We start from the raw sequence: 136,578 nt of genomic DNA on the forward strand, positions 1-136,578 counted from the left end.
CCCTCTCTGCATCTAAACATAAAACTAACTTTTCTTCGGGAAACTCGGCATGCTCCCAGACATTGTTACAGACTGAAGCCAAACCGCGGAATATTGTAATGCCCGGATTTTAACAAAGAGCCCAACAAGGGCATACACATGAGTAGGTACTTCTCTTGAATCTAAAGATATTCCAGAGATGTTACCATTTTTCAAAATAATTTGGGAAACACTCTGAGAATTAATGTTCTTGCGGCCCCATAAAATAGTGGCAAATCATCCTTCCGTAAGAATAGACTGATTTTAGGAATGACCAGTCGTTCCAAACCAACCTTTGGGGGGAAAGATAGAGACCAAGGTGGGTAAACCATCCCTGACCAAAAAGAGGGCCTTGCTGCTTTCACCAGTACTCTTCCATTGAATCACTTACAATTTGCTTTTTACTCCTGTTCCCTCCCCCTCAAGAAAAACGTTTTAAATAACTTTCAGATGAAGGTTGTGAACCAGTTGCCAAATCCAAAGTCTTCTCCCTTAATTCGGATCATTCTTAATCTTCCAGAATCATTTGATTCTGTTAAGGATATCGGTGTGGTATATGAAATCACCAAACCCTGGTAGTAGATCCTCAAAGAAAAAAAATTCTCTCCCTTACCTGGAAGCTGCTCTCTTATTTTTGTGATAAGGCTTTGTTCATGCTGGGTCTTCCTTTCCTTCCGTCGTTAATGTGGACATTCCCGTTTATGGTTTATGATTCGATCCATCACTGACTATCCTTGCATTCATAATTGCCTCAGAGATTTTGTGGGGAAGAGATGGCATCATGTGAATGTAAATAACCCATCCATTTCATCTCATCCTGTCACACTAGGTCTAGCCAGTTCTTCATAAGTGTCCCTTTGGAGTTTTGACCCCCACAGGGTTTCACACTCAAATTTTCTCATTCTTCCCAGTTCAGACACCTTCTCCTGAATTTTCTTTTTTAGTTCATGGCAGGATTGTTTGTCCAGTCACCAAGTTTCAAAATTCTGAAGTCATCTTTCACTGTCTCCCAAGCCCCACCCTTCAGATTCCCCCCAACCTCTGTGACTGCTGTCCACTCTCCCTGTCCATTGGGCGCCCCCTGCTGGGCCACTACCCATCATCTGGGCTGATGACCTTTGAACTGGCCTCCCCACCTCCAATCATTTTTTCCCTCTAATTCTTACCAGAGGCTGGATCTACAAAGAACCTAATTTTACAAACCGTGAAACCCCAAATTTGAAGCCCCAGGTTTAAAAGAAATTGATGGTTTATAGTTCTCTACAATTCAAGAGTCCATAACAGCAATCCACTAATTTTTAAAAACACTTGAAATTATGAAGTAGCCTGGCAAAGGCAGTATATAAGACACTAACTCTTCTAGGTTACCGTTTCTATGATCGTTTTCTTTTGTCAGAATCTTCACTGGCTCTTATACCAGCCAATGAAGTACAAGTTCAACCTGGTGTTTGAAATTCTACCTAATATGGCCCTAACTCCTGCCATGCCACTTTATTTACCATTGTTTGTGAGTGTATGGATATGTGATGTTTCTATATACAGAGAATACACATATTCCATGTATTATGTATTCCATGTATATTCTTATAGTCTATGTATTCTTGACCACTAATTATTCTGAGTTAGCTTCAGGCTTTCCTAACTACCTACCCTTATCCATACTATTCCTAACACCTGGCATGCTGTCCAGCCTCTGATGACCTTTTGCTTCTTGAAATCTTAACTAGCCTTAAAGGACCACCTAAAATATTCCTTCTTTTATAATAATTTCCTGAGGCCTCCAACTGTTGAACCACTATCTGTCATTTCTTATAACACTTATCACATTCTGTCCAGTATTATAACTAATCTATGTATTCACCTTATTTTTTGCTACCAGATGAAGTTCTGTGTCTGAAACCAAGGTTTATGTCTCCCTCATCTGGATGTCTTCTGTGGAAGCCAACTATCTTGAGCATCCTGCAGGTCTTGGGCATAAAGTGTTAAGACTTATTTCCTGGTGTGGCTGATAAACCGTAATTCTTGATAATTCCAAAGCAACCGTTCTAAAAAGGCTTTGAGCAATGTCAGCATTTTGACCGTAGAGTCTAAACACCCAGAGAGGGTCATGTTTATGTGAATGTTTAGATTTCGTCTGGTTATTCAGAATCATTTACTTTGTACTCTGTGGTGGTTTCTCAGTTTCCAGTAGGCAGAGCTAGGGACAGGGCAAGGTGACTAGGCACTGGTAATACTCTGCAGGTGCTCTGGCAGGAGATCGCTAAGAACCCATTAGAGACTGATCCTCTTTTCCTCCCAAACAGGCTTGTAAGTAGAGAACGACCACTGTCCTCTGTTCCTCTACTTGCTGTAAAAATAAGTTCATTTAAATAAACATTTTTTTGGCTCAAAATGTTTTCAATTTAGATTTTTTTGGCCCAATTATGAGACTCTTTCTAAAATGTGTATTTGAGTAAGACTTTTCTTTTTTTTTTTTTAATGTTTATTTATTTTTGGGAGAGCTAAAGACAGAGCATAAGCAGGCGAGGGGAAAGGAGAGAGGGAGACAGAAACCAAAGCAGGCTCCAGGCTCTGAGCTGTCAACATGGAGCCCGATGTACGGCTTGAACTCACCAAATGTGAGATCATGACCTGAGCCAAAGTCGGAAGCTTAACCGACTGAGCCACGCAGGCTCCCCTTGAGCAAGGCTCCCCTTGAGCAAGGCTCCCCTTTGGCTTCTTAGAACTCTTACCCAGGATTCCTGTTCGCGCACCTTCTTCCCTTGATTATTTTGATTGCCATTTAACACAGCCTGAAAGTTCCTTACTTACAAAATTTCATATTTTGTATATGAAAAGCATTCTTTACCATTTCTCTACATTTACATTTTTATGAATAAGTTTCCTTGATTGAGTTGTTTGTATTACAAATGGGAAACGTCAAAAGGGATGGCCCATAATTTCTATAATCTATACATTTTCTTACCGATTGGTAAAAACTTCTTAAACACCCTAATAGAAAATGAGCGAAGATATGATCAGGCCCTTCATAGGAAAACAAAAACAAGCACTAATAAAGCAGCAAATGCTCATTAAATGTGACAAATCTGCAGCATCCCTGGTAGTGAGGAGAATGTAAATTAAGATGGGATAGGCAAAATTGTAAAAGAACAGCAATATCCAGAATTGGTAAAAAGCATAAGGACATGGGTGTTTACATTGTTGATACAGCTTGAAATCCTAACAACCTTCCTGGAGAACATTTTCGTTTGTATATCAAAGACCAAGATGGTGGGAGTCCTTTGATTACATCATTTTCCTTCTAGAGATTGATCCTGAGGAAATAACTGCAAAATGTGAAATAAAATATGTACCCTAGGGGTCACCTGGGGGGCTCAGTCATTTAAGCGTCCAAATCTTGATTTCAGCTCAGGTCATGATCCCACGGTCATGGGATTGAGCCCCATGTTGGGCTCCACGCTGAGTATGGAGCCTGTTTGAGATTCTCTTTCTCTCTGTGTCGCCCTTTCTCTCCCTCCGTTCCTCTCCCCTGCTGGTGTGCTCTCACTCACTGTCTCTCTAAAAGTTATAAAAGAAATACATACAATATGTTCATGATAAAACTAAATCAAATGTCCATCATTTGGGGATTCCTTGACTTATGTAGTAAATCCATGCAATGGACTATGGTGTAAATAATGATTAGTTCTTGTCTACTGATGTGAAAATAGATCCACAGAGTGTTAAGTTAAAAAAAAAATCTGGTAAACATGTTTTTATCCCAATGTTGTTTAAAAACATATTTACAGGGAAAAACTCTGGAAGGGCATATACCTTAATTATCTTGGGTGAGCGTGATGGGTTAGATCATGGCAATTTCTATATTCTTTGTAAGTCTGTATTGTGTGTTGTTTTTTACAGTGAACATATATTATTTTTACAGCTCAAAAAATTATTCTCAATATGAAAAAATAAGACCAGACATCATTTTTTCACTTTTATTTTTAGACAATACAATAAAATAATTTTTAGCTATAATTACAGAAATATTAGTACATTACAATATTTTAATGTTGTCAGGATATAATAATATAAAATATTCCATATATTTTAAATATATTTCATTTGGTTATAGAGTAAACATTAAATTAAGTTTAGTTGCAGTAAGTTACATTTGCTGCATAGAAAAATCTCTGTAAGTTAAATTAGCACTGAAATTCAAATGTAGCATTATTGTAATACTTTTATAAATAAGTTACTTAATAATGTTTACCTTGCAAAAAGGAGAGACCTCTGAGAAATCCATTATTTTAGCACACTGTGAAATTCCAAAGTTGAAGCCCCAATTTTAAAAGGAACAAGTTATTTACATTTTATCTACAAAGGTAAATCTTCATAACATTATAAGCTACTCCTAGGCATCTGGAAAGTGAGGCAGGGGAGCTGTGTTTCAGTGCTCAGTCTTAGACGTATGACGTATGGCGTATGACGTCTGACGTAAGGCGTATGGCGGAGCAGCTGTTAATAGGGCTTCAGTGGAATGTAAGGCTTTAGCATCGCCTGTCTTCCTCCGAAGTTAAACACTGATAAGAGGGCAAGAGGAGACGGAGGCTTGGATAAGCAGAGGCCAGTCATCTGGCTGTAGCACCAATCTAGGGCTTCTTACCTATTAGTAAAATCAGCCGACCTTCAGGGCGTGTGTGACCTGGGACTTTAAAGAGAGGCCCAGATGGGGCAGTTGTAGCCCTGGGTGTCAGGTAACTGCCTGCAGAATCGTTTCTTGGCTTTTTGTCTCCAGCGCTTGTTCTTAATATTGAGTGCTTTGGCAGTCACCCGGAGTTCTTGTGAAAATGCACATTTCTGGGCCCTACCTCTAGAGTTTCTTTTTTTTTTTTTTAATTTTTTTAATGTTTTATTTATTTTTGATACAGAGAGAGACAGAGCATGAGAGGGGGAGGGTCAGAGAGAGAAGGAGACACAGAACCAGAAGCAGGCTCCAGGCTCCGAGCTAGCTGTCAGCACAGAGCCTGACGCGGGGCTCGAACCCACGAACGTGAGATCTGACCTGAGCCGAAGTCGGAGGCTTAGCCGACTGAGCCACCCAGGCGCCCCTAGAGTTTCTGACTCTGTAGGTCTGAGGTGGGCCCTAACATGTGCATTTGTAGCGAGTTCCCAGATGGCAGCTCGTCCAGAGACCACACTTTGAGAACTGCTGGCCAAGGAGGGTTTAAAGACATCAGTTAGCCCCATATGCCATGATTGTACAATTGGGACACTAGGATATTTGTAGAGAAAAAAATCTTAATGTTAGGCGCATCTAAGTAAATACTCTGAGTAAAATGCACGTCATAATGTTTAAATGTAAGAATGCTTGATGGGAGTCATGTGAGCAGTGACCGCGGTCACAGTGTGTGCTGTCCTCCGCGGCCACACCTTCCCTTAGAAGGCAACTGAGACAGAAGCAATAACCTGAATTTGGAGATTAGCACCACCAAGGCCACCTGGGGCAGGGGGGTGGGGGGAAATCAACCTGGGGTGGGGGGGGAGATCAAGTAGCATCTTCAGAGCTTTGCCTCAGGATACCTGGCCTCTGAGATCCATCGAATAGTGCTACCAGTGAGCACAAGTGGTTTTTAGAGTTTTGCACATCTTTGTTTGCTTAACATCGTTCCTCCCTGGCTCGTGCAATGCCTAAGAGAAGCTAGATATCCCGGGCTCTCCCTGGGCAAAGGTCTTATTTGTAAACCTTGAGAGAGGCCTGCTGACTTCTGATGATGGCATATAAGAACAGCGAACAGTGACAAAGGAAGAAAAGGGGGGAAACCAATTCCGATATGTGGGATTCTTAACAGCAACAGTAAGTAATTACCTCTTCTGGGAGAGCAGATCAAAACCAAGTAAATCTCTTTTTCTCCCCCTTACTACCTGTAATTTAGCACCATGCCTAGGGTATGGCTTGCTGCTGAATGAAATGCTCGTTTAGTTGAATTAAGTAAATTTGGGAATGTATCAACACACTGAAAGCAAATTTTAAGACATATATCTGCCAAGCTATACAATTTATACATTAAGATTTTTACACAACTCTTTCAACATGGTTGGTAAGAATATGTAATATAAAACACATTTTTTTTACTTACAAAAAAAGAATGAGAGAAATAGCCAGGGAATTCACCTGGAAATACCCAGGTTAAATGAAATATGAATGGATCACAGGAAAGGAAAAGTACTTTGGGCCTGATTAGCCAACAAATGTCTTAAGTTTTCTCCATATCTATAGGGATGGGGTTAAAGTGCACATCAAATAAATAGTATCCTTGTTATTTGTGTGGGTGAGCTGGTAAAAAGGAAGTTAGGTACACGGCAGAGTATGTGTATAACATCCTATTAAAATCAATTCAGCAAGGGTAACAATTTGAACACAAGCAGTATTGCTGCAGTGAAGTGAATTCAATGGAAAAACAAAAAAGTCTTTAAAAAAATATGAAACCCCGTTTTGGCCTTAGTCTTGGGTACATTTGAAAGAGCCCTAGAATATCCATGAACCTTAGTTCAGTTCTGGTTTCCTCAGGCCTTAGGTTGCTGAACAGGTCTGAAAATCCAGTCCAGTTCATGAAGCTCTGTTACCGCACCTGCCCCCAATTCCTTCCAGTCCCAGGGGCTAACGTTTTAGGGAGCGGCTGGCGGCACAATCTAAAACTGGTTTAGCCTCCCTGAGCCTCAAAGACTGGAATAGAAGGGGGCAAGTCTTAGGAATCCAGTTACTTTGTGGCATCGGACTTTATACAATCACCATGGAGCTAGTGCATTAGATACAAATGGAATATGATTTCAGTGGTATTTTTGGACAAGTCGGCCTTGCTATAGGAAACTTCACAAGCGCGCAGATTTAGATATGGGAATGGCATAACTGACTTAGAAGAAATGCTTTGTTGTGTGGGGAAACAAATAGAAACTTTGTACTAAGTCATCACAGAACCATATTGTTTGGTTAGAGAAAAATTCCCAAATAAATGCATGTTCTGCACCATTAGTTGGTCTTTTAGGACAAAAAAGAACAGTTCTGTTTTCTTTTTATTTCTTCATTGTCTTCTCTTCATGCATACCCGGCAGCGACTTATTATCTTTTCTAACTCCCCAGCTTTCATAGTTGATGGAATAGGCTTTCTGAAATAAAAGCAAAAAATGCAAACAAAAAATTTCATCAGTGTATAACTAAAAAGGGAATCCTTGCTGGCCTTGAGGTTTATTAATAATTACTGGAGCTCATCAAACTCTATTACAGGAGGTACATTTCTGTGAAGGTACATATGTCGACATTTTATAATTTAGTTGTGTTTCAGCAGCAGCAAGGAAACATAGGCTGCGGTGCAAAGTTACAAATCCTCTTTTTTGTAATAAAAACCATCCTTACCATTTACATGGTCTGTGGAACTCACAAGTCTGTAAGTGCAGTAAATAAGAGTAGCAGATCGTTTAGTGGTTTTGTTCAGTCCCTTGCTAGAAGTTCATGTACAAATGTTAAATGTATTTGGTGGTGACAGAAATCACATTTTGGGGTCTTTCTTGATGCAGTAGTACAAAACCCTGGCTACTTGTTCACTGTAGGACTGTTGGCACTGGGCGTGCCAAGCTAAACCGGATTTTGTTAGCACAAGGAGATCTTTCAAATGTGAGTTCGTCACCAGCCAGGTAACGAAAATCTAACATGGCAACCTCTGAATAGTTCTGGGATTGAGTCATTAGGTTAAACTTGACTTTGAATAGTTACCTGAACATTCTTTTGGGGTTTAATGAAGCCAACCAGAAACTGTACGAATTTGAGTAGTAGTTGCACGTTCCTCTTCCATGACATTCTATAAACGGACTGGCTCGGAATTCTTCCAGGCAGGACCCGGGGGACGCCAGCGCCTGACCTGCGCCCTCAGAACCTGCACTTGTGAACTGTTACGATAAAAATATCTGAATAAGAATTCCATGCATGGAATTCAAATTCTCAGTGCTCTGCTTTTTTTTGGGGGGGGGGGATAATAGACAGTAAGGAAAAAATAGCATGAATTAAACTTCTTATGCTTCTTTACCCAGATTTGCTGATACTCTAGGTACCTTCCAAGTTGAGATCTAGTCATCAAAAAGAAAGTGAAAGCAATTTATTCTGCCTGGAATGCTCCTTTTCCTCAGCTAGCTTGTTCTCATAGTTCCTATTTCCTTCATAGTACTGATCCCCATCTGAACTCATTACTAGAATGGTTATTTTGTCTTCTTGCTTTTTGTCTACCTTCCCCACTAGGATAGAAGTTCCATGAGAGCAGGAACTTTGGTTCCTTGTTGGTATCCTTAGTGCTTGGAACAGTCATGGCACATGGTGGGTTGTTCAGTAAATACTTGCTGAATTAATGGTTGAATGAATGGAGGGGGGTAGTGTATCATAAATGATGCTACACAAAATAGGAGTAACCACCAACGACATATGCACAGCTATCAGAGTCACTGAGGGTCAGTCCATAGATTTCTTCATTTAGCACTTACATCTGGGGAATCTCTTTAAAAGGCTTTTTCTTGGGGCACCTGGGTGGTTCAGTCAGTTAAGCCTCCAACTTCGGCTTAGGTCATGATCTCACTTTCGTGGGTTCGAGCCCCGTGTCAGGCTCTGTGCAGACAGCTCAGAGCCTGGAGCCTGCTTCCCATTCTGTGTCTCCCTCTCTCTCTCTGCCTCTCCCCACTCATGCCCTGTCTCTTCCTGTCTCAAAAATAAATTTAAAAAAACATTAAAAAAAGAAAAGCTTCTTCTCTTGGTTCCCATCTTCATATGAATGTCAAAGGGGCAGAGTGTAAGGCAAAGGATTTTGGAGCAGACAGACTCAGGTTCATATCCTAGCTTTACCACTTACTAGTTGTGAGACCTTGGAGAAATTACTTCAATCTTATTTATAAAACTGCAGATGATAGAAACCACCTTTAGGTTCCCTAAGGATTACAGAGGATCTTTATAAAACAGCTGCCATGAAAAAATACAGGCATTCCATTACTAATAATACTTAGAATTTGTGGATGAAGTTTCTTTTTTTTCTTAAATTCTCCTTTATTTACAAAAACCCCCAGCTTACTTTTAAAAAGTACCTTTCTAGATTTTCAAGCAAATGTCCAGGCATGCTGTGTACATTGATATCAGCTGCTTCATTACCGGGGTGGGGGAGCAGGTGGGCGCCTTTCACCCAGATTATAAGGGTAATCTTTACTAAGACTTTGCGGTTCCTTCCCTCCTTACCATGATAAAAGAAAATCCTTTCCAGAGAGAAATCCAGCCATCAGGACAGGAGGGAAGGTCAGTGGTCTGGCTGTGGATGGCTATGGCCATCGCAGGACCTTCACAGACAGTGCATCTGGAACACGAAGTAAAGAACATGGCGGCACCACCGCTCTTCCGCACTGCGACGTGCTTGCCACCTTACATTCCCTTACAAGTGAAGTGAGTCACCTGGCCCCAACACCAAGCGAAGGGGTTAGATTTTTACCTGCTAATGTAAGGCTCCAGGGCCCTGCCAGTAACTGGAGCCATGTCCTTGGGCATTGGAGCCGGTGTTGAAAGCCAGTAGGAATAGTCATTTCGAGATGCAAAATTACATATATCGTTGATGTTACAGAACAAGAATGGCATTGTGGTAAACCGCTGCAGGCAGCTGCCAAGGGTTCCTAACGAAACATTAGACTGAGGGTCACTGTCAGTAAATTAAAATTATTTTGAGTATCATTGCTAGCTAGAGACCGATTCAAACAACCTGTGGCAAAAATGAGAAAGGCAACACAAAAGAGTTATCTGCACAATGTGTTATTGCGAAATTTCAACAGTGATAGAAATAAAAGATCCCATAAGCAAATAAATCGCCCTTCCACTACCCTTAAAACTTCCTGTGACCCTTTCTAATGAGCCTAGCACTTGGGGACTGGTAGAGGTCTGTTGGAAAAATGTCTTCACTTCAAAATATTCCCAGTTCTTCATATGCAAGTAATAGCTAATAACTAAACAAAGTTGTGAAAAGATGCTACTTTTAAGATTAAAAAGCCAACAGGTGACCTAGGTGAAAATTGTTTGCATTCAACAGGATGAGCTAGATCAACATTCATGAGCAAGGCTCCTTCCAGAGCTTTACATTCCAGAATGAAAATTAGACATCAGGCCTGTGTTGTCTTATTCACTCTCTTCAAAAAGCACCGTAAGGCACTCAGGGTTGTTTACACTTAGCTTCGGAGAGAAGTACCCCATGCTATGAAAATTGATGATCTGAATATGGAAGAACATGACTAAAAACACGGGCTCGGCCATTACCCAGGTCTTGTCCATGGGCTTGTTCATTTCCTTGTACAAAAAGAAGCGAGAACCCACTATAGAGAGGCTGTGTCCCTTCTGGGCAGGAAGGGATTGCTGTGGTCTGACTGTGCCTGGTGAAGATAAAGCCTCTCATGGTTGTTGGAGTTGTGGGTGGTCCAATATCTCCAGGTTTCCCCTTCAAGCCTGGCAGGCCATCCAATCCAGGAGGTCCTTTGAAAAAAAAAAAAACCACGGTATACATGTTGCAATACAAACACAACCTCAAACTCATTTTTCAGAAGTACTAATTTAAATGTTTATGTCTATCTGTTAGGCCCTTAAGGAATTAAAGGAGCCCTAAAATACAGTGGCTTACAAAATGGCCACACAATATTAAATGTTCACTAGTTTATCACACAATGACCTATAAATATTTGTGTGTATCGTATGAGGAACTTTTGAGATCAGGTCTTTAATTTTTCCAAAAAATTCTTTTAATGTTTATTTTTGAGAGAGATAGGCAGTGAAAATGGGGGAGGGGCAGAGAGAGAGGGAGACACAGAATCTGAAGCAGGCTCCAGGCTCCGAGCTGTCATCACGGAACCCAATGTGGGGCTCAAACCCATAAACTGTGAGATCATGATATGAGCCAAAGTTGGACGCTCAACCATCTGAGCCACCCAGGTGCCCCAAGATCAGGTCTTTTTTATCTTTGCATTCTGAGGTACCCAGCACGGCAGCCTGCATCTGGTAGGTCTTATGTACATTTTTTTTGGTACCAATGAACGTATCCTACAATGTGGGTAAATAAGTCAATTCAAGTATCTACAATTTGAAAGTCTATTCAAGGAGATCATAAAAAACTATGTATACTTTTGATAAAGTCAATAAACAATCATGGAAAATACTGAAAGTTTTTTAAGGGTGCAAACTTCAAGAAAGTTTTTAATTAGTAAGGCAAATAATGGAAAAGACTTTTATTGTGATAAGAGTTCATTTTTAAAACTTACATGAGTTTAAGGCACATAATTAAGCAATTTGTATACTATTTTTCCCTCTGTACTTAGAGTAATATGCATTTGTCACTTTCTATTCTTATTTACTCATAATCTCTAAAGCCCAGTGTGGGGCTTAAACCCACAATGTCAAGATCAAGAGTCACACACTCTTCTGACTGACCCAGCTAGTTGCCCCAACTTGTCACTTTCTAAATAAGTACCAAAGAATTATTCTTTCTCTCCATCCTCCTGTTCTTTCCTCTCCTTTTCTTCATCAAATGCTTCCATCCCCCCTTGGCCCCTGATCCATTTCCACTGCCCCTACACCCTAAGCCCCACCCAGCCCACCTTGGGTCCTAAAGAAATGCAGAGAGGGTGGAGACCCTTGGATTTCGAGTCCACAAGTCAAAGGAGGTATTGTTGCCTCCCGCAAACCACCATGCCATGGTGTCAGGCAGCATCCCAGAACAGTCTCTGCTCAGGAGTCCGTGCCTTTCATGAGGATTGGTTAAAGTCCCCAGATTATATATTTGTTCATTCTTCCTGCCATCCCCATCTTGTCCAGGAGACTTGGTGCAGTCTTTGAAATTAAAAACAAGCCATATCTAAATTTGTCAAAGTCTCATGTCTTACTGGAGTAGTCCAAAAGTGTATGTTTTTAATATAGTAGATAGAGAAGATACACATTCTTCACTTTTCCCAACATCTACTCTCATTCCCCAGGAGCTATAACTGGCTACAAGCAAAAGATGCCTCCAAGTCTCTCCACAGGAATTATTAGCTGAGTATGACGGAAGTTAAAGTGAGCTGCTGTGCAGTTCTTCATGATCAAGGATATTCTGCATTTCTGAGAGAGAGGCCAGGCTCTCCGTTTATACCTGTGTTATTTAACTCTTAGATCCTTTTTATTCTTTCCAATGTTAATTTTTTTGAGAGTGAGAGTGAGCATGTGCGGGAAAGGGGCAGAGAGAGAGGGAGAGAGAGAATCTCAAGCAGGCTCCATGCTGTAAGTGCAGAGCCCAATGCATGTCTCAGACTCCCGAACCGCGAGATCATGACCTGAGCCAAAATCAAGAGTAGGACTTTTAACAGACTGAGACACTAAGGTGCCCCTACAGCAAGTTTAAATCCTTGAGGGGTATAGCATCACACAGGTTCTGTGGCCAGTGGCTTTAGCAGGAAGGTTGCTTTGGAATTTGGCATGAGCCAGGCCACTGTTTCCAGGAGCACGAATTCCTTTTCCCCAGATTCCTCTGGTTTTGGTGGGTTTGCCACCAGGAGTCACCATGCTTTGCTTTGTCCACATAAGCGCATCTCTTTCCCAACTAGCATTCGGTAGCATCTCCAGCATAAACACGTTTAATTTTAAAAACTGTGTGCTCCCTCTGGTTCCGGAGACCTTGCTCAGAGCCAGCAAAAATGGCCTTGGACCACAGCCTTCCAGACCTGTTTGTCATTTTAGGAGTCCTCTAACCAGCAGGCCCTACTTCTTTGCCCTCTAAGTTCAGCAATAGGGCTTTCCCTCACCTCTACCCAGACAAAAATATTTAAGAGAGCCTTCAGAATACACATGAATTCTTCGGCCATGTAGTATTCCAGAATGGTATAGTTGAAAGGTGGCTTTCTTAGGGGCGCCAGGGTGGGGCGGGGGGGTGGCTCAGTCAGGTAAACTTCTGACTTTGGGTCAGGTCATGATCTCTTGGTTCCTGAGTTCAAGTCCTGTGTCAGGCTCTACTGACAGCTTGGAGCCTGGAGCTTGCTTCCAATTCTGTGTATCCCTCTCTCTCTGCCTGTCCCCAGCTCTCTGTTTCTCTCTCAAAAACGAACACTTAGAAAAAGAAAAATAATAAAAGAAAGATGGCTTCCCTAGATAAAGATACTTAGTTGCTCTTCTCTTCATATCAAGATAGTATTTTTTCTAACCGTGTACTTATATGCTACTCCTCTAAGTAGATATTATTAAATAAGTGCTCCTATAAATAATTAAAAACAGTATCAGCCTTTCCAAAAATAGAATTGGTGCTTTATGAGGTCTCTTTGTCCTCAGGCTAGAAATATGGAGGACATTTGCCCACTTAAGAGATAGGAAGAATGGTGTATTCCAATAACAGTTGGTTTTAATCTTCTTCCAAATGAATATTTTGTCCCTGGCTTTTAGTGTGAACGACACAAACTGAAAGCCATAGATGACTCTTACAGTCACATATTTACAGGCTACCTCTCTGGATATTGAAAGAGCATTCAGTGAAGAGAAGAGAGGAGAACAAGCCAGCTGTATATTTACCTGGCTCTCCTTTACAGCCTTTGTTGCCTTTTTCCCCAATTGGCCCAGGAGTTCCCGGTCTTCCATCCTTGCCTGGTTTACCTCTTGGCCCACAAGGTCCTAGGTAAGAAACCAACACTGTGTTGAATGGTTCACAGAGGACAAAAAAGGGGTGGCCAGGCATCCCAGATACATGGGGCTTCCCCACTTTGTGCAATGGAAGTTCTACAAACTGTGCCATGGACAAACTGGGACAGTTGGTCTCCAACACGTTACACCCTACTTCTCAAGGGGAAAAAAGGACCCTCAAGAACAGACTAGAAACAAATGAAACAACAGTGGCTTAAAGTCGTGCTGCCATTTTGCTTTACACTGTTCCAGAATTTGCTATGCCCTTGTACTGATCCATGTAATAAGTAATGTCTCTTTCATATCACGGGTAATTAGGCAAACTTAGAACACAACAATTCCGTTCGGAAGTCTTTTACAGTATGCTAACCCTGTACAGAGGGGTTAGTTCAACTTGTGTACACCAATACTTTGAAAAGATTTCATGAGACTAAGTGTATATTTGCATTTACTACTCTTCCAAGTGCTCTACAAAGTGTGAGAAAACTACACATACAGAGAACTCAAGCTTATTCGGGCAGTCGTTTAGAAGTAAGAGCTCTAAGACCAATGGTTGTCAGAGAAGATAGACTACTTGATCTTACTGAAATAAAAAAACAACCCATAAGTGTCTTAAGAGTATTGAAGCTTATACAGTGCACAACAGTTTTCAAGAGAGTCAGTATTTTTAATACACTCAACAGTGCTCGTTCCAAAGCACTTTGTTGGTGTTTTGGTTCAACCATTTCCTAATAATTCACGTCAATCCAGCCAGTTCCACACCTAGGATTCCCGGTGGCCCCGGTGGCCCAGGATCTCCTTGCATCCCTGGTTCTCCAACAGGGCCAGGTGGCCCTGGGCTTCCTGGAAGGGAGATGATCTTAACTATGCCGGGTTCTCCACGTGCACCTATTGACATGAAGAGAGAAAAATGTTGGCTTCACTGACGAGCTACCCTTTCTTCATGAATACTAAGGGGAAATAATATTTACCAGGTGGTCCTTTTGGCCCCATTTGCCCTGGAGGTCCAACTGGTCCCAGAAATCCTGGATGACCTTTCTCCCCTTAAAAAAGAAAAATGCAATGTGATTCCATGTAGAACAGGGGTTTCCCAGCTCTACAGGCTTATGATCAACTGTAAGGACAGACGCTGGAAGTTAGGAGTGGAGAGGATGGGGCTCTGTGACAACGGCTACGACTTCTGACATTTTATCTGGACCCAATCAGTCATGCCTAATGTTTATTAAAAAATATATTCTAGAAGTAGGCATTAAGATTTTGTATTTTAGTACTGCAGAGGAAGAGTTCGTGAAGCTCACTTTTTCACTTCAGAAATGAATTTAATATTTAAGGTAAAGTATGAAGTGACATTCAACCTATTTTCGTGCTTATGCCAATTGTCATACTTACCTACTTAGCTTATTACTTTAGCTTGATTAAGAGCCTATTAGTTATAATAGGGACTCTCATGAACACATATAGAATATTTGATTTCATGTAAACTATCAAAATGGTATGCTTTCTCTCCCAATCTTTGACATGAATAAAAGTTTACCAAAAATCACTGATTTGGAGAAATACTCTTTAAAAATCTTGAAATAATGTAGATGTTCCATTCAATTACTTAGAAAGACTTTAATACTAAATATGGCATCTATAGAAGCAATACAACAAAATAAATATTTTGTCAAACGTTAACTGGAAACTGCACTCTGAATTATCCACTTGGTATCAGAACTTGAGGATGTCCATATTTATTTATATACATCAGAAGAAGCCTAACTGTTTTTCCTTTTGAGGATTAAAAATTTCCAAATGAAGAAGTTCAAACCTATCACTAATGCTAGCTGATAGGTGGTGTTACTCTGAAATCTAAGAGAAAAACTGAATGTGTTTCATGGAACACATTTCAAAAGAACTGAGTTTATGGATCTCCCCTCTAAATAGCTCTAAACATCTCACTGGAATGTTTCTTTCTTTAGTGCGGCCTGTATATAATTTGTCCAATCTTAGATCTTCCTGTTGTGGGGCGTGGGGAGTGACAGGTGGGACACGGGTCTCCTGGCTGCTCTGTTCACCCTCCCCCACGTTCACCCTCCCCCACAATGCTGGGGGGACTCAGAATCCTCTGCTTTGATTTATTCATAACTAATTTGCTCCTTGGAGAGCCAGTGGTTGAAAGTGTTGAAAAGGCTCTCTTTGATCTCTACCTTGTCCTCTCTTGGACCTGGAAAAGGTTTACATTTGTGAAAATGTGACTTTGTTCCTTTCGGCTACACTCTCTGTTTAATACTGGTATAGTGTATGATAATAGATTCCCTGCTGTACAAAAGCAGTAACAAAGGATTTATTCAGTGAAGACAACAGATATAATAATATTCAAAACCTTACTTAAGGTCATAGCATCCTGATGGAAGATTTAAAATATTTTCTGAAACCTGAAGTTCAGATTTTTGTGCATGAAAAATTTAAACCTACAACCTCCCAAAGTATATGTCTCTTCTGATTATAATACATGTACCAAAAAACCAAATACTTAAACCTTGCATATGACAGTTTACTTACCCTCCCCCATTAACAGTTTGGTAAATATTTGTTCAGATTGTCAGCTTTTTAAAATTATAACACACATGCAAGTGGAAATAAGTCAATTCAAAGCAATAGTGTATATATTGACATAGTTCCCCATCCCCAACCCAACATACATCAGTATTCTCAAAGGTAACCACTGTAAACTTTTTTAGTTTCTATCCTTAAGGCATGAATTTTTCAGACCCTTGGGGTTGGGTTCTGGTGGTCTTCCTTCTTTACTCATAACTAAGGTCCTCTTTGCACCCTGTCTGGGATGGCTGGAGGAGTTCAGTACACATTTTTGTGCCCTGAAATATAAATCACAATCATTGTCTTTGTATCCAAAGAGTATTGCACAAAACAAAAAGTACCTTTAACGCCTGGAAATCCCTGGAATCCAGGATCACCTCTGAGCCCTGGCAGACCTGGGGTACCTGGTACTCCCTATAGTTCAGAAAAAAGGGAGCGGAACCAAAGACAAAATTTTAAAAATCACAATTGTCACTGTCGTTCTTTTTTTTTTTTTAAGCAAATAATATATAATATTGGGTTAGAATGAGCTGAGATCCACAGATACCATTTTTACCTTCCCATCCAATCCTCCTATAGCTCCTCTGCCACCTAGACCTCTCCTTAGGACCATCATTTTCCTTTTCTTTTTTAATTTTTTAAGTTTATTATATATTTGAGAGAGGGAGAGAGTGCACACGAGTTGGGGAGGGGAAGAGAGAGAGGGAGAGAGAATCCCAAGCAGGCTCTGCACTGTCAGTTCAGTGTGAGGCTTGATCTCATGAACCATGACATCATGACTGGAGCCGAAACCAAGAGTTGGATGCTTAACTGACTGAGTCACGCAGGTGCCCCAGAACTATAATTTTCAATAAAACAGAAGCAAAAACTGCTCTTAGAGTCAAGAGCAAACACAACTTCTGGGAGTTAATGTCTGTTGTAGGAGTGTGGAATACACTCAACATTCCATATCCTAAATGGACCTGCCCAGTATTTGGAGATCTTCAGGAAGAGCAGGCACTGGACTGCCAGAATGAAAACTTATAATTTTTATTCATAATTTTTGCAAAGACAACAGAGCCAATATTGAATTGCAGCACCCACCATCATTTTAACCAAGTGGGCAGAGTTCTAAATTACTCCTGCCTAGAGTGGTGGTAGAGGGGTCCAGGGATTGCGAACAGGACAGGGTTATCTGGGGGGCTCTGACAAGCACTTTTGGCAAGGATACAGTCGTCTGACCAGGAGGAGATGCTCCCTCCTTAGGCTCACTCCTGCCCTTGTAGCCATGGAGTGCTCAAGCAAGGCCACAGGAGAGCGGGTAAGGGAGCAGAGCTTCAGAAAGGAGCTACATGTAAGAATGTAAGTGAAATCTATTACCCGTCCATATGAAAGGAGACAATACTATTACTTGAAAACAAGGAACTAAAGAGCAATAAAATGCCAAGAATGACAAAACTAGCCTCCAAGCCAACTATCTTTGGAGCAAGAAGACCAAAGAAGGAAAAATCCTGCACCTTGGATAAGGTGGTTTCAGGTAAAAAAAAAGTGGGGAGAGAAAACAGAACCACCCGGTCAAGGGCTCTCAGGCTCCTGAGGTTTGCCTGCTCTCTAGAGGCAGAGGTGGTCAGGGAGGAGGGGCAGCTAGTCAGCCCTTAGGTGACACGGGAGCAGCCCCTTGCAAGGAGAGGACTGTTAAGGGCACAGAGCCAGGTTAGACATCCATCAGAAGAATTCTTTCTTTTTTCTTTTTTTAGTTTTTCATTTTAGAGAGAATGCTTATGTGAGCAGGGGAGAGGGGCAGAAGGAGGGAGGGTGTGTGTGTGAGAGAGAGAGAGAGAGAGAGAGAGAGGAGAGAGAGAGAGAGAGAGAGAGAGAGAGAGAGAACTGTAAGCAGGCTCCATGCTCAGGGCTTGATGCAGGGCTCAGTCTCACAAGCTTGGGACCATGACCTGACACGAAATCAAGAGTTGGACACAGTCAACTGCCCGAGCCACCCAGATGCTCCCAGAAGATTCTCTTTGCAGTGCTAAAGTAGAAGCTCTGACTGACTTTGAAACCACCAGAGGACTTACGAGAGATAACATTTCCAAACAATACTTTCCATAACCTGCTGTCCTTGGAAGCACTTTCCCTGTGATTTCAGGATCAGTGTTTGCCACTTTCAAAGAATTATAGAAAACATGAAAACACTGCCCGTCACTGCTGACAACACAGCACAGTGATGACATAACTCTGAGTTCCTCATCAACCTCCAACAATTTGATGTAAACGGGGGGAAACAGGTTTCTCAAATATGCTGCTAAGGAAGAAGTGAGGGACGATGGCCCAGATTCGGGTGAGAGACTGAATTCAGAGAACTTCGTAGTCTGGGAGCATGAGCCTAAATGAACACAGTGACAGCTATAAAAAAGAAATGTGAAAGTTCTGCACTTAGGTCACAGATAAACAGACAAGAACTAAAACTTAGTTCTTGGAGAAAACTTAGAAGCCCTTCATGAGGAAAAGGTGAGCACATGTGTGTGAGAATGCAAACACAGGGGCTCTGGTTGACCAGAAGCTCACTGTGCAGTGACAATGCGGTGACGTGGCAGCCAAATGGCCTCAGTGGAATTTTAGGTTGGATTATAAAATGGTGATGTTTCAGATGGTGAGACTCTTCCCTCCTTTAGCCACACTGTGGGGTACTCCCAGGGGGTGTCTGTCTCAGGGGCTGTGACAGACAGACAAAGTACGAATGGGGGAGGGGCAGAGAGAGAGGGAGACACAGAATCCGAAGCAGGCTCCGGGCTCTGGGCTGTCAGCACAAAGCCCTACGAGAGGTTCGAACTCATAAATGGTGGGCTCATGACCTGAGCCAAAGTTGGATGCTTAACTGACTGAGCCCCCCAGGCGCCCCTCAGGGGCTGTGTTTTTAAGGGAGATGTTGATCAACTGTGATATATTCAGAATAGAGGCAGGGTTGAGAAAGGGTTAAACTGAATTTGAAAAACATGGTATTATCAGGAGAGAAAACACTGAGAAGAAAGTGGCAGCTACTTAGACCCCCTGGAAGGTATGTCAAGGGGAAAAGTAAATAGATATTCAGGGGATACAACCGATAACTTTGAAAGTGTATTAATAGTGAAAAACGATACTGTCCTCTAGCTATTGTTGCCTCTGGGAACATGTGATCCTGGCAATTAATGGAGAAGAACATAAGAAGTCAAAATAATTGTCCACACTTACCGGCTGACCCGGGGGCCCCTCGTCTCCCACGGTTCCGGGTGGACCTCTGGGGCCAGGCTCGCCCAGAAGCCCCTTGTCTCCTTTCGCGCCTCTTACGTGACTCGCTGGAGGTCCCGGAGGACCAGGCTTGCCTGCATTTACAAAGAGCCGGTCGGTATGGCCAGTCGGGGAGCCTGGCAGGGTCTGTTGGCAGGGTTTTGGATAATGGGCACAGCCGGCACCCGTCCTGGCCCCACACGGACTTCCTGTTGTGGCGTGTGGTAGGCTTGTGGTGAAGACAGAATGAGATTAATGCCAGGGAAGGAGCTGGGTGTTGCCAGTGAAGGTCTGTTAGAGCACGGCCTGTGCCCAGCCTGCTACTCGATCCATAAAAGCGACTCAATAAATCTTGGTGCTGAGACGCACCTGTCCCTGTTAGGCTATTAACTTGGTGATCACTAATTTTCAAACAGGTCCCCTCTGTCCCAATCACCCCAACAGCCGTGATGAGCACCAGGTGATGTTCAGAAGTGTTGAGTCACTATATTGTACACTCGAAACTAGTATTACACTGCATGCTAACTAACGGGAATTTTTTCAAGTGTTTTTTTTGTTTGTTTGTTTTTGAGAGAAAGAGCCTGTGCAGAGGAAGCAGGCTTCAAGCTGATGGCAGAGAGCCTGATGCGGGGCTCAAACTCATGAACCGTGAGAGCATGACCTGAGCCAAAGTTGGACACTTAAGCTACCCAGGCACCCCAGCTAACTTAAATTTAAATGAGAAGTTAAAAAAAAAAAGAAAACTCCAGCACCTTTGCTGCACTCTGTTAGATGGAGCAGGCATGAGAAGGTGAAGACCAGAGGGAAAAAGAAGCAAAGAGGTCACATCAGGGGAAGGCTGAAAGCTTCTGTTGTCAAACGCTAGTTTCATTCTTCTACCTTATTTAAAAGTAGACCCTCTACCTGGGTTTCCTCTGAAGCCTGGTGGACCTCGATTTCCTTTCTGGCCAGGGATGACTGTGCCAGGAAAACCCGGTGACCCTGGGAGTCCCGTTACACCGGTGGGTCCCCTCGGCCCGGCATCTCCCACCATCCCTTTCCTGCCGGGGAGGCCAGGGAGGCCGGGGGCTCCCCTATCTCCTTTGGCTCCTGCAAAGACAAAGGTTTGGTAAGTGTCCATGATGGCCTTCGACTTGGAGTTACAGGTTGGGGTTCTCACCAGTAATGCAGACACTGTGCTTAAAAGGCATTAAGATTCGTGCTGTATTTTTTTTAAAAAGGTAAAAGAAATATAGATCTATAAGAAACTGAGTCGAGACTAATTTCTGCCTTAGTTCAGTTGTTTGGTTTTGTCAAGGTCACCTCACTATTGTATGTGAGAGAGAAAGACAGAGAGAGGGAGAGAGAATTTTAAGCAGGCTCCCTGCCCAACAAGGAGACCAAAGTGGAGCTTGACCTCATGACCCAGGAATCATGACCTGAGCTGACATCAAGAGTCAGAGAACTAACTGACTGAGCCACCCAGGTGCCCCAGTTTTTTTTTAATTTTAAATACCTGATGTAGCTCAGTCTTTAAAGATTAAGTGAGATAATATACAGAAGGAGAAGTGTACTGTAAGCTCTAAAGTGTTCTGTCACTATCTGCTGCAATTGATATTATTATCTGATGCACTTTAATTCCAGTGACATTATTTAATCACTGACGATAATAGAGAACAGTCAGAGCTAAACTTCCCGCACTGACATGTGCGTCTGAAGAGTCCCGCAGCTAAACCTAGACAAGGAACAACAAAGTTGCAATCCCTCTTCTCGCCTCTGGCTTCTTCTCGCCCATAACACGAACACTGATCTGGAAGCGAAGATGGCGGCTGGGGGGTTTGGATTTATCAAAGAGGATTCCCTAAAAGTCACCACTTAATTCCAAATACGTTTCACCACAGAGAACCTTTGAGGAAATTGTACTTTGACGTTCATGAATGGGAAACATTGTATGAACTGAAAATAATCACTCCCTCCTCTTTTCTATCTCTGTGTTATTCTGGAAATAGTGCATGGCACACCAGGAGGACTCAGGAAGAAGAAGGAGGAGGAGGCCGCTAGCACAGGGAGAGGCTTGGACGTTACTGTGAAGGAAGGCAAAGCGATGATGAAATAAAATGGATGAGGATCGAAACATGGTCTATCATGTTCTTTAGTTTTTTATGCCTGGAATTTGTGATTTTTGAAGAAAGTGGTTAGATGCTTCATGCTCTGAAATGCTGTATGTGTATGATAGGGTCTGGCAGTGGTCGGAGACACCAAGATGGAGCCTTGGGTTGTATCGTCCGTGCCCATGAAGATGCTTCCTTGTTTCGTAATATGTTTTCATTTTAGCATTTGGGAGAATGAAAACTAATTAAAAGGATTCATACCTTGCGAGTCTCAATGAACACTTTTCCATATTTGGGCTAGTTATTTTTTTAGGGCTTTTTGAAAAATTTTTAAATGTTTATTTTTGAGAGGGAGAGAGAGCGTGAGCAGGGAGGGGCAGAGAGAGAGGGAGACATAGAATCCAAAGCAGGCTTCAAGCTCTGAGCTGTCAGCATACAGTCTGACATGAGGCTCAAACCCATGAACAGTGAGATCGTGACCTGAGTGGAAGTCGGCTGCTTAACAGACTGAGCCACCCAGGTGCCCCATTCTTAAGGCTTTCTGACTTAAGTTATGATTATTTTATATCAAATTTTATTTCCAAACAAATGCCAAAGTGTTCTCACTCCAAATGGTTAGACAGTGAGCATAGCCTAGGAAAATGAACAGAAACTCTCCCTTTGGCCATAGTTCTAAAACTGATCTGTGAACTAGACCTACAGAAGCCTCCGTGTTCATGGAGGAAGGTAGGGTCCAGGAAGCGTGAGAACATTGAGCTCAACCAGAGCCTGTGACATCCCCAAGAAACAAACGGAAAAGTGCAGCTCTTGTAGACTTTCACCGCTGAGCTAGTGGGTTGAGAGGCAGTTCCTGCCCCTCTGAGCTTCTCAGCAGAAGGTCTCCATGAGCATCAATACCCAGAGGTCTTCATTAGGCAGAGCGCTTTTTGCTAATAAAATACTCCTGTCCGCAGGACGCACATCTGTGAAGGGTCCATAGAGGATGCGAACAATCTAATATTTCTCCTGCCAAGTTTCTCCACAAAATGGGAAAGCTTTGAAGAGGCTGTTTATCTTGTAAAACACTGCCATGAGAAATCCGGACCTACAGTCTGTCAAACTAAACTCTTGTGTGTACTTTGAATGACACGTGTACACTGTCGAGTCTGGCCTTGAGAGAATTACTGGCAGCCAGCCCTTAAGACAACATAGCCTGAACCACAAGCTGGCCCTGGAGGTGGGAGTCAGGCCAGTGATGATAACAAGGTGGGAAAGAATTCGTGTTATTACTGCGTGTCATCCCCACCCTCCCCCACCCTACTCAGAGTAGCAGAGAGCGAGCTCAGGAAGAAGCCCGCAATTCTATCTCCACCATTTTAGGAGGTGATACATTTAAACTGCTAAAAGCCACAGCAAAGCCCTACTTAGGAAGTCTTCTTATTTCTTAAAGACTTTCAATGGAAAGAAATTCCAAAATTGGCTCACAGTTTCTGATTCATTCACTTTGTAATGGTGGTCACAATTATTAAGCATCCCTTTACATGAATACTAAGAAGAGAAATATCTTATATTTCCACTGGGACTTCTCTAATTCAATATGTTAAGTTTATATATCAGGCATTTTGATTAGAGTCTGTCCTTGAAATCTAGATCACCAGGGTCAGGGGGAAGCTTTGCTTACCTGGAACCCCAGGGCTCCCTCTGGGGCCTGGAAGCACCCCCAGCAAACCTGAAAGAGAGGAGTTTGGCACCTGAGTGTTTTATATGTGGTTAATTTCATGTATTCTGCTTGGTCAGTTTCACTTTGGCACTAGAAGGAAGTTTCATTACCACACACCCAGAACACATTCAAGATCACTGATTCCATCGGAGAAGAATCTCAGAGCAGCGAAGGATTACAGTGCCACTAACCATTCAATGCAAAATGACACCAGTGGACCCATGCTAATGAGCAACATGTACCTGTTTCTCCCTTTTCTCCTGCCGGACCAGGGATTCCATCACGTCCCTGGTCGCCTCTCATCCCCATTGGCCCAGGAGGTCCTGGGAATCCTGGAGGTCCTGAGAAAAGAAATGCCATTCGAAGAGAGGGCTCACATCCTATCAATGGCCTGATGTGAATACCAGATACGTAGAATTCTATTAAAGGTGTTTGTTTCTTTCTTTGTTTTTGTCCGGGGACTAAGTAACTGGGAGCTAATTTCTAATGGACAGCAGATAGGAATACAGAGTTTCCAGCCTCAGGAGTAAATGTGCCTCCCTCTTGAAGGGGAAATACACAAAGTACAAAAATAGAACCTGGAGGGCCTTTTACACCTGGAGGACCAGGGAAGCCTTTGATGCCTTTTAACCCCAAATCACCATGAGGGCCGGGCTTTCCTATAAATAGAGAAGAGAAGGAAAAAAAAAAAAAGAACAGCACAAGGTAAATGGTTACAACAATGGCAGAACTGGCCTGTTTTTACAGTCACCTGTGCTCACACTGGCCTCCAGGCCCTTCCCCAGAGAAGCACTTTCAAACGTGTTTGTGCACCACCCCCATGAGCCACCCAGTATCTGGTTTATGACTAAATTAACAGAAAATCCCCTGAACCTTTCAGTATTTGAAAAGATAGTTTAAATGTTAACATTTAACATTTAACAGCAAATCCCTTGAACCTTTCAGTATTTGAAAAGATAGTTTAAATGTTATCTTTCAGTAAGCTACAACCCAGTAGCCTGGCGGGTGTTTTTAATAAAATAAAACAAAAACTTGAACTCAAATTATAGGCAAATGAGAAAGAAAGCCAACGCTCAAACTGAAAATGTGCCAGAAAAAATATTTCACAACAACAGTGTTATGGACTGAATTGTGTTCCCCCCAAATTCATGTTGAAGTCCTTAGCCCCAGTACATCCCCAAAGCACTGTATTTGGAGATCAGGTCTTTAAAGAAAGCTATTAAGTTAAAACAAGGTCACTAGGGTGGGCCCTGATCCAATATGCCTGGTATCCTTGCAAGAACTGATTAGGACATGGACACACAGAGAAGGAAGACCATGTGAGGGCCCAGCAAGAAGATGCCCAATCGTGAGCCCAGGAGAGAGACTTTGGAAGAAACCATCCATGCTGACATCCTGATCTCGGACTCCCAGCCTCCAGATTGTGAGAAAATAAATTTCTGCTATTTAAGCCACCCTGTCTATGTTATTTGTTATGGAAGCCCTAGAAAACTAAAGTTTGGGCAGTGAACTAACATTTAAAATTTTTTTCAAGTTTATTCATGAAAGAGGGGGGGGGGAAGGGGAGGGGAAGGGGAAGGAGCAGAGAGAAAGAGAGGGAGACACAGAATTGGAAGCAGACTCCAGGCTCTGGGTTGTCAGCACAGAGCCCTTCACAGGGCTTGAAACCAAAAAACCACAAGATCATGACCTGAGCCGAAGTCAGACACTTAACCTACAAAGCTACCCTTGCATCCCAACGAACTAACATTTTGTGTCTCTAGGCTGAATTCTTTGAGACCTCACTTAAATTTTATTGACAGAGTCAGGATTTTAAATGTTAGTCCATCCAACTGGCTGATCACTAACATTGCGCTCCTCCTGATTAATTTCCTGTTCCCCAGAGTCTGAGAATTTGAAGATCAAAGTTGAATAAAAGCCATCAATGCAAAAACCTAAATAGCTCTCAAATGAGGGAGCTCATTCTAGTTGGTGAGGGCTATGCTAAGTGTCCCACTTCTGGCTTTCCAAGTGGTAAAGCCAATGCTCACCTGGGTGGCCGGGACTTCCGGGGCTTCCAGGGGCTCCCTCAGGTCCAGCCGGCCCCGAATGTCCAGGTGCTCCAGGTGCCCCTCTTTCTCCTTTCCTTCCCATGTCGCCCGGCAATCCTGGATCTCCCTTAAAGTCAGCCAAACACCTTTAGAATTCTCACATAAGCAGCATATGTGATCAAAATGGAGTATGAAAACTCTGTTTGCTTGCATTTAGTTAGTGATTACGTTACTTAGTTAACGAGTCATCTTGAATGTCTGCTGCAGGCAGGCACTGTGACAAGGGCCGGGAACAGAATGGCTACATGATTTACTGGGACCAGTGTAAAATGCAAAGGCAGGACACTTAAATGGCAGGAAAAAGGATGAGCAATTCCTTGGGGATTGAAATTGAAGGATAAACTCCTAAGTCAATAGCTGTGTGATAGGCATTCTGAGCTGTGGAGAGAGGAAAAACCACCCACATCATCACCTGAAAACACAGCAGTATTTTCAATGTTCTTTGTCCAACGGAATCTAGACACTTGCTGAATCTTAGAGACCCAGCCCCCCGACTAAAGCACAGCTACGCCAGTGACCAGTATACCTGAGGTCCCGGTGGTCCTGGCCTTGCACCTGCCGAATAACCAGGCTCTCCTTTCTCTCCCTGGGGACCGTGAACACCCGGGAGGCCTGGCCTTCCAGTTAAACCCGGTAGTCCCAAAGCTCCCCTGTGTCCTTTAGGGCCTGAAATTAGGAAAGACGTCAGGTAAAATAGGTAAACACAGGGATGCCAAAACATTCTGCTTCTCCCTTTTGCATAAACCACCTTTCTGGCTTTTTAGAATCAGTGACACATCGAGTAGTTCTAATGGATGATCTTAACACAATGTGATTATTGTGTTCTCACTCGTGTTCTATTTGCACACCATATGTATGTCTAAAAGTAAATCTAGTTTTGCATCAACGTTCTACCAAATGGGAAAGTGAAACAACGAACAATACAGAACATCTAGAATTAGGGGCCAGCATGAGCTTTCGGCTCATGGACAGGACCTTATACCTTACCCGGCATCCCCATGTGGCCGATGCTTCCCGGCACACCACGTGGGCCTGGTTCTCCAGGACTCCCAATGCTGCCTGGGTCTCCTTTGGGGCCTGGAGAAAAAGTAGACAGTCACATGCCCTGCACAGTTCCTGGACATACTAGGTGCTCAGTAAATATTTATTGCTTGTATGAATAAATTAATTCTAAGCATTCAGATCAGCTAGGTTAAGTACTTGAGTGTTGCCTTTTTGCCTTCAGATGAGGAGGGGACTGATGACCCAGAAAATGTAAAAGTAGAGAAAGTTAGATTCTTGTCAGCAGGCCTGAATTTCAAACATGAAAACCATTCTAAGGCCAATGCTGGCAGAAGGGCTCCCGCCACCATATCGCAAGGAATTTCCAAATGCAATACTGACGTTTTACGGTCGTGTCATATATTTCGTCACTGATGTGCTCATAGAGAAGAGAGGGCTACTGTAATTGTTTAAAAATTTACTTTGCAAACTCGGTAGCTTGCTAAAAAAAAAAGAAAGGCAAATCTGGAAACCTCTAATTCATTACCTGATTTTCTTCTATGATATGTAATACTGTGATACATTATAGTTTATAATACAGGTCAGCAATATTAAAGTAACATTTTTAGGGCAAAAATGGAACTTTGGGGGCGCCTGGGTGGCTCAGTCCATGGAGCATCCAACTCTCGATTTCAGCTCGGGTGATGATCCAGGGTTCTGGGATGGAGCCCTGCATCAGGCTCCACACTGAGCACAGACCTGCTTGAGATTCTCCTTCTCTCTCTCCCTCTCTCCCTGCCCCTCTCCCCCACGTGTGCTTTCTCTCTCTCAAAAAAAAAATGTTCAAAAATGGAACTTTGCGTAAGTTAATATTTTTTAGTTAATATAGGCTGACCATAAACAACTTCATTCTGATTTAATTGTGAAGCAAATTTCGGTTTTCGAACACTATGAAGCAAAATTGGTATTCAACCCAGTAAGGCAAGAAACACATTTTTGCTACATTTGGACCAAGGGAAATGTAAATCCTGATATTTATATCAGAGAATCCATTCTACCTGGTGGTCCCGGTGGTCCAGGTGGCCCTTGGAGTCCTTTTAAACCTGGCGGCCCTGGAATGCCACTGTTCCCTTTCTCACCCCGCCTCCCTGCAAATCCTAAAGTTAAAAACCATGGGTTAAAAACACAGGTTAGAATTTTATCAGATTTAGTTAAATCCTGGTTAAAACTGATGAGACTTTATGATAATACACTCATAAAATATTTGTTAGGAGCATAGGGACATGTGGGCTCTTTTCAAAGAGGACTAAATGAGATAATATACGTAAAGTATTAGCACCGTGCCTGGCATGAGTTAGTTCTTAAGTGACACTACCAATGATGATATTTACATTTGAAACAAACATTTTAAGAATGAGTGGCATAAATTTCGCTTCTTAAAAAAAAATATTTTTAGCAATGACAGAGGACCATTCATTACACTATTCTTGTCCAGACCAACCCTTTCTCAAATCCACTGATTAAAATGACCATTTATTAAGTAATTAGTACATGACAGACATACTTTTCTTTATCTTATTTAACATACAGGCAATATCAGTCTGTCCTTGAGCCTTTCTAGAATGGGTGTACACCCATTCTAGAAACCAAGCTGAGCTTCTGTGAAGTCCACTGACTAATCTAGAGTCACAATCAATGAGTGATCATGCTGGGATCTGAACCCCGCTGTGCAGGCTGGGAAACTTGCAAGCTTCCCACAAAAACCGTCCTACTTTCCATAAAACACGATTTGATCGAATTCCTGTCCGGCCGAAAAGCAGTCCCTGAATCTGTGATACCTACAGGGCAAATTACAAACTCCTTCCGCTGGTACCAAAGTACTGTCTGATGGGTCCGTGGCCAGACTTTGTGCCTTTTCTCAAGAAGATTCCCTTCCTTGGGTGTTTTGCCTGTGTATATCCTTATCACTCATGTGAGCACGGAGTAAATAATTAATACACAGGTGTTGTGCCAAAGTACTGGAAACATAGATCACGTTCCCCTCACCCCAAGGTTTTAGTGTTGATCTGGGTAGTCAGCCAAGTAAATACAGAATTACCACCCAATGTGATAGGTTCTGTCATAGAGCTGGGTACAGTGTGCTACAGGAAGAATTTCTGGGAGAGGGGACTGTGTGTGTGTGTGTGTGTGTGTGTGTGTGTGTGTGTGTTAAAGACTGAAGATGAGCCAGTTGGGTGGAAAAACCATGAAACAGGACAAGATGCCCAGATAAGAAAACAGCACACTTGGAAGAATCTGAGCAGCAGGGGGTTAGATTATTTTTCTTTTGTAACATTTGATTTTTCTATTGACGTCATTTATCACGATCTAAAAATACATATTATTTAGCACGCTCATTTGCTTTGGGCTTGCAGGGGCCTGCAGACCAAATCTGGTGTGGTGTGGTGTGGCTAGAGGGCTAAAAAAAAAGTATATATATATATATATATATATATTTTTTTTTTTAACATTTTACACTAAACACTGAAGACGACCACGCAATGGGGACCATATGCCGTCCAGAAACCCCCAGATATTTACTGCCTGGCCCTACATAAAATATCTACAGATCCATTAATGTTTATTCCCCCCCCTTCCCTCCACTGAACTGGAAGTTTCCTCTTGACCAGGATACTAACCTCTGCTTTGTTCACCTCTATGTCTTCAGGACACAGTAAAATACCTAGTCAATAGGTCTTAAAAAATAATTGTTGAAAAAGTATCTGTCACGTGGCTGGGGAGGTAGGCAAAGGGCAGGTGATAAAGAAACTTTGTATGCCAATGTCAGATTACTATTTACCATACTTGGCAAAAAGGTGGTTTTGAGGCTTATAATTTAAAATCAACTATTGGCAGTTTAAATATGGCAGACCCAAATGCAGAATTAGTTAGAAATAAAAAGTTACAGGGCACCTGAGTGGCTCAGTCGGTTAAGCATTGGACTTTGGCTCGGGTCACAAGCTTGCGGTCCGTGAGTCCTAGCCCCACGTTGGGCCCTGTGCTGACAGCTCAGAGCCTGGAGCCTGTTTCGGATTCTGTCTCTCCCTCTCTTTCTCTGCCCCTCCCCCACTCACTCTCTGTCTCTGTTTCTCAAAAACAAACATTAAAAAAATGTTAAGAAGAAATAAACAGTCATGCACAAAGGAGGCAGCACATTATTGTGCAAGGCACGCAAGGCCATGTTCTAATCCAGGCTTGGGCCACCAACTGGCTGTGACTGAGCAGGATCGTATCAGTTGTCACTGTCCTCCGTTGTCAACGACAGGGATTTCCTTGGAACATTCTGAGTCTCAGATCCAGCTCTGACCTTCTGCTTCTACACAAAAGGAAGGCGGTACCTTTGAGGCCTGGCTCTCCTTTGTCCCCCACTAAGTGTGATATTCCAGAAGGCCCTGGGGGTCCTTTGTCTCCTTCTTCCCCCTTGGCTCCTGGGGGCCCTTTCTCTCCCTTTGCTCCTGGGATTCCAAAGCCACCTATGAAACAGGAAAAACATCAGTTCCTTACTTCTTGAGCGTGTTTGCAAGGATTCAAAAGCTAACGGTGCTTTACCATAGCGTGACACAGAACAAGACAGATAAGCCAAAACGGGCAGCCAAGTAAAGGCAGTGGCATAAGACTGCAGGAAGAAAATTCAACGCCATTCAAATGGAAAAAGGAATACAGAGAATAGCAAAATTGAATATGTGGCTCTCTCAGAATTGTATTGCCCTCAAAGGGTAAAATATAATTTATTTTTCTGCTATGTGAGTGAACATCGCTCATGCCTCCTGATCCTGGAAGACGGCTTCATCACTTACCCCTCTGTCCCAGGGTGCCTGGCTTCCCGGGAGGCCCCGGAAGACCAATGATTCCCGGATAGCCCATCATCCCTGTCGATCCTTTTTCACCTGTGGAAACAAGTGAATGCAAGGCAACTCAGGTGGTGCACCATGACAGAAGTGGAATATTCCATAAAATAAAATGTTATGCTTCTTGTTTTTAATGTTATTTATTTTTGAGAGAGAGAGGGCACAAGCAGGGGAGGGGCAGAGAGAGAAGGGAACAGATGGATCTGGAGTGGGTTCTCTGCTGTCAGCTACGTGGGACTCGAATTTGCAAACTGTGAGATCATGACCTGAGCCGAAGTCAAATGCTTAACCTACTGAGCGGAGCAGGTGTCCCTAAAATAAATTATACTTCTAGGTTGAAGGAATGGTTTCTGTAAACAGAAAAATAACCATTTTTATCAGGTGATGGGCCAGTAGACAGCCTTTATTAAATTATGGTTGTGGAGGTCATCAGTAGCAGATCACATTTGCAGATGAAAGTAGAATATGGGGAAGTTATGGAGCGCTTCCCCCTCCCAAACCCTGTCTGACTTTCTGTTGTGTTCCCTTATCTTATTTTCCTCCTAGCAGCTGTCAATTATTTTATTTTTTATTTTATTTCTTTTATTTTAGAGTGGGGGAGACAGAGAATCTTAATCAGGCTCCATGCTCAGTGCAGAGATCAATGCGGGGCTCATTCCTATGATGCTGGGATCATGCCCTGAGCCAAAATCAAGAGTCAGATGCTTAACTGACTGAGCCACTCAGGCGCCCTGAACTTAGTTTTTAAATGCTATTGTTTCCCCCATTGTCAGAGCTGGGATCTTGTCCACTGACATGTTTCTAGTGCTGGCAGGTAGTAGAACCTTAATAATAAATGAAAGAATGATTTGTAGATTAAGTTTCATTATTCTGGGTTCTTTTTTGGAGGAGATGAATGAGGTCATTATGCCATGAGGTGACTATTGGAATATTCTTCCCAAACATTCAAACTATAAAAACAGTGATGAAATAAAAAGAATGAGGAGGGAATACTATGAACAATCTATGTCAGCAATTCAGGTAACTTAGAGCATGTGCACAAATTACTAGTAAAGCACAGATTACCAAAACTGATTCAAGAAGAAATAGAAAGTCTAAGTAGACCTATAACAAGACAGTGAATTAGTCATGTAAAAGCGTCCCACGAAGGAAAGCCCAGACTCAAATGGCTTCACTGGTGAACTCAACCAAATGTTTAAAGAGTATCAATTCATCACTAACTCTTCTAGAAAATACAAAAGAAGGAAATACTTTCCATCTTGTTCTAGAAGGCAAGTGTTACCCTGATACCAAAACCAGGCAAAGGTATCACAAGAAAAGAAAATGACAGACTAATATCTTTTCTATATATAGAGACAAGAATTCTCAAGGAAACGCCAGCAAATGTATTTCAGCAGTAACATATAACAAGGACTGCACAGCCAAAGTTGTCATACCCGGGGTAATTGTGAAATGTGACCATCCCCCCACCAACACTGTCCTGCTCTCTGATCCCTTAAAAATAATTCAGTAGGAAATGCTTATACTAACTCAAAGAGAAGTGTAGAGTCAAAAGCCTAGGTCTATGTCCAATTTATACAGCCACCTTAAAAGGGAGAAGATAGAAGAAGAAAAATAAAAACACAAAAAAGGATACCTGGTGGTCCTAAAAATCCTGGATTTCCTGGATATCCTTTTCGACCAGGTGGTCCCATCTCACCTCGCTGACCTGGCATTCCGGGTGGTCCGGGTTCCCCAGGAAAGCCTGACCTATCCAAGCCTGGAATACCTGGGTCTCCCTTTGGCCCTGTTTTACCTCTTCTGCCTATACATGAATGAATGAAAGAATGAATGAACGGACAAACACACAAATGCTTTCCCCGCAAACTTCAGAAATATTTTTTATGACTATAAATATTTGGTTGTGTGATTATGGACAAACCACGCACTTATCTGACTGATGATTGATTTCAGTCCCTTCTGTTAAATTTCTAAGGTCACTTCTAACTTTAACATTCTGTTTCAGTGATTCATGCAGTAATAAAAGTGTAGAGTTTAGATCTATTTTCTGCAGACATATCCTGGGACTGCTCTTTATGACTGTAGCTCAGTCTTTACCTGCAGAGTAATACATACAGAGCCACTCATGTGGAGGTGAGCCACCAGATACTTCTGGAAACAATAGCACTACTACAACCATTAATATCTTAGCCCAGAATTGGTTTGTGAACATAAAAGCGATATGATAGCCCATAGGCATTAGCTAAGATCTAAAGGATTTTTTTCTCAGTACACAGATCTGATTGAGAAGAGCCAACAAAATAGAATAAATTTCACATAATCTGGGTCATCTAGCCTCCATAATTTAGATTTATTTCATACCGTTATTTTATGTTGCTTGGGAAGCAATAAACTACATATCTAAATTTACCACTTTATATACTAATGAAGGTAATGATAAAACTTTTTTTCTGAGAGTTTATATGTATATAAATATATATGTAAATATACATATATGTATACACACACACACACACACTCAGTCTTGTATACAAGACACAAACCAATTTTCCTATACTAACCTCAGGTCTTTTACTCTATAGATGGTACTCACTGCAACAAATCCATGACAAGATTTAGATTGCTAAAATAACATTCACCCTTGAACAGTAGTCAGCACTTGTTGCTGGACAGCTCCCATGTTAAGCAGCAAAGCACAGTCTCATGTCACCTGTCTGCCTAATGACTGGTTCCAAGGCCCTCCCCTTACCTTGTTGCCCTTCCAATCCATTTAATCCTGGAAGTCCTTGGGCTCCTCTGGGACCCTCCATGCACCTCCCTGTGGGTCCTTTTTCTCCAGGTGGTCCAGGCTTCCCTGGATCCCCTGCAAAACAGAGTCCCAGAATATACTCAGATGCCAAAACCCAAGGTCCTAGTACAATTGTTCTCTTGTAACTTTCCCCCCTAAACTGAACCTATTTTCAATACCACTGATATGCCTTTTTACAGAGGACACTCACTCTAAAGGACAGAAGGAAGGAAGGAGGAAGTAAAGAATAAAACAAAAGTAAGGCAGTGATGCTGAATGGAAAAATAATTAGGACCCGCAGATTCTATTTGTTGAACTAGAAGTTTAAGAAGAATTCTTCATCCTAGAGCGCTTTCAATTTGCTGCCTTTTAGCAGAGATTGCAGTGGAGAAAAGTAATCACACGTGCTATTGTACCTTGTGGTCCATCAAGCCCTCTGGTTCCTGGAATTCCAGGGAGACCTGGATGTCCAGGGAGTCCAATTTCTCCATTTTCCCCAGAATTGCCTCTTTCTCCTGGAAAACCTGGCGTTCCTGGTTCTCCAGGCAAGGCTAGTCCTGGCTCTCCCTGTTGCACAGAAGCCGTGTTAGTTTTACTATATAATGCTTCCAAATCCTTCTTGACTATCAACTGGTCTTTAGGGACATTAAATGGAAAATAATCTGTTTTGGGGCACCTGGGTGGCTCGCTCAGTTGGTTGAGTGTCCAACTTTGGCTCAAGTTATGATCTCAGGGATCATGCGTTTGAGCCTCACATTGATCTCTCTGCTGTCAGTGCAGAGCCCCTTTGGATCTTCTGTCCCCCTTGCTCTCTGCCTTCCCCCCACTCATGTGTACACTCACTCCCCCTTTCTCAAAATAAATAAATAGATTAAAAAATGAAAATAATCCATTCTGCACAGTCACCACCATTCTATCAACTTTCCTATTTCAACTCTAGTTGTGGAGTTTCTATACAATTATGCTTAACTATTCCTGAGGCTATGTAACCTCTACTTTTTTCAGAAGACTGAAATTGTCTGGAAACAGACAGATGTCTCTCCTTTTGATAGCTTTTTTCCTAGTTATTCACACTTGTTCTTAGAGTGCTTCCATTTTAAATGCTCTGAATGCTTCTGAAGATTAAGGAAGAAATAGAGAGGTAAACCTGTCTTCTAACCCCTTCTCTTTTCCTTTCTAAAAGGGAGGGATGGTTCAGAAAAACATTAAAAAGTATTTAATTTCTTTACCATCTAGAAATATATAGATCATTTCTATACCCACAGCATCCTAACTGGCTGATTGTAATTGCCCACCTCCCTCATCATCCCCCTCAGTCTGAGTTTTAAGTATTGAAAAACCTTGGCTCCAGGGAGACCTGGTTCTCCGGGTGACCCAGGCTTCCCCATTTCTCCTGGACAACCTGGTGGTCCTTTTGCTCCTGGAAAACCTTGATCTCCTACAGAGAAAAAACAATAAAGGTTGTAGGATTAGACTTAGTAGATTCTGAGCTGTATCTTTGTGATTTTATCTGATGCTTTTATGGGGCAAGTTGCTATGAATGTTTTTATGAAAGTTTGAATGATGAAAAAACCAACTGCTGGGGGGCCTGGTGGCTCAGTTGGTTAAATATTCCACTTTTGATTTTGGCTTGGGTCATGATCTCATGGTTCGTGAATTTTTAAATTTTTTTTTTATTTTCTATGGTTTTTATTTATTTTTGAGAGACAGAGAGAGAGAGAGAGAGAGCATGAGCAGGGGAGGGTCAGAGAGAGAGAGAGATTCAGAATCTGAAGCAGGTTCCAAGCTCTGGGCTAGCTGTCAGCACAGAGCCCAATGCGGGGCTCGAACCCACAAACCATGAGATCATGACCTGAGTCGAAGCCGGACACTTAACCAACTGAGCCACCTGTGCACCCCTCATGGTTCGTGAATTTGAGCCGCACATCGGGCTCTGCGCTGACAGTGTGTAGCCCACTAGGGATTCTCTCTATCTTTCTCTGTCCTTCCCCCACTCACAATGTCTCAAAATAAATAAATAAACTAACAAAAGAGAAAAAGCCAACTGCTAAATTAGCAATTAAAAAACTTCTATTTCAAATCAGATCCTCAATTTAAAAAATGACTTTCTCCATTTTGTTGTTTAGCATGGCTACAATTTTGATTCAGCAATTCTTTAAATGACTCATACTGGTTGTCATTCTGGCTGACTTTCTCTTTTTAAGTTATATTTTATATGAAATGTACAGCCAAATGAATCTTTGCATGTGTAGAAATCCTTGCAATCATGAACCAGATAAAGATAGAAAGGCTTTCCAGTGCCCAAGGTAGCCTTTCTCAACATGGGTGGCTCAGGAGATTACTTCCTAATACCACTGAATGTAATGAATTAACTTTTTTCTCATCTATTTATAATAGGAGAATTGAGAAAGGAGTCACACATGTCATTTTCTCTGTTCTGTGGTTCAGAAGCGGAAGCCCTGCTGGAGCAAGGCTGTTCAAGGGGTTCTTTTGTGCCCCCCTAAAATGACCAATTGTTAATTCACCATTAGCTCCTGGATGATTAGGCTCAATTTTGAATTCTGAATCTGCACTTTCAAGGATTTTCTCGGGCTACTTCCTGTCCCCACGGTTTAGTCTCCTTCCAGAGGGTATATCCATGAGGTTACAAGCTAGCATGCAGTGTCTTAATGCAGGGTCCAAGAAGAACTAGGCAAAAATATGGACCAGGCTGTGTTACTTCATAGATCATTGGGAAGACATCCAAGAAATTGGAGTCAAGGACATTCTTGAAACTATAATTACATCTTCCATTTCAAATATTCATAAACTGAGATCCATATTCCCACATTTGGGCAGAACTAATGCACTCCTGGCACTGATGACATCTCAAGGAGAACAAGTACCAAAAATGGATTATATGTTGACAAACAATTTAAATAACATTGAAACAAACATAAAATGATCATAACATCTGAAAATCTATGCAACACCCCAGGGACCCTGATAGCTCATACTCCCTCCTAGATGTATTTATTAGGTAACTGCTTGAGTTCTCAGTATCTGAATTTCTTTGGAGTATTTTCCCTCTAATGGGAAGCAGCATTTGTTCCCAAAGGAAAATAATTTCTGTAATTTATATGGGAGTGTATAGAACAACCAGTTACTTGGATTTAATAGTTTTTTTTATTATAAAAGAAATGTATAAAGTGAAAAAAATTCATAAATGTAAAAAAAAGTATGGACCTTTATTCAGAAATAAAGAAAAACATCCTTAGAATTCCACACTCAAGAAGAATTCTTTTTACCATTTTTGTAAATTTCCTTCCAGATTTTTGCTATGTATTTAAAAAAATTTAATTGAGATGAGATGCATAAATCTGTATGAATTCTGCCTTTTTGCCTAACATTATTGTAAGATTTTATTTTCTCCCTTAAGATGGATGAAAAACATTATTTAAATACCACATTATGGATCTTCTCTATGTTATTCATGATATGTATTTATATTTTCTTTTTTTAAGTTTATTTATTTTGAGAGAGAGTGAGAGAGTGAGCATGTGCATGCAGGGCAGAGAGAGAGAGAGAGAGAGAGAAAGAGAATCCCAAGCCGACTTTGTACCATCAGCACACAGCTGGACACAGGGCTCAAACTCACAAACTGTGAGATCCTGACTGAGCTGAAAACAAGGGTTGGACGCTTAACCAACTGAGCCACCCAGGTGCCCCTGTATTTATATTTTCTAAATATTCACAATGATCCCTATGTCTTAAAATTTGTAAACCTACCCTTAGGTCCTGGGGGCCCAGGGAAGCCAATTCCTGGAATTCCTGGTTCACCATCAGGTCCCGGAAGACCTCGATCACATTTTCCCATGGATCCAGGGACACCTTAAAAGCACACACACACCCACATCAGGAACTTCCCTTCGTCTTGCCTTGAAACAAAAAGTCGAAGTTTCTGTGTCATCCTACGCCATTTTGGAAATTAAGAAATAATTTTAACATGCTCTTCCTCTCCATTCTTATCCAGTGGACAAATCATTAGGAGATACAGATAATGTCTAAGATAGAATTTAATTCCTAAAAAGAAATAGTCTAACTATCTTGGATTACATGTCTCCGTCCATGTGTACAAAATTACGTTTTAGATCACATTTCCAAAGCAGTTATATTTTCAAATGAAAAAGCAGTAGGGACTACCCTGATTAGCCACTGGCAAACATGACTTACTCCCCCACCAAATATCCATGAAGACTGTCCTGCTCCTGAATTCCTTTTAAGTATTTATATCAATTCCTCTTTTTTTTTCTTTCTTAAAATCAGAAGCACCAGTGGGGAATAATTCGGATAATCTCAAAGAACAATGACAAGTCCTCTGCCTGCTGGCTTGTTATCTGGCCAGACTCTGGCCTCTGCATTCTTTTAGAGCCAATAAATATTTTTTTTTTCCATACAAAGGGGACAGGATTTTTCTAGGACAGTCAGGATGCCATTTGATGTCATGCACCAGACTTGACAAAGGGGATACTCACCAGGCGGGCCTTGGGGGCCAGCACGGCCAGGGGGCCCTGGAGGTCCTGGGGGCCCTGGGACTGGCATCGAAACACTGAATTCTCCCTTAGGACCTTAAGAAAGTTTGTGATCATAAGATTGGTGTGCATACTGAGGGTTCTTTCTTTTATTCAGAGGTAACAAATGTGATAAGGGTTTTATAAACATATCCTAAGGAATATAAAAAATAGTTTCTGCTTCCATAGGCTTCAAAACTGGCTTAAAGATGACCAGCCCATTGAAAATTTCTTATTCAACTGATGAATATTTTTAAGCATTTACTATTGTCGAAGCTTCAATTATAGCCCAACTCAATGTTGGTCTATTGAAGGGAAGCTATTCTAAAAAAATCAATAATATGGAATTCAGCATAAATGTTAGTGAATATTGATTTGGTAGCATCTTTATTTATTGGGTGACTAGTTTTGACAGGAAGAAAGTATGATATGATGAACAAAAGATGACGTGTGCCTTGGGCACATATCTTAACCCTTCTGGTAATTTCTTCATGTGTTATTGGGGAAATGATGCCTGCCCAGCCCATAAAGATTTGAGGCAATGTGGCTATCATGGCCAACATTACAAACATGTTAGTGATTTGAATTATCTGTATGTTTAGAGAAAAAATAAGTTTATGGTAGTTTGACGGGAAAAACTTGATGGTAATATATTTTATGACAATGAAGTCCTTTACTAGAATTTCATGTGTCGAAAGAACAGAAGAAGATTTGAAAATGGATTAGAAGGGAGGTCAGGAAAACTTTTTAAACTTTTTCTGTAAAGGGCCAGATAGTAAATAATCTGGGCTTTGTGGTCCAAATGGTCTCTACACAACTCAACGCTGCCATCACAGCATAAGAACCGGAAACAATATGGATATGAATGGGGGTGGCTGCGTGCCAGGGAAATCTACTTATGGACACTTAAACTGGAATTTCATGTGCCAAGGTTTTTCCCCCAATCATTTGAAAATATAAAAATCATTCTTAGCTTGTGGATCATACATAAATATGTGGTCAGCTGGATTTAGACTATGGGCTGCCATGGTTTGCCAATCCCTGGATTGGAATAGCAGCCTCAAAAGTATGGTGCAGAAAAAAAATACATATTTTTATAATCACCAAAGAAGCTTTATGTATATGTATGGACAGAAATGCACACATGCAATGTAAAATATCTATAAATACTTGGGGAGAGGCACTTACAATTTTTTTTTTATTAAGGAGGGATACTATAAAAAGATTTGGAGGCCATTAGTTTATTGGATGTCACCCTTTAAAATGATGTTAGAAGAAATGACATGGTGGCATTTTTTGTTGAAAACTGTCGGTAATGTGCAATTCTCATCTTCTGCCATGTTCTCTGCCACGGATAAACATTGAGGGTCGAATCCCTCCTGAATCCACCAACTATGTTCAGAACACGTGGATCCCAAAAGTTACTGGGACTTTAGCACTATTATCAGAAAACTTGTCTTCATTTATCTTAATGATATTTTGAAGTTTTATTGGTGAACAAATTTGTAATAACATTAGTGGGCCCTTGAGACTTAGAAGGGGACTCTCAAGATCAATTTCATAGATTTCTGCCTCCCCTTTGTTTACTTACCATCACTGACTTCCACTCATTCCATATTTGTTAATATATGGAGATAGACTATCTTAGGAAATTTCAACTGAACTTCTCAGTAACAGAGAAAATGAATTTTCTGACATATCCTATTCTTTCCAAGTGTCTATGAGTTGACATATTTTACTAATTAGAAGCAAGTTTCTATACATTCATTAGTCTTGAGGGAGCATTACTCGCTCTAGGAACCACTGACCCACTCCATAGGAAAACAGGACTGGAAAGAAAACTAACCAACCGGCTTCTCCAGGTGGTCCCGGGGCTCCAGGAATTCCTTGGGTACCCTTTGGACCAGGCTCTCCCTGCGGTCCATAGTTCGGTGGTCCAGGTGGTCCTGCAGGTCCCGGGGGCCCAGGGGTGCCAGGATCCCCTGGAGGACCCCGGGCTCCCTTCTCACCACTCAGGGCCTGTGACAACAGGAATATGTTTGGATAGTGCTTCATTCCAGTATCTCTTTCTATGGGTTAATCTTACCATGAATATGAGTCCCAGATAAGCAGCCAATGAGAAAATCTTGAATTAAAAAGCAGTTGGTATTTGAAGGGAATTATTATTAAAATGGGAGTGCTGTATATTTTTGTGCACTTTGGAATTCAGCAACATTTCATTCACCTGGAAGTCTCTTGAGTCCTACCCGAGGTGTCTTCCCGTGGAATGTCCCACATACCATAGCCCCAAAGACGGTTCAGATTACCCAACAGTTCAAATAACTTTAGAGCCGACATTCATGTGAACAGCGTATTTTTAAACTAAAACCAGTATAGCGAACTTCCATTTGTTTGTTTTTTACCAGGTATTTTCACCACAGAGGACATACAGATAGACTGTATTCATTTTTTTCCTTATAAAGCATCTTTCTGTAATTGCATAGGGCTCTAACTCCAGAAATGATTTGTATATTTTGAACAAGTTAAATACAACATAATAATCAAGTTCTTCTTCCTCCCTAATATGACCCTAAATAATAAATTTGACTGAATTTTTCATTGTTCAGTATCACTGGGTGACTCAGAGTTTTTATGTTTTATTTTGTTTGTTTTTTGTTTTTCCTTCTTCTGAAATGACAGGGGATAAGACTCAACACATGACCTCCTTGGTTTTTTTCTTACATTACTTTTACTGGAACTAATAAAGAATTAGTAAGATGCAAATGGAAGCATCATGTGAACTGTATTAGTATATGACCAAAAGAATTCTAGACTCTGTCCCTCTGTAAGCATCACGGCCACCCAGGGTTGGGGGGTGGGGGTGGACAGCTGGACTGTTTTCCAGAATCTGAGAAACACTGGCCCTGGTAGCTGCTCTCAGCCAAGAAGTGTTTTGTAGTCAGAAAGGTTTAGTGTTCTTTTCTTTTCTTTTTTTTTAAATGGTTTATTGTCATATTGGTTTCCATATAATACCCAGTGCTCTTCCCAGTGTTCATAGCAGCACTGTCAACAATAGCCAAAACATGGAAAGAGCCTAAATGTCCATCACCTGATGAGTGGATCAAGAAGATGTGGTATATATACACGATGGAGTACTACATGGCAATGAGAAAGAATGAAATATGGCCATTTGTAGGAAAGTGGATGGACCTCGAGGGTGTCATGCTAAGCGAAATAAGTCAGGCAGAGAAGGACAGATACCATATGTTTGCACTCATAGGTCTAACAGGAGACCAGGAGAAACCTAATGGAGGACCAGGGGGAGGGGAAGAGGGAAAGAGAGTTGGGGAGAGAGAGGGATGCAAAACTTGAGAGACTATTGAATACTGAAAATGAACTGAGGGTTGAAGGGGAAGGGGGAGGGGAGAAAAGAGGTGGTGGTGATGGAGGAGGGCACTTGTGGGAAGAGCACTGGGTGTTGTATGGAAACCAATTTGACAATAAACCATTTAAAAAAAAAAGAAAAGAAAGGTTTAGTGAAGATTTTATCTAGATCTAGGTCCCGGGGAGTCACACTTCCTATTCTGATATTAAAGGGTCTGTAAATGAATCTTTAAATTTATTTGCCAAGTTTTCCTGTCCAAGGTGGGATCCTTTCCAATGCATAATACTGATGAACTCTGGGAGACACTGCTATTTCCTAGAGCAGCCTAGGCAACGTGCCTGGCAAACTTCTCCCAAATACACTTGTGGGAGGTGCACGGCCTCTGACCCCATGACATCTGGTGGGAATCTTTCAAGTGCACGTGCGAGGCATTCTATCCCTATTCCATGAAAAGAGATAGAACTTACATAAGCTTAACTATTTAAGTTCTTTTTTAAACATTTATTTATTTTTGAGAGACAGAGTGTGAGCAGGGGACGGGAAGAGAGAGAGGGAGACACAGAATCTGAGCTGTCAGCCCAGAGCCCAATGCAGGGCTCAAACTCATGAACCACAAGATCATGACCTGAGCCAAAGTTGGATGCTTAACCGGCTGAGCCACCCAGGCGCCCCAAGCCTAACTATTTTAAATGACAAAATATTTGATTTGTTTATTTGACCACCCGACTCCTAAATATTCTGCTTTATGCATTTATTTGTACTCCAAAGAATGAATATTGCCCTCAAGATACTGATGAAAACTTTCCCTTATCTATTATTTTCTAAACTTGTCTATAAACTCATTGGATATAAATGTGGCACTGTAACTTGCATAGGAGACAAGGTTATTATCGATGAGGAATTTTCTTTGGCTCAAGCATCATCGAGGGCTACCTATGTGTCAGAATACTATCCATAGGCGCTGTGGTTTTAACCGCTCCTTTGAAGATGCCTCATTGTGCAGTTAGAGGGAGTCCTGAGTGGCCAACGGTTTTATGAGTGGAAATCACTCAATGTGGTGACTTCAGAGTATATCAGTTATAAGGAGGTAATTGGAAAAAAGTCACTAGATACCAACCGGCTCCCCTTTAGGTCCTGGTAATCCTTTTACTCCGGGGGTTCCAGGAAATCCATCCAAGCCTCTTCTTCCAGGATGCCCTCTGAGCCCAGGGTCCCCTGGGGCACCCACTTGTCCAACAGGTTGAGATGCTTCCCCTTTTTCTCCTTTAAGTCCTGGATCTCCTTGAGCACCCGGGAACCCCTAGGGCGGTACAGAAACGAGTCTGCATCGCATTTGGGTACAACTGTTCTATGACAATCTTAAAAAAGGTCAACCAAAATTTTTTAAGTTTAATGAACATGGATTTTTTTTTTTTGGACACTTTGTTTAGCCTACAAGTATAATTTCAAGCTTCCCCCCTCCCATTAGCTTCCAAAGTTGGAAAAGAATTCAGTTAACGCACTTCAGTGCAACACATTCAATAATATTATTCAATATGATACAGATATCATCATAATTTAGACTATGTTAAAAAACTGGGACATTTTAACATGCGTCCATAGATAATCTGATTTGAATATATTGATCTCGACATAACTTTCTGATCCACTGTGATAGTTGAAATTTTAATTTCTAATAGTTGATTAAGGTATAATTTACGTATCCTAAGATATATCTTTACACGAGTACAATTCAATGATTTTTAGTAAATTAGTACACTTATGCTATAATCGCCATGATCCAGTGTTAAAACATTCCCATTAGTCCCTCAAATTCCTTCACATCCATTTGCCGTCAATCCCCATTCCCAACTGCAACCCCAGGCCACTACAGCTCTGCCTTCTATCTCTGATCCATTTTAAATGATTATAAATTCATGAATTCATTCACTTATTCACACATCATGCATTTATTCACTTAATCAAGTATCTACTAAATGCTCTAATATTAAGTACTCTTTGCCAGCCACCAAACTGACAACCTATGCATAGTGCAACTGTATTTCCAGAATGTGCTATTTTCCAGATTGAAACCAAAGCTTCCAAACCATGAAATCTTACTGGATATCCGGGGAGACCCGCACTTCCTGGGGACCCTGGGCTTCCTTTTGTGCCAGCTGGCCCTTGACTGCCTGCAAAGCAGTGGATTATTAAATATGCGGTAAATACCAACCCTGAGTAGCCCAGGCAATGCAGTATTTGAAGGAAATAGTGTGTTTTCTTCTGAGGAAAGAAAGACAATTTCTATCCTAAAACACAGAGTTCAGGGAGAGGATGGGAGTAAATAACTGGAATAAGAGATGGTGTAAAAAAAATCATTTAAAAATGTTTACCTTCCTAAAATTCTTGTCTTTAAAATTTTAAAAAGATAGGTTTATTTTTTTATCATAAATACAGTATATGCTCCTAGTAAAAAAACAGATTCAGAAAAAGAATAAAAATCATCTATAAATCTACCACCAGAGGACAATATTTGCTAAAGTTTTGATGAATATTACTCATAAAATCTTAAATCCATAATGTGCTGATGTATAGATGACATTTTGAAATCTATACATATGTCAATAAATACAGATTGATAGCTTTGCTTTAAATGGCTGTAGAGTGCCTAATGTGTGGGTCAACGCTGATACAGCCAACTACTACTGTAGAATTTGGATGGTTTTTCAAGTTTAGCTGTAGTAAACAATGGAATACTAAATATCTCTAGATAGTGCTTCAAACGTATCCAGTAATTGAAATAAATTTCTAAAAGTGTAAGCGCAAGACCAATGGACACAGACTTTTCTGAGGCTTTGGAGATCTGTTGCCAAATTGCATTTGACTGCACAGTTTTACGTTTCCTATGTGTATGTAAGTATCTCTGTAAAGATGATCCCTTTAGAGTGTCTTCTGGATGGATCTCAAACCAATGTATTCACAAATGTATATCCTGATTTTATTTTTTGCAAGATTTAATCAGGATATATTTTTTGATTGCAATCCAAATGCTTTCATGGTTTATGTATCTTCTTTGAGCTACACCTGTCATATGCTAAGTGTAGAGAAACCAAGGAAAATACAACACAACTACTTGGTCAGCGGCAGCGACCTATATTCTACCTTCGGGCTAGAGGTCACTCAAGGGGAATGTAGAAAAATAATCATTCTTTCCTTCCATTCTTTCCCTCCCTTCCTCTCTCCCCTGCTCCTTCCCTTCCTATCAGTTTTTGTTTTAATAGGACATTTCACCCAGAGTCTTAGGCACTGAATAGGAATAGCATGAGGAAGAGTCTGTCCCCCATATGCACCCTTCACCCCCTTTTCCCCTCCCACGTCTCTCCTCTCAGGCTTGTCTCAGGGAGTCAGGGGGCAGAGATGGCAACGTAACTGAGGCACTTCTAAAGGAACAGGAATGATTTGAGGGTGGCAAAGGACTCTGGCTGAATGAATGTCCCGGGCCACAAATCAGCTGGCCACAGTGCCTGCATTTGCCACCATTAGCATTCTTCTTTGGACTGACACCCCACTCCCCGGAGCCCCTGTGCCAATCCAAATGTCTACCGGATGGTGGTAACATACAAATATTCCCTGATCTATGTTGCCAGATAGGCCTTTGGCTTAACTTGCTTCAAAGGGAAGCGCCCAGCACAGCAATTGAAGGAGGCCAGTGTAGACAGCAGGAGCCTGGCTCCCAAGGAGAGTGGATTTCAGTCCAGGCTTCACCACTTATGAGCTATGCCACTTTATGCCTCAGCTTTCTCATCTGCCAAATGGGCCTAATGACAGCATTTACGTGTAGAACTAAGGGGAGGAAAAGGCATGGAGGTACATACGACACCTAGAATAGTGCCTAGCACACAAGCGCTCTGTAACTTAAGCTCTTATTGGTTAATGGGAGAATTTAATCACATGTCTATAGACCAAGGTGGTCACGGCAAACCCAGAACAGCACGTGACACTGTGTGAGACTAGCCAGGGGAGGGGCACCAGGGGCAAAGGAAACCAAATAATGAACAGAGCCATTTTCTGCCTAGAGATTTTGCCCACAGCCAGTTCTGTGACTGAGGAAGGGGGAGCAGGGGCGGCAGAGACCGTGACAGTGTGGGGTGGGTGTCCTGGTCTGGCGCGGAGGTCCAGAAGGGAAGTGACACAGGCTCTATTTAGCTCTCAGAATATGGGCCTAGAAGACGGGTTTTTTTTTCCCTTCAAAAATGGAGTTAGCAGCTAATTTTGAAAAACAAAATGCGGTTTCAGATAAAAATTTGAGTTTCTTTCTTCTCATGAAAAATTGGAAGGTTTATCAACACAGGGCCTGAAGTGCTGCCAGTAACAATAGGCCAGAGGCAGTGTGGGACAGCCCCCTCCAGTGCCTCCCAGTTTGCCATACTCCTCTCCACTCTCTATTGTGCCCCACTGGTGTGCTTTTTCATTACGCTTGTATCCTTTTTTTCTTTTAAGTTTATTTATTTATTTTGAGAGGAGTGTGAGTGGGGATGGGGCAGAGAGAGAGGGAGAGAATCCCAAGTAGGCTCTGCAATGTCAGCTTGAAGCCCCATGCGGGGCTCCATCTCATGAACCATGAGATCATGACCTGGGCCGAAATCAAGAGCCAGGCCCTCGACTGACTGAGCCACCCAGGGGCCGCTGTACGTGTATCCTTCTGAATGAAGGAGTCCTATGCCCGTGATTCTGCCAAGAGTGGGGGCTTCAAAAAAAAAAAAAAACAACCAGAATGAAGAGAATTGTGTCTTTTAAGAGAAAAAAATGAGACAGAGCTCATTATTTCTTTATGGAAGACAAAAGAGGTGTGTGTCTGGTGTGGCTGCCTCCCTCCTCCAAGTGACCAGCTGACTTCTGTGGGAGCCCCGGCTACAATCCCTGGGGAGTACCGTGCTGTGCTAGAAATCGGCAATGAAAACAGGACAGGGAGACGTGCCAGCATCTGTGTTATTCTGGCTTACTTTATGTTAATGGAGTATATGTCCGAACATCTCCAAGTTCAGGCAAACCCCGTCATGACATTCAGAAGTCTGAGACCTTTTTTTAACCACCCAGCGAGCTGACCCTTTTGCACTTGGAAAAGCCCACGTGTGCAAAATGTCTGTACCTGGGATTCCTTTTCTGCCGTCTAACCCCGGCAATCCTGGGAGGCCAGGAGGCCCTGGGACATATGGACACTGGATGCACAAGAGGCCCGGTTCTCCTGCAATGAGAGCAGCGTCCGTTACCCGTGAACTTGCAGAGAGGAAGATGTCTCCCCACCACACTAGCATTCATTACGTTAACATCTCTGTGTGTGCGTGTGGTGAAGATGGTCCAGGACACTGCATTTTTTATGCTGTTGAGCTTTATTTTATTATATATATGCATATGTATATATATATTTAAGTTTATTTTGTTTTGGGGGGGAGGGGCAGAGAGAGGAGAGAGAGAGAATTCCATGCAGGCTTCTTGCTGCCAGCATGGTGCCTGATTTGGGGGCTTGATCTTACAAAGCAGGAGGTCATGAGCTGAGCCAAAACAGTCAGATGCTTAACCAAATGAGCCATCCAAGCGCCTCAGACATTGTGCATATTAATAAAAAGTCATTCATCTATTAGATCTGCTTATTTTATCCATCTGACCTTCTTAATGTTCTTTGAGGAAATCCTGAGTCAAGCATAAAGTATCCTTCATTATAGCCAGCTCCCTCCTTCAGTGCAGGACAAACCACATTCTAGGAATATCCAATAGTTTATTGCATGGGTGTTAAGTAAATGATTGATTTATAGATAAATGAATACTTTCAGGTAACTCTTTTGGAAAAGAGGCCATCTCTGACTGTCCGCAGTCAGGGATCATTGTGTTGGTGGGGGAGGAGTCAAGTGGGGACAGTAGTGATGACGGGGATGGCTTACTTGAATAGAACAAGCATTGCTTGAACCAACCTTTGGGCCCATCAACTCCTGGGATGCCTGGTAACCCTATATGGCCTGGAAGTCCTCTACCTCCAGGTGGACCTTTGCGGAAAATGATGTCACCTGAAAAAAGACAAAACCAGGACTTGATTTTGTATTTCCTTATGTGTTGTTTTTCCAATTAGCAAGTGTCTCAGTAATACATAGGATTTTATATGCCCTCCCTCCATATTTGTTTATATGCCCTCCTTCCATATTTGTTTATATGCCCTCCCTCCATATTTTTTTATATGCTCTCCCTCCATATTTGTTTATATGCCCTCCCTCCATATTTGTTTATATGCCCTCCCTCCATATTTGTTTATATGCCCTCCCTCCATATTTGTTTATATGCCCTCCTCCCATATTTGTTTCAGAAGCTGAGTCTTTTGAAGGTTTATCTACACTGAAGACTGAAGCATGTTGACTGACCAGCTTTTCCTTTCTCATTACACAGGTGATTTTTTTAAAAAGTTTATTTATTTTGAAAGAGAGAGGGAGAGAGAAAGTGTGGGTGAGTAGGGGAGGGGCAGAGAGGGAGAGCGAGAGAGAGAATCCCAGTGCTCAGCATGGGGCCAGATAGGGCTCAGTCTCACAACTGTGAGATCATGAACTGAGCTGGCTGCTTCACCAGCTGAGCCATGCAGGCGCCCGTACAAATGCTACTTTTTACTACTGGTGCAGTGACTCTTTGAAAGCTTGCTTTATGGTTATTTCTCACCGTATAAGCTACTCATGTTATTTTATTAAGTTTATTATTATTTCAAGACAATCCTGTTTCCACTTTTAGGCAAAGGGTCAAATTTCATTCTTCTATGTATCTTAGGTAACCTTGAATCTTCCTGATATATTGTAGATGTTTACTATGGACTAAGTGAAAACGTTCTGACAGAGTATTTTCTGTTTTCTCTGTATTGCTTGTTCACATCCAGTTTTTTAAAAGTTTGACATTTAAACAAACTTTATTGATTGATTGAGAGAGAGAGAGAGGGAGAGAGAGAGAGAGAGAATCCTAAGCAGGCTCCATGCTGTCAGCACAGAGCCTGGCTTGAGGCTCAGTATCATGAACTGTGAGATCATGACCTGAACCTAAGAAATCAAGAGTCAGACACTTAAATGACTGAGCCACCCTGATGCCCGTGAGTTTGTATTTCCTAAAGTGTTCTTCAAGAAAGTTCTTTCTGGTCTTACAAGTGCATGCTACCATAATGCTACAATGAATAGCTAATTCTCTTCAACTCTTCTGTTCTATGACTGAATTTGTAGTCTTTGCCACAAATTTCAAATGTAGGTTGAAGGCAATACTAATAAAACTAAATATCTGAAAATGGTACCTACTGCTGCCCCAAATTTCAGAGCAACAAGGTACCAGTGGAAACATTTAACTGAGATGGAATGTGGTCTGTGTTATGCCTATTTGACTGGGAAAGGAAGGCTCATTTTGTGATCCAGTTTTCTATGTCTTTAGAATGACTGGATAGTTATCTTTAAATAATAAAATCTAACGGCAGTTTTATACTTAATGTAGTCATATATGTACATTTACACACTGATACATTTGTATTTACTTAAACATTTTCATACTCCTGCCATACTTAATTCAACAAATATTTGAGTACCTATAATGTTCCAGACCCCCTGTGCTACATGCTCGGCTTAAAACAGCAAACAAGACACTGTCTGACCTCGAAGAGCATTGAGTTTTGTAGGGGAAACTGATAAAGACAGGCAACATGAAAAACTCTCCTATTGGATGAGCGTGAGTGTTACAGGATGTGGGCTCAGTGAAAACTTCCTGTTGGGCTTGAACTTGAAGCTGCCACTGGAAGGGCGGATGGGTGTTGTTTGGTAAAAGATAGGAAACCAGGGCTGTCTCTGAAAGGAGAGGATGCCTGGTGCCCCGGGGAGCAGGCTGCATTACCGCCTCCGGACTGCGGTGCTCATTAGCCACAAGAGCTGTGCACACTTGGCTTATTCTCCACAAAATGAGCATACTAAACCCACATCTTGCCAAAGACTCGGAGGACTAGAAATTGTTAAAGTCCCCCCCCCCCACAGTGAAATGTTTTAGTTTAGTTTTGCTTTGTTTTCCGCATTGGCTCACATCACAGCTTAACTGCTTTTGTTCTTGGATGTTGTATCTTTTTATTAGTGGGATGATTTCTAAGATAGCTATTGGCCTAAAGGGAAGATTTTATTCTTTCTCAAATACTGCTCAAAGAGCCAGACATTTAACTGAATTATCTTATTAACACTAAGGGTTTTTCCAGATTATTCTTTTGGATTTTCCATGTTTATAATCATACTATATGTAAATAATAAATCCTTCTTTTCTTAAAAACAAAATTCCTGAGGTTCCCGGGTGGCTCAGTTAGGTAAGCATCCGACTCTTGATTTCAGCTCAGGTCATGATCTTACGGTTTGTGAGATGGAGCCCCTGAGGGGGGCTCCCTTGCTGACAGTGCGGAAACTGCTTAGGGTTCTCTCTCTGCCCCTCCCTCACTCATGCAGTCTCTCTCTCTCTCTCATTCTCTCTCTCTCTCTCTCTCTCTCTCTCTCTCTCTCTCTCCCTCTCTCTCTCTCTCTCTCTCTCTCTCTCTCCCTCTCTCTCTCTCTCTCTCAAGATGGGTAAGCACACAAACAAACAAAAGAAAATTCCTGACACAGAAAATTCTTAAGGCAATTAGGAGGGTTGAGTATAAAACCCAAGAGCCCCAAGGCAGCTTCCAGAGACGTGTTTAAGATACAAAGAGTAACCCACACGTTCCAAGGTTCTATGTACCGACCGGCCACCCCAGAACGCTAAGTGCCTCTGTCGGTCGGTGGAGAGGACTGGCCGCCCCCAGGTATCAGAACTTCCAGGTACCACTTCATATCCTCTAGGCTGCGGCTCTGTGGTCTCTGCCCCAACTTGACCTGGCAGCATCTTGCCTCACGCCCGTGCTGCACGCCTGCAGCCCACAGGCTGACGCCAGGGCATGGGATGCCCTGGGAGCTGTGCAAACACAGCCTAGAAGTGTGTGTGGGGCATGTGTGTGGGTGGGGGGGTTAGTCTGGTCCTGTGGGATACATCCTTGACCCCTGATTAATAGGAACTGGTAGATAAATTTTTGCCTCTTATTCCTCTGGGACAGATTGTCCTGAAACAAAGTGATACAGCTTCTTGGAGGATATTCTCCAGGGACTGAACAAGCAGCTGCAACCTAGGTCATCCTCCTCTCTGCTTCGCTGGCCCTTGCCCCTGCCTCCCACTGTGCCCTGTGTGGGAACTCAGCCTGAAGCTCTGCGCAAGTGCCAAGTCATCCTTCCACCAGAGCCATTTTCAGTTAACGCAATGAAACAAACACCAGCACAAAGATGGCTCCTAAGACCCACACAGACCGACGGCCAAGCAGCAGGTACGCTTCTTCATCGCCACGGATTCGTACCCCTGTCACTCGGGCCATGGCCACAGAAGGGGCCCTGTTAGGTACCTACCTGGTGGTCCTGGGTATCCCGGCAGCCCCATGGGACCTGGTGCACCAGGACAGCCTGGGGCCCCAGGGGGCCCCACTGCACTTTTGCCCGGGGGTCCTCGCTCCCCTTTGCTTCCTTTCACACCTGGGAATCCAGGGAAGCCTCTGAGACCAGGCTTTGATGACCCTTGGAGAAAATAATCATTTTAGTGTATTTTACATTTTTTGCTGATTCACACGTTATTTTTCAATTGTACAAAGTCTTTTTACTTAAAAGAACCTCATGAGAAATTCTTTAGGGTGAACTGTTTTGTAATTTTTTTTTATTAAAGACGACAAGATACCAACTTCCCAGTGTCCCAAATGAGAAAGCGGACCATTGTCACCAGACCTTGTTCCCACAGCCAATTGTCTTAGTTATAAAAGGGCGTGATGGGGGAAGGAGGGAGAGGAGCCAGACCAGGTGACACGAAGCTCATCTGTCCCTCATCAGGTGACAAGGATGGGAAGAGGGGACCAGTCTTGAGTCTCTGCCTTGCAAACAGTTGAATTATGAAGAAGAGAGACCTCACCACCCAAGGGCTATGAAATGGGCAGGGGTAATGTCTGATTATTTCTGATTATTGTGTGTAAGGATTTTGCCATAAAAGCAAATCCATCTGTTTGATGTCCACTTTAGAGCTTTGTTACTTTTACTCACTGCTTCCTAAAAGAGCCTATTCATTACTTGGGGGGGTCTGGAGTAGAGAAAAAGTCTTCCCTACTCTTTGGCCAAACCTCTGATGTATCCTTTTGTATTCCAAGTTTAGGAGATACCCATTATTAACAGCTTAGTGTATATTTTTCCATGCACGTGCAAATACACATAATATTTATCCATTTATCTATGTTGTTTTTTACAATGGAATCTCAAGATACATGTAGTTCTGCATAATTTCATTCATTTTCAAAATTATGCAATAGTTTAACCTGCAACATGGTATAGAGAAAATAATCAATAGCAGGGCTTATCAAATCTTTGCTATTTTTTTCATGGTATCATTTCCTCTACAAAATGACATGTGATGGCAGCATAGTTATAATTAAAGCCACTGAGGCTAATCCTTGATTAAACATCCTTGATCCTCGTCTTCCTCTCTTGGGACGCAGCCACTCCAGTGACTCATGGATGTTTTACTCTTTACAGAACTGTCAGGATATCCATAAATAATGTACTGTGAAATCTAAAACTTTATGTGAAAGTGTAACCTATGCATCTTATGCAACATGTGATTCGCTATGAAAACTATCTTTTTTTTAGCCAACTTAATTACTGTAAATTATTGTTTTCTACCTCTGCGCCTCCTCTGAGCTTCAAGGCTTGGGTTATTATCCTACACTTAGTTACAATCACTGAGAAGAAAAAAAAAGAGCATTTCTAAGTTACTTTGTGTCTGCTTTCACTCCCCCTGCCCCACCCCCACTTTTAATCACAAAGTTAACAATTAAGAAGCTGGAAACACTTTGAGCTCAGTTAATGAAACATCTCTCTTATGTAAGCAGTGCAAAGGTGATTTTCCTTTTAAGATAATTTCTTTTTTTTCTTTTATTAAAATTTTTAAATATTTATTATTTATTTATTTATTTATTTATTTACTTTTTGAGGGATAGAGACAGTGAGAGCAGGGGAAAGTCAGAGAGAGAGGGAGACACAGAATCTGAAGACAGGCTCCAGGCTCTGAGCTGTCAGCACAGAGCCCGACGCGGGGCTTGAACCCACGAACTGTGAGATCATGACCTGAGCCGAAGCCGGATGCTTAGCCGACTGAGCCCTTAGGCACCCCAAGAGCATTTCTATTGGAACCTTAAGAAGCACGGACATACCAGCACTTCCAGGGGCTCCAGGAGGACCACAGGCACCTGCAAATCCGTAACAGTAATTAATTGCTGACAAGAATATAAATGCCCCCTCCCCCCATTTTAGAAATTTTGGGTGACAGTATAATAATTAATAAGAAATATTTTCATACTTTTTCTCTATTCCCACAGAGATAAGTATGAGAAAACCTTAGTTATTTAGACAAATTGCAGAGAAGGAGCTAGTCTTGGACGCCTAACATTCAAATGTGAATCATGCCACCCTCCCCCCCACCCCTCCGCTCCAAGCAGTTAGCAGAGATTCACTGGGAGCCTGCGGGGTATCTGACCCTTTGTTGGAATGGTTCAGATGCAAGAAGATGGTGTTCTATTTCAGATCACTTCTAGCCAGAGCATCGCATGGGGTTCTAATTTTTGGATACATGCAAGCGATTTATGGTGAACATAGCAGATTAAAAAAAAAATATCTATGCCCGCATCTATACTTATCTGTCCATTTATTTAAGAATATTCAGTATTTTTACTCTTTTAATAAAAGTGAAATTCTCCTATGAAGTCTTAGGTGTATCAATAATTTGCCTTGGACCAGTGGTTCTCAATTGGCTACACACTAGCATAATTTGGCTGCACACTAGAAAAATCTGAAGAGCTTTTGCAACCTACCAGTGCCCAGACTCTCCCCCCTCCGCCCTCCCCACCCCCCCAGACAGTTACATCAGAATCAGAATCACAGGGAGGGGACTTTGCATGCCATTACTTAGAAGTTCCCAGGGATTCTGGTGTGTAAACAGAGAGGACAGCTCTTGGCCTAGACCTTTCCAGTGTATCTACCCAAAGGGACAGAATCTAATAAATGTGACGCTACTTCATGGTGCCAGGAGTTGGGAAATCCCAGGTTTCAGTCCCTTCTTGTCCCTAGTATGTGGATTTGCTCAAATTACAGTTTTTCAGCGTCTCCATTGTTTCTTTTGTATCCCACTAAGATTACTGATTCTTCGAGTTCCCTCCTCCTGCCCTCTGGCCATGCGAGTGTTTTCTTGTCAGACTTGAACTTCATGCTTGCACACACAAAGAGAATTTAACTACCTTCTATGGTATAGCACCTACGGAATTTTCATATAAAGGTGTGAAAGTTGGGAGACCATGAATATTGGGGACCTCCCCCCTTCCCCCGCCCCACAAATTCCAGGTCTATAATCACGTATTATATACATTGCCTGGAAAGAAACACATGGGAATGGGCAGCAAATGCTTTAGGAAGAGATTTATGCTCACCCTGTGGACCACGAGCTCCTTTGGGGCCTGGTGGGCCTGGGATTCCTGTATCCCCCTTTTCCTGGTATGCATCATAATATTCTGTCTTAAAGGAAAAAGAAACACATAAAGAGAAAAGATAGCTATTTATGGAGAGCTTACCAAATGCCACATTCCAATGTCTTTTATTTTGGCCCAAATGATATTTTCCTTATCTTTCTGAATTCATAGGTTTATGTGTTAGCAGAAATATGGTAGTCATATAGACATGATGGATAAATGTAAAGATAAACGTCAATATTTCTGGTATCATAATATCATATATTTAATGGGTTTTCAACTAGAAATACATTTTATGCTGTGACCCAGCTCACACACTCATAGTTACATATACATCTCTATGCATATCTACATATGTGTGCACATATGTACATGTATATGCATATCTACCTACGTGTGAATATGTGTGCAGAAATTAAAGTTTCACAGTGACTTACCATTTTGACATTTGATCAACTCTGATTTTTTATTATATTCTATTTCACTTAAAATTTTGTTTAGTGTTTATTTTTGAGAGAGAAAGAGAGAGAGAGAGAGAGAGAGAGAGAGAGAGAGAGGGCATGCACAAGTGGGGGAGGGGCAGAAAGAGAGGGAGACACAGAATCAAACGCAGGCTCCAGACTCTGGGCTGACAGCACAGCGCCTGATGCAAGGCTCAAACCCATGACTCAAACTGGGAGATCATGACCTGAGCCGAAGCTGGACGCTCAACTGACTGAGCCACCCAGGTGCCCCTACTCTATTTCACTTTTTAAAAACACTTGTCCTAATGGACTAACTTTATTTCAGAGTCTGTTGGGACCTGCACATAAAAAAAAAAAAATCTACTGATTGTTTCTTTCAATTTAGCCTGCAGTAAAGGAGGAGTATCGTTTCTGACATGCTGGTCTCCATTAACTATCTCCTTCCTAAGCAGAATTTCCAAGGACATTACTAGAAACTGGATCTGAAACACGCTGAGCCAACAAGGAACTCTAACTCCTCTCGAGTGCAACTAGTGAGCAGATGTCACTTATAACTTAGTTCATTTATCTTAAGAAAAGATGGGAATAGAAAAGGTTTGTTTCTTGGTTTGTTTTCTTGTATGCTGCATGGGGCCAGTGACTTCACTGACTTGTGTCAAAAAGGGATAACAAGAGTATTCTGGTTAAGCAATATGTACAAGATCACAGAAAGTAATTCACAATAGTAACAGTAATGATAACATAATAATCTCCATCATAAAATCCATAATGACGTATGTGCACCTGCCACGGCTGGCTAAGCGCTTTCGTAACACAGCCCAATTCTTCTTCCGAGCAGCCCCATCACGTATTTTGGGACTACCTGCATCTGAATCACTTGCTTGTTGTGTGAAGATGAGAATTTCCAGGACCTTCCTCCAGTTACGGAGTTAAATTCTTTAGGCCGAGAGGTCTGAGAACTGCATTAATAATGACACCCCCTCACCCCCATCCCATGACTCTGTACTATCACGGACCTTTCTTTAAGAACCTGTATCATCATAAATGATAGCTCTACTCAACACACTGAATGTGAGAACCACTGTCCTTTAAGGCAGGAAAGGAAGGGATACTGGAAGTGAGACCCCAGATCTCTTTTACTCCTCTTCTTAAGCTACAGAGTCACAAAACAGAGATCGTGCTCTATCTGCACTCAGGAGCTGACAGACATCAGTGGAGTCCACATCCACGCTGGGGAGAGGAGATGGCCTGCTGAGACGGGGCTTGGGCCAGGGTCAGTGGCTTTGGCTGGCCTGGTTAAGCTTTTGCTGCCAGAAGTGGAAGATGTCATAGCCATGCCCAGCTGGAGTGGGCGGAGCTGGCTCTTTCTGCCCTGGGTGCCCCAGCTGACCTCCCCCACACCCCTCCTATTCCACCCAAAGCCACAGGTCACCTGGAACCATGTCTGGACAAAGGTCTTCCTCTTTCCCACTGCTGAGGGTGGGCATTACTAGTACCTTCCAGATACCAAAAAGGACCAAATAGAAACATCTATCCATGGTCAAATGGACAAAAAATGACAATGGCTGTTTTCTTCTTTGGTTTGATAAAAAAGTAAATACTATCATCCTATCTTAATAGTTAATGAGAGACACTGATCAAAATTTCCTTGATACTCTGAGGGACTTGATCAACCATGACATTGATATTGTCTTTAGTTACACTTACTGGACCACGAAATCCTGGAGGGCCAATGTCCCCTTTCCAGCCCTGCGTTGAAAGACAGTTACAAGTTGTGAGTACATGAATACAAAGCATTTGTCTATTTGGTATACTTAAAAAGCAAAATGCCCAGTTAAACAATAAATGGACTTCGGGTGATTTCCCTGGAGGGCCAATACTGGGGCAAGGATCCCGTCAACAAGGGCCCAGGAAGCAGCTGTTTGCCGCTTAGTGGTTTCCAGATTTCCTCCACGCCAATACCTTCAGAGGGTGTTCCTATGCATTACACATTCCCATGTTCTCACCCAGATCACAGGCTCAGCAAAACCAGGCCATAAGCTGTATGCAGTTCCCACTGTCCCAACGCATCTGTAACCAACCCCCTTCCTCACCTACTCAAGAGGGCATTTTCAGAATTCAACAGGAAGTGATATTATTATAGGATAAATCTTGAATCTGCACATATCCCTACATACAAGTATTTGAAGATGTAACATGTTGTCAACAACAAATGAAATGGACTGCAGCTCACAATTCATCGACCAGACTCTTCAGTGGGTCATGACCCAGGTTGAGACTCATGGGGTTCAGCCTACACTTGACCTCCGATGACCAGAAACCTTCACCTGCAGGACTTCTCCAACTCCTTCCTTGGGAGGAAACTGGATTAACTGGCCACTAGGTCAACCAGCGTCTACGACACAGAACAAGTTTTATATCTCTCCCACAGAACTGCCCTTTGGGTGTCTATGAAAACTTCACATCTCATGTCCTCTTAACAACTATAATAACTAAGGTATTTTGATGAGCACTGATTGCAGTTCCTTGTACCTATTTCCAGGGCATTGTGGGGAAAGGGTGGGCAAAACCCAACCAGTTAAAAGCCTGAAGACAGGATGTTAGAGAGAGCATTACCTTAAAGCCGTCTTCACCTGGTAACCCTGGCAAGCCCTTGCTGCCTTTGGCTCCCTGTGGAAAAGGGAAAAGAGAATGGGGTCAGAAGACCCACAGATCAATTTCTTCCATGGCAAGGAAGAACATTTGGAACTCCTTTTTGAAGAGAAAAAAATAGGACAGCTCATAAGGTCTCTCTTCACAGTGAGGGTGTAATACTTTGATTCTTAAATATAGGTTTAAAAAGCTCCCCAAAGGACTCCTTCATCTAATGGGACTGACATTTCAACATCAATGGTCCAAACCATGTCTTTACCTCAGTGCCAGGGAACCCAGGGGCACCATCTTTTCCAGGTTTTCCCTAAAACAAAAACAGAACAAGAGCATGCAATTTAATAAATACAGAGAACCTAAATGACATGATCATCTTCTGTTGACCTTGGGCAAGAGAGCCTGACAGAGGCTCCCTACCTGTTTCTTAAAAGAAAAAACTATTAATCATGGGACACATATGACCTTCTCTTGTTGGGAAAGAGACAGCCAGTGAGAATGGGAAATTAGGGAAGGTCAGTGGAAGAAAGATTGGAAATTAAGAGGTAAGTCTGAATGAGATTTGATACTGTCCATTCAAGTTTGGAAGAAAACTTGAAAAAGCAGAGAAGTGGACAAAGAAACTAAGAAAGAGGGACGTGTTCACAGTCAAACTATTTATCTGAAATATATGAACTGCAGCTTTGCCAACGTTTGAACATAGTTATAAAAGTATGCTGCAGTGCTCTAAACAGACAGGGCCTTTGGATGAACTATTATGGGTTTAGCCTCCACGAGAGAATAAAAATCATATTGACTATTTTTTCATAGAAAAAATATATACTTTTCTCAATGTGTTGTTTTTAGAGTTTTTAAACAATATATGTGTTTACATCTTTCTAAAATAGAGCTGGCTGGGTGAGTGGACCCTGGCTGCTTCAGGGTCCCCCTTCCCCACGTCACATGTCCCATTGTCCTTGGGGAGCAGCCCTTCCCTCACTCTGTGTGGGTCTGATGGGGCTGTCAGTCACAGTAGCCCTGACCCCGCTGGTCTGGCCAGTCCTGGAAACTTTTCCTCCTGGCCACAGTCACCTTTCCGGAGTGAGGCATAGGACCAAGCTGGGTCAATTAGAGCGATTCTCTGGGGTTTTATTAGTGGCCACAGGGAGATACCCTGTCTCCTTGGATGCCATTAATCTGAGCTTCTCACCTTTTCTCTCTATTGCTGCCTTCATGGAAGGTCATTGTCAAAGGAGAGCATGAGGCCAGTGCACACAGAGGGGGAGAAATGGTATAGAGAGTCCTGCTCAAATTGTTTCAGGTTCTGAAGTCCTTGAAGGCTTGTTTCAGCCTTGAACTTCTCAGAGACTTGAACAAATAAGTCTTATCTCCTAAATCTTTAAAAAGTCTTTTTAAAAAAATGTCTATTTATTTTTAAGAGAAAGAGACAGAGCGTAATTGGTAGAGGAACACAGAGAGAGAGGGAGACAGGATCAGAAGCAGGCTCTGAGCTGTCAGCACAGAGCCCAATGTGGGGCTTGAACCTGTGAACTGTGAGATCATAACCTGAGCCGAAGTTGAATGCTTAACTAATGGAGCCACCCAGGTGCCCCACATTTCCTAAATCTTTAAAAAACTTATCAAACTAAGCTAGTTTGTGTTGGGCATCTTACACGTGCTTCCTAAAGAGTCCTGAGTACTGACTAGTACAGGCTGCACATGACACTGAATTTCCAAATTTACCTGTGGGCCAGGCTCTCCAGGAGCACCTTTCTCAGATCCATAAGATTCCCCAGGTGGTCCCTGTATTAATGAGAGTTATATCAAGTTTTACATATTATCAATTTTTTTATCTATCTTTTAATCTTCTGATTATTCTGTAGTATTTTAAAATGTTAAAATGATGGCTCATCTAAGAGGGAAATCTTATTTATAAGTATTTGTTTGAAAACAAATGCTAAAATGCCAGATGGTATATGGAAAAAGCCCAAATGGCCATCAACTGATGAATGGATAAAGAAGCTATGGTATATATATATATATAGTGGAATATTACCTGGAAGTGAAAAAGAATGAAATCTTGCTATTTGCAACAACATGGATGGAACTGGATGGTTCTATGCTTAGTGAAATATGTCAGTCAGAAAAAGATAGATACCATATGTTTTCACTCATATGTAGAATTTGAGAAACTTAACAGAAAACCATGGGTGAAGGGAGGGAAATAAAAACAGTCACAAACAGAGAGGGAGGCAAACCATAGGAAACTCTTAAATATAGAGAACAAACTGAGAGTTGGAGTGGGTGGGGAAAATGGGTGGGCATTGAGGAGGGCACAGTTGGGATGAGCACTGGGTGTTGTATGCAGAGATGTATCGTTGGAATTGACCTCTGAAGCTGAGAGCACATGGTATACACTGTATGTTAGCCAACATGACTATAAATTATATAATAAAAAAATAAAACAACTAAATACCAGATGCTGAAGATGAATCATAAGATGGGTGACATTGGGTACATGTACAACAGTGCAGGGATTTCAGCTAGAAGTAGATATAAAATAATTCTAGTATACGCATGACCTCTTTGGTAGAATATTATCATGCTTTAGTGAATACTAAGATTTAAAAGTAGATCATATATCAAAGTAGGCACTAAGGCTCTATGTTATGGTTTGAGGGAACAATATGACTCTAAATGACCTACTGAGGGTCCAGGAGGTCCAGATTTCCCCAGGGCTCCCTTGTCTCCCTTCTCTCCCTTGAGGTCCTGCCACAGAAACAATTTCAAGTCATTACACACAGATCAAACAAGATTTTACTGCTTTTTCTTGGAAGATTTCTCTATCTACTCAATGTACTAGATTTACAAACTATTTATGCACCTGCTGTTAATACAACACATTATTATTTTTCACATTTCAAATTTTATACCTGTGAGCCCATTGACTAAACACAGACCTTTTTTTTTAAGAAAGTATTTTTTAGATCAAACTGTGTTAAACCAATTTAATTCCTGCATCAGTTTTCAATAAGCACACTCAAATCATTTTTAATGTATCTTATTTTCATTTTAATATACAGAAATTATTTTCATTAGGATCAATTATTTTCTGAATAGATGATACCATGAAAATTTGATTGCACTGATCAGGTTTGTTTGTGCCCTTTATCGATTGTATTTTCTATACTGTAAATTTTATCTTGGGGCCTGAGTCATTTTCAAACTTAATTTATCTCCCTGGGTCAAATCTTCCAGATCTAGATGTTGTCGAAGTGAGATTTTTTTTCCTGTCAATTTCTAGACAATAAAATTTTAGACTGTATTAATTTTATTTTTGTCAATTACCTCAGAAAAGTTGTTATTTTCCTCAGGTAAAATTTTCTCCAATCTTCAATGAGAGCTATTATTTTGGTCATAACAAATTTTGCCATATTTTGTTTTAATTCTTTTCAGTTTTGTTTTGATAATTTCTATCCTTAAGAATTAACTATATTAGCGTGTACCAGTTAAGGGGTTTATTTCTGAGGTGATGAAAATAGTCTAAATTTGCAGGTGATAATACTTGCACGAACCTATGAAAGCACTGAAAGTCACTGAGTTGTACATTAAATAAGTGAGTTTCATGGGATGTAAATTATATCTCAATGTTTTAAAACCTATTATAACGCAAACCCATGAATTTTATTTAAGACAGATATATGGATTATGATATATGGATTAAATTTCAATCACGCTTTTATTAAAAAGAGTCATTAGCTTTAAAAGGGATGATTTATGTTTATTTCTTCCACAAGAAAATTGTTAATCTGTCACTTCCCTCCCCACCTCCCCAGGCATTTCAGGATCAGCCTAGTGTCAAGTTTGGGACATTATATTGTGATTTACTTCTTCTGAGTATTCAATTTAGTTCTCTATCTCGGTCTTTCTAGCTACCCCCTGGTAGGAACAAAGTGCAAGTGTTAATGTCAAAAAACAGAGTCACAGTGTCCTTGGAGAGCAATTAGGGTCAACTTGCCGTTATAATGTTATAATGGTAGATAAAAACGTACCATTCCAGATATCTTTTGGTCATTACTATCCAGTTGGATCAGAGCCATATAACCATTTTGTTATCGTTTATTCAAAAATACTCATTGAATCCCCATCTGAGTTAGGAACCATGAAGGGGATGAGGATAAAAGGTGAGCAAAATTAGATCCAGGCTCTACCTCTTAGAATCTTGAAGCTGCTTGTGTCCTATCTTACCTCAGATCCCTGTCTCATTGTTTTCTGGTTCTCTAGTAAAGATGGGGATAAAATAAAATCCAGAGGCTCAGGCGGGGCTGAACTGGGCTTGGATGGAAGCTTATGAAAGAGGTAAAAGATCACAAGGACCTCCCCCCAAAAGTGAGAAGATACAACGCTAGTAATAAAGTGGAAGAGTTACCGTTCTGTTATCTGGGCCGGTCAGGGTCACAATAACTGTTCCTGGTGGTCCAGGGGGTCCTGTTAATCCTTTCGCACCCTAAAGACAAATACGCTCAGGAACGCAAAACTGAACAACATCACCTTTGCTTTTTTGAAAGACAGATTTTCTTTTGCCTTTGGTTCTTGCCAATGATAGAGCAAACACACAAGTTTATTTCAATGTCCCTCAGTGACTAAGGTGTATAGGTTGGTGGCTCTGGGACTTAAAATGTCTTGCCCACAAATAAACCCCAGTATTTGAATTACCCGCTCTCCTTTTGGTCCTATCACATTATCGCCCATGTGACCCTGTAAGAAAAGACAAAACTAAATTATTTGAAAAAAATGACTATGAATAGTCTGAACCCACTGAAGCGCCAATGCTTGTAACTGAACATTCACATTTTAATTATAATGTTAGTATTATAAAATTATAATTTATTATAAACATTATTTTAGCTATTTCTTGGAGGAGAGGGGCACTATATTTCTTTCAAAAGTGGAGACTGAGAAACACAGAAAGCTTAAGGGATTTACTTAATACGCCAAACGATGGCATGATGTGGGATGGGATGGAACAGGAAACCAGCTCAGAGGACAGTTTTTCTGGCTCAGCCACCAGCTGGTCACCTAACTTCTGATGCCCTCGTTTTTTTCATCTTAAAAAGAAAAAGGAGGGGTAGCTGAACTTCAGGATTCTGGAACTCAGAATTCCTAGAGAGGCTGAGAATACAATTCAGGCTACCTGACCTCATTAGTAGTTTAGTGAAATGAGACAAGTCTAATGAGAACAGTGTGTCTTCACTAACAATAGCCAATCTATCATTTCGACCTCTGCCTCCTTGCTATTTTTTCTTGAGTATATAGATTTCCCCTCATTAGCCTACAAGCTATAAAAAAAAGAAGGAAAAGAAAAGAAGAGAAAAGAAAACAGAAAAGCTCAAGGTGAAAAATCAAAAGACTTTAAACCTTAGCTCTGTCATTTATTGTCTATTTGACAATTCACTTAAATAATGAAACAATAAATGTGAAACCATCCTGGTAAGTTCCCTGTACCCAAAGGCTTACCTAGTAGTAGGTAAGAGATAATGTGTTAGGACTGATGTCCTGTGGGAATCAGCCTCACTCAACACTTTCCTATGTAGTTAATAGAGGGGCTCAGAACTAGCCACTCCAAGTACTGCACTTTGGCATAATAATTATTTTGAGCTCGAGGCACTTGAGTAATAACAAATGTAGAGGAGGTTCTCTACCCTCTGCCATCTGTCTAAGGGCAGGGCATCAGCCTCCCTTGGTGAAGGTGTCATCCACTCTCCCGGACCAGGGAGAAGAGACAACTCTCTCACTGGGACCAGCACTGATTGAAATGTGCGTGAACAACCCTTACTGAAATAACTCTTACCTTCCATCAGATCTCCCCCCTATATTTACCTTCCCATAATTTACCGCCCCTACAAGCTCTAAACCATTCTCCTTCCACAAATTTATCGCCCTTTGCTAACATGGTACATTAAGCCTCTGGGCCTGACTGCCTCTTTGGGGTTTTCATTTCATTTCTCTGAAGCCCTCAGATGGCATATGAAATAAACCTTCTTCTCCTGTCATCTGCCTTTTCTCAGTTCCATTTGCATGTCCCCAGTCACAGAACCTAGAAGGACAGAGAAAAAGTTTTTTCCTCCCCAACACTAGCAATAGAATAGGTCTTTTTCACAGAAAGACATGCAGGACCCCTGCAGGATGAGGACATGAATATTCATCCTTCATTTACAGCCATCAGATCAGGGTGGTTTTGGGAACAGCCCACTACAAAATCGGATCAAGTACTGGGTGACCAGTAGGATTATCAGCAATGGGAACCCTATGGCCTTGCCCTGTCCTGATACGGAGCTCCTTATAACTGAATGACCAAGGATCAAGTTACGATGTGCAGGGAGAAGTACGGAGCTGTCTGCCTAGTTCTTTTCCATGAATTATCCCAGAGAATAATCCTGTGGCTTCCAGAGAGGGGCTGGGCAGTGACCACATGTCCAATCAGACCGCGCTTCGCTTTTAGCTTGCTTAGGGCGTTCTGGCTGTTGGGACACATGAACTGTAATCTACCTTGGGTCCTGGAAGTCCCGTCATTCCTGGGAAGCCCTAGAAAAATCCAGAAGTTAAAATCACACCAGTAAACATGCCAAACCGGAAAGTCTGTGTAAAGCTTTTAGCTACAATGAATGTATTAGTTTTCGGTGTCTCTAGCTGTGATGACTTCATACTCACAAAGAGCCCCGGAGGGCCAGGTGGACCAACAGGTCCAGGAAAACCTGGGAGGCCTGGTAAGCCCTGTAAATTGAGAGAAAAGTAGGGTAAGTTCGAGTTTACTTCTTGCCTAAGAACAATGTCCAGTAATTAAATACATGAACATACTTCTTTAATGAAAGCTGAGGGGCATGTTGCCTCTCATTTATGGCTACAGTTAATTACAAAACAAAAGGAAAAAGGAAGATGCCTAAAAGCACGTTGCCACGTAGAACACGTTGCCAGGAATACCGGGATGGTAACATTTCCAGGAGCATGACCAGAGCTGTTGCTTTACTTTGGAAGAGGTTTTTAAATTTGTGAGATTTTGCTTTTTTTGTCTGTCTGTCTCTCTCCAGCCAAGCATGCTCCTCCCACAGGGCTTTCTACCTGCTCTCCTTCTGCCTAGAATGAATGCTCTTTCCCCAGACATCCAGAAGACCGACTTCCTCTCCCTTTTCGCATTTTCACTTAAATGTTATCCTTTCCCTGCTCATCACAACCCTCCTCCGAACACAGACACTCCCTTACCCCCTGGCCCTGCAGTATTTGCCTCCTTGGAATTTGTTGCTATCTAGCCAACACTCATTCATCTACATTTTTTCTCTTTGCCCCTAGTAGAATGTAAGCTCCATGATGGCAAGAATACTGATTTGTAGAGCCTAGAAGAGCTCCCGACACACAATTGGCATGTAATTTGTATTTCTTGTATAGATGAATGTCCTACTGTTCTATCTTCATCAGTAGCACACTGGAGTACTAGCCAACACTCAATGTCCCAGATGGCTGCTATCTCTTCTTACTGGATCCCTTTCCTTCGGCATCAGGCCCCTTAAATGTTTCCTAAGCAAGAAAAATCAAGAGGCACCATGTTCTGTATCTTTCCTCAAAGGTCAGTAAAGGGTCCTAAGTGTATCATTCTGCCATTTTGTGGCTCACCATCAGTTGGCGTGGGTCACCATCCAGGAGTTCAACAACCTACACTCAAGTTCTTTGATTCACTTAGACAAATTTCCAGAAATTTCCACATATACTTCTGAACTAAGTTAAAATATTTCTGGTTTTAACCTGGAAGTTAGTACCTGTGCTAACTTAGGTTTACCTAAGTTCCCCTTGAATCACAAAATAAAACACACACAGTCCCCCAAATGGCTGTGTCTCTTTGTATCCATTTTGGATCACGCTTGATCTACATACTTATGAATCAGAAAGTAAACCACACTACAGGAACAAGGCACATTTAAATAAAACCCACCTACTTACTCCTGCAAATTTTATAGTAGGGCTATTACATAACACTATAGTTTTCAATGATAGTCAATGTATGATACAAACCTATCCTTGATTTCAACAAATACAGAATAAGTGGAACAGAACCAGTCCTTGAAGACACCTCCTTAGGGCTAGGAAAGCCTGGGTAATTGAGATTTAAGAAGAGATTAGAAGACTTATGCCCCAAATCATCCCTTTATGTTAGTTTCGTGGAGTTTCTCATAAAGTGAATGTTCTAGAATGAAATGAAGTGGATATGTAAACAGAAGAAATATGAGTGTCTACTGCACGCTTTCTTGCCATCGTCAGAGGTGAGAGTGGAGTGTAGGCAAAATGTACAAATGTCCAGTTACAAATAAATAAGTCTTGGGGATGTAAGGCACAGCATGGTGACTATAGTCAATAAAACCATACTCCAGATTTGAAAGTTGCTAAGAGAGCAAAATTCCCATCACAAGAAAAAAGATATTTGTCTCCGTGGTGACGAATGTTAACTAGACTTATTGTAGGGATCACTTCACAGAATGTACAAATATCTAATCACTACCCTCTATACCTGAAACGAATATGTCATATGTCAATAGTACCTCAATGAAAAAAGAAAACAAAACAAAACAGAAAACGGAAAACAAGCAATAAAAATGTTTCTAAGAGAGGGAGGAAAAGATCTGAGGGACAGACAGACAGATGGAGAGCCGGAGCCAGAGAAATGAAAATGATGGACCCTTCCCTGAAGTGCTATACCTGTAATCCTGGAGCTCCTGGCAACCCGGGGTCACCTTTTCCATCGAGTTCTATACCTTCCGCAGCAGGAGCACCCTTGAAAATAAAGAATCTTATCAAACATAATCAATGTTATATTTTCAAAACTCCTTTAAATGCTTATTCAGGATCCTATGCTTTAAGGTCAAAAGTGCTTTCCAGGATCCCCACTTAGAGAACAGATTTAAGATTATGTAGTTACGCCATTTCGAAGAGATCTAAGATTTTCATACAACCTAAAACTGACAATTTATTATGCAAGTGAAAGAGATGTGAGGGTGACAGACCATTTCTGAAGATTCCAGAATCAGTGGCAGCTCCTGATCTGGAAGTTGGGACCCTGAGCCTGACGTCAGTTCTTTCCGCCTAGACTCTAGTCCCTTAAAGGATTTTATGAAAGTCGTATTTCTTAAGACGTATTTACGACAAAAGCAGAAGGAAGTTGTCAAAGAGGAACAAATATCATGGCCCAATTATTAATTGGTTTTTGAATTAATTATGAAACTTGATTTGTAATTCCTTATATCTCATCATTTAATGGAACTCCTTTCATATATACCATTAGAGATTTTCTTTCTTTTTTTGATTTGTTTATTTTGAGAGACAGAGAAAGCATGAGCAGGGGAGGGGCAGAGAAAGAGGGGGACTCTGAAGCAGCCTCCCCGCTGTCAGCACAGAGCCCAATGTGGGGCTCCAACTCACGAATTGTGAGATCATGACCTGAGATGAAATCAAGTCAGATGCTTAATTGACTGAGCCACCCAGGTGCCCCTGAGATTTTTCAATACTAATATCCCACACAGGACTTACCTTTTCTCCTTTCAAACCAACAGCACCCTAAGAAAAGGAAACCAAATACATGGCATCACTGCTTTGTCCTCACTGCTATTGGGCCCCCTCTCTTGCTGTATGCTCCCCGCTGGCTTTTAAATATGTTCAAGTTTCTTTCCTTTAAGCAAATAAAATCTTCTCTTACTCTCCCCCTGCCAGTTCTGTCCCTCTCTCTCCTTCACGTCATCTGCAACCTTCCCATTCTCTTCATAACCCATTCATCCCTCAGTCTCATACCTGCCTCTTGACTCCATCCAGGCTCTAAGAATCCTTTGCTAAGTTCTGCAATGATGGGGATGTCGCCAAGGTCAATGACAAGACATCAGATCTTCTTGGACTTCTCAGGAGCATTGGGAAGCCGTCTGCCACGCCCCTCTACTGAGACACACCCTTCCTAGGCTTCCATAGTCTACGTCTCCTGGTCTTCTCTCTACCACCAGGGGCCGCTCCTCTTTACGGGTTTATTTTCCTTGACCCAGACATCCCTTGCTGGAACTTTCTAAGTCACATCTAAGGCTCTTTTCTCCTTATTCTTGCTCTTTGAGTCACCACCTTCCGGGGCCTCTCTGAGCAAATCTAGCTGCCTATCACTCGTCTCCACTTAGATGTCTCAAATGCAAAATAAAGCCTCAGAGTGCAAGCCTGAACTCAACGCATTTATTCATTCATTCCCCACCCATTAGTTGAATGTCTACTCTCAGCTGCCCCAGACCTTCCCAAGGTCTTGATGGATTTTAGCATACAAGCATTCTGGAGTAAATGACTTGTGTTTACACTTTACACAGAGTTAGAAATGGATACCTACCGGGATCCCTGGGTAGCCTGGTGTCCCCGGAAGGCCAGGAAACCCTCGCTCACCCTGGAAGATAGACGAAGCTCGTCATTCCTTTTTAGTTGTTCTAGAACAGCCTATTGAGATATTTTCCCCATTTCTCTCTTCCAGCCCCTCAGTGGTAAATCGAGACAAAGCAATCCAAATTCCTTATGGCTACTGGGTCATGAGGCTGAAGGCCAGAAAACCATTATCTTAATTGAAAACAGGATTAGAATCTACTGTTTCTCAAATTGTGCATAAACGGCAAAAGTCTAATTGGGCCAAGAACCTTTTAATTGCTGTTTCCTTGAAACTTTACTAATTAGTTCTTTCATGGCCATCATTCTGAGGAAAAGGGAGCGCCGTCAGGAAACAGAGAGGAAGAGTGAACACTACAAAGCTCAGTCATTCTTTGCCAAAGACCAGTTTTGCATTCCACGCTTTGGGCTTCTGACTTACATACACTCACAACCTCAGGCAAGAGTAATTGGCGAGCCCCCATCCTTCAGTGAGAGAACATGAGAAACATCCCCAAAAGACAATCAAAAATCAAACCATAAGAATAAAAAAAACCATTAGGTTTCTGTACACACACCATTGGTTTTGGCTAAAAGAATCTTTCAAGGGAAGCCTATGCCATCTCGTTCCTCCTTCAGCTTGACTGGCTCATTCGGCAGAACGTTTCCTAACCAGCGCCTGTGTGAGGAGTACATACCTTAGAACCATTGCATCCTGGAACCCCAGCGGGTCCATACGGTCCAGGATGGCCCGGGGCGCCCTGGGAACACAACAAGTCTCAGAAAGGAGACATAAGTACCAGCCTCTGGGAGCAACTGGCAATAGTGAGGAACTCAAGGTGAGGGAAAAAATGGGCTAATTTAGAGAGTTGTTTAAAACCACAAGGCTATTAAATAGTTATCTAGTATACTTAGTTATTTTAGGTCATTAAATAAAAATCATAGCCAATAAAACAGGCTAACAAAACCAAAAATTACCAAGTGAGATACAGATATTTCAGATACAATAAGAGGCCTTGTAGATAAAATGAAGTCCCTTAACATGCTGTTTTAAGCCAGAAGGGAAAAAAGGAAAAAGAAGAGGGATGTGTGCATGAAGTAACTATTATGTTACTATTCTACACTATTCAACGGAGATAATCTGTCGTATCCTATCTACTCTATTCTATTCCTTCTATTTCTTCTATTCCACTCTACTCCACACTCTACTCCATTCCACTCTATCCCATCTCATACTGTCAAGTTCCATTCTGTCCCATTCCATTCTATTTAACATTCTATTCTGCTTGGATTTCAGGAAATACAATTCGGCTTGTATGTCCTAACAAATCCACGCTCTAATATATTATGTAATTCTACTGTGACGTTTTCATCACGTAGCAAATGTCTCAGTACCCATTTCCTTGCGTTTCTATTGCTTTCACCTCTTTATTAAAATGAGCTTTCTATTTATTGTTTTACATTTACATATTTCGCCCATTACTTACTGGAAGTCCAGGAGGACCCGAGAATCCTGGCAATCCAGTTATTCCCTAAAGATGTAGAGAAGGGGAAGGCGGCAAGAGAGAAACACTTTAAAAACCTCTAACCTATAAACATAAAATTATTTGCCACTCTAATAACCCATCCTGCCACTGTAATTAGGAAAGGCTGAAAACTCTTTGAAAAACAACCAAACAAAAAAGTATTGACAAACTTTTCTAAATCTTACATTTATAAGCCTTTTAAAAAGAGATGATTAAGATCGTTTTTACCTTTTTGGATAGATTTTGAAAGCATAATTTGCATACAGTAGAGGACCCCAAGCTTCCACAGTTTGAGGAACGTTTACACACGTGTGCGTGGACATATTGGTGTTACCACCACCCCGTCCAGAGAGCGAACATCTCCACCGCCCCAGACGGCCCCTCCCACCTTCTCCGGTCCATCGGTACCCACCCCCAACACTGTGACCACTGTTTTCTGCCACCACGGATTACTTTTACCTGTTCCAGGACTTCAACTACAGAGTCTACCGTACAGAAGGTACTCCTTGGTGACTTCTGTATAACTTTTACCGTGCAGAGTTCTTATTTTTTAAAGAAGAATTTTCATCAAACAATCAGGAAGGATCAGTGGGACTACTAACCCTTCCACCTTTGGGACCGGTGAGTCCTGGGAGTCCTGGTAAGCCCTAAATCCAAAACAAAAAAGGAAACCTCAAAGGCAAACCCTGGAAGTCACTGGCACTAACAAACCCGTACATTAAAAGTCGCCATTTTATTCATACACCAAACCATTTCATGCTTGTGATGATTTCAGTGTTAACACAGTAAATTGCTTGTTTGTTTAATTGGAGCTAAAATGTTTATTGGAAAGACAAAAATTCATTCAAACCCCTGCTTCTCCATATGGGGTCCGGAGGGGGGGGCTGGAGAATTAGCATCATGGAAGCCTGCTAGCCATGCAGGCTCCTGGGTCTCTCCCCACCTCTCAGACGGACTGATTCAGGACCTACATTTTCACAAGATTAGAAAATGGGTTGTGTTCACATTCATGCCTGTGAAGAGCTGCCGGAAAAGCCCCACATTAGCCAGACAGCTGCTGAGGTCTGATAAGGATAATGATACAGTCACCACAGGGGATGGGAATGGCGGCCAGTATTTCTGTGCATGAAAAATATGCTATTAACAAAATGTGCATGGCATGCACGAGTAAATAAATAGCAAAGTAAGAACTGCTTGAGCCTGAGATAAAGTAGCTTCAGGCATCTAATGAATACAGTTTAGAGGCCCCTGTTTCTTAAAAGAATTACCGTAAATGATGACTGTCTTAACCAGGCCACTTGGTGGGAAAGTTCCATTGTCTAAAGGCTGTTTTTACCTTCCCTGGGAATTTCAGTACATTTTGGTATTTTTTATTTTTTATTTTAAGACGGGGGTTGTTACAGGGCCTTCTGAGATTGGAGGGTCCAGGCTAAAGAGGGCCTCAGCGACCAGGTAGAAATCCTGATGGCGTGTCCATGTTCTCCTCTGCAGGAGGACTGTCCTTATGCAGAAGACGCAAGATTGACTCGGTTTTACTTGCCTGTTAGACATGTTCTTCATGCGTAAAATATTTAACACTAAGAGTGGAAATTTTTTGACCTGGAAACTCTTTTTGGTCAGGTTGAATCTGCTCTAATTGTCTGCCTTTGAGCAAATTATCTTTTGTGGGTACATCTATAATGCACACTGTCCTATATGAACTCCATGACAACATGATACACAGATTTTCTTTTCTTTTCTTTTTAGTATGTTTTATTTATTTTTAAGAGAGAGTGGGCAGTGGGGGGCAGAGAGAGAGAGAGATAGGGAGATAGAGGATAGGAAGCAGGCTCTCAGCACAGAGCCCGATGCAGGGCTTGAACTCAAGAACTATGATATCATGACCTGAGCCATCCAGGTGCCGCTACAGTTATTATTTTAATTGATTGTTGCATTCTCTAACGAAAGGCCAAGGTAACAAGCAGCTTGAGTGCAGAGAACAAAACAGAAAGGAAAGAGTTGGCATGAGGTTGAACCAGGTCCAGAATTGAAGCAAATTCATCTTATTAATGAAATGGACGGTATCCTGGGCCACGCCCCAGAGGAAGGCAGTGGGATGGTCAGAGACTGAATAGGTCTGAATTCAGAGGCTAAATGTCCAGAATCTGGATGACATTTTTTTTTTCAAAATTAGGGTCAGCATTAAGAGAAATGGAGAAACAACACATAAATGGAGAGACATGAAATGGCAGAATTCCCAGAAAACCCACAAAAATTGTGCATGTTTACTTAGAACCCATAGATGTGGGTTTAGTTTCTTTGGGTACAGGAGTTTGATTCTGGCATCATAGAAAACCAGATTTGAACTCTAATTTTGCCACCTTTCACTGTGGAGCCCAGGATAAGTTACTTAAGGGCTCTGAGTGTCCATTTCCTCATCCCTAAAATGGAGATGAGTATATGAGTCACCATAGTCATGATTTCTGGGACCAGTGTGAAGAGTAAATGAGGGACAGGCCAGAGTAAGTGTCCCGAGGCCTCACACAGAATAGAGTTGCAGTAAGGGTTGCCTTTGATTACCACTTAAGTATTCTACATATTTGGGAAATTTAAAAAGACTCTTTGGAGACCCATGACAATTACCTTCCATAGCTTAGTAGTTAGTTCATAGCTTGCTGGGGGCCGGAGTCAGGGGAAACCACCACGTGAGTGCGTGAGAGCCCAGGCTTAAGTTTAGCTCATGTCCACAGCAGGAAAGAGCCATCAGCAAATCTAGTGGATATATAGTCATTTAGCAAATCCTCTAGGGTATTTATTTAAACAAAGCCCTTTGTTGTATCACAGACTTTAGGATAAAAATGTGTGATGAGTTGAGAAAGAGGGACCCATGGAAAAAGAGAAAGGTGTGGTAAAAAGAAGAGAATCCGAGGAAGGAGAATTCCAGAAACCAGGAAAGACAAGTGTTTCAGAAAGAGTAATCCGAAGGGTTTAAAGCAAAGCAGAAGGGGGCGGGTCAGATAAGGACAGAGACGTCATGGGTGATTTCTGCAGGAATGTTTTCAGGGCAGGGAGACCAGAGGTGAATTATTGCTGGCCAAGGGGTGAATAGTAGATGAACTATATAGTAAGCAGGGTTAGTGTGTTTTAGAAAGGGAAGACAGGGAAAGGACAGCTTACAGGGCTTACAGGGCTGGAAAGATCTAGAGGAAATTTTATATCTGTATGGGGAACATCTACATGCTTACAGACTGAAAGAGAAAAAGCTAATATCAAAAAGAAAGCGATGGCCAAGAGGCATCGTTCTAATGGGAACCCCAGTGACCAGGATACAGGTGGAGGAACAGGTCCTGAATAGAAGGCAAAAAGAACTCATGCTTTCGTGCAGGAATAAAGCAAGCAGGGGCAGATGCAGGTATGGAGACGGTGTGGATCAGGGAGGAGGAGCAAGTTGAGTAGGAAACTTCAAGGTGATGAGCATTTGAATCCTCTTGGGATAAGATGCAGTTCTGCGGGCTCAGGTAAGATTGGAGACCAGGAATTCACTGTGGCACCGCCAAGTGGCTGAGATGTGGAATTTGCTCCAGGTTCCCGGCAGCCCAGGGGTAAGGCATAAAGAAAGATGAGGTAAATTGGGGATGTTCTAAGCTTGTACACTGAAATACCTTGGGTCCCTGTGGTCCAGGCAAGCCTTCGGGACCTGGGAATCCCTTCTGGCCAGGAGAACCAGCGGGTCCGGGAAAGCCTTTCTCCCCCTGTTAAAACCAAAACAAGATAAGAAACACACAGAACAGCACTGCCCAGCGATACACACACCCACACCACTGCTTTCTTTTCTTTACAACTTTATGATAACATTTGGCATATAGTTTTTCCTTGGATCAAGAAAATTAGCTCTCAGCAGAACAACAGTAAACGGAAGGTTACTGGTGGTTAGTATTTGTAGGCTTGAAGGCACTTGCCTTTGGTCTTGTAGGAACTACATTTCCCCAAAAGGTGGGGCTACATAGAGCAGAGAGTAAGAGAAAGGGAATCGGGAACTGTAGGGGGCCGGGGAGCCCAGTTAGAACGTTGAGATTACTGCAGCGTGCTTGCTGGGAGATGGAGAGAGAGGCCAAGGCACAAGAATGTGTTTGGGGAGTGTGCATAATTGCTGTGGTAGCTTGAAAAGAACAACGTGCAGCCTATCAGCTTTAGGGCTTCCTTGATTACACAGGAATTACTAATCCAGTCTATTTGTGTGGGAGATTTGGGCAATCCCAAGAGCGGCATAACCAAAAGGGTGAGCCGAATAGTTTTTTTTTAGAAAGAGTTAGATGCTATTATGACCAAGCCCCTAGTAACGAGGGAAAATAATTTAAGCCCAATGAGTCACATGGTTCTACCTACAAATAATTGTCTCGTGAACGTGGATCCTGGGATTTCATTCTTTAATAGTAAAGGTCGCTGGTTGATTCAGTCAATTTAATTACCGAATGGGCAAATTAAATGTACAAAAAAGAGAGAGATCAAGTTCGCTATTTGAGTGTTGTGTGGACACACCCACATTCCATAAAAAGAGAAACCGAAGAATTTGCTAGACCTCTCCCAAAACTCAGTTACCCTCCCACATTCCAGAGTAGCAGCTTGCACACAGTAGGGAATCCATAAGTTCTTGAATGCAAGAATAAATCCCAGCTTTCCAACATGGATCTGAGTATATACATTCATAGTTTCAGGGAAAAACCTAATTCAAACTACACACTAATTACAGAATAACTGGAAGTAAATATAATAATTATAGTTAGAACACAAATTATATGTAAATCATTTTATCTAAAGAGCCAAACATATGTTCTAAATATTTTTAGTCACCCTTCAGTATTGTTAAGCAATTCATTAGCATCCAGAGGAAAGGGTTTTACAAACAAAGAAAAAACTTTAGTTCTGCCTCTGTCTTAATTATCACAAATTGCAAGTTAATGGAGCGAATTAATGAGATTTCATGGCATTCTTTTTTTTCTTGAAGTCTGCAATGGAGCTACAGGTTTCCCCCGCTATCCAAAAGGACAGCGTTCCTACGAAACTTTTCCCAAAGAGAAATGGTGTAAAGGAAAGAGTAACCCCACTTTCTAAGAGTTCGAATTACACGATTTCGCTTTTATAAAAAACCTACATTAGTATGATAATTTTTTTTTCACAGAAGCAAAAGTCCTCTTTGGATTCCTTTGGCTGAGCAAAAACAAAGGCCAAGGTTGGGCTTCTTAAAAACGAAGTGGCGCAAGGCGAGCTTTCAGAAAGCGGGGGACACCTGTACTTCCTCGTGCTGAATTTTGGCTTCAACCAGCGTGCGGCGGCAGGATTCCCTCACCAGGGGGCGCGCTGCACCAGCGTCGCAGGACTCGAAGTCTGAGGATTTCAATGTCTGGGTCAAAGTGAGTGAACTGAGCTGTTTTCGTTTGTTCTTTTATGTTTATCAGCGTTGTAAATAGGGTTATATATATAGACGAATTCTTATAAACTTTCTTTTTTGCTAACTTGCTCCTTTTTCTTTAAAGACCAAAAGAGTTATAATGTAACGGACGGCATTTACATGAGTTGTCTGCAACTTTCCAGAAGGCTTACATTTATTTCCTTGCTTCCTTCTTTCCTTCTTCTCTCTTCCTTTCTCTCTCTCTCTCTCTTTCAGTTAATGTTTATACATGATTTCTTTAAAATTTGATTTGGGAAATGGAATAACGCACTGTGGGGCCTTTTGATATTAGGTAAAGGAGAATGAATTCTTGGATAAGCTCTGCAGAGGAAAAAAAAAGCAATATTAAGATTTTGTTTTTACCTTCTCCCCTTTGATCCCATCACAGAAGCACTGGCCTTTGTCTTTACAGACACAACCCTAGGAAAAAGGGAAAAAGAAAGGGTTTTGTTAAACAACAACTTAATAAATCCTGATTGACAGGGCAAAAGCAAACATATTTTTCTGTTCTTTGAGCATTAAACACTATTCATTAGGAGCCATGCGATACTGAGGCAACGTTATCAAGAGACACAGAGTCGAAAAGTGAGATATTGTGTGTAGAACTCTCGGGTGAGTGTACATCATTTTTGTGACATGTGGGAATTTTCAGTTATTTATGTGAAATACAAAGTCATCTATCCTTTTTCTCAGGAGAAAGTATCATCATCGAACCATACGAAATTGGCATAATGGTAAGCAGAAAGTGGTCTAATGTGACGAATTTCTTAAGTTTAACATAATATACATATGTGCATATATTAACTGGTCATACCTACCATAGGTAATTCGAAGGGTTACTTTTCCTGAAATGATGTTCCAGACTGAGAAAAGGTGATCAATTCCCACCATGTGTCTTTAAGGGTAACAATCTGATTCACTAACGTGGGTATCAAAATGTTCTTTGTTTAAAACAAAACCAAAAATGTAGCTGGGGGCTTGGGACCTCTTAGCCCATCTAAGCGGCCACTGGGACACATTTTAAAACCTATGCACCAGCCAACTCTAATCAAAGTCAGTTTTCAGAAATTTCTCTGCCAGCAGAACAACAAAAAAGTAGTTTAGAATACTGGATTTGCAATGTGTTTTAATACATGTTCTATGTTTACATATTTATCTTTTTGATTTTTTTCTTCGGGTTAATATTAACTAAGAACAAGTTTGCTTTCCACAGGAAAAGGATACTAATTGACAGTAAAGGTAGGGCAAATCTAGGGCATGTGCTGGCTGGTTGGTAGGAAAAATAAAAGAGAGATTGACTCAGATATTTTCAAAGTAGAAGACCCTATTTGTGCAATTAAAATAAGATGCACAAGCAAAAACATCTTTAATTAAATATATTTCCTGAGACCAGAGCAATAGACTATGTTGCCCTTCAAGGAAGGGAAGTATATAGTAATTTTTGGACACCCTATTTATATACCTCACAATTTATATGAATGGAGAGTGACTGATTGAAAAGGAAAATTTATATTCTCCCCAAGGGTTGGATAATTGGTATTTTTTTAGAAGACTGCCTTTTTGGGGTCAAGTCATACCTTGATGTTTGGGATCAGGTGTTTAGGGTCAAGTCATCTATTGACTTAATGCTTTAACCTTATCTTTCTAGATTTTTGAACTTTTATGCTCATTTCAACCATGTATTTAAGCATACTCTATGAAAGAAATCATTCCCAAAGAGTGGATCCCAGACCGGAGCATCCGCATCAACTGTGAACTTGTCAGAAATGCAAATTATTGGCCCCGCCCCAGACCCACTGACTCAGACACCCTGGGGGTGTGGCTCACTACTCTGTTTTAATAGACCTCCCAGAGTGCTGCTGCTGTCACTGCTCTAAACTAGCCCCTAAAACCTAAGTCTGCAAGATAGAGCTCATTCTATTTCTGAACACACAGCCTGTCAGGGGGGCACCAGGGTCTCAGAAAGGGGCCTGAGTCCCACACCGAGGGGAGCACCAGATATCGGGCAAGGAAGTTCAACCCTCCTAAGGACCCAGTGCTCTATTTCAAACGGTGGTGGCGGGCCACCATTTTCTAGGAACCATGAGCATCTCTGATTCTTCTGCCTCCCAGACACAACCCAGCACATCCTGAGAACCTCTGACCCACAGGTAATCAATCCTCTGACCTCTGAGAATATGCATGGGAGCCATGAGAGAGGCCTTATTTTATTTCTCGAAGTAAAAGCCATATTTGCCATACATTACTGGAAATCTTTCAATGTCAGCTTGAACAAATAAGTGCTCAACTCCCTCCAATGAGATCAGGTCCTCCTTCTTATTTGCTCCCATGGACCACTTGCAGTTATGTGTTTAATGGATATTTTCTCTAATGCCCCTAGGCCTGAGCAGGGAAGGAATTATAGTCTTATTCACATTTATAGCCATGGTGTATAATGTATCCTGGACAAATACTTGTGGACTAATCGCACGTGTCAATGGGTAGATGGAAAACTGGTGATTTGTTTACATCCTATTCGGACCTGGAATTTCAAGACATTTGAATCATAGGACTATTGTCACGCTGCATGACTAAGATATTTTCTCTGCACAAGAATTAGGCACGGTTATGATTGAAGTGGCCAAAAAGTGAAATAGGAGTTTCGGCTATTTTACTCTATCTTAAAATTAACAAAGGCTAATTAGATGTTAGTTGCTTAGACGTAAACATATATTTTGGAAAATTTAAAACCCTCGGAAGAGTTGAAAAATAGGGTAATGAACACTCATGTAGTGTCTCATCTGGGTATGACAACTGTTACCATCTCTCTGTCTCCCGGCCCCCCTCCCCCACACTCATATGCACACATGCCCTTCTCAAATGTAGACCGCAGGCGCCATGATACTTTGCCACTAATGTTTCTGCATGCATCTTCCCCAAACAAGAGTATGTTCTTATCCAGTTGAAACATCATTCCTGAACCTAAACGATAAACCTTAATGCAGTAAATTCAGGCTACTAGTTTTAAGGTTAGATCTTATACAAGATTCTTGATGATCATTAGAAAATGGAAAGCTGGGGCGCCTGGGTGGCTCAGTCGGTGAAGCGTCCAGCTCGGCTCAAATCATGATCTCATAGTTCATGGGTTCGAGCCCCGCATTGGGCTCTGTGCTGACAGCTCAAAGCCTGGAGCCTGTCTTCAGATTCTGTGTCTCCCTCTCTGACCCTCCCCTGCTCATGCTGTCTCTCTCTCTTTCTCTCTCTCTCTCAAAAATAAATAAAAAAATTAAAAAAAAAGAACATAGAAAGCTGTTTAATTTTTAGCATATCTTTCATTTCATACCGTAGACTTAGTCTCAATCAATGCTTTACCTGTAACCCATACATAAAGGCTGATCTCAACCAGTGACTGTCACGGTCCCAAGAAAGAATCCACAGGACTCACACAGGAGGCATTATTCAGGGGTTGGGTGTGGAGCTCTCTGTGTGTGACTACACTGTTCCTTTGAGTTCCCTCTTGACTGGGGTCCTGCTTCTCATCATCATCCACAGCGACTTGCTCCTCTTTTCTGATCATCAAAGCCACAGTTCCTGAGTTTTCACATTATCACCCTTCAGTGTGGATCGTGCAACTTTAGGGGAAACATTTAGTTTTGTTTGTATTTGGTTTCATTGTCTCTACATTAGAGTAAAAGCCCTATTTGATGATTCAAAAACAACCGGCTGGTTAATTGAAAAAGTTAATTAAAGCGAGAAAGCAGAAACAAATGAACAGATCCATGAACATTTTAGACATTTTATAACTCATAACATATAGGTCTACACCAATTCTTCAGTCTTATGAAAGAGGGTCCAGGTCTTTTCTTCAGGAATGGGTCTGCTGTTAGAATTCTGTGATGTCATTTTTGCTAAGTCACACCTATAATGCACCATTGACAATGTCAACTTTTGCTTTCTTTGAAACAGGCCAATTGCTGAGCAATTTGAGTAGAGTCCTTCTATATATTAAACCAGGTTTCTAACTTCTTAAGTGTTTTCTCAGCCACACTTAATTGAATAGCAGTTTCTCTGTCATTCAATCAAACCCTCCAACCTGGTTGTCACAGAAACACAAGTATTATGCATTCGTATTTAACCAACTTGGTATTTTCTTATTAAAAATTTTGTATTATTTATTTTTGATATATATAGAGAAAGGCAGAGCATGAGCAGAGGAGAGGCAGAGAGAGGGGAAGAAATAGAATCCAAAACAGGCTCCAGGCTCTGAGCTGTCAGCACAGAGCCTGATGCGGGGCTCAAACCCACAAACAGTGAGATCATGACCTGAGCCGAAGTCGGATGCTTAACCAATTGAGCCACCCAGGCGGCCCTCTATTTCATATTTGATAAAATTCTTTTGTTATAATAAGTACAACTGGCAGAAACCACTAGCTCTTGTCAATCGTAAAACCCCACCAATGGAATAAACATGCCAGTAGGGAGAAGTAAGGGATGGGTCTCAGGCGGGCAGTGTCAGTGGGCATCGACTGCTCTATTATTGAGCTGGCGTGCAGAGTTCTGGTCAGTCCAGAAGTCACTCAAAAGGAGAGTCATTGAGAGAGGATTTACTATACTCTCTATTCATCCATCATGGCATCCACCTGCAGGTGGTCAGTATGGCTGCCAAGACTCCAGAGCCAGGCCCAGGGCTTTTTCTATGCCTGGCTTAGCAGAAATGTTCCCAAACGGTTCCAGCTTTAATTTGCAGTTAAAATGGCAAGGCATGGCCTGCCTATATATCTGCAAAATTGGACTGACTAGGACTTCAGAGAATGTGACAATTTTGCTGACATGTGGATGCTCCACCTGATTAAATAAGCTCAAAATTATAGTCAGGGCCACTCTCTGGCAGTTGTTCAACTGTTGCTCTGGAAGCAATTGCGGCCCGTGTGATAGAGCAGAGAGCCCTGCCCAGGGCCGTGGACATTAGGCACTTCACTTTCTGGATTGTAAGGACAGTAACCCCAGACTCAAGATCGTCTCGATGAAGTTGTTTTTCCTGAATAAAGTTTTAAATTTGCAGATGGGTGTGGATAATTCAAACAGATTATTTAGCTAAAAGATAAGAGTGGCTACATTTTCATTTTCATGGGGTTTGATTCACTTTTTTGGACTCACCTTTGAAACACCATGTTGTTCCATGGTAGAATACAATATAACCCATTACTTTCTACTTAAATTTTTTTCAACGTTTATTTATTTTTGACAGAGACAGAGCATGAGCAGGAGGGGCAAGGAGAGAGGGAGACACAGAATGTGAAGCAGGCTCCAGGCTCTGAGCTGTCAGCACAGAGCCCAATGTGGGGCTCAAACTCAAGAACTGTGAGATCATGACCTAAGCTGAAGTTGGACATTCAACTGACTGAGCCACCCAGGCGCCCCGTAACCCACTGCTTTCTATTTAAATACTAAATCACTTACAAACCAGAGTGGTCACATGCTACTAACCATTAAGAAAGCATAACTGATGGATATTTCTTAAGCAACATTTTTATGATTTTTTTTCCTCTTCCAATAGTAAAGTACCTCCTTGTTTCCATATAGTTTAATGAAGTAAGAAATCATTTGTCATGAGCAGAAAGCTTTTAATAATGATTTTATGGGTTTTCTCACCCTGCTAACCATTAACACATCAAGAAGTGATCCAAGATTACATGATGGTTCAGTGCTTTTGCATATTAAATAGTTAAACTTGTGAGAATATTTCATATAAAGGTCACATGCATGTTTTACAACCTCACTTAATATGCAAAATAAGCTTCAATAGTAGAGAAGCTTAAAAGGCTTAGGAGTCCAGAAATCCAGTTCTTAGGCCACATATACATAGGATCTATTCCCAGATTTGCCAGCTATGAATTGGAGCTTTGGACAAATCACCTAAAGGAAGACATTAGCATCTATCCTGCAGTGTTTTTCTAAGGATTTGATATACTGTCAGTGCAGAACTTGTAAAGTGCTCTGTCTTCAGTGAAAGGCTCAGTCTTTTGTCTGATCCTTCCTACCATCAGCTCGTGTAGCCACCATCTTGTACACATTTCCTCCCGAAGTTGTTTGTCCAACACCAATGAACTGGTGCTGATTCCAACAGCAATACTAGTAAGAGACTTTGAAAAGCCAATTTTTGATAAACTGCAAATGAATCAGGTAGTATTTATTAATAGTAGTCTTCGAGTGTACTGAGTATACTAGTTGATATCAACTGTCCATGACACAGATACATTTTACTTGCTTAGTAAAATATTCGTTGGAAACCCTAATGGTCCTTGATGCTTCTACATGAAAGGTGCCAGGGCAAGCGTATTATACGAAGGTAACAGGCAGTGTAGTTTTAGGTGAGCTCTAGTGCCTCAGTTTCCACATCTGTAAAATGGGGTCAAATGGGTTAATATTGGTAAAGCACTAAGATGAGGACATGGCATGCTTACTAAGGGCTGTGAAGGAAACCGGAATATGTCACCCGAATATGTTACCTCTCTGACATAAAAATTACTTTGAATTGGAAGCAATTACAAAGCAATGAATGCAGAGAAGGCTCCCCCTTTGCTGTGCAAAGGCAAGAAATAAATTCTCATATGCCTGGAGATGGACTCTTATTAGCCCAGAGACAGCACCAAAAGGCTCTGAAAATAAACCTTAGCCTCCTAGTTACTCCTGCACCATTTACTTCCGCCAGCCCAAACCCCTTTGTCTTGTTAATTATTCGCAAATCCATTACTTTTTTTTTTTTGTCTAAAAGGTATAAAAGCATCCTGCTCTGCTCACTTCTTGGGCTCTTCATTCCCTTGTGAGGGCTCCCAAGCACACGTAAATTTTTAATGAAATGTGTGTACTTTTCTCCTGTTAATCTGTCTTTGTCAGTTTAATTTTTAGACCCTAAGAGGGTCAAGGAGAAGGGCTCCTAGGTGGCTGAGTCGGTTGGGTGTCTGACTTTGGCTCAGGTCATGATCTCACTGCTTGTGAGTTGTAGCCCCACGTCGGGCTGTGTGCTGACTGCTCAGAGCCTGGAGGCTGCTTCAGATTCTGTGTCTCCCTCTCTCTGCCCCTCTTCCTCTCCCTCTCCTTCTCTCTCAAAAATAAACATTAAAAATTAAAAAAAAAAGAGGGTCATGAAGAAATTTTCCTCCCCTACTTCTCTTACTGTGAGCTATCAACAGTGTGGGTAATTACTAACTTATTAATTTAACAGTGCTACTTAAATGCCCATGAGTCGAGGGCTTACTATGTTTTCTAGACTACAAGTAGAAACGACCTCTCACAATTCCTTCCATCTCCCCAGCACTGGCAGGCAGCAAACCTTGATCTTTTTACTCTTGAAACAAATCAAGAATCTAACTATACACATGCATCTGTGGGGGTCATTATCAGGCCAGGAGATAATTTCCAAATCATCTTGGGTGCTTCCTCTCTCTACCCTTAAAGCCCCCGTTTCCCATCGTACGTGCATTCCCGTGGAACGCCAGTGGCCTTCCCTGCCTCTCCCCCACCCCACCCCCCAGCCTCGCTTCCCCCACGCCCAGCCCAGCCCGGTTCAGTGTAAGGGGAAGTTGGCAACGTTCAAAGCTGGTTAACACTCTACTGAGCAGGTCTGTTGATTCTGCATTATGATTATTGATCCTTTGCCCAGCCAATAGCCTGAGGCGAAAGTTTTTGTGTGTGAAAAGAGCTGACCAAGTGTGGCTGACTGGGCCAGACAGACTCCATGAGCTGCTCTTTGCAGGGCCCCTCCATCCCGAGTCTGCCTTAAGCAACTGACCGGGAGCCTTGGCAGCGTGCCCTCCAGCAAAGGAGAGACACACCCGTGTGCTGCTCTCTCGCCGCGGCCCCTTGTTCCCCACCCAGGAGCCGCTGTCACACTTGGGTGTCATAGAAATCTCACTGGATCTGCCACTTCCTAGCTTTCAACCTCTGTCCAGAGAGACATCACTAGTCTAGACATCTAAATCAGCCACCCGCTTTTGATATTCTGGACGACAGCAAGCAGGCAGATGGCCGGCCCTGACAAAGAAGGTGGCAGTCAGAGGTCCCTGGTACATTTGGGAATAAAATCCGGTAAGAAGGTCTCGTCCGTCTCACATAAGACTGTGATGGAATTCATACCTAGCATCAGTAGCTCCAGGCATTTTTTCCTTGCCCTAAAAGGTGTTGAATCCAGTAGGACCAAGAGGTCTTCGCCATTGACGTAAGATTAATGGACTCTGAAGGGTCCTGTGATAAGGACGCTGGAGAGGAAATGAACTTTGGGCAGTCCTATGAGGAGGTCAGCAGTTGACACAGTTTGAGCAGTGACCACGTATGGTTCTGCTTAGGCTCTCCGCCTCGTGCACGGCCTCATTTACACCTGCTAGCAATTCTGTGACGTAGGCACTAGTATTAGCCCCCTCTCGTAGCTGAGAAAGCTGGGGTGTCAGAAGCGAGACCTAGTTATGAGTGGAGCTCGGGGGATCTGAATCCAGGTGGTGTGACCCAGAGCCGTATTCTTGACTCTTGTGCTGGATTTCATTATTAGCTGGCTCTGTGGGCGACTGAGAACTGGGGGCTGGGGGGGGGGTGGACTCAGACCTCTCTCTTTCCCTCACCCTGCCACTGTGCCCCCGTGATGGGCTATAAAATCCCAGCGATAAGCATGAAATTTGCTGTTTAAATTGGAAATCGGCACACTGCACCCTACACACCAAATCCAGTCAGCCGTCTGTTTTTGTATTGCTTTTGAGCTAAGAATGGTTTTTATATTTTCAAATAGTGAAAAAAAATAAAAAGAAGATAGTAGTTTGTAACATGTGAAAGTTATATGAACTTCCAATTTCAGTAGCTATTAACAAAGTTTATATTTTGTTAAGAGAAACACTTGTATGTGTTTTCTCCCTTGTTCTATAGGCGTTGGCATAATGTCCTTGGTATTGCCTCCTAGCCCACAAAGCCTAAAATAGTCACTGTCTGACCCCTTACAGAAGAAGTTTGTTAAGCCCTGGTGTAACTTACCTTAACTCTAGTTTTTTTCTGTGGTCATATAAAAGTTACAGTCAAAAATTAAGACAGAAACAGAAGAAGTGGTGCCTGGGTGGCTCAGCTGGTTAAACGGCTGACTTCCGCTCAGGTCATGATCTTGCAGTTTGTGAGTTCGAGCCCTGCATCGGGCTCTGTGCTGACAGCTCAGAGCCTGGAGCCTGCTTCAGATTCTGTGTCTCCCTCTTTCTCTGCCCCTCCCCTGCTTGTGCTCTCTCTGTCTGTCTGTCTCTTTCAAAAATAAACAATAAAAAAAAAAGAAATGGAAGAAGAGATCAGTGCTGAGCTCCAGTTAGAGGTGGTCTAGCAGCTCAGAAGAGCAGACGGGACTCTGTCTCTTCCCCTCTTCCCCCCCTGATTTGCCTCTCCTCCTCCCACCACACTTCAGTCCAAGGGTTGGTTGCAGGAGAGCATAAGTAATGCAACTTGGGGGTTGGAAGAATCCAGATTATCTAATCAAAAAGTTCCTCATGTTTTGAACTTCACCGAGCAGCAAAAACAAAACGAAGCAAAACAAAAAATCAATGAGACCAACATCAGATTGTCTTATTCATAATTTCTACATGTAAGGGTGATAGCTACCTTTGGTAGCCAGGCCTGAGCCAACAGTAAATCAGTCATCTACTATCATCGTTAGAAAAAAACAAATTAAAACACCGCAAAGGAGGCAAGTAAATAAATGCGCACAGAATGCAAGATCCTCCTTTGAAGTGAAAATAAATGACATTTACTTCAAAAACAATAGCCACATTATTCTTATTTTTCTCAGTTACCTTAGTCTGGTGAATGCCTACACTGCCCAACACAGCATGGCATTGGGAAGCACTGATCTACTCACAGCTGTCTCCTCTTCTCCACCTACGTCTCTTCTGCTCGGCCACTATCTGCTTAGTGACCCAGAGCTGCCCGGTTGTCTCTCTGAGGGTGTCAGCCAGCCCATATCACATGCGTGATGCATGCTAACAAATTCATTTTTTTCTTTTATAGTTTATTGTCACATTGGTTTCCATATAACACCCAATGCTCTTCCCCACAGGTGCCCTCCTCCATGCCCATCACCCCCCTTCTCCTCTCCCCCTCCCCATCAGTCCTGTTTGTTCTCAGTATTCAAGAGTCTCTCATGGTTTGCCTCCCTCCCTCTTCCCAACAAATTCGTTTTTATATGCCCTGTAACATTTTTTACCCAGATATGCCTCTTAACACACATACACACACCTCTCATAAATGTCACAACTGGTAGAAAATTCTAACTTCAGACTGACAGGTGAGACACATGTTGGGGGAGATAGGACCCCTTAATGAGCATGTCTGGTTTGTGATGCAGGCCCTCGTCTTCCAGAAAATATCTTTGGTACTATTATTGGCTTAAGAAAGTAGCTTGAGTATGAAATTCGTCTCTTCCTTTGTTGTTTGACAACCAGGGAAGAAGCACAGTTGAACAGGGCACGTGTGAGTTCTTGCTGACCTCTCCAGGGATGCTACCTCAGATGTGAGACAGTTTCCCTGGGGAAGCAGCCCTTGGCTCTCGTCCATGTGGAGGATGGTCACAGGCCTTTCACCACTTCCACCAGCTATCACCTGGCTCATTACACCAATTGTCAATAGCAAATCTAAAGTGAATTTAAAAGTTTTACATTTTTCAACTTTGAGTTCTGGGAGAATTGCTAGAAGGTTTTTTTTTTTTTTAAGTGTATTTATTTTTGAAAAAGATAGTATGGGGGAGGGGCAGCAAGAGAGGAGAGAGAGAATCCCAAGCAGGCTCCACACTGTCAGCATGAAGCCTGACATGGGGCTTGAACTCACAAACCATGAGATCACAACCTGAGCCAAAGTCAAGAGTCCAACGTTTAATCAACTGAGGCACCGAGATGCCCCCTTAGAAGTTTTCAGAAACGTTGCACTTAATTGCATAAATGTAGGACATTTCAAGGAAATACTCATTTTCTATCCGTGAACCTAAAAGAAACATAACAAGCTGAAAGTCACCCATAAGATTAAGGCAGTTTTCCAAATGGAAGCCTTCTTTGGATTCTCAGGAAGACTGATGTGATACTATCTGAAAATATCGACAGTACTTGGGTAGCAATATTATTCTGGATAATAAGGGAATAAAAACAGGCTCACTTGTGTATGTAAAAGTTAATCCAGGAAAATCGTTGTTTAAATGCTTCATATGTGTCTTCTTGTGTGTGTGTGTGTGTGTGTGTGTGTGTGTGTGTGTGTGTCTGTGTGTATGTGTGTGAAACCCAGAATAAGATAAAGAACAAATAATCGTACCAACCCACAAAATAAGAAAAACAGGTGAAAAGACAAAAACAGATGAAAATTGTCAATTGTTAGATGCTGGGTGGCCAGGGAAAGCTTCAAGTCAACTGGCCCAGTGCATCTGTAAATACTCTGGCACATGTCCTCTGTGCCCATAATAGATAAGACACAAAAGAAAATTAAAAAAAAAAACCAAGATCAATGTTTCTGGTGATGAAAATGCAATGGAAACCCAAAGCAGTGGGAGGGACTGATGCCTTAGAGGCTGGACTGAGTCTAGAAGCCAACTGTGGTGCTTTGGAGTTTGACTCTTGTGCACAATAGGAAGCATTAGCCAAGAAACACCATCTTAACACTATTTGGATTGAGATCATGAAGCCGTCCCCAAAGGGACCATTCCAAAAGGGTGGGCACACACAGAGGAGAAAGAAAAAGAAATGACAAAAATTGGAATACAGAGTGTGGTAGCCAGCTTCCAAGATGGCCTCCAATGATCTCTCCTCCTGGCATTCATGCTCTTTTATAGTTCCCTCCATATTGAACTGGGGTTGGTCTGTATGACCAATAGAATAGGACAAGTGTGATGCCATGTCACTTCTGAGGCTAAGTCATAAAATGACACTGTGATATCTGCTCTGTCTTGGGTTGCCTTTGGGGGAAGCTAGCTGTCATGTCAAGTCAAGGAGTCTTATGAAGAGGCCCATGTATTGAGATCTGAAGTCTCTGACAGTGATGCTGTGAATGAGATTTCTTTCAAGTTTGCCTTCCAACTCTGCCAAGACTTAGATGATTGTTGCCTCTGCCTGCAGCTTCTGAACCCCAGGAGGGACCTTGAGACAGCATCACTCAACTGAGCTGCTCCCAGAGTCTTGACCTTCCAAAAATGTGCGAGATGACAAATGCTTGCTGTTTTAAACTGAAAAATTGGGGAATAATCTATTAGGCAGTAACAAATAATGCAGGAGTCCAATTTAAAGTTTGATGGAAATAATAAAAAAGAAATTCAGAAAGTTTCCCAAGAAATAGAACAAATTAAAAAGTGACAATAACAAAAAAGCTCCTGAGTTTTGAGGATCAATCCAAGATGTCCAGTATCTTACCAAATGGAGTTTCAAAAAAACCAAAGAGAGAAAATTAGAGGAAATTATCAAAGAAATAAAATAAGAAACAATTTTCTAAGTGAAGAAAATAAATATTTAAATTGATAAGACCCGAGGTGCCTCCTTAGCACAGTAGGCAGCGCGTCAGTCTCATAAATTGATAAGACCTGCTAAATGTCCTCCTCTTACAAACACACCCAACTGAAGCACATTATCAAAACATTCCAGAACACTGGGGACAATGAGAAGATTCTAGAAGGAAACAACCAGAAGAAACAGTGACAAAGGTATTGGAATCGAAAAGGCATTGGGAAAAATCGCATCAGATGTGTCAACCTAGACTTTTATACTAACCAAATGACACATTAAGTTTGAGGAGACACAGATTATTTTCAGATATGTAATGAAGCAAAAATATCATCCTCCAGGCATACTTTCATGGTTAACCACTGAAGGATGTGCTCCATCAAAAACAAAAAAAGAAATTAGGTCAAGAAAGGGAAAGATCTGGGGTCTACAAGAGAGGACCCAACTTGGATTGATTGTCTCAGGATGACCAGGGTATAAATAAATAATTGGAGCCAGAGAGTGGCAGACACTGGGGGGAGGGGGGACACCAAGAAAACCATCAGACAAGTGTGACAGCAGAACATTGAAAAACTTCAGGTAAAACAAAAGTTTGTCCAAGAAAGTTGACAAACATGAAAAGCAGTGACTTACGAATGAGCAGCATTTCTGACATCCAATGCTACTGATTCAACCATAAGTTTTGACAGAGACCTATTGGGAAGATTTGACGAAAAGGAGGGTTGTAGTTCACAAATGGTTCCTCACCTACTGCGCTGCAAGTCAATAGATAGTGTTAAAATAACTCTAGAAGCCTGTTTGTAAGAAATATGGAGATAAGTAAATAGGAGAAACAGCTGGAAGTTTCAAAAGTAGTTGCCTCGGGCCCCTGGGTGGCTCAGTCAGTTAAGCATCTGACTTGGGCTCACGATCCTGATATCGCGGTCTGTGAGTTCGAGCCCCGTGTCGGTCTCTGTGCTGACAGCTCAGAGCCTGGAGCCTGTTCAGATTCTGTGTGTGTCTCTCTCTCTGCCCCTCCCCCACACGTGCTCTGTCTCTCACTCTCTCTTTCTCAAAAGTCAATAAACATTTAAAAAAATTTTTAAGTAGTTGCCTTTTTGTTGGAGAACTTGGGAGAAGGTAGGCTGGAGGGGGACTTTGTTTTTGCTCCAAGTCTTTAATATTACAAGTATTTTTTATGATGATTTACTATCTGTACTTTTTTTGCTTTGCTAAAAATTAACAACAGCAAAGAAAGTGCATCTCGAAACCAGAAAAATTTCCTGTTAACTTTACATTTAAAGTCCTGTAATTTATTGTTTTCTCAACCTATAAAGCATTCTAAGTTCATCTTAAGTGAGGTTTTTCTCCAATTTGGAAAATCACCAATCTAGCTTTGACTTCCTTGTAGAAAAAAATACAGTAAGAATAAACATAGGAAATTTTTAAAGAAAAAAGATTCAGACATTTGATGAAGAAAACTTTGGCTGACAATTCTCTGCCTACGAAGGTCAATCCTGGAGGTTTCCTGACCTCCTATTTGCTAGTGTGGGGGGTGGGGGGACAGACACTGTCTGCTCTTCTAAATTTTTTTTTCATATTTATTTATTTTTGAAAGACAGAGTGATAGCATGAGCAGGGGAGGGGCAGGGAGAGGGAGACAGAAAATCCAAAGCAGGCTCCAGGCTCTGAGCTGTCAGCACAGAGCCTGATGCAGGGCTCAAACCTACAAACCATGAGATCCTGACCTGAGCTGAAGTCAAATGTTTAACCTACTGAGCTACCCAGGTGCCCCACACTTTCTGTTATTCTAAATCATACACTATGAAGACCACAAGAGGCCTTAGGTTTCATCTGTCAGATATTGAGTTCGATGTTGGTCCAGATTTATTTGGAGCCCACAATTTCCCTTTTCTCTTGGGGAGAGGAGCTGACTACATTTTGGGGGGATTTATGAGCATGGAGGCCATTGTACTTGCTAGGCCTCTTGCCCTCGGCTGGGGCTGCATTGGAGAGGGGCCCACAGACCCGTGGGCTTTGTTCTAGGTGTGCTCCCCTTAGAGAAGACTAACTCTTTATGGCTGAATCGGGCTGGGGCTCCATTCCTGGTTCATGATGGTGACTATTGTGAAACTATCTTCTCTCTAAAAGTGGAGGACGGATGCCGTCCAATTAGCCCTTTGACTGGGGCAAGACATAAGGCAACAAATCACATAAAGAACTCTATAAAGGGTAAGGAGAGAATATGATATCCTGAATTTGCTTTTTAAAATAAACTATAGGGGCGCCTGGGTGGCTCAGTTGGTTGAGCCTCCGACTTCAGCTCAGGTCAGATCTCACGTTCGTGGGTTCGAGCCCCGTGTCAGGCTCTGTGCTGACAGCTAGCTCAGAGCCTGGAGCCTGCTTCCGGTTCTGTGTCTCCTTCTCTCTCTGCTCCTCCACCTCTCATGCTCTGTCTCTGTATCAAAAATAAATAAAACAAAAAAATAAATAAACAAAATAAACTATAGATCCCCTGGAGCATTAAATATAGGACGTTGATCCATCTGACGCACTAAAGAAAATCTCAATAAATCCCTGAAGTTGAAAATGTACAGGTCACATTTTCTAAAATAATGCCATATGGTCAAAACTGAAAGTAATGTTCATTCTTTGTTCATTGTGTGCAAAGCCATAATAAAGCTTCTTCATCATAAAAAAAAATAAAAAATAAAAAAATAAATTATAGAAATGCTGGTATGTTTCTGTTGCATTTGTTATGATTAATATGCTTCTTTGATAGCACCAGTTCAAATCAAATTGTGACTAAGAAAAATCTCTCTGTTTAGTTTCATGGTATTCTAATGGAAAGTTTGGACCGTGGTTCTCAACTTTTAGTATACATAAATTACCTGGGCCCTTAGTAGTCTTAATTTTTCCAGAATCCCAAGCCTAGAGAATAGTTCTGAGGCCTAGAATTTGCATTTAAAACAAACAGCTCAGGAGATTGGGTTGCAGGGGTTCCCCAGGCCACACTTTGAGAATCTCCTTTACATCTCGAGCATTAAATATGTGTTTTCACTCATACGTGGAATTAGAGAAACTTAACAGAAGACCATGGAGGAAGGGAAGGGGAAAGAATAGTTTCCAGCAGAGAGGGAGGCAAACCATAAGAGACCCTTAAATACGGAGAACAAACTGAGGAATGATGGGGGTGGGGGAGGGGGAAATGGTGATGGGCACTGAGGAAGGCACTTGTTGGGATGAGCACTGGGTGTTGTGTGTAAGCGATGAATCATGGGAATCTACTCCCGAAGCCAAGAGCACACTGTATACACTGTATGTTAGCCAACTTGACAGTAAATTACATTAAAAAAAAACAACTGACACTCATCTGGAAAACTATTACACTGATCTGTAGTATTTATGAAATAAAACAGTATTTATTTTTAAATATAGAGGTTAGGATTAATTATCAACCATAAATAAATTTCCCAAACTGTATTATGTCACTTCCCTGATTAAAATTGTTTGTTCATTCCCTACGGCCACCAGTGCCAAGTCTAAACTCATCAGCATGACGTACGAGGCTCTTTGTATTCTGGTTCCCCCTATTTCCCCAGCCTCGGAGGCCACTGGTCACCCCGAGCTCTCTTGCATTCCTGTGATTTTCCACATGGTCTTTCTTTGGCCTGAATGCCCACTTCTCAATACCCCTTACTCTACTTGGCTAAGTCGTGCTCGTTCTGGAAAAGTTCAAAGGTTACCTCTTTCCGGAAGACTAGCTCCCTAAATTCTCTAGATACTTACTTGCTCTCTCATCTGTTTTGTGCATAACTGCTCTTATAACATGTATCTAATTGCATTGTAATTATTTGTTTCTCCACCACCTAACAAAGCTCCTCTTAGGAAGTCACATTTTACTCATCTCTATGTCCCTAGTGGACAGAGCAGTTTACAGAGCAGGGGTAGAAAGGAGCTATTCTCCCTGGGAAGTGGGGGGAACATGACATCTGGGCCTATTTGATTATACAAGGAGGTCCTCAAGACATACCTGAGAGGTGGGGTGGGCATCCATATTATGGAAAGGTATAAAGTGAAATGTAACAAATACCCCCTCACCTGCCACGCAGCATATGAAATAGCACATTACAAATATTCAAGTCCCCTGTGTTGTCTCTGAATCTTCAATCAAGTTTGTTCTAAAAACTGCCTTATCCTGGGAAGAGTGAACCTCTCTCCAGCTCTTTTCCATGAATGGAAGAATAATTGTGAAAACTGACATGCTGGTGAACCCCTGTCTTCAGCACGTACAGGAAGTCAGAAGGAAAGGCCACAGAGACAATGTGGCGCCCCGGGGAATTTGCAGAAATCTTGGGCAGAATTTGGATTTCCCGTGGATTTGAGATGCTATTCCAAGAATTCCAAGTAGTTTTAAATCTCAAAGGACAGGCTGCTCCTAGATAGCATGGGGGCTACAATCATTAGGTAGTAGATGTTCAATAAATAGGGACTATATGGAAAGGTAGATGAAAAGGTACTAAATACAGAAAATTGGTAGGCATAACTTACCTAACCATGTAAGATATGTAAGTATTGTTCAAGCAACAGAAGAAGGTTAAAAATGAAACTGGGCACATGTCAAGAATAAGACAATGCTCCGTGGCACTGGAAACAGACTATGGAGAGAGAAACCCATAAATATGGCGATGACAGCTGGAGCGGGATGTCATACAAAAATAAATACGAAAGTGTAAGCTGTGCCTCTGGATAAACAAACATTTGGATATTTTAAACATTTTGATGACTGACTGATTTTTTTCTTCTCATCCAGATGACTAATGCCAAGTAAATTAAAATCATAGGAGCAGGTAGACGAGAAAGCCAGGGAGAATTAACCAGAGTCCTTAGGATCGCCACTGGGGAAAAGAAACGCACTAGCTGGAACAGTGGAGTATTACAGATTGGGGGGACTACGAGGTGAACGCAGCAGCTGGGTAGCAGAGTGAGTAGGAAGGGCAGGGATGAGGGCTGAAATCGTGGGTCACTGAATTCTACTGAAGCCAATACTGCATCGTATGAGAATTAAAAAAAAAAAAGAACTAATGGATCAGAGGACAGAGATTTCATTTCATGCTTTCTTATTGTAGATTGGAAGGAGGGAAATTCTGCAAAATGGTGATATATCTGTTTTGGAGGAATACAAAAGAATATGAAAACTGAGTTTTAATTCTGTATTATAGAATAAAAAGGAAAAGTAGGCAAAAATGACAATTCAGAATTTGAAGCAATTGAAATATTGGTCACTAAACTTCTTTTGTTTATTAAAATTTTTTAAAATGTTCATTTATTTTTGAGAGGGGAGAGAGGTGGGGAGGGACGGGGACACAGAATCTGAAGCAGGCTCCAGGCTCTGAGCTGTCAGCACAGAGTCCCATGTGGGGCTCAAACTCATGAGCGTGAGATCATGACCTGAGTCAAAGTTGGATGTTTAACAGACTGAACCACCAGGCGCCCCCAGGTGACTAAATTTTCAAATGTTAAGCATCAGATATCTTTTGGAGCTCTCTGAAATGATTGTATTTTCACACTTTCCTAATATTTGCTTCGCTTTGCTCTGGATACTAGAAATACTGGGGCGCCTGGGTGGCTCAGTCAAACACTGTCTTCAGCTCAGGTCATGATTTCACGGTTTGTGGGTTTGAGCCCTGTGTCCAGCTCTGTGCTGACAGCTCAGAGCCTGGAACCTGCTTCAAATTCTGTGTCTCTCTCTGCTCCTCTCCTGCTCTCTCTCTCTCAAAAATAAAGTGGAACATTAAAAAAATTTAAAGATATTGTTTGTTGTTGCTAAAATAGAGTTTGATTGTTCAACTTGAGGCGACAGAGCAAGCATCTAGATAGCTTGCTTCACTGTTAGTTTTGGAAAGAAGACTACAGAAGAACAACAAAAGCATATTTAAATTAATTTTCTGAAGGCACAGATGTAAGTATCATATCCTGATTTAAAAAGATGCAGTGTTTTTACTTTTACATGACATCTTTTCAACTGCAATTGTATTTAGAAAACCCTAAATAAAGGTTTAAGTATTCTGGCAAATTCAAAAGAATTACACCCCCCCCCCCCCCACCTATACAGTGGTGTAGCTGCCCTATGGTAAGACCGGTATCGAGGGCTCATGGCGGCGGCAGTGCTGTGTGCCGTGCGCAGTCTTCACACAATGTTGGTAGTCAGTCACACTCAGGTATTTCGAAAGTCATTACCTCTGGGAATTTGAGTGTGTATTTTAATGGATGAATATGATTATTGCAGCAGCGCTGACAGTATCTTCTGCCCTCCAGCAAGCGTGGTCTTGTGGGCAGAAACATTTGGCACCATGGAATGAGCAAAGCCAGTAATGTCCCAAATGTCCCAAATTTCCAAATGTTAATACTTTATCTCCAAAGAAAAATACTTAGGTCCCATCAGAGACTACAGTAACGAAGGATTCGGTCTTGAGTGATTTTCTCTGCTCCTGAATTCAGTTGCTGAAACCACACATTTCATTTCTAATTCTTCATGTGGTAAGTAAACTCCTAGATGACATACCGATAATTTTCACAATTTACTACTTCCCCAGGAAAGAGGAGGAAGAACTCCAAATTAACCATCATGGAGCGATGGTATCCTCAGCATTATTTTTTCTGTATGCATCAGCTTTTCAATGGCCCACATCTCTGGACTGTGGCTATGGGCACAAATACCCAAATATAACACAGTTATAGCCAAGAAAATATGGTGGTTAAAATCAAGTTATTGCAAATGTTGGAAACCAGCAAATGTGCCTTCATAATGTGCACACCTGTTGCTTGGTGAATACCATGCACGTTTACAACACTTGGTCATAGGCTGTGAAAATAGACAAAGTCACAAATCGGCACATGATTGTTAAACAAGGGTCTCATTTGGAGCCTGGGTTGCTGGGCAACATGAAAGACTTTAAGAAAGACAATTTCTAGATAACTAACGTTCACCCCTACAAGTACTCAATCTTTGATCAACAGGCATTGTGTTACATGGTCTTTGGCCTTTGTAAATATGCTGTAAGTGACATAATCCTCCCTTTCTAAACATGATTGCTGTTGCTGTCAACACATTTGTGCCCCAATGGATTCTTGGCACACAACTGATGATGAAGGAATATTTTTTTGAGTGACGCTATTGCACGTATTGAGATATTTGCATCTATATCATTTGATTGCAGGACGGTATGTGGTTTCAGTTGCTAAATATGCTTTGTTTTTTTTCTTTTGAGGGAAAGTCTTTTCATGGGATTAGGCATTCTGCCTTTCCTTCTTTCTACTGGTGACTTCCTGCGTGTAGCTGTCTGTAACTCTCCCCACATTTCTTACTGTTTCATACATGCTGTTAATTAAGAAACTGGTTAACTGAAGCTTGGTAGAATTGTTTATAAATTCAGAATAAAGAGATCCTGGGGAAGTTTTCAGGGCCTCAACTATAAAAGAAGTTCAGGAGCTTTGTAGCATTGTTCTGTTTTTTTTTTTTTTTATTACTACCTTCTAGATAATTGAAATCAGTAAGTATGTGCTTACATAATGAATAAGTAAATAGTACAATAAAATATAGGCAGTCATATTTAAACATCTTATTTAAAAGGTAAATATATATAACATAATGTTTATCATAACCGTTTTTCACATTAGAAATGTTTATTTACTTACTGAGAGAGACAGAGAGAGACAGAGAGAGAGTGTGCGCACGTGCGCATGTGAGCGGGAGACGGGCAGAGAGAAAGAGAGGAACCTGAGCAGGCTCTGCTCTATCAGCAGGGCTTGATCCCGTTACTGTGAGACCATAACCTAAGAAACCAAGAGTCTGATGCTCAACCGACTGAGCCACCCAGGCCCCCCTCATCCTAACCATTTTTGAGTGTACAGTTCAGTAGTGGTAAGTACATCCACACTGTTGGGCAACTGAATTCGCCAGAATTCTTTTCATTTTGCAAAACTGATATTCTGTTCCCATTAAACAACTCCCCATTCCCCCCACCCCAGAGCGTAACAACCACCAGTCTTTTTACCTCTATGAATATGACCACTCTAGGTACCCCATGAAAGTGGAATCACACATTATTTGTCCATTTGCATATTTCCCTCAGTATAATGTGTTCCAGGCACATCGATGCTGCAGGGTGTAAACATCCTCTTATTTGGTTTGTCAGAATTAAATGTTAATATCAAGACATCTGTGATTGAAAGCCACAGTCAGGAGATGCCTACCTGCACATGTGATGCTAGGAAAAGAGTGTTCCCACAAGATAGACAAGATTTCCTAAGGACTCAGTTGCATACATTATGCCCTATCAATCCAGTGGAATATTATGGAGACATACAAAAAGATGAGGCAGATCCAGATGCTTTACCTTGGATGGAAGATATGACATGAAGTGAAGAAAATACACAGCTAAATGGTATGGTCATATTTTTGTGTGATGCACAAATGTGGATGCATAACACTAGGTCTGGAAGTATGTACATAGAAAAGTTAAAAATGGTTATTTCTGGTGGTGGGACTAAGGTATCTTTCAAATCTGACTTTTTACTTTCTTGATTTGTTTTACGACTTTGGCATCTCCATTACTTTGCAATCAGGAATGAAAAACAATAACATTTTCATCTTTTAAAAAGAGGAAATAATAATAGTGAGGGAATAACCTATCCACAGAAATGAAAAACAAAAATGCTTTGCTAAGAAAAGTCTATTTTTGGTTTAGTTTCAATACAACATTCTAAGCCAATGAAACAAACAAACAAACAAAAAAACCCAATATAAGTCTCAGACATTCAAGAATGAGTCCGTCTGAAAAATGCTTTTCAGGTACACTTTTCATTTTTGCGGAGTTGATAAATAGGTAATGATGTGATAAGAAAGTTCTTAAAGCAGACGCCCAGACTACAGAGCCCTATGAGTTTACAAAAAGCCTCTTCAGAATATGAGTAAAAGGAAAGAAAGAACATACTCAGCATCCACATTTCAAAGGACTAGGCAGTGGGTCTCCAGTTCTCTACACACAAATCTCTGAAATGTTTTCACTTTACACAGCCAATGCCTATAATAAGAAACAGGTATTTGAAGAATGGAAAGCCAGTTGTATGCCTAGAGATAGGATTGTGAAGTGTTGTTAGACTCCAGCTTAAGGAATAGAAAATGAAAAACGACACCACCTTGGACACACTCTACAGGGAGCTGGAATTACAGCAAGAAGCAGAGAAAAGGTTCTGATGCCAAGGTGTTGTGAAAACGCAAGTTCCTTTAAAATGTGTAAGAGACAAACAACTTTTGTTTAAGCCAGAGAAAATACAAACAACAAAATCCCCACCAAGGAAGACTTCTCTAAAAGAACACTAGAAATATTGGCATGTCTATATGCTCCTAGTTATAATATATTTAGGTTTGAAGAAGCTCTAAGCTCATTACAACCTTTTAATCTTTAGACCGGAAGAAAGTATGACACATCTTAATCATCTTGTTTTCCCAGTGTGCATATTTAGGGGATTATAATACACATGCATGGTTTTTCACCAGCTTGTCAAGAATTCTCCCATCAATTTACATTCCTAATTTTGTGGTTTGGTACCAAAGAGTCCCTGAGGCATACAGACTTTTCAATATGTGGAAGATAAGATGAATCAGACTCCAAGCGACTGGAGCATCTGAAGAACGGATGCTCAGATACATCAGTACGGAATTAAGTTTCAGTCTAGGAACAGAGTGTCACTTGTGGTTGCTTCTAGCACTCAGTCAGAATCTTTGTTACATTGGGGCTTTGACTTTGTTTTCATGTGCTTCTTACTACTAAAAGGGCAGAGACAAGAGGCTACATCTCTTAGGTATGGATTAGAGTAGGGATGACAATAAAATCTACGGGGCTCATCTTGTTCATTGCCTATTTTTGTTTGGACCACAAGGTAAGAATGGTTTTAAATCTTGAGATGTAAAAAGACTATTAGCCTTTGGAGGAGAACAGTTGCTCAGAAGGCTGAGGTCACTGCCTCTTGGCCCACAAGCCTCAATGTTTACTATCTGACTCTCCAGAAAAAGTTTGCTGACCCCTGCTATAGAGTAGAAAGATTTGGAACTGGACAGAAAGCAAAAATGCTTGAGTTATTTTTACGACTGTATGACCTCAGGCTGGTTGAAGGCCTTCTCTGGGTTTCCATACTCTTCTATATATGGTCTCTTTGTCACTGTATTCCAGTTTGTGTTTTAGGCTACCCTGTAGCTCTTTAAGAAAGCCTAACAAACCCAATTTAATTTGCACAGCTTTCAGAGAAAACACTGTGACCTTGATTTGCTCTGGAAGAAGCCAATCTGGGTCAGGATGAAAGGAAGTCATTATGGTGTTTACAACTTTCTAAAGGTCAAACCCCAGAGTTTGACCAGAACAGATTGGTTTATGAATGACCGTGCCTCTTCTGATGCACTCAAGAACCGTCTCTAGGGAAAGGGTCTACTTTTTAAATGTTCCAGTCTCAAAGCAGACAGTGTAGGCAATGTTGTGTCTTGTCTCTGAGGCCTCTCAACTACTTTCACCAGGACCTGACAAATCATGGATGTTCACCCATGCCGTGCGTGGCCTGACATCTGACGTGCTTCAGTGAGAACTGACAATGTTCTAGCATAATGGCAGGAGCCATATGCATTGGGGATGACTGAGAACTACAGGAAGTTGGAAACATAATACATCCATATTTGGAAGTACAGTGGGCCCATAATAGCCAAAATGTATCTTAGTAAAAGAACCAGGGAGGGTGTATGCCACTCTAGACTTCAAGACTTATTATACAAAGCGTTAGTAATGAAGTCATTGTGGTGTTGGTGTACAGATGGAACAACACAGAGAGCCTGGAAATAGACCTGCCATATATTGAAACTTCACATATGACTGAGCCAGCAGAGCGGATCCCTGGGGAAAGGATAGACGTGTAAGAATTGCTCAGTCCATTGGTCATCCATCTGGAAGACAATGCAAAGTTTCTCCAACTCCTACTGTACAAAGGGTCAATTCCAAATGGACTAAGGACTGAAATGGAAAAGACAAAATGTTTAAACCTTTTGAAGAAAATTTAAGAGTATTTCTTTATGACCTCAGAGGAGGGAAGGGTATCTTACACATGACGCAAACACATGGGCCGTCAATGAAAAAGTTGATACATTCCACCACATGAAAGGGAAAAAACTGTTGATTTTCAAAAGATCACATAAAGAGAATGAAGAGGTAAGTCATAAACTGTGATAGGAATGGGCAACACATTTTACTACCAAAGAATTCGTCTCTTAGGAATCAGTAAGAGAAGGAAAACAATGGACAACAGATATGACCAGTCATTTTATAGAAGGGTAACTCAAACAGACTGTAAATATGTACAAACATGCTCAACCACTTTAGTGATCAGAAAAACTTCATGCTTAATCCAAACTCAGGTATGACTTCATGCATACGTTTTTCACAAAAATAAGAAGTGGGTTCCAGAATGGCAAAAATTAGGTCCTACGGCACTAACTGAAGATAAGAGAAATTGAAACTCTCATATCCTGCAGGAGACACTATAAGTTGTGTTCCACCACGAATGTAGCATTTTCTAATGGAGACACATATGAGCATAGCGTAGCCCACAGCCTTCTAGTTTATTCCCTGGAGAAAGTCTTGACAAGAGTGCACCAGATCAGATGTCCAAGCAAATTCACTGTTTGTAACAGTAAAAATGGAAAACCTCCAAATATCCTTCAAGGATATGGGAATATATCTATGGAATATATATTATATATAAATATATATGTATTCCTAAACAAATATGTAACTATACAACCATACATATAACTATAAACAAAATTATGAAATTATAAAGAAACATGATAAAATGACATGAAATTCCAAATCCCCTTTGGTGGCTAGGAGACTGTAGGAAGGGAACACAGCTATGGTAGACCACACTGGTATTTCAAAGGCACTGATAACATCCTCTAACTTAAGGCATGTGCACACCAGGGACTCTATTTTGTATTCTTTACACTGAGTTAGGAGTCTAGCATTTGAATTCTGCCCCACTACTTTCTAGCTGAACAAAGTACCAAACCTTTCTGAGCTTTCAGTTTCTTCATTTACAAAACTGAGTAAAGGACTCTTCCCCATGGAGGAAGGAGGCTCAGCCGAGATGAGAACCCATGACATTGAATGCCAGTTGTCTGTCAGTGGTTGTCATGAATATTATTACCCTGTGATCTTGACCTTGATTTGTGCATACAAATCACCCAGCGGGGGGTGGGGTTGTTAAAATGAAGATTTTGATTTAGTAAGTGTGGGTCCTGAGAGTGTGCATTTCGGGCAAGTTCCCAGGTGAAACTCATGATTAAAAGCAGAAGGATCCAGACAATTCCTTCTATTTCTACTGTTCCCACAGTGACTCTCTTTTCCAGCCTTTCTGGTTCCCTTTCTTCTGCTCTCTCAAACTCTCATTCTTCCTGTCCTGTGCCTGGTCCCCATCCCAACCTATTAAAACCCTACTCATTCTTCAACCTAAAATCTAATCGATTGCACATTAAAACTGTTTGGGGAAACTCTTAAAAACTGATGACGTCCCAGGCCACACTCCAGACTAACTGATTCAGAATGTCTGATGGCCGAACTCAGTTGTCATAGTTTTCAAAGCTGCCCCAATGATTTCCATCGGAAGCCAAGGTGAGAACTTCTCCAGAGGTCCTTGACTCACTAGCAGTCCATCCACATACGATGGGTTGACTCACCAGGACACCTATTAAGACATGTGGTGTCTAAGTCAGGCAGAGAAGGACAGATATCATATGTTTGCACTCATAGGTCTAACAGAAGAACAGAGAAACCTAATGGAGGACCAAGGGGAGGGGAAGGGGAAAACAGAGCTGGGGAGAGAGAGGGACACAAAACCTGAGAGACTATTGAATACTGAAAATGAACCGAGGGTTGAAGGGGAAGGGGGAGGGGGGAAAAGAGCTGGTGGTGGTGATGGAGGAGGCACTTGTGGGGAAGAGCACTGGGTGTTACATGGAAACCAATTTGACAATAAACTATTTTAAAAAAATGTGGCATCTTGCTGTTTTATTTCATTACATAGGTCCTTGTCCTCTGCTACTTAATCAAAAGAAAGTTTCTTGAAAGTCGAGATGTGACCTAGTCATATTGAAAGCTTATGAAAATCACAAAAGAACATTTTGAGTAAGATTTCAAGAAGTATTTCTTGTCTTGAGGCATATACTAACTAGCATGACTGTTGATTATTATGAAATGGACGCTAGTGCTATCATTGATAAATATTTTAGAGTAATTTACTTGCTTCCAAGTTATTTTCTTAATTTAAAAAAATGTTTATTTTTTTTAAAGAGAGAGCACAAGCAGGGTGGGGTGGGGGAAGGGACAGAGAGAGAGGGAGACACAGAACCCGAAGCAGACTCCAGACTCTCAGCCACCAGCACAGACCCCATGGTGGGTCTCAAACTCATGAACTGTGAGATCATGACCTGAGCCCGAGTTGGACATTTAACCGACTGAGCCACCCAGGTGCCCCTGTTATTTTTAATTACAGTTGATAATAATCTCAGGTATCAGTTAATATTCTCAAAAATTGTATACATCTCTGGGATTATTTACAACAATAAAAATAATTTCCAATATAAAATATCAATGCTGTAATTATGGAGTATAATGAAAACATTGTAGGTCTTGAGGCACTGAAAATAAAATCTGTTATAAGGAATATCAGAATGTTTGTGCTATTGCAGAGATTGCTGATCTAGAACAACAGAATTTTATTGTGAAGCGTTAGCTTTAATATATGGATTAGATTGTTTAAAATTGTGAAATAAAAGAAAATACATCGGACTTTTAAATTTCAAGATACAGGGGTGCCAGGGTGGTTCAGTCAGTTAAGCATCCAACTTCAGTTCAGGTCAGGATCTCATGGTCTATGAGTTGGAGCCCCAAGTAGGGCTCTGTGCTGACAGCTTAGGACCTGGAGGCTGCTTCGTATTCTGTGTCTCCCTCTCTCTCGGTCCCTCCTCCTGCTCGCACTCTGTCTCTCTTTCAAAAATAAATAAGCATCAAAAAAAATTTTTTTTTAATTTCAAGATACATGCGAGTTTCATACAATATTTGTAAAGTAACCGAATCTATGTTTCCACCTAAAGAAACTTTTGTTTCTGATTTGGAAAATAAGATTGAATCTTTCTATAATTTTCACTTGCACATTTTAAAGGTGAACCAAAAGGACATATGAATCCTCACTGCCATTGCATATGTGCACACCCCATGCACTATGTGCCCATGGATGCAACCAGTCACTAGCCAAGCATACCGGAAATATTAAAAACTGTCTTGATTTTTAAGATTTGTGTTCACGTGTGCTCACACATTCACAAACATGCTTGACATCACACATTTTTGTCTGAGGATCCAGATGCAGCGAGGAAATGTCTCAGGTTCCTTCATTAAACATTTCCCCGATTAAACAGGAAAGCTACACATAACCTAAGAAACAATGTGTGGTTGAGGTGACTCTGGGATGAAACTGGAAAATCCCTGGATTCTTGGTCTTGTGTCCAGCTGGGCAATTGTTGGGTAACAGGATTAAGCTAAGAAAGAAGCATTCATAAGGAAAGTACACATGAGGAATTCTGTTAGCCTGTCTCTAGAAACTCAAAAATTCTGTATTCTTGAGCCATCATTTTGTATAGTGACTTCAGGAATGTGTGTGAGAGTCTCTAGCAGGATTCTAATGAAGGAGAAAGGGGAGAAATAAAGGAGAAGGAAAAAAAGGTGAGGTCAGAGGAAAGATGGAGAAATAGAAATGAAAGAAGAAAAGAGAACCATAAAGGTAGCATCTAAAAAATAATACCTTAGATTTACTGAACATTCATGTGCACAGGCATTGCTCTAAGTATGCTATTTCTACAAACTCATTTAATCTTTACATCATATTTCAGATGAAAGAAAACTGAGGCCCTGAGAGATGAAGTAATTTTCCAAAGGTCACCCAGCTAGTAAATAATGGAATGTAGATTTGAATTCGGGTAGTCTAGATTTACTACATGTGATTAAGATGACACCCAATGATATTTGTGCTGTAAATTGCTGCCGTCATGAAAAAGGCAAGTTGCATACTGCCCAGGATCTTATTTTTTCAGTACTGCATCCTCAGGTTCTGTTTTAGAGTGAATGTGGGTTAGTGGATATTTCTTAAGTCCTTACTATGTGCCTGGAATCGGTCTAAGTGATGAAGATCCAGCAGCGAACTTCCCACACACACTCAAGAAGCTTATATTCCAGGGAAATGTACTTGATATGTAGAAAATATGTGTACAGAATTATGGCTGAAACTAAAATGAACTGGGAGATAAAAGTGGACTTTGCTCCTGTCATATAGGGTGGTTTTTTTTTTTTTCTTTTAATACCTGGGAACCAACATCCTCAGTCAATAAAGACAGTCAGCTTTGGGTGCCAAAACAAAACAAAACAAAACAAAAAATCCCAACCAGCCATAGTTATAGAAATTAAGGCTTCAAGAAATACATACAGCAGAAATTATAACAGATAGGACAATGAAACATGCAAAAACATGGGAACCGCCGCAAAGAAAACACAGACAGATGAATCACACAGGTGTCTGATTGTAGGTGAACTCCATAGCGCAGGCACGCTAGAACTGGTGAATCTACTCTACACTCTACGATGCTACACTGCTTTGGAAACATCAAGTTCCAATGAGCCTTTATTTAATAGTACGTGGTAATGCAATAATTCTGGGAAGGCATTCTGCACCTGGGGACTTTCAGGCTGCTAACCAACCCTGAAATCAAACTGCTAAATAGCGCTTAGTGCATTGGCCAATCTTGAAGTCTTTTTTTTTTTTTTGCCGGTGTTCAGGTTAATGGTTAAGGGTTGGTATTTAAAGCATACTGCAGTTTCTTTTAGTTAATAATACATCATCTCATGGGGTCTAAAGAATCTGTCAAAACAAGTAATGGAAAACTAGATCAATGCTTCATTTGGTCGAGAGGGTGCCTTGGACAAAATGAATCTGGTTATCTGGTTCCAATACACAAGAGTCATTGATTTCAATAGGAGAGATCTATACAACTGGAATGCTTGAGTCTCATAGATGGCTTTAAATCTCTTGTTCCATTTAGAATGGTTTCTACTTTAGAGGTGTTTCTCACTTTGCTTGTAGTAACATCAGGTATTTCTCAGTTTTTAGAATGAACTATTTGTTTCTTTAAACACAGGACCCCACACCTTGGATTTCACAGTCTATTGAAATCAAGGTCAACTGGAAACTAATACTCTGCTTCCATTCTTTTTGTGCCTTCAGACTTCAACTGAAACCACTGAGAGAGGATAGCCTCAAATACCATGTAAGTCTGGGATAGGAGAAATCCCAAAATATGTTGGGATTTCTTTCTTCCTTCCTTTCTCTTTCGCTTTCTTTTCTTTTCCTTTCCTTCCTTTTCTTCCTCCCTTCTTGTCTTTTCTCTTATTTCCTATTTTGCTTTTTGAGCCTACTTAACTATCTTGCTTAGCTATTCGACCACTGTTAACATTTTACCAACAAGGAAAAGTTTTTATTGCTTCTCAGTGGAAATATTTCATGTCTTAAAACTACTCGTGAACTTAGGAAGATTTTTTTTTCCACAGAAAATATTCCCTTGGTCTTTACACAGATGCTAAGTCAAATTTGTTCAACTTTTACTCTCTTTGTTCTTTCTTTTGGGGGTTGATCGGCTCTAGAATACAGACTCATCAAGATAACATCTTGATCTAACTTTAAAAAAATGTATTTGTCCAATTGTTCAAGCAAAACTATATTTGTTTGTTTGTTTAGTGTTTATGTATCGAGCAAGCGAGCGTGTGCACACAGGTGGCGGAGGGGCAGAGGGAGAGGGAGAGAGAATCCCAAGCAGGGTCTGGCTTTCAGCACAGAGCCAGATGTGGGGGTGGAACTCACAAACCATGAGATCACGACCCAAGCCGAAATCAAGAGTCGGATGTTCACCAACTGAGTCACCCGGAGGGGAGGGCATCCCCCAAGCAAAACTATTTTTAAAAGCAATCAAGACACCTCATGTTTTATACAGTAAAATTAAATGTGAAAAGTTCCATTTCTAACCTAAGTTTAAGTAAACTTAAAGGAAAAATCCTTTCAAATTTCCTGTAAGGTTGAAAATTTCCAGAACATTTTAGAAAAAAATACCAAACAAAATCAAATAAAAAACAAGCAGAGACTGTACCTTTGCAGTTTAAAACTGAAGTCGTAACCATCACTGTGAATTAATATCACATAGTCGGTAATAGAGACAAACTTACAAGTGCAAGGCACAGAGAATCTTTTAGTTCTTAGAGAACCCTGCTCTTGGGCTTTTGGGGTGTGCATCGGTTTCTAGAATTAACAATCTAGACCATAAGCATGTCGGCTCTATTTGTGCTGCTGAAGGGGAACAGAAGATGCCACCTCAAGATACGCCACTTTGGCATAAGGCTTACTTGCAGATGTAGGCAACTGAGAATCAAAGAGATATGGGAGACAGGATGTGCACTCTACCCTCCAGCAACCTGCCTCAAAGCAAGGCACCTGCGTCCTTTGGGAAAGCGTCCTCCCCTCTCCCATATCAAGGAGCCGAGAATAACCTTTCGCACCAGAGACAGAATGGAGGATGAGTCTGAATAAATACACCTTAATAAAGAACTCATGTCTACCATTAGTTTCCTACTACTCTTAGAAGCCCCAACCCCCTTTTCTCTATGAGTCACTTCTCTGTAATTTATTGCCCTCTGTTAAAATACGGGGTAAACCCCAAGTCTAACCACTTCTTTGGGTTTTTCACTTCTTCTCTGTGAGGTCCCTGTGCCTGTAAAAATATTAACGACAAATGAAAGTTGTATGCTATTCTGTTAATCTATCTTTTGTCAGTTTAATTCACAAGTCTCTAGCATAACATCTTAAAAGAGTAGAGGAAAATATTTTCCTCCCCTACACTGCTGAAAGGTGTGCTATAAACGGTTTTGTGAGTCTGAGCAGTCTTATAAGGCCTAGCCCCTGGGTATGGTGGAAACATAACGGGCAACTATTAAATCTATATGTGTTCGTTCTTTAAGCACCTGCGGTGTGCCGTAGCTGTGTTTGGAACTATGAAAAAAATGCCATTGGGGCCAGCCTCAAAGGAACCAAGGATGTAGAGCAGAAGAGAGAAGGCAGTCAACAGTTGAAACCCTATGTAGACGGGGTTATGTGAGACAATGGAGAAAAGTAAGGAGCCTGGGGCTGCTGGTACCGAGGAAGGACTTCGCAATGCTTGAATCCAACATTCGTTTTATGTATGTATGTATGTATGTATTTAATGATTGTTTGTTTATTTAATGTTTATCCATTTTTGAGAGATAGAGAGAGAGTGCAAGCAGGGAAGGGACAGAGAGAGAAAGACATAGAATCCCAAGCAGGCTCCAGGCTCTGAGCTGTCAGCACAGAGCCCGATGTGGGGCTCAAACTCATGAACTGAGACCATAGCTGAGCTGAAGTCAGACGCTTAACTGACTGCGCCACCCAGGCATTCCTTGAATCTTTAATCATTTTTTAAAAAATTTATAATATTTATTTATTTTTGAGAGAGAGAGAGAGGGCAGGGAAGGGGCAGAGAGAGAGACACAATTCAAAGCAGGCTCCAGGCTCTGAGCTGTCAGCACAGAGCCCAACAGGAGGCTCAAACTCGTGAACTGAGAGATCATAGCTGAACTGAAGTCAGACACTTAGCCGACTGAGCCACCCAGGAGCCCCTTGAATCCAATATTTGAATGGAAAGTAGCTTTACATTAAAAAAAAAAACAAAACAAAGCCCCTGCTTAGAACATTATATATATATATATATATATAATGTTCTAAGCACACACACACACACATACATATATACTGTATGTAAAGATACACAATTGTTTCTGCTCTTTCTCTTCCCATGAATGTCCACATCACAAAAAGAAATACCTTTAAAAAAGTTTTAATGTTTATTTATTTTTTGAGAGAGAGAGCGAGCGAGCGAGCGAGCTGGGGAAGGGCAGAGAGAAAGGAAGACACAGAATCTGAAGCAGGCTCCAGACTCTGAGCTGTCAGCACAGAGCCTGATGCAGGGCTCAAATCCACGAACTGTGAGATCATGACCTGAGCTGAAGTCAGATGTTTAACCGACTGAGCCACCCAGGCGCCCCAAGAAATGCCTCTAGATGGTAGGGTGACAGGACTCAGCCCACAGTTGGGGACTCTGCCAGCATTTAGCTGTGCACACCTGGAAAATGCTTCAGTACTCCTGAGTCTCAGCTTCCTTAGACTGGTCAAAGCCACCTGCCCCGGCACCTTCTACTTCTTTGAGGAGGTCCAACTCTGCGAAGCCTACAGGCTGTGGTGCCTTCAAGGCTGTGCATAAACATGCAATGGAACTCATTAATTTACATACAATATGTGAAGATCAGCCCTTGCTTCAACTTATCTATTCTACAAATCATTGAAGGCTGGACCCGTCTCTCCTACTACTTTTTTTTTTTAACATTTTTTTATGTGCAAAAGAGTTACCCGGGGAACGCAGAGAAAGTACAAGCCCTTCTAAACGAAACGACTGCTCCTTAGAATGAGTCCGCCTTCTGATTCCGGGAGTCTGGGCTGTGCCCAGGGATTTGCATACTTAAGTTCCCCCAGGTGATTCTGATGTGGGTTGTGGATTATTGTCCTGGGTTGTGGGCAAAGACTCAGGAACACTGAAGCAGGGGATTAAGCCTGACCCTGAGCCACTTCTCCAGCTGAGTACTTTCAGAGACTCTAGGGAAGTTTCAAATCAATCTCTTTGGAATGTTTCAGATTAGAGATAAACCCCTTAGATCTGTTTTGATCCAGTCGTGGTTACAGGCTGAACCGAAATGAACTACAACGGGGCATTGATTATCTGGTTACAGTTAAATCCACAGGCCAAAATTTTCCAAGTTGAATCAGTGATAGAAACAACACGAAGGGGACAGCGGGGAGAGGAAAGTGGTAACTAACTCTGCTATATGACTACTGAGTTTGCAGTGACCAAGGTAAACCCTCCCGGGGAACGTGGAATCCTTCTCCTGAGAGACATCGCGAGATGTTTATTTTGAGACGCCCCATTGCGTTGCTGACGGGTCTTCCCTTACTGGTCATGTGCCTCTCTGTGCCCGGCCTGGATTTTGTAGTCCTTCTCTCATATTTCTCTATGCTGTTCTTAGCTAAGAGTAAAAACAACTGGTACTCTCCACTGCAAAACAAACCAACAAACAGAAAACCTTCTATATACATATAAGGAAAATATTAAAATAGTCCTTTGGTTTACTCATCTTATTTTCAAGTGTGGTGAGTGCTATTTTGGGTCTTCAGTGAACATGCCTACGTTTTCAGAGAGGGAAGTCATTGGTCCAAAGTCAGTCCCGCTGTGGGCCAAGCTGTGTGCAGTGAAGTCCCATGTCCTTGCTCTGGTTTCTGGATTCAGTACGACCACCCCACCACCTTATGATTTTCAGTCCATTTTTTAAAAACATTTTTTTAAAAAACATTCATTCATTTTTTTTTTTGAGAGAGAGAGACAGACAGACAGAGCACAAGCAGGGGAGTGGTAGAGAGAGAGGGAAACAAAGAATCCGAAGCAGGCTCCAGGCTCTGTGTTCTCAGCACAGAGCCTGAAGTGGGGCCTCAAACTCGTGAACTGTGATATCATGACCTGAGCTGAAGTGGATCCTCAACCATCTGAGCCACCTAGGTGCCCCTCCAGCCACCCTTTATACTGACTCTAGAGTGTAGATCTGTGTTGATTCCCTACTAAACACCTTACATTTGCCTTCAATATAAAATTGAAATGCTTCTAAAATGGCAAAATCTGAGTAGGGGCTTTCATAAATATGGAATATCTCTGCTGCTCCTTCTCCTCCCCTTTTTTCTCTCTCCCTTCACCTCCCAATAAGAACCCCGGCCTTCACTCCGGCTGCCAGAGATCTTCTCTCCTTACTTGTAACGCTTACCTCACCATAGAAGCTTCACATGTAGTTTGGAAATTTTTCTAATCTACCGCTCTGACGGGGACTCCTTGAGTTCATCTCTTCTCATATCCCCAGCATGAGCTCATGGCCTGGGGTTTGTGTTAAATGAATACATTTTTTAAAAGAATGAATGAATGATTTGTCTCAAAAAATGTTGTATATATATCTATCTTATGTGCTTCCTTGAAAGTAATAACAAATAATATATTTGTAACAATATATTTTTTTTACTTTTACTTAGCTCATCTGAAATAGTTCAATACCTACTTGACGTAACAGTTCATGTTCTTCCTAAGTAATACATTATACATATATTTTTCTGTTTATAGACTACTTTTTATTTGTTTTCTTAAACAATTTTTTAATTGAAGTATGGTTGACATATATTAGTTTCAGGTGTACAACATAGTGATTTGACATTTACATAGGTGACGAAATGCTCACTGCGCTAAGTGCAGTTACTAACTTCACCTTACAAAGTTACTACAATATTATTGACTACATTCCTGATGCTATAGTTTTTGTTCCCATGAGTTATTTATTTTCTAACTGGAAAATTGTTTTTAAGTTTATTCATTTACTTTGAGAGAGACAGAGACAGTGTGAGTGGGGGAGGGGCAGAGAGGGAGCAAGAGAGAGAAAAAGAGAGAGAGTAGGGAGGGGCAGAGAGAATGAGAGAATTCCAAGCAGGCTCTGCACTGTCAGCACAGACCCTGACACAAGTCACAAACTTAGGAACTGAGAGATCATGACCTGAGCCAAAACCAGACACTTAACCTACGGAGCCATGCAGGTGCCCCTTTAACTAGAAAATGTCACTTCTTAATCCATTTCACCTATTTCTCTCATCCTGCAACCTTCCCTCTGCACTGGCAATCACCAGTTCTCTGTATTTATGTCTGTTTCTGAGTGTTTTGTTTTTTAGATTCTACATGTAAGTGAAATTATATGGAATTTGTCCTCCTCTGTTTGACTTATTTCATTTAGCATAATACCCTCTAGGTCCAATGATAGATTGTATTAGATTTTTAAACAAGCATTACGATAGTTTAAAAAAAAATCAACATTTGAGGTTAAGGACTTACTTCTAATCAGACTCTGATGGCCATTCACAAATCCAAGTTTGCTTGATTAAATGATTCCGGAAACACACATCTGAGTTCCAGGCTTGGGTTTCAATGCCATGAGAGGTTAGCAAATGCAGGTGGCTGTCCCCACTATCACTTACAGAAGATGACCCACATAGATAGCTGAGAACTGAATCACATCTATTCTGACCGAGGGAAAAACGCAACAATCCTTAGAAAGACAAGCTAACGAGCTTTGCCTCGCTAACACACAGGAAAGAGTGAAACAGGGGCCATTTCCAAGCCATCTGGCATTTTGACTGCTTTTCGCCTGGGCATAAAAATGATTTCCATATTTACAAAGGGCATGGAGAAGGCCACATATTGGGGTGGTCACACCCAGAGTTCTAGAGTCAGACTGCCAGACAAACAGGCCAGCTTTGCTATTCACCACTCTTACGCCTTATTTCACCTCCTTCTGCCATTTCCTCATGAGGAAAATAGAAGAATTGTAACCTACCTCCAGGGAGTACAGGGGCATTCCAATGACCACATAGGGAAGGCTTTCCACTATGCCTGGCACATAGTAGGTGGGCTCAGTGAATATTAGCTACTGTAATTATCCACTTATATCTACTCTTCTGAGGTGTGTGTGTGTGTGTGTGTGTGTGTGTGTGTGTGTGTGTGTGTCTTGTAAGAAATGACTAGAGATTTTTCAAATGCTTTCTAGTATCTCTAGGGAAAAGATGTTTTCTTTCTTGACTTTTTTGATTCAATTTATAAATAAAAGTAAGGAACAGCTTTGCATCTCTTTAGAGCTATGACCTTATGGTGTTTTATTTTTTTATATACTATCCCATGTTTTTACTTTATTCCTTCATTTTATTCTACCAATGTTTTATTCAGGACTTTTTCACCAGGACACTTACAAGATGGTAGTTTTTCTGAAATATTTTGCTCAAGACTGGAGTTGGTTTGTAGTGATTGGTAAAATAGCAAAAATGGAAACAAAAAATTAGGGCACCTAATATGTTACTTTATGTACTAGGAGTTAAGTTGTAGGCTATTAGATATTAAACTTTCCTGAAATGGAGAAAAATTCACTTGTGACAACCTTGGGGTAATAGTTTCCTTAGGGACAATTATTAGAGAACTTTATTATTTCTCCCAAGATTATTGGCTAATTATATTAATTCTCTTAATTTTTCTCTTAATAATTCTCTTAACTTTGAAAATATATATTCTAACTGAAAATAATTCCAATTCATCTATGTTTCAAATTTATTAGCATAGAGCATTCAAACTATTTTTACTTTCATGGATCCGTGTCATTATTTCCACATTCTTATTTTGTGTATCAGTGAATTTTCTATTTTTTTTTATTAGCTGAGCTTGTATTTTTCTACTTCCAACTATTTGCCAAAAACCCTGCTATTGTATTATATGGTTTTCTATTTTCATGGACACTCACTTATATGTTTTCCCCTTCTGATTACATTTTCTATACTTGAATTTTTAAAGAAACCTTTTGAATTGATTGCTTACTATGTTTGTCTTTTTTACTTTGTTGAGAATGTGATTTACAGCCCTGACAGGTAACCCCGGGACCTCTCTCCAGGCCTGCTCCCTGTCCCGGGAGGCTCACTGTGAGGTCCACAACCCGGCTCCACTGCGAGGGGCTCCTGAAATGTCAGACTTCCGGACAGAGATGGAGGGAGGGAGGGAGCGGACGAGGTCAGGGTCTTCGTCAACCTGGCTCCCTTCCTGCCTGGTTGCCGTGAGCTCCTGGGCCCCTCTGGCTGTGTCCCCTGCATCCGCCAACTAGATGACTGACTTGGTATCACTGTATTCCTGGGTCCCAGGAAAGGAAGGAGAGGTGGACACAGTTGGGCTGCCCAGCTGTCTGATGGTTTCCCTGGACCTCATCTTGGTAAAGAGTGTGTCCATAACTAAACTCGGCTCAAATCATCTCGTAGTGAATGTGCCACATCTGTCCTGTTGGGACCCTGACTGACACAATAGCTATGCATTTTCCTCAGAGGATGTCTGAATACATCCCACAGGATTTTATGCCCCATCTTCTCATTAGCCATATTTATTTAAACATCATGCCATTGTGATCTTGACTTCTTCTTTCAGCTAAGAGTTATTTAGGAGGAAGATTCAAAATGTTATAGGTAGGCTTCTTTGTTCATGTTTGTTTCTAATTTTATTTGGTTGTAATTTTATTGCATTGTGAGCAGATTTTAATTCTTACTTTATTTGTGGAATTCATGGGATTCCATCAGCTTTTCTTTGTGGTAAATTATGGACAATTTTTTAAATGTTTTCATTTATTTTTGAGAGAGAGAAAGAGCAAGAGAGCAGGGGAGGGGCAGACAGAGAGGGAGACACAGAATCTGAAGCAGGCTCCAGGCTCTGAGCTGTCAGCACAGAGCCCGACATGGGGCTTGAACTCACAAACCGTGAGATCATGAGCTGAGCTGAAGTTGGACACTTAACCGACTGAGCCACCCAGGCACCCCAATTACGGACAATTGTTATACATATTTTATGAGCACTGGAAAAGATGTATTTTTATATTCAGGAGATGGTTTGACATATCAGGTTAATTATTAATTGGAATATTCAGGCTCTAGTGCCATTCAAAGCATGAGTCTTGGTTTCTTAACCTGTCCATGATTCAATAAATACAGAACTTGACAACAAGGATTTGGAAAGTTTAGAGCAATTTGTCAGAGCTAACAATGCTGGCTGAGTCAAAAACGAAAGATTGGGGCTTATGTTTTAAGTCTTTCTTATAACTCATTTTCATCATGTTTCACAACAGTAATGGTCCATGATAAAATGGAAAGTAAGCCACAAAACAAAACTGTTCCTTCACTACAGGAAGTCGGAGAAATGTTGCTCTAAATTCTTACTTATTTTGGCCAATTTGATTTATCAGAGATCCTTTACTCACTCTTCACTCTCACCCACACAGAGGACACACCTGTGTCCTCTTCTTCCAGGCCACTTGTCCCAACCCCTCCCCCACCACACATACAGAGCAAAGTCCTAGGAAAACAGGACACTTTCAAAGACTGAGGGTTTGGGTCGCTGAAAAGGGCTGTCATGCAGTCTCTCTCCAATGAAAGGTGTTGCGTCTTTTGAAGACATCACAGTCCCAACATCAACTCCAGGACAAGAGGGACAGACTCATATCTGCTACATCGTTTCGTCCCCACAAAAAGCTGAGATGTAGCAGGAGGAGTTCAGAAAACTCAAGCCTGGGATTGATGTTTATCCTGGTCTTCTGACTCGTTACTCCCTTGTGAGGTTCCGGGGAAGATGAAATGAGCCAAGTCACATGTGGCAGTGAACACTCAATCATGTCGACAGTTCAGAGCATTATATGCACATGAAGAACATCAACAAAATGATAGGAGGAGAAGATAACGACCAAATGCCAACTTAGCCTCCAAGCCTTCCTTGCAATCCTGTAACTAGGCTTGGAGAGGCTGTTCAAGGTAAACTGGGTGGTTGGCACCTGGAATAATGAAATTAATGAACTATCTCTTTTTCAGATACATTTTGCATCGAAATGGTATTTATACTCTGTTCTAAAAGCCTGTCTTGCTTTTCATCCTATAACCAGACCAAAAAAAAAATGGGGTGCTTCGGAAAATCAAAAAATTATGCACTCACAGAGAAATTCAAGCAAATAAAAAATTTTCTTTTGATGATTTTTTTTTAACTCTCCATGACTCTCATTAGCCTGTTTTTGATAAGGGCGTTCCCTTGAAGAAATTATCAAACTCAATCCAGTGTCTTTGTGCTTTGTGAGAACATTAGCATTATTTTAAGTTCTTGCTATTATTAGTGTTTCACAAATGAATTACGAAAAAAATTTTTATTTTTAGCCTTTTGCCATTACTAAAATAAGGAAGTGGTTTCCATTAAAAGTTATGTGAGATATCACAGTGGATTTCTATTAGAATTACACTGAAATTTCTTGAAGTTGAAGCCAATGGTGTAAAGTTTTAGCCACATCTGTCTCCAAGATGAGTTATTAGGCTGACTTTGAAATCTGATAACTCTGTTTTGCTGAGTCACTGTAATCTATTGTGGCCCCTTGGCACATTTTGCTTTGAATCCTTGATATGGGGCCTGGCCACCACGGGTGCTCCGTAAATGCTTTTTGGATGGAGCCATTCAACAGTTTTTATATTGCTGATGCAGAGTGATTTTGTGGGCTGTTTTTCAAAACACTTTCATAAAGCTGACTGTATCTTCTTTCTCACTTTTCCCCCCATAATATTCAAATTCAAAAAATGAGTCTTTTGTATGTATCAAGAATCTTACAAGTTCACATCCTTTGACATAGCAATTCCATTTCTGGGAATTTATACAGAGAATAGAACCCCAAACCTGAAGCAGAGTGCCATATACAAATATAATTATGTATAGTAATAAAAGATTTGTAATGTCCTGAGTGTCCACTAGAGAGAAGGAGCCAAGAAAGACTGAATGCTAACAAATGTTTACAAGACCACATAAATATTATTGACAGAGTCTGTTTTTGTAAGAAAATAAAAAAGACCATACACTTGTATACACAATATCTTTACATCTATATTTTTAAATACCTTATACGTAATAAAAACGTTAGCAGAAAATACTAAAAACATTAATGATCTTGTCATAAAGTAATGAAACTATGACTGACATTTTCCTTTCAACTTTTCAGAATTTTGCACATTTTCTTTCATCAAGCACACATTACTTTTATCTTTGAAAATCATCACACATTTTAGTTTTAATTAATCATACTCATCTTAGCCTTATTACAGAGACTAGGGAAAGTCCCTCATCTGTTACATATTTGGATCTGAAATAACAAAATTATGTGTGTTTCTAGACAATACATAAAATACATGTATCTACTTATGTGTTTGGTTTAGACTGCAACCGTATTTCAATTTTAGTTATGCAGGAATGGATACAGACTTCTATGAGGAGCATGATTTTGTGTCCAAGTTTTAAAAGAGTATCAGGATCTGCAAAAGATGAGATTCAAGGTGTGTCTATAGAAGCAGCAGAGAAAGTAAGAGTCACGGTGCAGGTCGGCCTGGACAGCAGTGAGGGGGAGTACCACTCTTTTGAGTATGCGCCCAACTCTACGGGGACCTGCATGTGCCTTGCACTGAAAGATGAAAATTTATTGCAAAATATCCTTGTTTGGTGAATATTTCAACTCATTTACAACAGTGAACTTCAGTGAGGATGCAAAGAGAAATTAGCTGAATGCAGTAGATATTTGTCTTTTCCCTCCTCCACTTGACATTCCTCTCCTTCTCCTTTCTCTCTGGCCACTGTGATTCCTTCAGAGCGTGGGACTCCAAAATATTTTCCTAAATATTTTTGAGAAAGGAAGCCCTCTGTTTTGGGGAGGGAATAACGGGTGGAGATGGTTTGCCCTCATGGTTGTCATGACACAAATGTGGAAGTATATTGTTGAGTCCGGATGGAAGGCAACCTTAGAATGAACCAGACCCATGAAGAGCAAGGGCACAAGAAACCAGGTCTTTGATAATACCATTGAAATGGCGGATCCAACCTCACCTGAAACCGTCCTGACCACTGGACTTTTAAGTCATTAGAACAAAAATACTTTTTATTGTTTATGCCATCTTTTAAAACATAAACTGTTGTGTGTGTGTGTGTGTGTGTGTGTGTGTGTGTGTGTGTGTGTGTTTAGTAATCTCTACATCCAACATGGGGCTCAAATTCATGACCCCAAGAACGAGAGTCACATGCTTTCTGACTAAGCCAGCCAGTTGCCCCTGTTTGGGCCATTTGGAATAGAGTTTTGGGTTACTTACAATTACAAGGTTGCTAATTGGAACTGTGTGTTATTTAATTCTTACTTGATAAAATGAATGCTTATAAAATGAATGTCCTTAGTTGAGGGCAGTACTTTAATGTTGACTTTGGGAAGATGCAGAGCCATCATCCACCATCTTCAAGTTATGTCAATTAGACCTAAACAACCTCACAGGTCTGCCTCCTGCTTTCCAACCTTTTGACTCTTATCCTCTTTCAGGCCACCTGGATCACCACCTTACCTAGGTTTCTCCTGCCTCCAATCCTTTCCTCCCCCCTCCATTCTACAGCCAAGGTGCTGTTTCCAAAGGATAAATCTGATCATCTCTCTAGTCTGTTCAAGATGTTCCTGTGATGGGAACATCACTCTTAGCATCAAGGTCAAACTCCATAACCATGACCCTGTACAATGAGTCCTACCCACCTGCCCAACTTCCCTTCTCCTTCCTCCCCTCTCTCCATATCCAGGCACATTGGCCTTTCTCTGGCCCTCAAATAAGAAGCCCCAGTCCAGCACGGACTGTTCCCTCTATGTGAATATTCTTCCCTCCTATCCTTCCTGGTTGGCCTTTCCTCATCTTTCGGGTCTCAGTGTGGACAGCACTTTCTTTGGGGAGCCTTCTCTGTGCTTCTCCTTGTGTCTCTTTGGCAAGCATTCTCTTCCACCATGTCACAGGCCTATCGTATGAAATTGGAATTGCCCAGCTCTACTAGACCGGAAGCTTTGTGAGGGCAGGTCCACTTTCCTTGCCCTCAGGCCCTCACCTGTAGCACAGCTCTTGGCACACCATACAAGCTCTGTAAACATTTGTTGAACGAGTTAATTAGAACATTATTCATCTGGCAAACCTGATATGTAATACCATAAATATATATATCACTGCAAAAAACTATGTTGTGCATACATGTATCTGTGTCTAATCCTGAAAGGTTTTTTTTTTTTTTGGTATTGTAATACATGAAGTGAAAATGGTTCCAGTTTTAAAGAAGTTAAAAACATTTCATTTGGGTTTTCATTTCATGAATCACAGAACGTGTGCCAATTTTCTAAGCAAACTGCTGTAACTCTGGTACGTGAGATGGTGTGGGGGAGAAGGCTTTAAAAATAGCTGACCGGATATCCCTCTCGGTGGCTTGGGTTATGTAAAAGTATTCTGTGTTAAGCCAATGTCTCACAATGGATCACTGAGCTTTGAAAAGGCTGTTTGGGATCCTTTTTTTCAGTGTTAAATATCTGCTTATAAACAGAATCAGACTGAAAATCTCCTAGAGAAAGGGTACAATGTCCAAATCGTTATCACTTTTAACTCCAGGTACTCAAAAAATTCCAATGTTAATACTGAAAGTAATTTAAAAAAATAACAAAGTCCCTTAACAACCTAGTGAGAAAGAAGCCAGGATTCTTATAAAGCAATGTTGTTAGATTTGGGCTTAAAATACTTCTCTATTAGAGCAGAACAAGCACATAGTATCTGGAATTATTAAATATTTATTTTCGTTTTGAAAAAGAAGTAATTTGGGGACATTGTTCTCAGTAAGACTCCATGAAAGCAAAATAGTAGGGAATGTGGTTTGAGAGTTTATTATGGACCAAATCCTTGGGCACAGCTGGTTGGACTGAAGTAGATGAGTCCGCTGTCCTGTGTTATGCCCTGATCCAAAAGCTATGTCCAGGCAAAGACGGAATGATGAGCTGGACCAATCAGGTTCTCTCTGGAGTGGGAAATACGTGCTTGGGAGGGAGAGCAGAAGCCCAGGCCAAGAGAGAGAAGGTAGAAGGGAGCCGCCCTGGCGGATGATGTGAATGAGCAGAAACGACAAGACAGGACACACGCAAGGTGGAGGATGACATGGTTGGTTAGCTGGGGCAGGAATGACAGCAGCAGAAACTTCCACGGCGATTCTGTAATTCCTGCTGTGGATGGGACAATGAGGTAGCATGCTCATGAAACCTGCATATTCCTAAAGCAACTTCCGTCATCCGTGAGACCTGCCTCAAGCTTCAGATTCCCATACCTCTTACTGACTTTTGTGTATGTCTACAAAACCCGTGTTTCTTGGGACAGCAGGAGGATCTCTGTTCCCCATCACAAAAGCCTGTGTAGATCCAAGGCAGCCCGCAGGCTCATGTGGCTTGTACATCGCAGCTCCTGGCTGCCAGACTTCCCCCTCGGCGTGGCCGCGCCATCCAAAGCCCAATTTTGCGAAAGCACTGCCAGACTCACCAGTCTCATCCAGTTAGAGTCGTGTGACCTCCATCACTCCCCACCCTCACCCCCACCCCCTCCCAGTTGGCAGAAGGGCCCATTCAGCATCTTGCTAACTCCGCATCTGAACAGTTGCTGGGATCTGCTGCATGGAGAAGATCGGGAATCACTCTGTTATCCTGAGCACCGTGTACGGAGCTTTTAAAGGCCGTGTGCCCTCATGATTACAGGATGGAAGAGATGCATTGCCAGGCACCTGCAGTTTCACCGTGTGTGCTGAAAATATCTGGAAGGTGTCTAATAAGGGAGAAGACCTTCAATGAGAGCAGCTGTTCCAAGGAGTGTTTAACTAGCTGCCCCCAGTGGGATTGTCTGTCCCATTGAGAGGCACAAAAACTAAATTTTCTTCATTCTCTCTACATTTTGGCTCTGTATTGATAGTACTGATGTATTAGTTAATTTTCCTGCCAAGTGTGTTTAAGACACAGTAAGTACTAAATATAGGGCTGATTCTTAAATGCTTATTTCTTGATGGGTACAAAAAATTTTGGAAGATATAATTGAACAATACAGTTTGATTTTTGAATATATGTTTGCCTGGAGCCTTTTCTAAGAGGCATCTGTTTTCTATAGTAAATTATATTGATGACCAACACTAGCTTTTATTTCCAATTCACTTAATTGTATTTTTCTTCAGGCTTCTTAGAATAAAACCTAATTATTACACAACTTTTATGTAGATTCATATAGATTTTGCATTGTCCAAAACATAACTGAATAATTAACATGAGTATGTGGCAAAGTGAATCTATAAGGTAAATATTAATGTGATTCTCAAAGTTGAGTTATGAAAAAGAATTAGGAAGGGAAGCTTTATTATTCTTCATTTGTGTCTTGAAACAAGGATATTTTATCTCATAGGATATCTCTCAAAAATGGATGGTCTATACTCCCCATCTGGTATATCAATTATATTAAAATCTACAAACAGGGAAGCCTGCTTGCTCCCCCAATAAAGCCCAGAATCACATGAGATGTGACGACTGCAGATTCCCAGGCCACAGCATGAGAATTTTTGCCAGGAAATCTTCCTTTTAAAATAAGCTCCACAAAGGACTATTACACAGACTAATAAAGTATCAGAAGTGGTCAAAGGCTTTTCTTCTGAATTTCACTCTCTTTGTACTTCTTCCCTGTCTACGGACCTTTTCTGTGGGGACCATAATTACCCACGGAGCAGGGCCTCACTCTCTAGTCTCAAAAGGCCAAATACGCATAAAAGGTGAAAAACAGTAATAAGATGATGGGAATGGGGGGAACCTGGTGGGCTGTGTGCTGACACATGAAATGTAATACATCCTTTTTGTATCTGAAGATGAACACATGATCTTAAACTTACATTTATATGGCTCCCCAAGTAGTAGTGAGAGGTTAGTCATATATATAAGACCAAACACAGCTTTCTCTCAGACAGCTAGAAGTCAACCAGGCCATATGGAAATTTTACGTGATCTTTGTACATTGACTGCCAGCACCCAGTACTAACCACCTGGGGTAATGGCTGATAGCCCAGGGGCGAGTCACCTCACCCTACCCATTCTCCATTTAATCAGTAATCAACTCAACCTTGCACTTGGCCAGAAGCTCTTCACTTTTTACAATTTGGTTGGCCGGAGCCACTTCTAAAAAACAAATTCAACCTAGTGTCAAATGTCCAATGGAACAACTATGCAGAGTAAGGGTCAAGAATGTGGACCCCAGTTTAGAGAGAATTTTTCCAAAATGCACATAATGAGAAAAACAGGATTAGATTTTTTTCATGTACTTCAAATGCTTTATTTGCTTTGTTTGGTACTATGTATGACCTTCAGACGTGTTCAAATTAAATTATTTCAAGCAGCTAGAAAAAATAATTGCTGGTGAAGAAAAGGCAGGCTTTACAAAGTGGAAAGACATGGTTTGTGACAATAGACTTAGGAATAAATGCCAAAGGATAGCGTGCAGCAAAAATTTTAACCAGATCCTTCTTGGTACAAAAGGCAAGGACCGTAACTGTTCAAGGGGTCTGGATGAGCAAGGCAGGGGGCTGAAACCAAGCTGGCAAGTGAGATTACTTCGATGAGGTCTAAGTCAAGTCGTTATTCCAAGTTACATCTTCTGGGAAGAGAGAATATTTCGATAGTTACCATTTCTTCAATAGATTGACTGAGTCAACCTTGCTTTTACCTGGGCTGGCACTCATGCTAGATGCATTCAAAACAGAAAGTGTCTCGTAATTTGGTGATAAGCAATGATTAACCAGTAACTCAGTTCTCACATTCCCCCAGTCCATCTTGGGCAACTGCCAGATCAGTTTCCTAGCTAGAGTTCACCCATGTGCACTTTGCTGGCCCGAATTTGTTGCTCCTGAGGGTAACTCTCTCCTCACATGTTAATATAAGAGGCTTCTTGGCCAGGGGAGAAGGTTGCTGACCCACCATTTCTGCTGGCCAGACTGTTGTCTGGATTCCTGAATCCTTGCCAGCGTTCTTTGGTGGCAAGCAACAGAAATTATTTAGGCTAACTCAATGATAAAAGAGGAATTTGTTGGAATGACATGGGGGAGCACACAGAAGTTGAAGAAAAGTTAAATAAACAGGCCTCAGAAAAGACCAGCCTCAGGGCCGTTGTGAGGATCAAGGTACAAAAACTAACGGAAAGTTTTTCAGGGCACTGCTGTCAGGATGAATAAGCTCCTTGCATTTTCAGCTGAAGATCCAAATTCCTGGGGGAGGGCACTTACTGGCTCAGCTGAGGTCATGTGCCCACGCCCTTGGCAATGAGGGGATGACAGTTTTCTCAAGTAAAATCAACATGCTGCCACCAGAGGGGGACAGGAGAGAGGTCAGGAAAAAAGAGCAGATGTCCACCACACTCTGTTTTCTGGGGTCACCTGGTTTCCATCTGCCCCGCTGTTGACCTTAGACATACTGTCTCCTCTTTGTTTAGGTTCTTCTGGCCAAGTTGATAACCACCAAGTTTGAGTCAATCTTCTACCTGGCTTGACCTAAAGTCTGAAGTCAGATGAATTCCAATGAGCCTTCTGATCTGTGTCTCCCTTATTCCCACTTACTACGTTGGTCTGGGCTCCTCTTGGAACATTCGGATGTTCTTAGGCCACCAGGTTCTCAGAAATTCTCCAGATTCACCCTGTTCTTATGCTGGTCACTGTTATCCCGGGCTCTTTGGCCCCAAATGCTTATTTTAAGTAGAACAATCCAAGATGTTTATATATATACTTCCAAAACTTTTTTAAAAATGGCAAGGCAAGCAAGCAAACAAACAGAACCACTCTATTTCCTTTGGAAATGCATAACACTCAAGAATCTATTTATACGGAAATTACTTCACATATGTTCAAAAGCCACACCTTTCAAAAAATCCAATGTCTGTGAATTCAATGCCACTAGGAACAATTCTAATTTATGCCTATTCCTGTTGGTAAACTGAAATTAAAAAATTAAAACAAAGACTTTGTGATATCATCAGAATCTCATATTAAAAAATGAATAGCCCAACTGATCCCTCAGATGTACAATGAGAGGCTGTAAAGCAAAGTGTAAAGACTTTTGGCTGCTGGGTTCTAGTAGGTACAAGCGGATGAAGTCTGGTCAAATACTGCCAAATATCACCCTTCACCACCACGAATGCCAACTGAACGCCTAACATGTTAGGCACCCTGCTAAGCATTTACATACATCATTGTATTTAGTCATTATGTACATGAGCCTATAGGTTTATACTGTTACCCCCTTTTAATAAACAAGGAAAGCAAAGTTCACCAACTCAGCCAGGACCATGTAGAGGGTTCTGGGTGGTCTGAGTTAATGCAAAGACTGACTTTCTAACTATCATCTCAAATATGTTTTTCTCTGTGAAAAATTTTGCAGGGGCCAATGGTCTTCATAGTAAAAGTGGTGAGAAATGATGGATTTAAGAGTTCAGAGAGAAAACATGAATGTAATTAAGAATCTCTTAATTTTGTTCTAATGCACAGCTGCGCTCGGTTGTACTTCTCCAGAATCCCGGATACAGACGACTGGGGATCACCTGGTGGGGATCAGAGCTCGTCATGGTGATTCTGATGAAGATCATCACCTTCACCATGCCTACCGGATTAGGAACCACCAAGCTCATGTTAGAAACACAAAGCACGCTCTTCCTCATAGTGAATAAACAGGAACATTCTAGGCCAAGAAAAGCTTATAATAACAACAACAAAGAGCCCACTCTATTTAGAGCAAGTCAGTGATTTATCCAAATGAAAAAGCACAGCAGTTTCAACGTGAAAACAAGTCTGGTTTTCGTCAAGTTTTCTGACTGTTACTTCGTGAAGGTGAACTTTATTGAAATAGATTCCCAAGTAAATCATTTACAGTATGTTAGTAGATGGATGTTAAGAGTAATTAGTATTTGTCTCCTGTTTTTACATCAGAACGTGTTAAACACTTTGCATTCTTGCTAACCTGATCAGATAAAAAGTTCAGAAGTCATATGTAAGATGAGGCTCAAAAGGGTACAAGTGATACTTTGTTTCAATAAGGTCAAAATTTCCAACATTTTCCTCCTTTCCAAAATTGTGAGTCTTAAGGTTTTTTCTTTTTTCCATTTGATTTCCTCCCTGAGACTGTATTTGCTTCTGAGATTAGAATGCAGACATTATACAATCTCCTGAGGTCGTACTGCCATGCTTATCACATTACTGCACAGCTTGATAGAAGGAAATCAATCTAGTTTAATTTTGATGCACGGTTGAAGGCAGATTGGCCTTTCAGAAACCTGGAAAAAAAGTCTAATAGATTCTAAGCCCAACTGTCACCTGCTGGAAAGTCATAAAAATGGGTGAGGTTTCTCCTGTTAGACCTATGAGTGCAAACATACAGTATCTGTCCTTCTCTGCCTGACTTATTTCGCTTAGCATGACACTCTCGAGGTCCACCCACTTTGCTACAGATGGCGATATTTCATTCTTTCTCATTGCCATGTAGTATTCCATTGTGTGTGTGTGTGTGTATATATATATATACACCACATCTTCTAACAGAAGAAACTTAACAGAGGATCATAGGGAGGGGAAGGGGGAAAGAGAGTTGGGGAGAGAGAGCAAGGGACACAAACCATGAGAGACTATTGAATACTGAAAACGATCCAAGAACTGAAGGGGGAGGGGGAAGGGGGTGATGGTCATGGAGGGGGGCACTTGTAGGGAGAAGCACTGGGTGTTATATGGAAACCAATTTGACAATAGACTATTATAAATTAAAAAAAAACCTTGGGAAGCACAAAAAAAATGGGTGAGGGAAGCAAGAGGAGATGGGGTAGACGGAGTGGTACTGGGAGGAAACAAAATTGCTCTTTAGCATCTTGACTGGAAATGGCCCATTTTCTCCAAAAGCCTGGAATGGTTGAAAACCAGTGAGATGCCCTATGGTAGTGAGTAGTGGGGGTCTTTGAGCCTATCTCCTTCCAGATTCAGAGCCAAGGATGAAGGATGAAAGGGCACTGAAATGGTGAGCAGGTTGAGGGGAGAGTCTTTAAATCTAATGCAAGACTGACTCTAGGTCTGTAACAAAGAAAATAGCTGGCAAAACCCGTATTTTATTTGTGGCCATTAGCCATGCATCTCATCGTAAGCTTTGTGTTCTAAGAAAACCCTGGTTCTATCCAGGATATTCTTTTGGTTCATTTTTGAGCAAAGCTGAGATCACTAGATTATCATAAAGATAATGTGGGTAAAATTGACTCGTTCGGGAAATTAAAAAAACTTAGATCCTTGGCTCACATCATACATCACATCATATTTTGGATTAAGTTAAAAGACGATAATAGAATATATATAGAAATGTTATCTCTAGTTATATTGCTGTGACAGGATTTGGCATGATTTTGCTTTCTTTTTGCTTATGAGTATTAAAACTGTGTCCGTCATTTGACAAGTAAAAATCTGTGGATAAAAAAAAGAAAAAATCATGCCAATTGATCTAATTCATATTTGTACTATATAAGTCTATTACAAAAAGATACGTGGGCAAGAATTCTTCATTGCTTTGTTTATTATATCAAAAATTTAGGTTAAATAAACCTAAACATGGCATATAAACATGATGGAATGGTACATCATTATTTTTTTAAAAGATGTTTAATGAGATAATATAATGTCAAAAAAGTAGGATACAAAATGCCTTATACCATAGGATCTTATTTTTATACAAACATAACACAATATTAACACTGGTTACCCCTAGGTTCTTTTACTATGAATGCTTTTTAAAAATATGCTTATCTATGTATCTTGAATGTTTACAAATGGGCATATATTACTTCTATTGTTAGGAAAAAGGATCAGTATGGAAAAAATATTTTTGCTCAGTTAGTCCGATCATTAGTTCCAGTGGCTTCATTATCAAACTTCCCAAGGAGCCATCCTGTTTAAAGGATATTTGGAAGGTCGCCTGGGTGGCTCAGTTGGTTAAGCATCCGACTCCGGTCAGGTCATCACCTCCTGGCTCATCAGTTCGGCTCCGTGTCTGGCTCTGCTGACAGCTCAGAGCCTGGAGCCTGCTTCAGATTCTGTGTCTCCCTCTCTCTCTGCCCCCCTGTTTGCACTCTCTCTCTCTCTCAGTAAATGAACATTAAAAAAAAATTTTTTAAAGGATATTCCAGGAGTCTCTTCAGCACAGTGTATTGTCCTTAAGGTAGGTGTTGAGTGAATGTGCACCAAATGAATTTACACTTTAAGCCCTGTTGCTGCCAATTACACACTAGTGGAATCTGAGGGAGGCTGTGTGCCAGAGCTGGTTCATGGCTTCTCTTGAAAACACATGCCAAAAAGCCTATATTTGAAAGATAAGAAAGGACCAAATTTTTACTATTAATTGTTACCCAGAATTATCTCTGTAATTAACAGGTATTTTAGGTGAGGTATTTGGCAAGTCACCATAAAAGCGATGAAGTCATTGGATGAGTTTTAGCATCAGTATTTACATGGGGTGGTTAAGGTAAACACACTGTTCATTTTTTAACGGAGACAGTGCTGAGGGAGGATGCCATTTCTGCTGATGCTTCCAAATAATGTTATTAGAAAATACCAGCAGCAAAGAATGCACTGAATAATATTTTTGAAAAGAAGAAACTCCTTAATACATTCCAGGAAGTTGATACTGAGTCACAAAATAACAGGAGACTTAAATGAGTATAAGAAACATTTGGACTATTGCTTTGCTGATATTGAAACTCATTCCTGTCTCAATACTACTTGGCATTTGTACAATGCAAAATGTGTTCAATTATATTATTTCTGGGGAGAGAAGGGATAGGTTTTATCTACCACATTTTATGATGGAGGAAATGGAGAGTCTTGGAATTCAAGTGACTTGCCCCAAACTGTCACAACAGTGACCTTCTTCCGGCATAGGATGGGGGTCGGGGGAGGGCATACTGCTGCCTTGCAGGGTCTCTCTTGGATGGCAGGGTGTCCCGGATGTCCTTGCCTCCATGACTGGTCTCCTGGGGGCTGGGGATGCTGCTCCTTCAGGTCGTGTGGGGTCAGAACGCTTTGTCTCTGAAAGGCCTGAGTGGGTCACAGCGGGTAGAAGCTCTGAGGGTCCATGGGCTTGATACATCTACCTGTTGGTCTTCTCCAGTGTATGTGTGGCCTTCAAGAGTGTAGGCACCTGCATGGGCCTGTACTCCGGCTTGCAATCAGTGGGAAACTTCCCTGATGAGATCTCAGATACCGTACTGTTCTTAGGGTTTTCTTTTCACTATTGGGAAGGGTTTGCAGGAATGCTTTTGCCTAACATGGCAACATAAGAGAAATCCTGTCCACGTGTATAACGTTCGGAGCACCACTACCTAAACGCTGACATGGGCTCCAGCAGGGGTGGAGGCTGGAAGCTGATCAAAGAATTACTAGTAACTGTACGTGCTGCTTTCTGCACTCACCCCAACAGTTTGAAGCACTTGACTTTGAAGACAAGCTATGTTTTCAAGCCACTGGAATCCTACCGCTTTCTGGCCCGTCGTTGTGCCACCATTTATGGCTGTTCCTCCATAAAGGGCACGTGTTCACTCTTCTGTACATTTAACCGATCTTTATTCTTCCTTCTCAACTCCGCTCAAATTTTGCTTTCCTGTATGTGCCCTGTTGCAGCATATCTAATTTTCTTGTTATTGCCTATGTCCTTACCTAAAGCCCTTGTTTAATGGCATGCTCTGTGTAGGCAGAAGGGACCTTCTGTGTTTTAGCTACCTTTGTTCCCAGCATCTGGCTGAATTAATGAATGATTCACTCAAGATTTCACTTGGGAAATAAATGCTTTGTTTTTATTCTTGTGCCAACGGATTCAAGAATCTACTAATTCTTTATTGCCTTTTTAGTTTTAGTGTTTAAAATACAATGTTGGCCCCATTCCAAAAACATTCATTGAGGACTACTAATTCCAATGGTCCTGCCAAGAGTTGGAGCCGCATGTGTTATGAATAAGACATAACATGTCTTCCAGGAGATCAGTACTTTCTAGATTACAGAGACAATTAATACTTCAGTAAGTGAAAGTATTTCATTGATGTTTTGATTGTAAAAGGGTATAGTTTCAGAATTCAGTTCTTTCTGAATAACCAAAACAATTTAGCAACCTTATCTCAAATAGTGCTTAGTTATTTAAATAATGAATAAAGTGACATCTGACACTCCTTTTCAATCATCTGAGAAGTTGTCAGTAAGAAAGAGTCCTACTAAATAACCCCAATAGCCAGAACTCCCAATTCCAAAGCTATATTTTTTCTGTTTATTTATTTATTTTTGAGAAAATGAGAGAGAGAGAGAGAGAGAGAGAGAGAGAGAGAGAGAAGAGAGAACGATCAGGGTAGGGGACAAAGAGAGAGAGAGGGAGATAGGAGACAGAGAATCCTAAACAGGTTCCATGCTGTCAGTGCAGAGCCCAATGTGAGATTCAAACTCACAAACCAGGAGATCATGACCTCAGCCTGGATCAAGAGTTGGACGCTTAACTGACTGAGCCACAAAGGCACCCCCAGAACTCCCAAGACTACTTCCTCCGTTAATTTGATGAGTTCTCTTAGGTGAGACCCTTACCTGTAAATCACGAATGATACTACCTTTCCATCTTACTCAGAAATGCACAAAAGCAGACCTTTGATAAGAAAGCATCTACATACAAAATTATTTAAAATATGATCTTAGAAAATGTATGTCCTCAAGGAGTTTCCATGGTAGCTTTAGTTCTAAACAACTGAAAATAACCAAATAAATTCAATAGAAAGGTATTACCTAAATAAGTTATTGGTGCTAACCTCCAAGGAAATGCTCTGTAAACATTTAGAGATGATACTTGTAATAATTAATAACTCAGAAAAATTTCAGCAGTCCATTGTTAGATGAAAAGAGTAGAATAAAAAAATAATCTGGTACAGAATAGACCAAAGTATTATCAGTAATCATCTATGGGTAATATGATTATAGATAATTTTAATTTTTATATTTATTTTGGTACTTTTAAACACTGTCCAAGTTTTGAACAACACATAAAACTGTTTTTAAAGCCAGCATGTGAATGCTTCAGCTTTCTGATATTATACATAAATAAACAGAATACAATTATCCTATCATCTAGTTAAACAAAGAGAATTAATATTATCCTTGTTGTTTTAGGTCTCTCCAGACAGGCTTTGACATTAGAGTCAAGGAAAAAATATTACACTTTTCTCAACTTCCACTTGTAGAAATTTTCCTTGAGAAGTTCATGTAACAACAAAATATCCTGGTGGGGAAAAAACCCAGGGACCTGACTGTTTTGTCTACAGAATGACAAACCTTCCCAAAGTTTCTAAATACACTTGAAGTCGTTTTTAAACATTGGGATCACTTCTCTAAAGAATGGATTTGGAGATACAATCTAATTAACCAGCATCAATCTTAAAGATTAAAGACGGAAAATTCCTAACTTACCCCAAAACTACTGTCAGAAAGATGAAATATTTTTATACAATTACATCTTTAAAAGGTCTGAGGATTATACTTTTTTAAAGCCATTATCTCATTGTAATAATAACCAAAATATTGAGAATATCAAACACTCTTTAAATGTGTATTTATATGTGCATATGCACACACACATATATGCCACCTACAATGATATGTGGAGATGTTGTTTTGATAGCCTGATAATGTATGTACAGGACATTAGAGTAGATTTTTAACCTTCCTCTCTGTACACAAATGAGTATTGAATTAATCGCACTAAATCAATTACCCAGGACGAACTGAGCAACTGCTCTGTTGATCCAGACTGGTTCCCCTCCATTCTTGTCTTTCTGACTGCCAAGGTACCAGAATCCAGAGAAAAAGCACCAACAAGACTTGCTTCCTGCTTTGTCACAGGCTAGGTTCCCAGGAGAACCATCAACCTCCTCTGTGTGACAGTCACACGAATCTTTAAAATAGAGGTCATGTCACAGTTCCTCTGAACCTCTCCAGTATCATCCCATTGCATCTTGGGAAACCCTCCAGAGTCCTTACCAAGGTTGGCATAGTTCTCAGACAATTCTGCACCCAGGAAGCAGAGCTGATTAATATGCAGATTTCAGGTGGTTTGGGGAGGAGCAGACCTGACATTCTGCCTTTCTGGCCAGCGCCCCCCAGGAAGAGCTGTGGGGCCTATGAGCCAGGGGCTCTTCACCTCCTGCTGGGTTTCATTCTTCCCTGGCCAAGAGCCCTCTCTGGGTCAAATCTGTGTCAGTTGGGACAAGGGCTCCTTGGACAAGGGCTCACCTTCTTGCTCTGGGCCTCACAGCCACATTTAGCAAATTCAAACGTGGCCCAGTGAGGTTGGGGAGAGGATGACAGAGACACGTCAACAGCAATGAAAGAAGAACATTTTCAGCACCTCATTTTACATGTGGGTCCGTTAGCAAGTTGTAGTGTGAATTCATTACTTATCCATTACTAACCCAACAACAGTCTTGCGAAGATCGTAAGCACACTGCCTGGGCCCCTTGGTTAAAATATGGATTTGTTAAGGGCAAACATTAAAATTATAGTCCTGGGGACTTATTCCACCTTATCCAGGGACCAGTCTCCCATCCGTAACTAGCACAACGACCATGACCTGCCCCCTCCAACTCCCTGCTTCGCATCGCTTGCCTCACCCCTAGCAAGATACCCAGCATGTGTGTTCCATCGTGGTGACTAAATTAACCCAGGGATTTTCTTCTTCTTTTTGTAAAATTTCTGTTGGTCTTGGTTTTATTCTTTGACAACCCAGAAGCCATAAAATTAGAAGCATCTTACCTCTCTCCACTGTTGGCAGCCCTGGCCTGGACCACGTTCCTGAGCGCCTCCCACGTTCCCAAGTTCCCGTGTAAGGTTGGTTCCATGAGCCAGTTCCTCAGAAAGGTTTTCCCCATTGACCTCTAGCTAAGGTACATGCTCTTCTTCCTCACCACATCCTATCCTCTCCCAGCAAGTACCACAATCTATAGTTGTCTGTTTGTCTATAGGCCTTGTTTACAGGCCCCTGGACACACCATCCCACCGTGGCCAGGAAGGCAGATGCTTATCAGCAAGTGGCCAGGGCCTGGGTCACATGCCTATGTCTCTGTCCTATTATCTCTTCCTGATTTTAATAATAATAATATAATTGTAGCTAGACTATTAAAGCTGGGTATCGTGTTGAATACTTTATCTGCAATAGATACAGTAATACCATTTTTAGAAAAGAAAAACAGAGATTGTTTTGGAAGTGACTTGTTTAAGGTAAGACTAACCCTCTTACTTGGTTAAGTTGTAGTGGTAAATTCGCTTAGAGTTTAAGCTGAAAGGCAAGGTGTGGCATGAGGGGTTTCAATGTATTTCTCCTTTTCTCTTTTCCTTTTGCCAAATGTTCACTGGTTTGTGATGTGTTGTCAACTCTTCATATACACACCTTACTCATATTCTGATAATGGCACAATAAACCCAAATATGTACAAGTGGTAGTTGGTGCAACTTTGAGCGTGATGGCCAAGGTCAATTACCTTGATTTTTCTGGAGAAAATGTTGTGCAGATAGTTAGGTACAATCCATGCTCACTTAGTGTCTTTAATTGAAGTTTGTCATTTTAATCTGTGTTTACTTCTTTTGTTTTTTAAGTTTATTTACTTAGTTTGAGAGAGAGAGAGAAAGAGAGAGTGAGCAAGTAGATTAGGGACAGAGAAAGAGAGAAGAGTCAGAATCCCAAGCAGGCTCTGTGCTGTCAGTGCAGACACTGATGCTGGGCTTGAATTCACGAACCATGAGATCATGACTTCAGCTGAAATGAAGAGTTGGTCCCTCAACCATTTGAGCCACCCAAGCACCCCTTGACTTGTGCTTATTTCTTACGGCAAACAAGCAGGCAAAATGCGTTCCATTCAAAGATATGGCCTTATGGATTGGATCTCCCTCTCATATCTGGACACCACGGATGTGGATCTGTACTATCAAAGATGGTGGCCACATGTGGCTATAGACATTTGAAATGTAATGTAGATACTCTGAATTAAGTTGTTCTGGAAATGCAAAATAGACACTAGGTTTTGAAAACTTTACATGAAAAAAAGATTGTAAAGTATCTACTAGTGTTTCTAACAGTGATTATGTGTGGAAATGATAAAATTATGAATGCATTGGGATAAGAGAAATATATTGAAATTAATTTTACCTGTTTCTTTTTATTTTTTTAATGTGGTTACTGAAAACCTTAAAATTACAGATGTGGCTCATAGTTGTGGCTCATGTTACATTTCTACTGCATGATACGGACACTAGTGCTTACTTTACCTGAACTTAGGAAAGCATATAAAGTGGAAAACTATAGAGCCAATATATTTTAACTCACTCTTGGCTAGAAAGTACATTTGAAATGAGAGACCTTAACTGGCAGTTACGGAAGGAGCCCCAAGAGGGACAGAAAGACTGACATGGGTGTTTCAAGAAGACCAGAGCCAGCAGTGAGATCTCGTGAGATAAACACAGAACTTGGAGTAAGAGTCTTTCTCATCTGATCTTTAGAGATGAAGATAACTCAGAGGGATTAAGTAACTGGCCAAGGCCATGGTGGTTGGGCTAATAGGGAAGATGTCTACCTGTTAAGGAGTTGATATGATCTCAGTTTCCCTATTTTCTGAAACTGAAAATGGCAGTCAAATAAATAATCTAGAGTGCAAGCCTGTTATGATTAAAAAGTTTAGGCTGAGACCAGATGTAAACGTTGTAGCACAAAAGTGCTCTGGGCACCATGTGTTTTTCCTGGTCTCGGAAACTCTTTGACTCCATGGTCAAATGCACACTGATGAAGGACCACGGGGCATTGGCAAACCAGACAGCCCTGTTGTTGGAATTGTACACAAAAGGTTTGAGGGTTTTTTTCATCAACTGCAATATTTAACAAAGTTAACTTTGCTCAGAGTTAACACTGGACAGTCATCACTGCGCTCTCTATGACAGGGCAAAGATTGTAAAGGAAAGGCAAGGACAGATTTTATGTAATTCTGTAGTTTTTCTAGGAAGCCTGCCTGAAAACAAACCAGCTACGACAACCCCAGAGAAACGAAATGCTCAAGAAGGAAGATTCTCCTTGGTGGCGGGGGGGGGGGGGGGGGGGGGGGGGGGGGGGGGGGGGGGGGGGGGGGGGGGGGGGGGGGGGGGGGGGGCAGCTGATAGAGGAAGCTCGTGGCTTTGCTGTTGTTGGCCGTGACCTCCCACCTCATCTTGTGGAAGCCAGAATGCTTGGAGGAAGGGGGCAGTGCAGGGCCTGGAGGAGGGTGGTCCCGAGGACACGAAAGGAAACATGTTTGGTGCCCCCCACTTTCCCAAATTGTTACTACAGAAATCTATTCTAATGGGACACAATTCTCCTGGGAGCCACAGGAACATTTTGTTGTTTTTCTCTTCCGAGGACAGAACAGCTTCAATCTGTGAGCAGTGAGGTGAAATGGAGGGATGAACGGGGACAGAGGAGGCTTTCTTTTCCCCCAAACTTCTCATTCACATTGTCTCCCCATGGGTGATCATCGATACACACAGAAGAAACAGGACAGACTTGGACCTTGAAATCATTGAAAAAGAATCAGGAAGTGATGGAGTATGAAATGAGTATGTGGAAAATGAATAAAGGCATAAAAATGGGGGAGTGAGGGGAATCTACAAAAAAATCCTAAAGCTCAGATAGATTTAGACTTCAGAAAGGACTTCTAGGATGGTCGTTGAAATTAAAATTTAATGAATAAATATAATCATAGTTAAACATTTATTGAATTATTATGATTCATTTATTGATTACTATGAGACAGACATATTAAAATATATGTTACGTGTCTTAAATCACTGAATGCTCATGAAATCCTGAAGTGAGTCTCTTACTTCCATTTTAAGATAAAGAAATTGAGACAAAAATTTAAAAATGGATAATTAATAGATCTGGGGTTACAAACCCTGATGAATGGCTCCATTCAGAGTTGTGTTTTTTTTTATCACGGAAAATGACAGTAGATTGAAAAAGCAATCTATGGAAATTTCCAAATAGCAGAAGCGAGAAGGAAAAAGTGGAACATGGGTGTGAGGAGGATTCACAGGGGAAGAAGTTCCGGAAACGGAAGCAGAGGATGCATGAGTTGGTCTCAAGCTGACGCCTGGTCTCGTGGACAGTCTGGGTTAATCCCTGCACTTCAGGGCAGTTCTTCTGTTGGTGGGAAGAGAATTTATCCACTGGCTCCCATCACCCACTGGTCAAAGATGTGCCCCAGAGGTGCTATTGCCCTTTACCTCTGAGGTCCAACAGGGAGCCATGAGTAGAGTCTAGAGGAACCATGTCTGTGGCCAAGATGGCAGGTGGGCAGAGTCAGTGCCCGTAGACCAGGGGCAAGGTGGGGCCCAGGAGATCCGAGGGGCATACGAAAGGCATCTTGTATAAGGAGTTAGGAGAACTGGGAAAAAGATGAGAAGGTCAAGGATGCCTCCTGAGAATGCCAGGAATAGAGAGATTGGGGAAGGAGAAATATAAAAAAGGAATATCTGAGAATTTTGAAGATTTGGCAAAAACTATAGACTCTCAGATTAAATATGCACTGAATAAGATATATCAAAAACAAAGGTGCACATACAAGTTTAATAACATGACTAACAAATCTTGACCTAATTGATATATATTATATATATGTATATATACATATATACATGTCAGAATATCATTTCTATCACAATTTAATTAAAAAATAAGATCAACTAGAATCTCCCTCTGTTTGGGAATGAAGAAATAAGTATCTATATAACCCATAGGACAAATAAATCAATTAGAAGGGATTCTGAAGTTAATTATATGAAAATACCACTTGCTAAAATGTGTGTGATTCAGTAAAAGCAGTATTTGGGGGAAAGGTCATTAGCCTTAAACGCATTTGAACTATTCAGAGTTGCTTGATTAAAGTCAAAATACAAAATTCAACTATGTTTGCAATATCTTTGATAGGCTATTGAATTTTGGAAAAAAAATCGCATTTACAATAGAACTAAAAATATCAAGTACTTGGAAATTAAAGAAACAGAAAATTCGAAAACATAGTGAGAAGTTAAAGCCCTAAATAAACAGACCCATAACTGAATAGAAACAGACCTCTGTATGAATCAGTGCTTGGTACATCTGTTTGCAGGTGTCAGATTTAACACTGTAAAACAGGGAAGGGAAGATCGAACTGTTCAATAAATAATGTTAACACAATTTATCATATATATGGAAAAAGATAAAATCATATTCCTTAAGTAGAAAAACAATTTCAGGATTAAGAGTCCTAAATACAAAAGAGTTAAATTATAAAACTTTCTCTTCTTGACATAAGAGAACATTTTCATAATCTCAGGGAAGAAAAAGATTAATGAGACACAAAATACAAAACATCAAGAAAACATGGGTAAGTTTGAGATTGGAGTGAAAAAAAAAAAGTTCTATGTTAAGGCACCAGTAGCTTAATTGAAGATAAATTAGAAATTGGAGTGAAATCTTTGCTGCATATTTAAATGGCAGAAGTTTGTCATCCAAATACGGAAATAACTCCTAGTTATTAGCAAGGAAAAGCGCAAGGTCACAACAGATCAATAGGTAAAGAGCTGTCCATTCAGTTCGCCCCGAGGTACATAAAAACCTCCAATGAAAACATGAAAAGACCCAAGAGCTCTCTGGTCAAAACAAGATCCTATTTCATACCCACCTAACATCGAAACACACCAAGTTTTGCAGAGGATGTAGGGAAGCAAGTACTCCGGCATATCGTTAGCTCCACTGTTTGGGAGTCCGTTTGACAATTCCTAATGCAATTTAAAATGTGCTTTCTCTTTGAATCCTACCTAGGAATTCCAAATCTAGTTCTCACAATGGTACCTACTCGGAGCTGTTAACATTGTCCAGACTTTGGAAAACAAAACCATGGAAACCAACTTCCTGTGCTCAGGGGGAATGGAAAAATAAACTGTGCTTTATTTATATAACAGGATCCTATGTATCAACCATGACATCCATATGTGTATACATGAATCACATCTATATGTGTCAACATGGATAAGATCCAAAACCATAATATGAAGTGAGGGGAGCAAGCTTATGAATGTGAAACCATTTACTGCATTTGAAGGACCACAAAACAAAAATATTTATTTTTCATGGTGACTAACACACACACACACAATGTGTAAATACAGAACCATGCAGAAAAGAGGCAAAGAATATGTATATACACATATATACATATACATGTACACATATACGCATATATACACATACACATACATATATACACATGTATATATTTTTTCCCTAAAGGGAGAGACCTGAGAACAAACAGGTCAAAGCCTATTAATACTTGCTTAATCTCAGGGATGAACAAATTGGTGTCCACTATGCTACTCTTTGTTTCAACTTCATTTTTAAAATTTAAACATGAAACGGGTTGAGAGAGCATCTTCCCTAGATGCAGCTGTTACTCAGCTCCTGACATTTGCTTGCTGTGTTTCTGCTCTGTCTGGAATTTTAAGGCAAACAGGACAATAAACCAACCTAAATCATGAACCTCACCTTCTGCAGATCCCAAAGGAAGAACTCTCTCTAATCCATGTCCTCAGTCTATTGCCTGAGGCAACAGCAACGCGCCTCCCAGGTTCAGGTTGTTGAGCTGGGGGCCTGGAAAGCGCAGCAGACCCAGAAGGATGGGCAGCCTGGCCTGGGACTGGATGTGTCCTGAGCAGCAGAGGGAGTTCACTCAGGGCACAGAGGGACAAACTGCGTGGGTGGACACTTCCAGCCTGTCTGGACTCAGAATGTGCGGTCAACAGCACTAGTCTCTCCCTGCTTTGAGAAACTGCTGAAATGAAATTGCAGAAATTTAGAGCAAGCTAATGTTCTTAACTAGCGTAGCACCAAGCTGACGAATACCAGGGCCCAAGGGCTCAATTTAGCCTGCGCCAACACATTATTTGGCCCCAAGTTGGTTAAGCCCTTGACAAAAAGCACGGTGTGTTTTGTAAAAGTTTTGACTTATTTGCTAACATCTAAAGTTTGAGAGATTTCTAATGGAAACTGGACACTACCACCCCTCCCCCCAACTGCCCCTGCTTCTCCCCTGAAAAGGCAGCAGATTCTGGCATTACTCATCTTGAATTCCAGAAGGCCAACAAATGATTGGCCCTGAAGACTGCCCCCTGCTCCGTGGTCTGACTCACTATCTCACCTGCTGGCCTCCCCAGAGCTTTCAGCCTCATTTTACAGATGAGAAAACTGAGGCTCAGAGAGGTCATGTGTCCTGCCCAACACTGTGTTACCCCGTGGAGGGAGCCTTGCTGGCTGGCACTCTTTGGACCAGTTACTGTTTAACTTATGATTCTTTTTCTCTACCCACATTTCATAGTTTCTAATGACACTATGTAATTCAGCAGGTGCAATGGAAAGGTTAATTCTTAGACATTTTAAAGAAGACTTGCTTCAAGTGATGAGAAATAATACAAATGGATTAAATGTAGTATCAGCAAGAAATCACCAAGATTTGGCCAAATGCAAGACAAAAATTTGACATGTAAAAGCCAATAAGGGAATATGACAACATAATTAAAAACTGGTGTAATTAGAGGTTGCATGATCACAAAGCATCACTTTTTCAAGCTGATCTTTACATAGCCCTCTTTCTCCATCCTTCCCCAACCTCTCCTCTTCTCTGGAGTCTAGAAGGATGTGCAAACCCTGCTCTGGATCTCTGCCTCAGGCCTTTCCACAACATATACTTCCTTTAGGTTTTTTGCTTTTTAGACTTATTTGCTCCTGGATTAAAGATAGTGAACAATCTACGCTGACTTAAATGAGATTACTATAGCATGTTCAGAAGTATTGGGTTCGGCATTCCTAGTCTATGAAACATGAATTTTTGTTAGAACCAGCTACATGAAGAGATTACACGGCTTACAAAGTCCTTTAGAATGTAAAACACTAAATAACCCAAACGTAAATTAATGGAGGGTAGTTCAATTAACTTTGACAAATTCCTATATTGTGGAGAGTCAGGCAACAGGGCAAAAAGAAAAAGAGGTGAGTCTATCCAAAATATTAACATCAACAGAACAGGGGCACCTGGGTGGCCCAGCTGGTGAGGGCCCAGACTCTTGATTTCAGCTCATATCATGATCCCACAGTTGGTGAGATGGAGCCCCATGTCAGGCTCTGTGCTGGCAGCATGGAGCCTGCTTGGGGTTCTACCTCTCCGTCTCTCTGCCTCTCTCCCCCTTCCCTCTCATGCTCTCTCTCTCACACACACACACACAAAAGAAATAAACTTTAAATACATACATTCATACATACTAACATGGACAGATCTGTAGACTGCAAAAGGATACATACAGCATGGTATCAGTTATGCTACAAGCCACCAATAAAATTACTTGTTGTTTGTGGGTCTATTTACATGTATGTAAATGCACAGAGAATGTCCAAAAAGAAACATGAAGTGGTCAGTGGATGACCTGTGTTTAGACAGGGAGGGAGAGAGATATGAAGATGCTCAAAGACGGTTTTCGCTTCATCTTTCGTGTCTTAATGGAAAAGAAAAAATAAATGACATGTGGTCATAGATTCTAACGATTTTTATAGGTGACATTTATTTATGTGACTACTGACTTCCAATTATAGTCTCAATCATGAAATTGTAAAACTGCTCATCCTTGGAAATGACAGTTATGCTGCCTTAACACTCAGGTGAACTTTTTATGTGTAAAAATCACAGAAGGCATCTGAGAAGTTAAATTTCACTTCCACAAGTGCAAATCAAGTAAGTCGTACTAGGAATCCTAACAGTTTGGAGGACAGTCCATTTATCTCTAATTATAAAGAATAAGAAGTATGGAATGCATTTAAGGGAACCTGGGATCTCTCAAATTATGAGTGGAAATTCAAGTGGCCGATTGCTTAATTCATCCTAACATGAGTTTTATTTCTAAGGTGCTGTGAACTTTTCAACGATGGCACTAGCTCTCCTCAGCAGTACTGACAGAGCGCCACAGTGTGAGTTTGAACCAGGGGGAAACCGAGCGCCAGAGAGGTCAGAGTTCAGTGTGAGGGGACAACTAAGAAATGTCAGGGCTGGGCCATCTGTGCTTTCTGCCAGGCCACGCTGCCTGCTCTGATTCACCAGTGTGACACTGCGAGTCTCTAGATCCGGTGTTCTCATCCCTGGCCATTATCTACCCACTCTATCTCCTATCTATCTATCATCTATCTATCTATCTATCTATCTATCTATCTATCTATCTATCTATCTATCTATC

At 41.3% G+C, this 136,578-nt stretch overlaps 1 protein-coding gene across 1 annotated transcript; it reads right to left on the minus strand.

Moving 5' to 3' along the window:
• Positions 1 to 6,043: 6,043 nt before the first annotated feature.
• COL4A3 (collagen type IV alpha 3 chain) lies at positions 6,044 to 79,169 on the minus strand. Its single transcript, XM_029932876.1, has 54 exons — positions 79,156 to 79,169; positions 77,444 to 77,567; positions 74,383 to 74,439; positions 73,858 to 73,971; positions 72,233 to 72,322; positions 69,194 to 69,238; positions 68,553 to 68,597; positions 67,764 to 67,826; positions 67,040 to 67,093; positions 66,214 to 66,240; positions 65,386 to 65,460; positions 63,352 to 63,414; positions 63,190 to 63,225; positions 61,357 to 61,398; positions 61,070 to 61,147; positions 59,347 to 59,409; positions 58,384 to 58,443; positions 56,927 to 56,971; positions 56,632 to 56,685; positions 55,723 to 55,764; positions 53,513 to 53,597; positions 52,244 to 52,279; positions 50,403 to 50,567; positions 46,917 to 47,009; positions 46,097 to 46,192; positions 43,069 to 43,139; positions 42,086 to 42,268; positions 39,455 to 39,623; positions 37,569 to 37,661; positions 36,823 to 36,924; positions 34,395 to 34,492; positions 33,471 to 33,621; positions 33,016 to 33,129; positions 31,903 to 32,070; positions 30,216 to 30,305; positions 29,757 to 29,891; positions 27,438 to 27,536; positions 26,386 to 26,475; positions 25,925 to 26,064; positions 25,339 to 25,465; positions 23,887 to 23,967; positions 23,551 to 23,649; positions 23,270 to 23,317; positions 20,423 to 20,608; positions 19,484 to 19,614; positions 16,618 to 16,690; positions 14,668 to 14,739; positions 14,459 to 14,584; positions 13,589 to 13,687; positions 10,325 to 10,537; positions 9,513 to 9,690; positions 9,266 to 9,380; positions 7,769 to 7,941; positions 6,044 to 7,164 (listed from the first exon to the last, which is right to left on the minus strand). The coding sequence occupies exons 1-54, from the start codon at positions 79,167 to 79,169 to the stop codon at positions 7,080 to 7,082; spliced, it is 5,175 nt and encodes a 1,724-aa protein (XP_029788736.1). The 3' UTR covers positions 6,044 to 7,079.
• Between the last annotated feature and the right edge of the window lie 57,409 nt (positions 79,170 to 136,578).

Source organism: Suricata suricatta, chromosome 3 (genome assembly GCF_006229205.1).
Source record: "Suricata suricatta isolate VVHF042 chromosome 3, meerkat_22Aug2017_6uvM2_HiC, whole genome shotgun sequence".
Lineage (NCBI taxonomy): Eukaryota > Metazoa > Chordata > Mammalia > Carnivora > Herpestidae > Suricata > Suricata suricatta.

Coding starts and splice junctions, on each gene's coding strand:
- COL4A3 (XM_029932876.1), bottom strand. Junction 56,972..58,383: donor CTGGAGAGCCTGGCCCACAG/GTAAATTTGGAA, acceptor TTTTTGTTTTAG/GGAAAACCTGGAAAAGATGG. Junction 32,071..33,015: donor TGGATTGGAAGGGCAACAAG/GTAAGGGGAGGG, acceptor ATTCATGTATAG/GCAGAAGAGGTAAAACAGGG.